At 45.7% G+C, this 144179-nt stretch overlaps 1 protein-coding gene and 1 pseudogene across 1 annotated transcript; one reads left to right on the top strand and one right to left on the bottom strand.

The window, feature by feature from the left end:
- Positions 1–37392: 37392 nt before the first annotated feature.
- Positions 37393–70389, bottom strand: LOC147659234 (uncharacterized). The gene is given in 5 exon segments (XM_086951868.1): positions 37393–38470; positions 38536–39091; positions 53348–55563; positions 69542–69595; positions 70338–70389. Coding segments are annotated over 3 exon segments (2463 nt in total). The 5' UTR covers positions 54478–55563; positions 69542–69595; positions 70338–70389; the 3' UTR covers positions 37393–37693.
- Positions 70390–72157: 1768 nt separating this feature from the next.
- LOC147659233 (uncharacterized) lies at positions 72158–104340 on the top strand (annotated as a pseudogene).
- Positions 104341–144179: the final 39839 nt, after the last annotated feature.

Below are 144179 nucleotides of genomic sequence, written 5' to 3'. Positions count from 1 at the left end.
CAACTTATTATATTCTTTGTTACATTTTTTTTATAAATATAACATGTAAAAATGCAGTACATGGTTTATCTCAATTCCACATGGTACATCAATTTGTCAATATTTCATTGGGACTATTTTAATACAAAAAATGTTCTCTCATGGCCGGGGTTTTTTACCAAGGGGCCAGTACAGAGGAAGGAATGTTCGCTGGCAACAAGACAGAGGGGGAAATCATCAGATGAGCCCACAACCTCAACAGTTGTATGTCAAAACTCGAAACAAGCAATACTGGTGGTAGATAATGTAACTACTACAGATACTGAAAGATGTGAGGATACACTGCCAATCTACAATTTATTGTCTACAACTTTTAGTGTAGAAGAGTCTTCCTTATTGAGTTGTGGTTTATCATTTGTTCCATGCACCCCACTCAATAAATGCAAGCTCCATGAAGACTTATTTGCCTTCTTTAGAAAGGTCAGATTGAGGAAATTTTCATGGATAGACCAGTGGAACAAGAAAGTGACAACTTATCAAATTGTAAACCTCCTTCCACCTTTACCCCTACACTGGACATGGTAGGACCCGAAGTTTATATTTTTGAGCAAAATGTATTAAAGGATATTGCTCGTCTTTTGAAAGGCTCTAATAAACCGCGGTTTAATTTTCGAAAACTGAGAACATAGCCTTGAAAAAAATTGAAACCGATTCAGACATAGTGATTAAACCCTGTGATAAGGGTGGGGGTATAACTATTTTTAATATGGAATATGACAAGAAGATGCTAGAGATGTTATCAAGAGCTTAACATTACAGACCAGCACAGCCTAGAGAGCTTACAAGATTGAATGTATTGATCCGTGACATGACACAAAAATCCCTGAGGGAAGGTTATATCTGCGATGATGAGTATACCTTCCTGAACAAAACATGTCCCATAACACCGGCACTGTATGGTCTCCCTAAATCGCATAAAGATGAAAGACATTCCCCCATGCGACCGATTATTTCAACAATAGGTTCTAGTACAGAGCCACTATCAAAATATGTGGATTCATTTTTATGCCCACTGACTCAGAAGTATGCCTCATTTATCCGAGATACTGGAGACATAATTATCAAAATAGAGGGAATGCCATTTAATCCGGAAACAGACATCTTAGTAACGCTTGACATTGAGGCGTTGTACACCAACATTCCTCAATGTCAAGCGTTACGGGCAGCGGCATCACTCCTACACAGGTATCCTAGCAATAGTCTGGGCGGTTTTATATTGCAATGCCTGGAAGTTGTCCTCTTGAACAACTTTTTTGATTTCAATGGGTCCCTCTATAAACAAATTAAGGGCACGAGCATGGGGGTTTCCTGTGCCCCCAGTGTGGCGAACACATACATAGGAGAGTGGGAACTTAGGAATGTTTTTAATGAGGCGGCTCCATTTTTTGAGAATATTTTTATATGGAGCCGTTTCATTGATGATATTTTTTTTTAATGGAAGGGTGATGAGATGCAATTGCAAGAATACATGCTGTGGTTAAATGCAAGCGACAAGAATATTAAATTCACTGCAAACTATAGTTCTAGTAAGGTAGAATTTCTGGACATCATGATTGATGGTGGGAGTTGCAGCCTACAGGTCAGTCTTTATAGAAAACAGACAGCAAAGAACACCATATTGCAATTTGGGAGTTTTCACCTCAATTGTCAAAAAGATTCTATTTCCTTTGGGGAATTTCTCCGTATTTGACGGAATTGTACGAATATGGTTGACTTCCATGTGCATGGTGATGCACTTAAGAAAAGGCTTGTAAATCGAGGGTATCATCATCGTCTTGTACGTCAGGCTTACAAAAGAGCCAAATACTATGATAGAGAGGCACTACTGAAAGGAACAAAACGGAAACCACATTGTAAAGTCACCTGTGTGATTAATCACTTTGCTCTGAAATTCAAAATGAAAAATGTGATTAACAGAAATTGGAGAATTTTAAACACAGATGACAAAGATACTCAGCTTCCTCAACCACTGATAGCCTATCGGAGAAACCAGAACCTCAGGGATCTGTTGGTTCACACGAGAAATAAACCCAAGCTATCTGAAAATCCAATGACTATTACCGGTCTTCCGGTGATACTTGGAAACCATAGATGTGGCTCATGCCATGCTTGTGATGCGGCCCTGGTGACAGATTCCTTCTGCTACAATAACATCAATGTGAAGTTGAGGTTTCTCACTAATTGTAAGAGTAGCAACATTGTATATGTACTCCTTTGCCTTTGTGGGCTGGCATATATAGGGGAGACAGGCCGTGAGTTTCAACTTCGTTTTAGCGAACACAAGTCTGCTAGAAGTACGAAAAAATCCCCGCTCCACTGGTACAACACTTTTTAGATACCCACCATCATGAATCTGATCTTAAGTGGTGTATATTAGAGAAAATCTAAACCAGAATGAGTCAACTTGCTGAAACAACTCGCAAGAAACGTGAGACCTTTTAGATCTTCCATTTGGATTGCATACGCAAAGGGCTGAATGAGGATATAGCCTGGTATGTGACCAAAACCTGATAATACCATGATGATGTACCAAATTTTGATCCTTCGCACACACGCAGTATTTTAATTGTGTAAAGCACTTTTCTAACCTCTTCATTATTGGATGTTAGCCATTTTTTTAGCGTCTTTGACGATTATTGGTCAAGTAAATTAGAGCGCCTCTAATCTACATTGAAATGTGGTTCTTATATTAGATATCTGTATGTTCTAGTGTGATGTTAGGATCACACACTCTAGAAACACAATTACCTTTTTGTATACATGCAACCTTTTTTGATTGTATTTTTATTACCTCAATATGTATCAACCCTCTTTGTGAAATTATCTTTCTTTGTTCTCAATTGGGTGCAGTATTTTGATTCAACATATGATTATTGTTGAGTTCTAGGACTGCGTTCCTTATAATGAGGAGACTTGGTAGCCTTTGTCTATGGCTATTAGACATTAGGAACCGTCATCATTTCTTGATCATGTGATCTTACATATATGGGCCACCGTACTTACATCGTTTGGTGGCGTTGACTTGAATATATGTGAATTGGTTTTAGTGTTAAATCAAATCATTTTTGTATTATTGCAATCCCCTTTCCCTGATGGTAAAGGGCACAATTGGATTTGAAATACTATCAATGAGGTGTTTTGAGATGGCGTCCTCGTGACCAAACAAGTATGCAATCCTTCATTTAGGTCCATGATTGAATTAGAATTTTCGCCATGTGGTATCGCGAGATTGATGTACATGTACGAATCCAATGACTGGATATTACGGTTTTGATCTATACAGGTACTCAACATTGTCTAAGTTAAAACCAATTGATATTCTTTTCTTTTTTGTAATTAAAACTTCATTTATTGTTGTGAGGTATATACACTTCCTCTCCTGATATACGGTCTCTTGGGAGTTTCAAGATGGCGCCTGCTATAACAATGGTTAAGGTAACCCTTCGTTAATGTTTACTATCTACCACTGTTACTGGGGATCACCTGATTTGTCAGGATACAAGACTTTTTCGTCGCCACGCCAGGATTTAAAAAGTTTGGAGCCCACAATGTTTTCGTTTCGTGGGACTCATCGGGCAGTTTGGATGCAGGAACTATGCTTTCCGGGAACCAAGGTGAGAACCGAATGATGCCTAGTGGCATATTGGTCGCTACTTTAATACGGGACCTGCATGGGTGTTTTTAAAAAAAAACATGGGAGGGTAATTGTCCCAGCGCGGAATATCGGATTCTCTTGTGTACCTAGGTAAAAAACAATAGTCATTGTCATAACTCGTAACTCATTTGGCAATAGTAAAGAATCTTTAGTATGCTCAGTGGCCACTTATGATGTATGTTGGCCTAATTTATACGAACTGACAGGGTTAATATACTTTTGCGAGTAAGAAGTTTGGCATAGGCTGGGACGCTTATCAAGAACACTGAAGACAGTGTAAGTCACACGCATCACAATGTGAGTCTATGTGTTTTTTTAGGCATAACAGGCAACCTATATATCGGTGCCAGATACTCCGAAGACCACTTAATGGCGGAAGAAAAAACGTTTTTGAAAACATATGAGAGATTATATGAAAGTTAGTATGTGTCATTACTACTCAGATTACATTATAACTGCCGGTCCAATGGATCATATCTAATTATTGGACGCTGTCTTTCTCACAGAATTTCGTGTTTGTTCACCTATCTGCCCTGAATGGCCCAAGAAGATACCTACCAATATAATTAAAGGAACTAGATATTAGGTAATAGTTTCCTTCGAGGTGTTCTCAGTATGGTCCTTATATAGAATGCTCCTCTATTTATAGGATAACAGAGTGACTACCTTTGGATGATATGGCCGGACGACAGTATTTGATCTGAAATTGGAGTTTTAATATGGATTTTCTATAAACTATAGTGCTTTGTAAGTAAACTGGTATACATACAGTATAAAAACATTTATTTCATTTTTCTTATCTTTTTCATTCTTTGATTCTTTATAAAGAGTTTTTCTTTCACATGGGTTTTCTCTTTAAAATTCTTGGTGATGGCTATTCTTACTTGCATGATTGTTACTATGTTTCTAGACACAGGGATAGTCTTTTGAAAAAAAGTATTTTGTTTTTTGACGTCTTGGTGCATATAATGATAAATTAGTATGAGATTGGTGTATCCCACCTATTGTGATAGATGTGTGTCCATACTGGTTCCAACCACATCAGTTTGATAGATATAAAATGCCCTATATTCGTGCTGTTTTTTGTACAAACACAACAGTGTTTTCTTCTATGTGTTTTCAGATCCCCTGGTGTTTGAAAGTGAATAGTGAGTATCTGCACAGGTCCTGAGGAAGGTGGTTGTAATGTACCAAATCCACCGAAACGCGCGTCAACCCTGCGTGGAATCCTGTTGAACATTCTGTGGTTCTCGTTATGGCAGTATATGACTGGTGTGAAAGTGAAACTGTATGAATCTGAGTGATTGTAGTGTGATAGTATTTATGGTATTCTATAACCAGGGGTATATATGTTTCTCTTTTTGAAATCAATTCTGTTTTTGTAATGAAAAACAAATGTATTAAAATAGTAGCAATGAAATATTGACAAATTGACGTATCATGTGGAATTGAGATAAACCATGTACTAAATTTTTACATGTTATATTTATAAAAAATGAAAAAAAGAATATAATAAGTTGAAAGAAAGAGATAAAAAGTGATGATAAAATAAATAAATAAGAAAAAGTATAATCAGGAAAATATATGTGTCATTGTTGTGTTTTGAAGGTTTAAGAAAAGGATATGAACAATGTTCAAATGTATAAAGTATATAGGCTATGAGGGAACTTTCTAGTGTTTTGCTCATTTTTTCCCCTCTTTTCCCTGGCCTTAAGTATTTTTAGAGGGGTTCCCTGTTTCATGTTATGCCATGGTCTTCTCCGCCAAACTAGATTGCTTACTTTCCTAAACAAGCATTTGCAATGCAATAGGTCTCGCATTCGTGAGAGTTTGAGCTATTGGCATTGTAAATGACGATGCCTTTTATTTGTGTGTTTTGAAATTCTGTAAGTGGTGTGTAAACTTGCACTTTATACTTATAGTCATTGCTTAGGAGAAGCACAGTTGGCAGTAAAAGAGGCACAGTTAGTGCCAGCCTTGTTTCTTGTAAGCAACAACTATAAGTATGCACCACTGGCAGGTTTTCAAAACATAAATAAAAGGCATTGTCATTTACAAGGCCAATAGCTCAAACTCATGCACATGTGAGATTTATTCCATTGCAAATGCTTGTTGAGCTCTGAGACAGAGGCGGCAGCAGCCATAGGAAGGCAGGGACCGTGACGTCAGGCCGTTCATTTCAAAAGCAGGAAGGGGGAGGAGGCAGCTGCAGCCAAAACAGACCTCCGACTTTGAATGCACAGCAAATGTGGCAAGATAAGAGCAAGATTTACAGCCCTGTTTACATCAGAGCTCTATAAACCAGGAGCACTGGTCTCTCATGCTCCAACTTAAAGAAAGAAATAGTGCTCACAAGCTCTTAGTGACAATACATGTAACAGGGGGCAGTCTTTGAAAATGGGCCGCGTTTTTAAAGCCCATATCCTGAATACAGCATGTCCTGCAGATACAGCGCAAGCGCTGCCTCGGCAAGATCATAAAACGGCATTTACCTCTGGAAAGGTGCTGCGGGCCAAAGCCAGAGAGTGGTCCCTCAGTGCTGCTGCTAAATACTGACTTCTGGCTGCCACCGTGAACGCATACAAAGACTGCACAAGAGCACACAGCATGACTGCTATTTGCTTTATCTCTTCGATAGTTATGAGACTGCTAGAGGACAGGTAGGTGTGCTCGGAGATAGAAACAAGCTGGACATAAGGAGCGGAATTGAAACAACAGCCAACATGAAAGAGTGACAGAGACGACATGGATAGCGTCATATTGTCAAATGAGTTACTTTTATGCTCTTCTTCCCTAGAGAGGGTGTTGTATTTTATTTTACATACATTTTAGCATTCCATGGCTACCAGAGGCCCAGGAGCATAAAGTGATTTACACAGAATGGCGTTAGGATTTAGTCGAGGGTCCAGTATTATAGTTTCGTTTCACCATACAAAAGTGGCAGCACAGGGCACAGAAGAAGAGAAATATAGAAGAAGAATAGAGGGACATAAAGAGATGGAAAAAATCAGAGATTTCAAGAGTTGGTGTGGAAAACTAGGGAAACAGTTTGCCATTGAAAGTGACAGAGGAAGGGATGTGGGAGAAAAGAGGCAAGAGGGATGTACTTTGCTTGCAGTGGTTCTGCTGCAGCCTTGCAGCTTCGTTGCAATGGAAATAAAAGAAGGTTCTGTAATGCCATCAAAAAAGCACTCAGAAGCAGTGTTGAAATGGTATTGTAGACGTAGCGGTATTCTTTGCCCAGGAGTACATGTGTGATCTTGGGAAGCCTGTACTCTCTCATTAAAAGCCCCCACTGAGAAGAGCAAGTACTCTCTCCCGCTCAAACTAAAGAAGTGCAGGTACTCAGTATCTGTGAGCACTGGCTCATTTAAAGCACTGCTCGGAAGAGTTGCACATAAGGAAAATGAGCAGTGGAATTAGGAAAGAGGCTCATGTGAAAAAGAACAGAGACTGGTGCAAAGCAGTGAGGTGTCCGGCTAAACTTGTAGAGAACCGACAGAGAGAGAATGAGTGCCACAGTAGAAACAGACAGAGTGGGAGAAACAGAGGGGCCAGATTCCTTAGGTACGGCACTGTCCCAAAAAGATGAATGAGGAGAGGAAAAACCCTGTCCTATATATGGCTGCATGCTATTTCCCCAAGAAAAGAATGATGCTACAGTGGAGAAAGAAGCCTTAGCTATTAAATGCACTTCGATACTAAGTGGAAGGACAGCCTTAGCTATTAAATGGACTTCGATAATACTTGGAAGGACAGCTTTAGCTATTAAATGCACTTCGATACTACTTGGAAGGACAGCCTTAGCTATTAAATGCACTTCGATACTGCTTGGAAGGACAGCCTTAGCTATTAAATGCACTTCAATACTACTTGAAACGACAGCCTTAACTATTAAATGCACTTCGATACTAATTGGAAGGACAGCCTTAGCTATTAAATGCACTTCGATACTACTTCGAAGGACAGCCTTAGCTATTAAATGCACTTCGATACTACTTGGAAGGACAGCCTTAGCTATTAAATGCACTTCAATACTACTTGAAACGACAGCCTTAACTATTAAATGCACTTCGATACTAATTGGAAGGACAGCCTTAGCTATTAAATGGACTTCGATAATACTTGGAAGGACAGCCTTAGCTATTAAATGCACTTCGATACTACTTGGAAGGACAGCCTTAGCTATTAAATGCACTTCAATACTACTTGAAACGACAGCCTTAACTATTAAATGCACTTCGATACTAATTGGAAGGACAGCCTTAGCTATTAGATGCACTTCGATACTACTTGGAAGGACAGCCTTAGCTATTAAATGCACTTCAATACTACTTGGAAGGACTGCCTTAGCTATTAAATGCACTTCAATACTAATTGGAAGGACAGCCTTAGCTATTAAATGCACTTCAATACTAATTGGAAGGACAGCCTTAGCTATTAAATGCACTTCGATACTACTTGGAAGGACAGCCTTAGCTATTAAATGCACTTCGTTACTACTTGGAAGGACAGCCTTAGCTATTAAATGGACTTCGAAACTACTTGGAAGGACAGCCTTAGCTATTAAATGCACTTCGATACTACTTGGAAGGACTGCCTTAGCTATTAAATGGACTTCAATACTACTTGGAAGGACAGGAAATTGCCCTCTATACATACCATGCTCCTCTTGAATGGATGGTTCACAAAAAGGGTAGAAACCCTCGCCTACTAAGAGGGTTCCTGGCCCTCCAGCATTTTCAATTTAAAACTCAACACCGTAAGAGACGGGGGAAGAACAAGAGAACAATGCCAGCATGGAGGAGAGAGAGGAGGGAGACCAAGACAAAGAGACATCAGAAAAAAAGCCTTGAGTCAGCGCCACACTGGAGGAGAAGAATCGCCAGGACCGCAGCAAGACAGAAGAGATCCACTGTGTGTGGTTCACCACCGAATGGTAGACATTGCCAGAGATACTGCTGCAGCTGCCTCAGCTCAGGACAGCTCTGAGCAAGGTGGGGTACATCATTGTGAGTAGGGGGAATACCTGCATGAAGGGGAAAGGAGAAAAACTGGAGGCCCCTGCATGTGTCCTAGCAAGTGCCAGTATACAAGCAGGGGGAGGATAATATGAAATTCTCCCTTAAGTTGGGCACAGGAACTGAGAGATCCAAAGCTTCCATTTCTTTTCTCTTTATTTCCTTCCCTACCTTCTCCTTTTGCACTTTTCTGTGAACTTATTAATAACCTTGGGCACTCCCTCCGGTCCACCATGACACTCCTACCAAAGAGAAAAGAGACACCGACTGTTTAGAATCCATCATCGTGGGTGACCTGGTGACGGGAGAAAATAGTAATAGAATAGAGTAGCTTACACCTCGCATTGGCCCTATTTATTTTGGAGGAGACCAAGAAGCCACAGCCCCCATTCCTTACCCTTTGCAAGTGTGTTCATCTATATTATATTATACTATTATATTATTGATTTATAAAACCGCAGCAATATCCTAACACCCAAATAAAAGTCAAAACTCACCAAAGAACCAAGTCATCGAAGCCATATTTCCCTCCCACGATGCCTTTGGGAAAATTGTTGGTTGACAACATTTTAAAAGACAGGCAGTCAGTCAGGCTACAAACAGATAAAAAATGAAACAATGAAGGGGTAGAAGGGAATGCAAAGGACATAGGGTATTGGTTGGGAATGGTATCTCAATCTGCTAGTGTAAGACAACATTGGGGATCCATGACCACTGTCTCTGTCCCTGTACTTTTCTGTTCTCTTAACAGCACTACACAAGAAAACATGTCCAAGAGGGGCGAGGGAAGAGAGTCCCTCATAAGCGAAGTCTACATTTGCTTGACTGATGTTTCTACTGATGTAATGCTATTTACCTAAACATGTCTGTCTGGCAGGCAGGATTGTTAACTTGTTAAATGCAAATAAAAACGATTTAATAAAATAAAAAATAAAAAAGATGGGCGAGGGAAAGTTTACTAAACAAGCAACGGCAAAGCCAATAGGTTTTGCCTAAGCGAGATCTATTGGCTTTATCAATGCTTTTAGACATGTTGCACAGCAGTGCAGCTGTTGTGCAACACAGCTTCAAGTAAAGAAAAAAACACTGTGTGAGTTTCTACTTTAGGAATAAGAAAAAAACAAATGTCAGGGATCCTGAAAAAAGGTTACTGCTACATACAGAGCGTTGGCTTGCAAAACAGTGATATATGAGGTGTCACAAACACTCGGCAACTGTGATCAGCTGTTTTAAAGAATCCATAGATTCTCCTTTGGCTTGATAATGGCCTGTACAAACCCAAGTATCTTCAAGGTCAATAAACTAGAAGGGTCAACAGGCCTAAAGGTTTGGAATACTTAAAGTTCATAAAACAGAAGTAGACACAGTACAGTTTATGAATTTAAACAGGTGTTTAGTAAAGCACAGAGAAAAATGTTATGGTGTCTTTTTACTGCAATGACAAAAACATAACAAACCAGAACTTACACTAACAAAAGAGTTTAAGGTTGAAAACCTTTAAAGGAATTTACGGGTGAAAACCCTTAATGAGCACTTAGATCACAGGCCCAGGTAAAACTTTTCAACCAAATGGGATGCAGAGGGACATCTGTTTGTCTGTCTGTGAAGTAGAAGAGTGCAAACAGCTCCTCATTGCCCATCCTGCCCGGAAGGTGCTGTGGGCGAGAAGGTGCTACCTCCCTGACCACTGGTTTATTCTGGTAAGGGGCTCAGATCGTTTCTTACGCTGACGATATCCAGCTCCTCTTCACCTGTGAGAGGGGTGCGGACTTCAACAGAGAGAGGATCCGGGGTTGCCTTGAGGCTGTGTTCCAGTGGTTCCAACATAACAGCAGTGTAGATCCGGACTGGAAGGTATGGTGGCCGGAGAACATGTTTCCACCAGCAAGTTCTTCCCAGGTGGCGAAAAACCTTGGGATTAAGATCGACAATGGCCTCACACTGCGCTCCCAGATAATCGGCCTTACCGGCACGTGTTTTGGCCTGCTCCGGATGTTGCGTAAGTTTCTCCCTTTACTATCAGAGGAGCACAGGAAGGTCACAGTGCAGGCGATAATTGACTATGCGAACATTCTCTACCTTGGCCTGCCGGAATATCTGCTTCAACGGCTACAGGTGGTCCAGAACTCGGCAGCACGGGCTATCTTTGGACTATCTCGCCGTGCTAGAGCCTCGGGCCTCCTGCAGGCACTGCACTGGCTTCCCATTCGGAAGCGGATAATCTTTAAGGCCTTGACGTTGGCGCATAAGGCGCTGCATATTACCGGAGCGAAATACCTTAAAAAAAGGCTGGCTTTTTATCATCCTGCCAGGTCCTTGAGGTCAGGGTCCTTGTACCTTGCCAATGTTCCTCGTGTCAAAAGGGCACGTATTGGAGGCCGTTCCTTCAGATTGCTAGCCCCCCAGCTTTGGAACATGCTGCCAGTGGTGCTACGCAACACGTCTAACCTACTGGCTTTTAGGAAAGGGCTTAAAACTTGGCTTTTCACCTCTTAGCTGCGCCCTGGGTTCTGTTTTTTCTCTCTTCTGTATCTTCTGCTTTTTTTATTTCTTTTCCCTCTTGTTGTGTTATGAGATAGGTGTGCAACCAAAGCGCCGGGACACTCTCTGAGTAGCCGTGCGCTATAAAAAAACCAGCATAACATAACATAACATAACATAACAAGACGTGCGCAGCTCTAGTACACACGGGACCTGTGATTGGATGACTCATTGCCTATATCTGATCATGGATGAGCTATAACAACCTTTCGAGATGGGGTAAGGCCCCGGCTTGTGATAGGAGGTAAGGAGATGATTGGGAACAGTCCCAAACATCTTGTGTGCCCCAGAAAAGTTCTCAAGCTGTCGTGGGTGGTGGGAGGAGAAGGACAAACAAAATGTGGGAAATAAACCACCAAATAACCAAAGAACACGGGTGCCACAAAGTGCAAAACAAAGTTTCCCCTATTTCCATTCAATTAGCAAAATGTGTACTCTTAACAAAACAATGCTACTACTGTACGAAAATCCCATATTATGCCTTTTCCTTAATTTGTATTCTGGGGATAATTGTTCTTGAGTGTGTTGCAGCTCCCCTGCCTTGCATTTGTGCTTAAAGAACCGTTCTAATAATATTGTTTCAACTAACACATGGATTACAAATCTGTCTAAATGCCCCATTATAAGTTCAGCCTTCATGAATAGCAATAACAATATATTTAAGTTGATAATCGGGTCCTTTTCACAGATGCCAACTCCGAACAAGCATTGCTTAGGAACTGGAACGAAAACGTGGAAAACATAAAAATGGCTGGGGAAAAAGGGACATATTAGCCCAATTGTAAGAATATGGACAACATGCTTCTCCCGTCCGCCTTCACTTAAGCGGAAGAAAGAGGGTGCTGGGTTTCAGAGCTCATAGCAGCCATCTCTCCTCTTACTTTGCCAGCTTGATGTGACCTTGTTGTGGGACTCTTAGTCCCTCAGAGTCGAGATGGCCATTGTTTATAAACAGACACAACATTGGTGGGCAACTTGCAAGATCAAAAGATGCCTTAAAGATAAGCAGCAAAATTTTATTTATTCACCGTTTCAGTACAATTCGGTGATTGAGTTCACCACCTATCAGTATAAACATGTATATTGTAGAGGTATTATTGTAAGCCACCCAAAACAAAGGCACTGGATGTAACCACTTGGATGTGGCACAGATAGCATGGCTCAGAGAACAGAGTAGCACAGCCCTGCCAGTGCTGCTTTGTCTACAAATGAAGAAAATGTCTTTAATTCTCAGAGAAAGTAAGCAACCAATTGATCTTCAATAGCCCGGTACGTCAATACAGATACATGGCCTAGAATACTCAAGTCGTTCTAATCTTACTGGCACCAGTCCTTTGGTGTAAGCAGTAAGACCATTGTGCGTGATAAGCAAACATCCTATTCATACATATGCCGACAGTCAGTTTGTGCTCCCACAGGGACTGAACAACCATATATCTGCAGTGGGGCACTCAACCTTTGAGTGAAAGACAGGAAGGGGGCCAGAAATACTGCCCAATTTCCCATTCAGGAATACCCACCCTACACCATTCACATCCATAAACAGTGCACGCTCACACCAAATGTACACCACACACAACCCAATGCACATACAAATGTTACCAGCATACACTACAAAACAAACCAAAAAACATCTATACACCCTCCTATCCAAACTACCACTCCGTCACCTATAAACAGTATATAACTCTATCGGATACCACTAACCAATCCATTCATCACTAACACAACACCATACATAACTACATCCCATTCAGTCATGCACTCCCTGCTTTAAACACCCCTATCAGACCACTGTATCTCACCAACAAACATATAATCAGCCTTCCATCATTTGTCCAACCAATAACCTCCTCTTTCTTCTACCTTATCTCTAACGCACAACACATACACTGCATAGAACCACACTTTTTAACTCTTGCAAAAAACCAGTCTAAGAAAAAGACAAATACTCTTACCTCTACTTCATCCCCTCCTACAAATAACATACACTCTTCTCATACACACATCACCACCGCTCTACCTTACAACATGCACTCATAGGCCCCGATTCACAAAATGAACTTAAGACTCAATCCTAAACTTACTACTGTTTTGGTTTTCACAGATTGCACTTACTACTTTTGGTATTCACAGAATGAACTTACTACTTTTGGCATTCACAGAATGCACTTACTACTTTTGGCATTCACAGAATGAACTTACTCATTTCGGTATTCACAGAAGTTAGGACTCCTAACTTTATGACTCCTAAATGCCTTCTGTGAATACCGAAAGTCTTAAAATTAGGATTTTTCTTAATTTAGTAGTAGTAATGTTAGGACTACTAACTTTAGGACTCCTAAATGCCTTCTGTGAATACCAAACGGCCTAAAATTACGATTTTTCTCAATTTAGTGGTAGTAAAGTTAGGACTACCAACTTTAGGACTCCTAGATGCATTCTGGGAATATTGAAAGTCTTAAAATTAGGATTTTTCTCAATTTAGTAGTAGTAAAGTTGAGAAAACTTCAAATTCCAAACTCCAAAAGAGACTGGTCTTTTATCACCCGACCAGGTCTCTGAGGTCGGAATCCCTGTACTTGGCAGTTGTTCCACGTGTAAAGAAAGCGCGCCTCGGAGGCCGATCTTTTGGATTGCTGGCGCCACAGCTGTGGAACTCTTTGCCGCTTGCTCTGCGGGGAGCCACTAGCCTGTTGGCTTTTAGAAAAGGCCTTAAAACTTGGCTGTTTACTCAGTAGTCTGTTTAGTGTGAGTTTCTGTCTGGCACTCTGGTTTTTCTTTTATTTGGTGTTATGTTATTCTGTCGCAGTTTTTCCTTTCTCCAATAAAGCGCCGGGACACTCTTTTTGAGTAGCCGAGCGCTATATAAATAAATAAATAACATAACATAACAAATTTTAAGACTTTCGGTATTCACAGAAGGCATTTAGGAGTCCTAAAGTTAGGACTACTAACTTCTGTGAATACCAAAATGAGTAAGTGCCTTCTGTGAATACTAAAATGTTAGTAAGTTTAGGATTTTGTCTTAAGTTAGTTCTGCGAATCAGGCCAAAATCGTACAGGCAAAAAATGAGGTGGTCTAGCTGTTGTATTCAGACAAACATTACATATCACTAAAGTTGACGACATCACCATAAAGAATTGTGAGGCTCTTCTCACCAGATGCAATCCTACACCGTCTTCCTCCTGTAACTTCCTGCTCCTTTACATACCTCCACCTAGCAAGCGACATTCCCAGAAGCACTTCTAGACACAATTTCAATACACTTCAACCTATGCGTTCTGGGTGACCTCAACATTTGGGTCCCGTGCTCACTACGCTAGACTGTTCCCATGAGGCACAGGGTCATGACTGATTTGCATATGGCCATGCCTGAACTGGGGAGGCTTGGTGAGCAAAATAACAATGGATTAAACCCAGATCCGTGACTGGGGGTGAATGTTTTGCCATTGTGCAACATTCCGTCCATCATCTTGTGTGTTTTGCTGTTCACCCTAAGTGGGAAGGGTATGCCCAGACGTGGGTCCCGTGCTCACTACGCCACTGGAGTCAAGCTATCCTGGCTGAAGAAGGCTGATAAACAGAAACCGGTCCTAGGATGCTTGATTCCTGTCCAGGGAAGACATGGCTTGGCAGTTCGGGCTGGACTGTTCCCATGAGGCACAAGGTCAAGACTGATTTGCATATGGCCATGTCCGAACTGGGGTGGCTTGGTGAGCAAAATAACGATCGATTAAACCCAGATCTGTGACTGGGGGTGAATGTTTTGCCATTGTGCAACATTCCGTCCATCATCTTGTGTGTTTTGCTGTTCACCCTATGTGGGAATGGTATGCCCAGACGTGGGTCCCGTGCTCACTACGCCACTGGAGTCAAGCTATCCTGGCTGAAGACGGCTGATAGCCAGAAACCGGTCCTAGGATGCTTGAATCTGGTCCAAGCAAGACATGGCTTGGCAGTTCGGGCTGTACTGTTCCCATGAGGCACAGGGTCAAGACTGATTTACATATGGCCATGTCTGAACTGGGGTAGCTTGGTGAGCAAAATAACGATCGATTAAACCCAGATCTGTGACTGGGGGTGAATATTTTGCCATCGTGCAACATTCCGTCCATCATCTTGTGTGTTTTGCTGTTCACCCTATGTGGGAAGGGTATGCCCAGACATGGGTCCCGTGCTCACTAGGCCACTGGAGTCAAGCTATCCTGGCTGAAGACGTCTGATAGCCAGAAACCAGTCCTAGGATGTTTCATTCCAGTCCAGGGAAGACATGGCCTGGCAGTTCGGGCTGGACTGTTCCCATGAGGCACAGGGTCAAGACTGATTTGCATATGGCCATGTCTGAACTGGGGTAGCTTGGTGAGCAAAATAACGATGGATTCATCCCAGATCTGTGACTGGGGGTGAATGTTTTGCAAAATTCCGTCCATCATCTTGTGTGTTTTGCTCAACATTTGGTTTGACAAACCCAATATGACCCATCCGAAAACAATAAATACTGGCCTAGACGCACTGAACCTGCATCAGATTGTCCACAAACCACACACATCGCCAGACATATCCTAGATGTCATTTTTGCTAATACTGAACTAGTTACCTTTCAAACTATAACTCCAGTCACATGGTCAGACCACCACTTGCTTGCTTTCCAACATAAAACAACACTAAGCGAATCACCTAAAACTACCTTACATCCATCCACCTATTCATTTAGAAACACAACTAACATCCACTGCAAATCTGGAAACAATACATTCTGTTCAAAAACTATATAAGTGGCTACAGGAAGCTTTTGACATCCTGATACAACTCAAAACCTCTCAACAGAACAAAAGAAAAAAAGTTCCTTGGAGAAACATAGAGATAAAAGACATAAAACAATAAATGAGAAAGCTGCAACGTACCTGGCTCAAAACAAACGCGAAACAACACAAACTTCACCTACAGAAAATTAACAGATTATACAAGTCAGCTATCAAAAAAGTTAAATAAAGAAACTATTCAGACAGAATTCAAACTGCTAAATGTGCAAATAAAGAAATCTATCAAATACTTAATTTCCCAAATCAAAATGCCTTGAAGAAATTCATCCTGTTACTCAAGATTTCACAGACAAACTGGCAAATCATTACACAGACAAAGCAGACACACTGGACTTAAAACAGAGACAAAGCACCAGCACTAACCCTTGTACAAAACAACAACCCAAGAGTACTATAACCCAGGCTTTCCGTTCCTTCCAACACATCTCACAAAATGAATTTATGGATGTGGTCAAAGCAAGCAGGCCTTCCGGCAGCCCTTCTGACGCGTGTCCACCACAAACTTTCAAGACAAGTCTTTTATCAACCTTTGCTTCCACTCCAGTAAGAAGAATCATTAATGATTCCTTAACTACCGGACTATTTCCAGAAGAACTACAAATCAGCCTTTCCTGGGCAAACTGATAGAAAGAGCAGCGTTTGCCCAGATGTCGCAATTCATTGAAGAAAATGCTATACTTCCAAACTGGGTTTCCGTCCGGGCAGAGGCACAAAATCTCCTTGCAATCGGGGATGTCCTAAAAAATACAGTAGACCTCAAAGGGGTTGCTGCGCTTCTCCTCCTCTAGCTTTCGTCTGCCTTTGACACGGTTGACCATGACACTCTGAAACAAAGACTCTGTGAAGCCGGCATAGAGGGGACTGCTCTAGACTGGATCGCGTCCTACCTTCGTAACAGAACTAATCTCATCCACACCCGCCTTTTCTCATCCAAACGGTACTCCACAAAAGCAGGGGTCCCTCAAGGCTCTATTATCTCGCCCAAGCTTTTCAACATCTTCATAAATTCATTACCAGTATTGATCAATTAATTTCATCTCACATGCTATAACTATGCAGATGACACACAAATACTCCTTCAACTGAAGTGCCCCAAAGACATTGGAAAATCCCCAATGTTCAGTTGTCTCAGAGCTGTGGATCAGTGAATGGCTTGGAGCCATCTCAAATTGAATGCTTCCAAAAACGGAAATACTCACATGTGGCGATTTGAAACATTATGACCCGCTTTCCTCCTGGCCAGATGAACTGGCATCACAGCCTAAAGTATCGAAGGAAGGTAGAAACCTCGGATTGACCATGGACTCCAAGCTATCAATGAATGCCCAAGTGGACAAACTAGCATGATCAAGCTTTGTCACTATAAAAACACTGCAACAAATTTTCCCTCATTTGGGATTTCCACACAAGGTCCAAACTACCATCTCCCTTGTTTTGTCCAAACTGGATTACGCCAATAGCCTCTACCACGGATCACCTTTAACAACCATCAAAAGACTACAATAGATACAGAACTCGGCTGCCAGACTACTCTTGCATATCAAACCGGGAGACCACATCTCACCTGTCTTGAAAGCCCTGCATTGGTTACCGGTTGCCAGAAGATCCACGCTCAAGCTACTTTGTATCACCCACAAAGCACTATATGGAATGGGACCGCTCTTCATCTGAAATAAAATCACCAAACACATTCAACAAAGGAACATCTGCTCTAAAGGGGCATTGTGCCTCAAAATCCCAAGATACCAGAAAAAAAACATGGTTGGCACATCCTTCTCTGTTCAAGCAGCCAAACTATGGTACTCTTTACCCCCAACATAAGATCCACTGACAACCACCTTATCTTGAGAAAACTACTCAAGAATTTGCTCTTCCCCACATAAGCACTATACGCAAAGAGAAATTTACAGCATATCCCTCTGTATATAAGCATTTATTTCACTATAGATTTGTACCTATCTTTGTGTATTTCATTTTATTTGTAGTCAAAGTCAAAGAAACTTTATTTCGATTGATTTTACAATCATAAAAGTGCATAGTAGAAAAACATTTGCATCAAATTTGTAAAAAAGTTATTATATGTACAATGTTAACTAATACATGAACAAAACAGTGAATTCAGGCTTTAAAAAGAGTATCGCCTATGCAATGTGACACGGGTTGACAATTAAATGTAAATTGTGCATATAAAAGTTTACAATGCAGAAACAGCCAATTGGGATCGGGTTTTCAGACATGCCTTTAAAAAGCTAGCTATACACTTAGCAACAAATTGTGTGTGTAGAAACTGTAGTGCCAAGAGAGCAGGTCTGCATCTTCTCAGTCCCGTTTGGTGGAGAAGTGGGACCAACCAGCGTTTACGCGGGGTCTCGTAGAAACTACAAAATAAAATTACATGCAAGGTAGACCGAAGAGTTTTACCGTCACAAGGGCATCTAGATAATTCATGTGACCAGTCTGAAACCTCGGGGAACGAGACAAGACGATAAAAGGAATCAAAGCGAAATCTAGTTAAAACATATCTATCATAGTTTGACAAATAAAATGACAGATATGGTTGAATGCCAGGGGTGGATTGAATCGCCATTAGTTGGCTGTTTGAATGTTTACCAATTTCTGAACACATGCGAAGATCTCTTAGGTGGGTGACACATAAATTCTTCAGAGTCTTTCTGGGTATGTCCATAAGTGAGGGAGGGTTAGTAAAAAAAGCTAAACAATTCAGATCATTCAGAAAAGTAAACACATAAAGTAGCCAAGGGATCTTTTTCCAGTGGGTTAGGGATAGACAATCGTTTATTAATGACCGAGTGAGATGGCATTGCTCTTTGGTCCATATACGGTGCCAGAGGAGGATCGGTTGGTATCTAATGGTGTCAGTTAGATAGTCCAGACCGAGCTCGATATGACTTCCGTAATTTGGAGCACTTTGAGGGAGGGCTAATACATATTTCAGGAAGTCATTTTCGGTTACTTGGAGCTCTCCGGCAGGAGCATAGCCCCATACGCCCGCTCCGTAAGTTGCCACACTCAGACATTTGGCTTGATAGATTTTGAGCAACTCATCGGGAGCGGGCTTGCCCAACTTCCTGGAAAAAGAAGTCAGCGCCGCAGTTGTGCGCTGGAACTGCATTTTTTTGCTGGTGATGGCAGGTTTCCATGTGATATGATCATCAATAAGGATCCCCAAGTAAGGGTATTCCCTAGCGTTTTCTAATCTGACATTATTTATAAAAAGAGGTTTGCGTTTCTGGGCTTTCTTAACTATGTACATCACAAAAGTCTTGGACTTGTTTACTTTTAAACCAAGAGAAAGCATGAATTGACAGTACTTGTCCAGTTGGAGTTGGAGCTGATTTAGGGTTCTCGCCAGTATGACGGAATCGTCAGCATATAATAGTGCTGGGATAGGCCGGGTGTTTATGCAGGGGAGATCCTTGTTGTCTTCCAGCATCGCTTGCTCCAGGCCGTTTGTATAGATATTGAATAAAAACGGAGCGAGGACGCACCCCTGTCTGACGCCTTTTGCTATACTGAATGAATCCGATAACTCTCCATTAATGCCGTACCTCACACATGCTTTAGCATCCGTGTAGAGTTCTCGGAGGAATTTAAGGAGTGGAGGGTCTACGCCCAGGTTGCTCAGAATCTCCCACATCTTGGAGTGTATTACGCAATCAAATGCGGAACTTAGGTCCACATAGACCAAATAGAGGTTTCCGCGTTTGGCCCTAGCAGATTTACCCATTAACAGTGTCAAATTAAGGGCCTGTTCTACAGTTCCCAATTCCTCTTGAAACCCAAACTGGAGGTCGGTTATGATCTTCTTCTCTTTGGCCCAGTCCTGGAGACGCTCCAGGATTAGTCTCCCGGCGACCTTACCCAGTGAGTCCAAGAGGGAGATGGGTCTGTAGCAGGCTGGGTTATCGCGTTCACCCTTTTTAAAAATGGGTAAAAGCACAGACGAAGACCAGGAGTCAATTAGGCCGGCCTGGGAAGCTGCGGTCATAACTTGCGTGACAATTGGGGACCATAAGTCTAAGTTACTGTTCTGACCGACTTTTTCGGCCCTCTTTGGAGGGAGAATGATGGAAGATGACTCCAGCCTATTACCCTTCTAGTACAGGGATTAGAACTATAAACAGGACTTATCCATAAGGCACAGTAGTGCATTTTCGTACCCTTTTCCTTAGATCAGGCCTTATAAATTTAAGTTAAGGGAAAGATTCATTAGTATTAGTGATGATCCGTCCTTTTGCAAGAGTGTTAGTATACCTTCTATGGAGTTATGCTTATTTCGGGCCTTGTAGGCCTCAAACGGGAGAGACTCCACCTTGCTTTCTGCCCGGCAGCTTGAGAGGCTTTCTAGGCCAAGTGTAATGTTTTAGTTTCAAAGTGTTGTTCGCTTGGAGAGAACCGGCTCAGGCTGGCCCTTATCGAAAGACTGTATTTTTCTCCACTCCGAAGACACAACTTCAGGCCGGCCGGCTGGGAACGTGTCCTTGGTACGGGGAGGTACAAGAATTTGGTGGGCGGCAGGTTACTGGCCGTAACTTTCCATGAAGGGACAGGCTTCCATATTAGCGAAAGTGTTAGGCAGTGAGTCAGTCAGTCCGTAGGTGGCAGCTAGCCGTTAGCATCTATGCCATTAATTATTTCCAGGCAGACAGTCGCAATTTTGAAGTCTGAGAAAGATGACGAAGCTGATACTCTCTTAGAAAGATTGAAGGAGAAGGAGAAGTAGCGCAGAGCGATCAGAGACAGAGAGAGACAGCAGCTAATAACGAGAAAGGTTCCAGTGACTTGGAAGGAATCAGAGGAGACAGAGCATAGCGGTGCAGACGTGTACTCGTGACTGCTAAGGTGTGATTCCGAGACGAGCCAAGACACAGACGAGAAGGGAACCTAGATGACTATCGAACCCCGACTTCACGTTAATAAGGTGACATCCGCCCTTTCCCCTATAGTGTGCACATTCTAACCTTTCACTTTTCTTTGCAGAATATATATATTATCGTATAGTATTGTGTTTATAATCATTGTAATAAAATACCCCAGTTCTTAGTGAACCGACATGTGCCTTGTATTCTTGTTCAATCAGGGTAACCTGGTCTTCTAGTCAGACATTGTTTGCATGAACGGATGTGAATCCCGGTCAGGTAAGAGGTGACTGAACAATGAGGGAGAGAGGGAACGTTTGATGCCAAGAGCAGAAGGTACATATTTCAATTTGGAAAGCCGTGCTAACTTCTATTATTGTAGTATCATCCCAAGGAGACAATGAGAGATTTCTTCCACAGGTGTTCATAGGAAAGTGATCGTCGTTGGTACGCGGCGTTAATGAGAGCACCGGAGATAGATGGTGTGTAGATCCGCCGGATTGTGGATCGTGTTGTAAGTGAGTGAGCACCGGGGGGATACGGTGTATAGGTCCGCCGGATTGTGGACCATGTTGTAAGTGAGTGAGCACTGGGGGGACACGGTGTGTAGGTCCGCGGGATTGTGGACCGGATAAAAGAGAGAGCACTGGGACTGCAGCCCTGTGTGTAGACACGCCGGATTGCGTGTCGAGTGAGCACTGAGGGAGATCAGTGTGTAAGGGTACATAATAAGACCTGCCCCAGGGTAGATTAGTCTGGGCCTAAGTGGCTGTGAGACTAGTTGGTATGAATAGGATATTGTAGAAAACCTATGCATGTTTATTGCTATTTTCCCCATCCTTAGGTACGAGATGTACATACATATATCTATACCCATTGTAAATACGTTCTAAGGAGGGAGGTGATTACGTTCCGACTGGGTTAGAGGGGCTCCTAGGAGCTGATTCCATCTGGTCCGAAAATCCGGTCGTTACAGTTACTCACAAAGATATCGAGGGGAACTCCATCAGGGCGAGGAGCTTTCCCAGTCTTCGAGGAAGTCAGTGCAGCTGTGACCTCCGCGAGGTCGAAGTGGAGGTCGATAGGTTAAATATTATCCATGGTAAGGACTTCCTCTTCGGTTTAGAAAGTTAAGGTTGCAGAGGAGGGATCCCCAAAAATCCGTGAATAATGAGCCACCCATTTTTCAGCAGATACTGCCACGTCTAGGTGACGGACAGCTGTAGCATCCACTAAGAAGGGGGACTTAACTGTTCGCCAGAATAGCGAGCTATCCTTACTTCTTGTACTCTCGTGCAGTTGGGCCCAAAGATTGTTTTTTATTTCCCGTTTTCGGGTTTTTTGGGCCAGTTTGTACTTCCTTCTTAATGTGGCTATTAAAGCCACGTCCCTAACTTGACTATGAAGTGCTCTTTTTAGCGCACAGAGGGCTTTACGGCAATGGGTGTCGAACCACCCCCGGGAGTCCTTGTCATGGGCCTTATGTTGGCGAGTGAGCTCCTGCTGGATAGCTTTTAGGATGTTAACAAAACTAGAGAGGATCATATGAGGAGATGAGGACTCCGCTAGGCAGATGTTTATTAGGGGAAGAGTTTTTTTAATAATCTTTTTAGTAACCTCATTGGGATTTATCTTTGACCATTTTACTGTGTAGCTGTTAATTTTGTCTATAGCCAGAGATTGCTGGGTTAAGAGACTAGTCTTGCTGTGGGCTGGTGAAGCTGAATTAAGAATAATGGTAATACTGTTAGAGTAATGATCGCTTGAAGGATCAGTACCAGTTATGAAGTGATTTAAGCGATTCTTTAGGGTTTGCGAACATAGGATGTAGTCGATGGTGGTGGAAAGGCCTCTGCCGTGAAATATCGGCTTAAACTCGACAGGGGGATACACTATTTCATTAGCAAACTCAAGTTCTAAATAAAAAAGACATTCATTCAAAGTGGTACCAATGTTAGAGTGGTTAAAATGTGTAATAGGGGAATCATATTCATCTTGGAGCCCGCAGATACCTTTTTTATAGTTGCTACACAAATAGACATTAAAATCTCCACCCCACACAACATAACATTGTAACTGCGGATATTTAGCTTTCTGTTCGTGAAGATATAGGGTGATTTCTGACAATGACTTTACACACTCAGCGGGGGGGGATGGGGGGGGGGAATTGTTGTACATATTGATGAGGTAGTGGAGACGCTAGAGATACCTCTATAGTCGTGGGCGACATTTTATTAGAGAGATAAATTACTAAGCCACCCTTGGGTCTTCCGTGTATGGATGGACTGGCGGGGATGTGAAAAATTTTATAACCCTGGATGTGAATGGGGTCAATAGCCCAGGTTTCCTGGAGGCAAGCTATTTTGTGCTTGTTGATCACGTCGATCCATGACTGGAGGTAAATCTTGGATCTGAGGCCCGCTACATTCCAGTAAATAACTGGGAGATCCCAAGTTAGGGGTAGGGTTGAATTTAAATTCTGTGAGTTAGCAAAGGGTGATGGGTCTCGGGGCGGGGTGTTTGGGAGAAGGGTGGGAGAAGAGAGATGTATTTCACTTAATGCTGAATTGTTGAGTGGGTGCCTCTTAGGTGGCTCTTCAGGAAGGGATGGATAATCGTGTTTGAGTTCTTGATCCGGAAAGGTTGCCGGATAGGGGGATAATTCCATCGGGGGGTAAAAGGCTCTACAAGAGAGCCTGGAGGAGATGTGGGAGTTGCTCTTGCCATCAGTGTTCCTCTGGAGATATAAGTAGTTTGAATTTGGGTATTGATTCTACCTTTAGCATTTATGGAGGGAGCTGATGGTCAGTCAACCATATCAAGACATTCATATCTGTTGGTTAGGGGTGGGCCTCTCCAATTTGTGAAGGGACCAGGAGCTGGATTGCTGAATCCATAACCTGCCCAATGGCCCCGGTCTCTGTTCCCGTCCCAATTCCCCACTCTTGTCCAGCTCCAAGGGGGACCAGCATTGTGTCGTGGAGCCGGAGGGTAAAAATATGACAATCTATGGGTGACTATCCCTTCAGTGGATGTGTGGTCTCCCCAGGAGCAGATGTGCTCTACTGTATTTGGGTCGGCGAAGTTCACTATAACGCAATCACCCTGGATGTTTTTGGGCTCAGTGCCTAGCCAGGGGACTCTACGCACAGTGGTGACTCTGTTGTCCAGAAAAGTTGGTAATGGTCTATTGTTGGACAGCCAGTAAATTACTTTGTTTTTTAGTGACCAGACCGGTTCATCCTGATTGGGAGAAAGTTACGGAACACCTGTCATAATTACTACGTAGGGGGAAGCTTCAGGGGGAAGATGGATAGGATGGCCCCTCCTCTTTCTATTTCTCGGGATGGTAGTAAATCCAACAGGGTGTTTTGGGAGGGTGGGGGCCGGGGTAGGTAGGGCGGAAGGAGGTTTTGATTGAGTAGAGGTCTGTGTCTTGGAGTGGGCGGGGGTGGGATCGATAAGGGATTGGATGGATTTGGAGGTACTTGGACCTTAGTTGCAACTAATGGTGGCTGTTTTAGTAGCTGTTTCTGTGGTGCCTTTTGGTTCGTATTGGAAGGATTTGATACAGTCGAACCTGTCTTAGATGTTTTTGCATTTTGAATGAGGGGCCTCCCTTGAGCTGGGTTGGTGTCTTTGTTGGTAACTTTGCTTGAGTTCAGAACTAAAGACAGTTGGGTTAGTTGGGCTTCAACCTGATGTAGTGACTTTTCTATAGGTTTTAGGTAGAATCTAATTAGATCACCGATTTTGCTAAGGAGTAAGTTGTCATTGCTACAGGTGTTACTAGATTACCATTGTTAACCATACCACCTTCGCTGTCATAGCTGCTAGTGCTGAGGTTTATGTTATCAGTAGTGAGGTTTATTGCTTGTGCAAGTGAAGAGGTAGGTAATTGGTGGGGAATTAGGACGAGATCAATGGGCTGTATAGGGAGGGGGGAGGTGGAAGGGGTGGTGTGGATAGTTTTGGGGGGAGAGTTAACAGAATGATGAGGTTTGTTAGTTTTCCTCTTCTTCTTTTTTTTGGGGATTGCTCCCTCACGTAAACCCCTATCTGCAGATGGAGTGGCAGCCACACTAGTTTGGCTTGCGAAAATGGCTGGAGATTTTTCCAGTGACTGCAGCAGATGTGAATCGGAGAGGTCTAGGGATGCGGACAGATCCACTGTACAAGGAACTGTATGTATCTCCGCATGCTCTATCAGTGGTGGGGGTAACTCTGCGGGACGCTGAGGGGTTTTTGCTGTAGCCAGTAAGCCCATGGAGGAGCGTCTGGCGATGGCCAAGTCCTGTGAAACTCTCCGTTCCAACAGGGTGAAACCCTGCTCAATGGCCTCATTAGCTTTGGTAATAAATTGGTCTATTGGGCCGATAACTTGAGCAGCAGCCTGGGCCTGTTTTTTGACAGTGTTCCTGGTGGTTCTGGGGGACATAATACAATATGATTTGTTACAGGGATAACAGATTAGGGGAGATGACTACAGACTAGGAACAAGTTGTTTTAAATATGTGCAGTAACAGCAGTAATAGAAAGGGGGGAAGCAAAAGTAAATAAGGTGGCCCAGTCCAGTCTTGCCCGGTCTTGAACGGGCTTAAACGGGCCCGCCCTTGGCCCGGGCTTCGCCCCGCGCTTTGTCCCGCGCGCGTCCCGCGACGCGGGAAGGACCAGTTGATTTATGGTAATTCGAACAGGAGGGCGTGACCGCCGGGGGAAGAGGCACCAGCTGACAGCAGTGAAGGCTGCTGGGCCTCGCAGTCCCCCGGTGAAGCGGCAGGTAGTTCGTGGTCAAGCGCACGCTGGGAGCGTGCAGGCAGTCCGCCGAATGCGGAAATGCTCCCACCAGCGGCGCGACCCCCAAGGTGAGTTTTTGCCAATAATTATCCCTCCTTTAACAACAGGAATCCTCCTTCTGGCAAACTGGCGAGTGGTAAGAACAAGTGAGCGGCACCCGCGGAGCGGGTGTCGCGAAAAGTAAATAGCTGCAGGTGGAGGGCGTGACCGCCGGGGGAAGAGGCACCAGCTGACAGCAGTGACGGCTGCTGGGCCTCGCAGTCCCCCGGTGAAGCGGCAGGTAGTTCGTGGTCAAGCGCACGCTGGGAGCGTGCAGGCAGTCCGCCGAATGCGGTAATGCTCCCACCAGCGGCGCGACCCCCAAGGTGAGTTTTTGCCAATAATTATCCCTCCTTTAACAACAGGAATCCTCCTTCTGGCAAACTGGCGAGTGGTAAGAACAAGTGAGCGGCACCCGCGGAGCGGCACCCGCGGAGCGGCACCCGCGGAGCGGGTGTTGCGAAAAGTAAATAGCTGTAGGTGGAGGGCGTGACCACCGGGGGAAGAGGGACCAGCTGACAGCAGTGAAGGCTGCTGGGCCTCGCAGTCCCCCGGTGAAGCGGCAGGTAGTTCGTGGTCAAGCGCACGCTGGGAGTGTGCAGGCAGTCCGCCGAATGCGGAAATGCTCCCACCAGCGGTGCGACCCCCAAGGTGAGTTTTTGCCAATAATTGTCCCTCCTTCAACAATAGGAATCCTCCTTCTGGCAAACTGGCGAGTGGTAAGAACAAGTGAGCGGCACCAGCAGAGCGGGTGTTGCGAAAAGTAAATAGCTGCAGGTGGAGGGCGTGACCACCGGGGAAAGAGGCACCAGCTGACAGCAGTGAAGGCTGCTGGGCCTCGCAGTCCCCCGGTGAAGCGGCAGGTAGTCCGTGGTCAAGCGCACGCTGGGAGCGTGCAGGCAGTCCGCCGAATGCGGAAATGCTCCCACCAGCGGCGTGACCCCCAAGGTGAGCTTTTGCCAATAATTATCCCTCCTTTAACAACAGGAATCCTCCTTCTGGCAAACTGGCGAGTGGTAAGAACAAGTGAGCGGCACCTTTTATTTGTATAAACATGTAGAATAATTCTGTTATTAATAAAAAATTGAAAAAAAATAAAAAATCATCTTTGGTCTACATGTACTTTCTTCCATTGTGCATCTATGTACCTTCTATGTACTTGGAACTGTGGGTCAATTACTTTTCTCCTGAAAAATCATATCCATTATTTGTCACGAAATACATGTGATATATACAATGTGAAACTGTTAACTTTACATCGTGCTTGTAATAGTGCATCCATTTGAGTATTCATGCTCGCATTTTATAAGTATTTTCTTGTACTCTCCCCAAAACATTTTTCCCTTATATACTGAATGTTCAAACATGTTGAATTCTTCCCGCTTTCACATTGTATATAGCACATGTATTTTGTGACTAATTAGCTTACAATGTTTTTTATGTGTTTCATCACAATGTATATACTTCTCAGAAATAATGATGTCTCAGGTTTATTATGCCAGCTTTAATGGAAAGGGGCGACCACTCGGTCCCCCGAACGTATGGCTGGGTGCCCCGATCCCCCCAAGAAACCATTTTGGGCGGGGGGCGTGGCTCGGCTGGTATGCCCGAAGCGGCGTAGCCGGGGCGCGCCTTTTCCCGCCCAAGAGGGGTTGTCCTAGACACCTACACCGAAGACCACGCCCAGTAGGCGTACCGGAGGAGGGTACACGGCCTCCCGCAGAAGGATAAATAGAGCGGGAATCCGAAGAAGCGACCTCTTGTTACTGTGCTCTGAAGGCTGCACCCTCTCGTTGCTCGTGAGCCCTCGACGGAACAAGCAGCAATTTTGAGAACTTGTAATCTTGTTGTTTTTCTTTCAGTTATTTGGAGTTCGAAGAGTCCAGGACCTCGTTGATCGACTGGGAGCAGAATACTCGAAACCATGGCTGGCAAGAAAGCGGGAAAGGGTTCCGAGACGGATAAGGTGTTACGCCTATTGTCGAACCGGATGGTTTGCATGGACCGAAAACTCGGACAAGTCCAATCCATCGGTAGAGGTTTGGCGGAGGTAAAAAAACAGCTGGCTGCACTGAGCAATCCGGGTCATCCTAAGAAGGTAATAGGCCCGGCCTTGCCGGGAGTCGTCCCCGAGGGTAGAGGGAAACGGGTCAAGAAGAGGGCGGTTTCGGGGGAGGTCCCGGTTCCAGAGGTACCCCCAGTCGCCCCCCCACGCCGGCAGACAACCCGGTACCAAACCCAGATGCGGATCAGCCGATCCCGGTTGTGATTACTCCCGCTAATGATGAGGAAATGCCTCCCGAATTGGCCATCCAGTTGGCAGCATGGCTCAAGAAAAAGGCAGGGGGCGCAGTGGCCCCTGGAGACCCGGCCCAAGAGGCCAGACTACTAATCGAGCAATTGCGGCAGTCGAGAGATGCGGCAAAGACGAATGTTCCTCTTGTTTCCCCACAGGTGGCACCGGTAGGACCTGCAGTTGGTCACGAGAAGACGGCGGGAACAACGGACGAACCGGGTAAGCTCGCTTTGCCAATGGCGGGGGAGGGTTCATTACCCTCGAGGCGGGAGAAGGTGGCACAGCACATCCCTATGGCCACGAAAGAGTTAATATGGGGAGACAAATATGTTAACATGTTTTCATTATTAACTGACCATCGGGAGATGGAATATGCTAAAACCCAGAAGGATTTGTGGCACCCGAGCGTCTGGCGCGCCAAGATGGCGGAATTCAGGGTGGATCAGACAGTAACGAACTGGGTTAAGGCCTTTTCTATATTTACTGCAGTTATGGGGGAATGTAAACCCGAGGTGTTGACTGAATTGTCTTGCTATCAAAATCGTATTATGGATTTTTATGCAATGTATGAGGGGGAGGAATGGAAAGGTTATGACATGAAATTCCCGAAAGCGAAAGAATATGATGCTACTCTGACGTGGGATTGCCTGGACTCGGTGTCATGGCACAAGCAGCTCCTGCCAGGGGCGGCAGGTACATCCTCGCCAGGCGGGAGTGGGTCAGGGGTCGTCCGCCAAAAGCCCGCGGTGCCCTTTCGAGTGGGCGCCGGTGGGGATTACCAGCCTAAGACCGGCGGGAATGGCGGCAAGCGTGGGGTCTGTTGGGGCTTCAATCGAGGCAACTGTAACAGACCGCAGGGAACATGTAGGTTCAAGCATGTGTGTGCGGGCTGTGGGAATTCCTCGCACCCGAAGAGTTCATGTAGATCTAAAAATAGCGGGACGGGAGAAAAAGGAGCGTCCAAGCAGGAGTGAGGTAGAACGTTGTGACCGATTGCCTACACCCGTAGATCTCATGGCTATGACTCCTTGGTTGAACAAATACCCTGATCATGTATCCGCTGGGGTGTTGAGGAAGGGATTCTTACACGGCTTCCGCATCCCGGCGGGGCATTTTCGGGGGGGACTCCTTTTGTAAAAACCAGTTGTCGGTACAGCACAACCCAAGCGTGGCAGAGAGGAAAATTGCAAAAGAAGTCAGCTTAGGGCGAGTGGCAGGGCCTTTTCATCGCCCGCCGGTGGCGGAGTTCATCTGTTCCCCACGTTAGGGGTTGTCCCGAAGAAAGACCCAGGGGAGTTTAGACTTATTCATAACCTGTCTGCTCCAAGGGGTTCCTCGGTGAACGAGGCCATTGACCAGGAAGTTTGTTCAGTGCGGTACGCATCGTTCGATGATGCCGTGGCCATGTTAAATCGCCTGGGCCCCGGGGCGCTGATGGCGAAATCAGATATCGAATCGGCGTTCCGGTTGCTCCCGGTACACCCACAGGATCAGCGCTTGCTAGGTTTCGCATTTTAAGGGAGTTATTACATGGATAAATGCATGCCTATGGGTTGCTCCATTTCTTGTGCCAATTTTGAAATGTTCAGCTGTTTTTTAGAGTGGGCATTCACCGAAGCCACAGGGCATAGGCATGTTATGCACTATCTTGATGACTTCCTGTTCTTGGGAGCAGCCGGCGATACGAAATGTGCGCAGGCGCTGCAGGACTTCTGCATCCTCATGAGGGAGTTTGGAGTCCCATTGGCACCAGGTAAGACGGTTGGACCATCTTCTCTGGGAATTGAGCTCGATTCGGTGGAGGGATGTTTCCGTTTACCGATGGAAAAAGTGGCCAAGTTTAGGGCTTCCTTGACGCAATGCCTGGGCAAGGAGAAAGTGACCCTGCACCAGTTACAACAAACAGTGGGTCAGCTTAACTTTGCCTTGAGGGTGATACCAATGGCCCGCCCCTTCTCACGCTCTATTGCACAAGCTATGGTTGGTCTCAAAGAGGGACACCACCGTACGAGACTGTCGGCAGAGGTTCGCCAGGATACGCGCATTTGGTTGGCATTTCTGGCGGACTTCAACGGTCGAGTCGTGTGGAACAAGCCGCCAGCGTCTTCAGATGAACTAGGTCTGTGGACTGACTCAGCGGGGAGCGTGGGATTTGGCGCCATCTTTGGTAATCGATGGTCGGCGCAAACATGGCCGACGTGGTGGCACTCCAGCGGTCTTACAGGTAACATTGGGTTCTTGGAGTTATTCCCCATTTGGGTTGCTCTGATGGCATGGCCAGACGACTTCAGGGACCGCTCAGTGGTGTTTTGGTCTGATAATATGACTGTTGTCGAATGCATTAACCAACAGGCAGCACGCTGCAAATTGATCTTGAGATTGTTGAAAGAAGTTGTGCTGCTTTGCATGAGACTGAATGTACAGTTCAGGGTGAAACATGTGCCGGGCGTACTGAATCATGCAGCTGATGCACTCTCTCGTTCACATATGCAGGCGTTCAGGGGTTATCTACCTACAGCGGACCTAGTGGCGGCACCATTCCCCGAAGCACTATGGCTAATCGGTGCCCCGGATTACAAGACCTCGTGGCAGCAAGCTTAGCCCCCAGGACAAGGAAGGCATACGAAGGAGCGTTTCGTTCCTATTGCACATTTTTGGGTCCGACAGGGAGTCAGAGCTGGGGTCAGGAGGAATCCTTCCTGGGGTTCCTGGTAGCGCTGCACAGAGAAGGCCGATCAGCGGCAACGGCCAGTAGGCATAGGGCGGCCATTTCATTCATGGCGCAGGTGCATGGCATAAAAGACCCAACGGGTTCCTTTTTGGTTAAGAAGGCCCTTTGCCGCTGGCAGCGCCTCGAGGGTCGCAAGCAAGATGCGAGGCGCCCGATTGGCTTAGACAGGTTGTCTCTACTTGTAGCGAAACTAGACGAGACATGCTCCTCCCACTTTAAAGCAGTTCTGTTCCGGACAGCTTTCGCATTAGCATTCCATGGGGCTATGCGGGTGAGCGAACTGGTCGCAAGGAATAAGAAAGACGTTGAGGGAGGTTTGTGCAGGGATCACGTCCAAATTAGGGGTGATTCGATGGTTGTCTCGATAGCCAGGTCCAAGACCGACCAGGGGGCTTTGGGAAATAGTGTTCACGTGCAGCGCGCGCGAGGGTCCCCCACCTGCCCGATAAAGTGTATAGAGGAATACTTGGCACTAAGGGCGGCTACATGGGGGGGAGTTTGCTGAGGCACAAGGATGGCATCCCACTGACGAGGTTTCAGTTCCAGAGGGTGCTAGCACTGACAATCACTGCTGCGGGCATGGACCCGTGTGATTTTGGGACCCACTCCTTTAGGATAGGGGCTGCTACCGAAGCTACAGCCAGGGGTCAGAGTGCGGAGGAAGTGAAGCAGTTGGGACGATGGTCCTCGAATTGCTTCAAAAGGTATGTGCGATTGCACATGTTGTAAAGTCAATTGACATGCACTCACGCTTCTTGTCTTTTGTTTGAATTACAGTTTTGCGAGCCTGTCACGCGGGGCGGAATTTGCAGTTGACCCAGCACCAGGAGACCAGCGGTCAAGGACCACCGTCTGGAGTGAGAGTGGTATGGGTCGTGGGCCACTCATATGTGAGGCGCGCCGGGGACGTATTCAAAGCAGGTGACGCGACTCACGCAGCTGGGGAATACGGGTACAGAGTGGCCTTCCATGGGAAGGGCGGGCTCTGTTTTGACCAATTCGAATCATTTTTTGAGGGTCTCTTAGGGCCGCAAAGGTCACCGCCATCTGTAGTCATAGTACACCTGGGGGGCAATGACTTGGTGACACTGGGTAGACGAGTGTTGTTTGAACAAATTTTGTCTGCTGTTAGCTGGCTGGCTAAAATAATCCCGGGGTGCACAATTGCCTGGTCCCACATGATTCCCTGGAGGGTATGGCGGGGGGGCCTTTCGGTGTCAGCACTGAACCATTCGGTAAAAAGGGTTAACAATAAAATTGGTAAATTGTTTCGCTCTTCGCAGCTGCATAGCATTCCTCACGGGTGTATTCGGGGTGATCTCATGTATCTGAATGATGGGGTTCACCTGTCCAGGGAGGGGAATGATTTACTCATAGGAGACTTCATAGCATGGCTAAGGGGTTTGAGGAAGCATGACCTTTAGGAGGAGTAGGGGGGGCCGGATAGTCGGTCAACTATCCGGCCTGTGGCGGTAAGGTCATGATCGGTGAGCAGTAATTTCAAGGTCCCTAGAGGGGGGCTCCACCCAGAATGGATGGGAGCGCCCGGGGGGAGGCGGCCTTTGGCCCCTCCCACGGGGAGGCGGCACCCACTAAGGATGGGTCGCCTAGGGGGAGACGGCCATAGGCCCCTCCCAGGGGGGGAGGCGGCTAGATGCCGCTCCTACTAATTTCCCGGGGGCCGGATATCCGCGACGGCGGATAGAGAGTGTGGGTATGGGGGGGAGTCCACGCTGTCCTTCCTACAGATACCTCACACGGGAACTCGGACGACCTCTAAGATGGCATCGAGTGGAAAGGGGGCCCCCACCACGACAAGGGAAGTTACAGTTGGCAACGACGGTAGAGTCCTCTGCGCATGCGCCACTCACACCGTGAGGGCGAGAGTTTTGGTAGTAGGGATCTGACACCGGTTAAGACCTTGCCGTTGGCCCTTAATGCTAGGATGTACAATTTTAATTTAGAATGTATGCATTTGCAGGATGTTAGACTCGGCTAGGAAACCTTTGTATTAGAGATCTGTTAAGGTTAGCCAAAGAACATGTTTTCATCGAAATGTAATAAATGTAAAATTGTACATGATTATGACACTTTTATTTAATGTTTTAAATTTTGTTTCATATTTTAATAAATACGGCCGGGAGGGTGACTCCCTCCCGCCTTCCAAAAGTTCAACCTGTGTCCGACTTCTCCCATCCTTGGGGATTGTGTTGGGAGGGGGTGGCGGGCATCCCGGCCATATGCACTATCATAACTCAGGCATCTGTCACACGTGACAGGAGCTTTCCTTTCATTCTTCGGTAATTGCCGCATGGCCTTGTGAGTCTTTCAACTCTGGCCCATAGCGCACGTCCTCAGTAACCTTTTCCCGCTGCCTCCGGTATTTAATTATCCTCCGGGAGGGGCCGCGCTTGCAATTCATTTGTTGCTAAGACACCGAACTGTGAGGACCCCTGTCTTCAGATAATTAACCACGCAACTTGTGGCGTAATTGTAATGCTTTTACAGCCACACCACTCCAGTCCTGAAGAAGATCTGCACGGCCGAGGTTGTGAAATTCCCTTGTGCCCTAAGTCGGATCGAAACGTCGACGCTCTTGGATAGACCTAGACTTACCCTTTTGTCTCCTCTATCATGCAAATTTTGAATTTTATTCTGCAATTTTACATATGACTTAAATTGTGTACAAATACATGTGGAGCTAGGCTGCTTATGACGATGAATGACAACCGATCATAGTGTTTTTAAAAATAATACGCATCTCCTATTTTCTCCTATGACATTGATTTCTTTCCTTCTTAACACTGAGCACTCCTCATCCTATTAGCACCTTCCCCCTTTTGGTTGCAGCCTTTACCTAACCGGTAATTCTTGAATATTACCTGTCTCTTGAATATTACTTGAGTGTTTACCAGAAAAACTAGTACATTAAATTACTTTGGTGAACATATATTTTTTGGTCTGTTTTGTCTGTTTATCCTTATGTATAACTGAGTTTTTGAAATGTACAAGCAGATATAAACCAGGCTTTCCTGTAGTACCAGACGTCTGTATACCAGGCTGTGTTGGGAGTGCAAGCACCCCAATTAGATGAATATTTGAATAGACTGTCGATCCCCAGACTTAACCCCCTTCAGGGACATACACCAGATGAAACCCTGACCATTGGCTTCATGATTGACTAGATCACGTGCAACAAAACTCCTGGGATGCACAGGTTCCCGGTAGACTTTTACTTCACCTACAGAGCAACCCTCACTCCAAACCTACTCCAAATGTACCAACAGGTCCGGCAGGAAGGCACATTGCCGGGATCCCTATGGGAGGCTATGATATTGGTCCTGCCTAAGCCCAACAAGGACCCCCTGGAGCTACGCTCCTACTGGCCACTGTACACCGACCACTAGATTCGCAGGAATGTCCTTGCAAACAGGTTGCTTCCCTGCCTCTCTACATTGGCACCAAGACCAGAATGGTTTCGTACCTGGGAGAAAAATGTGTCTAAACCTATGACCCCTCTGCAGCTGATGGAAAAGAATCTTCAAGAATTTGCCTCGATAAACAGCACTCTCAAAAGATATAGAGAAGGCCTTCGACACCCGGAGTAGTTTTATTTAACGAAAGTGCTGATGTGCATGAAACTAGGTGCAGAAATACTGCACTGGATAAATCGCTGGCCTGCATCCGGACAGGCAGAGATCTCAGTTTCTTTTGAAGCATGTGGCAAAGATCCCCGCTGTCGATTACTTTCGCCCTAGTCATGGACCTGTTCGCTGGCTTGTTTCGTTCACAGCACCCAGCAGTCGGCATACCAAGTGGGCCAAATTGGGAGGTCATTTCACTGTATGCTGATGATGCATTTGTGTACCTCAGGTACGTGTATGCGTATCTACTGCAGGTGATGGAGGTTCTATATGATTTTGGTAGGGATTCTGGACTGAGGCTAATTTGGACCAAATCTAGCTTATATCCCATGCGCAAACTCACAACTTAGAACAGGAAGTGCTGCCCCAATTAGCACTGGGTTGGCACCTTGACATCTTCAGGTATTAAGCGGTGAACTTACCACACTGACGAAGAACCTATACAGGGGAACTTAGATGATGTTCAATGTTTGCATCTCCCTGTCGTTTTGGGGCTCCCTGCCACTATCAACCCATGGGTAGAGTGGAAGTTGCAAAAATGCTGTTAATACATTTATACTGCTTCTCGGCCCCTCTAGTTTACCTGCCCCAACGCTTTTTCAGGAAATTGGACTCTGTTTCTGTTTTTATGGAGTTAATCTGGGGAGCGGACAACAAGAGAGTCGTGCTTCGCAAACTTTACTCTACCTTGGAACATGCTGGGTGGATGTACATTTAAAAGACTGAAGAACTACAAACTACTGTGTGACTTGGAAGATGATTATTTCTCAATACAGCCCTTGTTTGTGATCTCGTTACAGTTCTCACATTTTCACCCGCACTAGAAGAAATGGGAGCCTGGAGTGTCTGATCACAGAAACTCATTTACATACAAAGGGGGGTGAAAGCTTGTTCACAACGCACAGCACAACGTGTTAATGTAAAGGTTTGTACATTGCACACGGATTGTGATACAGGTATCAGTGTGAGTGTTGTATGGCAGCAGCGAGCAGTCTTAGTTGCTGAGATATGAATCTGTGACGGGTGCATCTTTAGCTCTTTCCACTGTTTGAGACTGAGAGGGTGGCAGTCTCAAATTCTTGTGGCACAGATCCCAACAGCTTAACTCATAATCTTTACTTTTTGCATCTACAGTTGGTGCAGATGCCACCCAAGAGAGTAACCTTAGTGTGCTTTCTGGAGTCAGCTTGCTTTGATTTTCCCAAACTTTGGTCAGCAAAGGTAAATGTGTCTTCTACCAAGTGTTCTTAGCACGCTTTTGGTAACGTGGCTTGAGCAGTATGGCCTAAGGCACGCTCAAAGGTAAAGAAAAACAGTGGAAGTCACAAATTTCAATAGTTTATTAAAAAAAGACAAGGAATTTTAAGATTCAAACCAAGTTTAGATCAAAAAGAATATTTAATAATTATTCAGAAGCAAAATCTAAAGGTGGGCTGTGATTTAAGGATTACTAATTAGCAAAACCACTGTCAAAACCAAATAATAAGGTAAATGAATTAAAAAAAAGCAGATCCACTGAATCAATCAGGAAGTCACCTACAAAATTGTAGCTGACTTTGGTAGCTATGCTCGAGAGGACAAAGATACGTTTAGTTTCTGGTGATGATTAACACTGGAATTTGAAGCAAGGTTTTTGGCTGAATCAGTCTCAGACGGTGACGAGCTGCACAGAAGTGGCTTGAAGTGCAAAATTCCCACAGAGTAGAGTTGGGCTGGCAAGTTGAACCTGAATCCACGGCCATCAAAATGCGGGAAACTTCAAGCAGTTACAACAGCTGCAAATTCTTCGGCGCTTCCAAGTTATGGAGATGGTTCAAGGTTGATGATAAGAGCCAAAGCATGGAACGTGGCAGGCCTGAGGCATGGTTAAGGGGATAGCAGGTTCCATTTGAAACAAAAAGAAGATGGAAAGAGGCCACTCGTGTGGATCTTTGTAATACGAGGCTGTGTCCTTTTGGAACAGAAGTCTATTTAGGATGGGGCCAAGAATGGTTTGCATATGGCTGACCTTGTCTGTAGTTACACAAAGACTAGAGAATGATGTGGCGGGATGGTGCCGAGATTAACTACCAGTCCATCCATCACCTTTAGTTTTTCTCAATGATCACCCCTACGTGGCACATGCATGAGCAGACGTTGGTCCCTTAGAGACCTACGACAAAGGGAATCCTGCTGCAGCCCCCTGGTGAGGCTCATTAAGGTTGGAAACAGTTTGAGGTTACATGCATTCCAGACCCTTTGGGGCGTGGCCTCAAAGTTCAGGATCCAATGGACTTTGTGGGTCAGTCATTGCTTATAAACATGACAAAACAAACAGTAGGGGAGGGCTAGAGGGACGTTTAAAGACCGATGCCTAAGTAATGTCCCCCAGAGGACTAACTTATACACAAAGAACGTAGGGGTCTAGGAGCTAAACCAGAAAAGTGTTTGCTACTGTAAAACCTATGTCTAGTTAGTACTATAGGAATACAGAGAGTAACAGACCAAATCGCCAATAAATGAAACACCTGTAATCGTGAGTCACCCCAGTTGTTTTGGATTCCCATCAAAGTCTTACAAGATCAATATTATCATTTGGTAATCCCTGGCGGGTATTGTGTCTCCTGACCATTGAGATCACAAGCATACCCTCTCGGATGGTTCGGGGTAGCGACCACAATCACACAGGTATCACAAATGCTGTTGATTCAGTGGGAAAAGTGCAGTGCAAAAAGAAAGAGTGGTGATTTAAAATAGGATAGGGAACTAACAGAAAAACTTTTAATAGGCGTTGGCCCCTTCCTGATTAAAAACAAGAACAGACTGGCAAAATTATCGCATTGATAACAAATATCTGCGAGGAGACCAACATGTTTCAGCCTTTAAGGGAGTTACCTCTGGCTTTCTTCAGGGTCTCTGTTCTAGGTTGTGCTACTTATAAACACTCAGGGAACAGAACACTCTGAATGGAATGAGGCCACAAATAGTAACAAAGGAATGAGGTTAATTCAAGCATTTCCATCCCTCGCTGTGTTCTTTTCTGAGTAGACAGTTTGTTGGACAATCAATGGAGTGGAGTCTTTGTGGCTGCTTCATGTAAATGTTTTGCGAGGCTGACAGTAAGCACCTTTTATTCTACCACATTGTCTCTCCTATGTGGTAAGGTTACATTTACAACTGAAGTTTTTGTCACATTGAGAGCACAGATCATTTTCTTTCACGTTGTGGGTTCTCTTTTGTTGAATCAACCTGAATCTCCAGCAGACACTTCCCAGGCATTTAGAACAATGACAAGGTTTTCCAGGTAAGTTCTCGCAGGTTGAGTGAGACCAGATTTCCGGCTGAAACTTTTCCAGCATTCAGAGAGCTAAGAAGGTTTTTCCCCAGTGTGAGTTCTCTCATGTGTAGTTAGAGTTGCTTTATGACTGAAGCTTTTCTGGCATTCAGACCACTGATACGGTTTATGCCCAGTGTGGGTTATTTCATGTACAGTAAGGCTGGATTTCCGCCTGAAGCTTTTCGAGCATTTAGAGCACTGATAAGGTTTTTGTCCAGTGTGAGTTCTTTCATGCACAGTAAGGTTGGATTTGCAACCGAATCCTTTCCAGCATTCAGAGCACCGATACGGTTTTTGTCCAGTGTGGGTTCTCTCATGTCTAATGAGACTTTCTTTCAATCTGAAGCTTTTTTGGCATTCAGAGCACTGATACGGTTTGAGCCCCGTGTGGGTTCCTTCATACACAGTAAGTTTGGATTTCCAACTGAATCCTTTCCGGCATTCAGAGCACCGATATAGTTTTTGTCCAGTGTGGGTTCTCTCATGTCTAGTGAGACTTTCTTTCAATCTGAAGCTTTTTTGGCATTCAGAGCACTGACACGGTTTGAGCCCAGTGTGGGTTCTTTCATGCTTAGTAAGGTTGGATTTCTGACTGAATCCTTTCCGGCATGGAGAGCACTGATAAGGTTTTTGCCAAGTATGAGTTCTCTCAGGGTGAGTGAGAGTTATTTTATGACTGAAGCTTTACTGAAATTCAGAACCCTGATACGGTTTGAGCCTAGTATGGATTCTCTGATGTACATTTAAACCCGATTTCTGATAGAAACGTTTCGGCATTCAGAGCACTGATACGGTTTGAGCCCAGTATGGATTCTCTGATGTTGAGTTAAACCGAATTTGTAATAGAAACCTTTTTGGCATTCAGAACACTGATACGGTTTATGCCCAGTGTGGGTCCTTTCATGTTTAGTAAGGTGGCCTTTTTGATTGAAGCTTTTACAGCATTCAGAGCACTGATACGGTTTATGCCCAGGATGGGTTCTTTCATGTCCTGTAAGGCTGCTTTTCTGACTGAAGCTTTTACAGCATTCAGAGCACTGATGTGGTTTATGCCCAGTGTGGGTTCTTTCATGTACAGTTAGAATGGATTTGCTACTGAAGCTTTTACAGCATTCAGAACACTGATAAGGTTTTTGTCCAGTGTGGGTTCTTTCATGTAAAGTGAGATTGTGTTTGCTACTGAAGCTTTTACAGCATTCAGAGCACTGATAAGGTTTTTGTCCAGTGTGAGTTCTCTGATGTTTAATCAGACTACCACTAAAACTGAAGCTTTTTTGGCATGAGGAGCACTGATATGGTTTTTGTCTAGTGTGGGTTCTTGCGTATATAACGACACTAGATTTATGACTGAAGCTTTTCTGGCATTCTGGACACTGATAGGGGTTATGCTCAGTGTGGGTTCTTTCATGTACCGTAAGGTTATATTTGCGAGTGAAGTGATGTCTACCGCTTTGCCTTCACCATTCTACACAGTTTCATGTCTATTGATTTTGTATCTTTTCTAATGTAATTTTAACTGAATATTGTATAACAAAAAATAATCACCAAAAAAACAAATCAAAATAGAAGAAAAAAAGAAAACAAAAGTCTATATATATATATATATATATATATACAAAAAGAAGAATAAAATCTTATCAGAAATATCTAATGTTCATTGGTTTTGTACACAGTTGGACTTTATATATCATTTATATTTGGTCAACAATATCTTTTGTTTTCACTTTAGAAAACTGTAAAACAATTAGTTTAATTATTTTTGTCACTTGGCTATAGACCTTTCCCAACCCTACTTCTTCCCTATGTATAGCAAGTGCAACAGTACTATATAGGGGTCCCCTTTTTCCAAATATATATTTGCAAGTGAAGCCTCTCTGGCATTCAGGACACTGATAGGGTTTTCGTCCAGAGCTAGTTTTCTCATGTTTAGTGAGGTGGGATTGATAACTAAAGCTGTTCTCACATTCATTGCTCTTATTCGGGTTGTTTGTTTCTCCAAGTTGGGTTTGTTCCTGGATACATGCCATCTTAAGACTGAATCTGATTTCGGATCGTGTACTTGTTTATATTACAACTCAACATTAACTTCCTACCTCTAAAGGCACCGATCTAACTTTCACTGAGGAGCCCCTTGTATTGATTAAGAGGTCTCTCATGGATTCATTTTCTCCAAGTTATGTCCGGGTAAATTCTCTCTAGTTTAATTAGTCTCATTTAGTGATTCTAGTTTATCACATTTGATTTAGGAGTTTTAAAAGCACTGATAAGGTCCTTGGGGTTTAGTGTTTGCCTGTTAGGTATGTTTGTTCATACAAGTAATGATAGATGATTAGGGCATGCCAGGGTGGGTTATGAATTATCAACAGCGTAACACTGGCCCCTTTTATACTTTCTGTCAGTATATGCTTTTTTGCTAAGTGGCTAAGACAGGTACATGATCCACTTTGGAGGTACAGAACACTCTGAAACCACTCGGATCAACCCAAGAGTTGGTGGGGGAAAGCTTTGTATATTGGAAATGATAATCCAGCATCTTTGCTGTAACGACATCTGAGAAAGCGTATTTACATTGACTTCCTTTTAAACAATCTTTTTTCTCCTCTCGTCTCCAGGAGACAGAGACAAAAACTTGCGCTTGTAAACCGAGGATATTAGTCTTTCTGACGGTTCTGTCACATCACATCACATCTACGGATACTGATCTGTTGGGGAGGGGTTAGGTCTCCAAAGCATTTTTCATAAGCCATCAAACAGATTTCACAGCACTGAGCTTTCTCAAGTGCACTGGGTGGGGATCAATTGTGGCCAATGTTCTCCTCAATCTCAGTTACTGACACTTGGTAAACATTTATGATCATTTTACTTTAGGGATTTCACAACTTTCACATTCACCAGTTTCTTCCACTCCAACATTCTCACCATTCCTGCCACATAGAATGTGTTACTTCTCTAGAGCTCGAGAATGTCTTTACTTTCCTTGAAGTATTCCTTTTCGTTGTATTTCAATAAATTTAAACCTTCTTTTTTGTCTTCATGCTTCTGTCACCTGTAGAAATGGGGTCAGAAATTGTAAATGAACACAAGGAAAAAATATTTGTGACCTTATACTTTGCACAAAGAAAGTATTAACAAAAACAAGATAGGAAATCAGTTTGAGTTGCATTTCTGATAGTGGCGAAACAGAGACCTTGGGATCACTGGAAATCAAGGATGTGAGAGCAAAAGAAGTGAATATTTAAGAAAGAAACACAGATTCTCAGAAGCAGACAACACTATCAAATTGCAACTTCTGTGGCAACCGCTGGCGTCATAGTGAGATATTTGTAATACTTTGAATGAATTATTAGATGTTATTTACTCCCCTGCCAACCTAGACTGATAATCAAATCCTTTTTCCAGTGATCTAGGAAGGGACATTTTATTGAACAGCACAACAGTAAAGGAAACAAAAAAGGGTAAAGAAAAGAAAAACACAAAACAGAGGAAAGAGGAAAGAGAAAAAAAGGCTATCTTCCACTTTCACCTCAGGGGTCTGGCTCAGGAAACTCTGCGGCAGATGCTTGTAAACACATACGTTACTTCTAACACAGTGCCCCCAAGGTCAGCACCAGGAGCAGCTTCACCGGTCACACCACCCTAAAGCAATCCCACATGTACTGTGTCTTTTGCTTGTAGTAGACAAGTCAGAAAAGGGTAGGATGGGAGGACGCAAAGAGATGAAAGTCAGATCCAGAGATGAAAGATGCCGAAAGAACAAACAGAGGGAGCGAACTTAGCCCAGGGGCATCAAGGTGCTCCGGATAGGGATCATGATCAGGGGTGTCCATAGATACAGGGATTACAGATTCCTATTGGTAAAGAGCCAGGTCTTCAAGGCGTTACGGAATGAGGAATAAGTTTGCAGAATCGAAATTGAAAGAGGAAGGGAGTTCAACAGCCAGCGAAAAGGACCTCCCCCCATCAAGATTTCCTGAATCTAGGCACAGTCACCAAATTCTTGCTGGAAGATCTTAACTGCTTACCAGGGACATATCACCAAAACAGTTTTTTAATGCCTTCTGATCACATATTGTAAAAGACCTTGTGCACCAAACACAGGACTTTAAACTCAATTTTCCGACCCAAAGGAAGCCAATGAAGGTTCTTGATGGTAGCTGCAACAGAGTAGAATTTAGGAAGGCCCATCACCAGCCTGCCAGCAGCATTCTGCACAAGTTGGAGACGGTGTAGGAGACTGTTCTATTTATTTGGGGGCCCAAGGAGAGGGAGGTATCAACTCTGATGTCTTGATTTTTGGCACTGAGGCCAGGGCCAGGGCAAGATCCAAGCGCATCTGGCCACCAGGCCCTGGAACAAATCTCCTGATTGTCTCCGAAAAGTAAAATCTCAGTTTTATCCCCATTGAGTCTTAGATAGTTCTCTACGATCCATGAAGCTACCGCCTGCATGCAGCTTTTAAAATTTGCTGCTGAAGCTTCAACACTCTCAGTGATGCTAATCACGATTTGAGTGTCATCAGCATAGGATAATACTTCTAGGCCAAAAGATCTTACAACCCTGGCAAGCGGGGCTACATAAAGGTTAAAAGGGTTGGACTCAATGAGGATCCCTGGGGAACTCCGCAGAATAGCCGTTTAGGAGCAGAAAGGAATTCACCCATTGTAACTCTTTGAGCCTGTTCCGTGAGGAAAGTTGTAAGCAAAATAAGGGCGGAACACTCAATCCCTATTTCCCGGAGCCTCCCAGCCAATCTAAGGGGAGAGATAGTATAGAAGGCTGCCGTTAGGTCCAGAAGGGTCAGTAAGGTGGTGTGACTTGTGTCGACCTGTTGTCGAATGTTGTTAAAAACAACGGTTAACGCCGTCTCCCTACTGTGCTCACTTCTGAACCCATGTTGCGAGCCATCGAGCAACTGATGATCCTCCAGATAGGTGCTAAGATGGAGGTTCAGGTAGTTCGCCAAGATTTTAGCTGGCACGGGCAACAGGGAAATAGGCCGGTAGTTCTTTAGTTCTGCCGGCTCTAGAGAGGGCTTCATTAAGAGAGGTTTAACCATGGCTGTTTTGCAGGCAGTGGGATACTGGCCAGAAGTAATAACTTTGGGCTGGACTGTTCCCATGAGGCACAGGGTCAGACTGATTTGCATATGACCATGTCTGAACTGGGGTGGCAGAGTGGGATAAAGAACGGTGATGGATCAAACCCAGATCTGTTGACTGAGTGTGAGTGTTTGATTGGTTCAGATGCTCCGTCCATCATCACCCCCTTTTGTACCAGAAGTAATAACGGCATTAAGAACTACAGTCAAAGTAGGAACAATAGCCTCCATTCGTAGTTTCAGGATCTTCAGGGGACAGGCCTCCGTGGGGGAGCCAGATCTAATTCCCCTTAACATCCGCTCCATGTCTTCTTGAAGTATGGGGTGAAAGGTGCTCAATCATCAATCCTTTGGAGGAGCTACCAGAGAATCCGAAGGACTATCGGCCTTTGACCCTCCGACATTCGATATCTCCAGGGAGGAATATATGTCCTTGATTTTGTCATACAAAAGCATGCCTTTTTATCACATAGTTCCTGGGAGACCTCGGTGTTCGCAGAAGCCGAGGGGGCTAGGAGGGAATTAATCACAGTGAAGAGTTCCCTCTGGGATTTGATGGATTCCGGCATCTTGGAATAGTAGATAACTTTTTCCTCATTAATAGCTAGCCTGTATTCCTTCAATCTGAGTTTATGCAGGTCCCTTTTGGCTGGGATAAGCTCACAGCGCGATATTTTTTCCTGCTGTTGGCATACCTGCCTAAGGTTTCTCAATCTTTCGGTGAACCAGGGCGCCGAAGGGCGTTTTCTGGCCACATAATGCTCCTTAAGAGGTGCAAGAGAGTCCAGAGCCGCCAAGAGCCAGTTGGAAAAATCATCATAGATTGAGTTAACAACCAGGCAGCAATAATTGCTAAACTTAATTAGAAGACCCTCCTTATTTATGCAGCTATGGTTTCTCTTCATCTCCACCCTGTTTTTAAAATTAGGATCTGGGTGGGATTCTGCAATTCGCAGAAAAAATGGAATGGCATAATGATGAGACCAAGGGAGTGGCATAGGATCATTCATCTCTATCCTCGGATCGTAAGAGAAGATCCCATCCAGAATGTGTCCCGCCGTATGAGAGGGGCTCCTCCCCAGCTGAGGAAGGTCGCAGGAGTCCATAGCTTCCAGGAAAACCTGCATTTCAGAGCAGAGTTTTCTCCAAATGGAAGTTAAAATCACCCAAAAGAGTGACATTGGATCTAGCCAAATAAGGCACAATCCGATTGCTGAAGTCCTGATTAAACATTCCTCTGGGTCCGGGAGGCCGGAAGGTGACCACTCCCACAAAACTATCAGTGGGTAGGATCTTAAAGGAGAAATATAGGGCCTGATAGGGATCTGAGGGAGTGGTGAGGGCCTCTGTGAAGCACGAGAAGGTGTCTTTATAAAGTATTCCCAAACCCCCCCATCCTTCCTGGACAGAGCATACCCTGAGGGGATGGCCTCCACCAGGTCAGGCCCTGAGCAATCTCTAGCCCAGGTTTCAGTAATAAATACCCAATCAGGCCTACGGAAGGAGACAAAATTATTAAATTCTGCCCTATGTTCAATCAGAGATCAGGCGCTCAGGAGAAACCCTGAAAAGGACTGTTTCATGGATAAGGGTAGGGCTGACACGTCACCTTGGGTTTTTTAGCTACCGCAAATGGAATGACTGTCTTACCTTCATATAGCCCAATGCTCACAGTTCATCGACCTGCAGTGCACATCCTTCTGTCATTGAAGCTCCAAGAGCTGTCCTCTTGCGTAAACAAGGGGTTTATCAGGATCTACAATAAAAAGGCCAGCGTCCCTGATACAAGGCGTAAACTTGGCACGGACGGGCACAGACAGGCGTGTCTTTGGCACGCCTGCTGCGTGCGTTTGCAGCGCGTCTGGCCTGGCATTCAGATTAAATAGCTGGGCTAGTCAGAAACAACTAGAGCACTGCCCATTGATCTGGGACAGGAAGTGGAGTAGAGAAGCAACAATGAAACACTCACTTCCTTCCACACAATTGGCGAGCCGTGGTGGACCGGCGAAGGAGCAAAAGACCCTCACAAGCCCCCCACCCCCTGAGATGAAGAAAAAAAGCAGGAGTGCATATAACAGTTTTTAAAATATTGCCCCATTAGAACGCACACAATGATTCAATGATATTTTTAAATCACAGTCAGTTGCTAAACTCAGTAGCTGCGCAACAGCATGGCACCTCTAATCAGGGTGAACCATCATCACTTGGTGTAGAGGAGGAGACAAATGTGATAATAGTTAAGGAACTGCTAGGTAAAACTGACCTAAAAAGGAACTGGACCTGCACTGCACCCCCCCAACATGTTCCAGGCGGAATGTGGCTCCACCAGGTGATTATCAGAAGTTTGATAACAACAAGAATAGTGCACAGAGGGAGTAATAGAGTTATAGGAATCCTTACCTGACAATTATTTTCTTTGTTTCCCAAGGGTGGCAGCCACGCTGCACTGACTGCCATCCCAGAATACCTTAAAAGGAAGTAAAGAAATAATTTTGCATCAGATGACAATCACACTTCATCACATTTTACAAATAACCGTCCTGGATTTACAAAACAACCAAGCACAGGGAGAACCAGGGGCTGACTTCAGCCTCCTTTCACAGCTACTGCTGTGAATGTTCCACAATTACCCACCATGGTCCTGCATGCGGCTGTTAACTGTTCAACATTCACAGCAACAGCTTTGAAACAAAGGCTTCGGAGTACCGGAGGTGTTTCAACCCCCTCGTCTCTGGGACATCGTTGTTTTATTAATTAACACATTCTGCCCTCATGGGGCAAACAGTGTAAAGACCTTATAGTCAGCCGTAGCAGGTAATACAGCCCCTTAAAGGACCGCTCCCTCGGTAAAGGCCCTTGCCTTTGGAGCTTCAACAAGCTTCAAAGCTATAATAAAGGTTTCAAATAAGTACTGAAGACATAAACATGGTTACTCAGTCAGAGAAATAATTTTCATAATATTTGCAGGAGAATCACATAATGGTAACCTCTAAAGTATATCAAAAGCCAGAATCAGCAATAACTCTAGCTGTAAATCAATTGACAGACCACCTCAACAAATGTGTGCTTAGAAATAAGAAAACGTTTTTCTATAATATCAAATAGCAAACTGACATGAATCTGCTTAGTTAAAAATCAAGGAAAAGTTCTTAAGTACAAAATCAGTAAGAGGACTGACATGTAGTCTGCCTTTAGGAAAAGGGTAAAATAAAACAATTGCAGCAAGTATCCCAAAACAGTAATTTTATACTTTTTTTTAGACAGAGAGAACACATTATTTACATGTTTCATGATGAGGTGAAAATGACAGCAAACAATGAATGTTTATGAAAACATGGCGCAACAAAATGTAATTTCATAAACCACACCTACAAAATGAATAATGAATTGTGACTCTTCCCCTAAAAGCCACAAGTAATTTTGCAAGGTTATTCCCTAACATAATAACTGGATCTTAAGTTTAAGTTTCTGGCCATTCATCATTGACCTAATTTGTACGGGAACATTTGCTGGCAGCTTATTAGTTGTTTATTAGAAATGCCTACAACTTGGAATCCTTTCCCAGGAGGGGTGGGTTGGGCGCTCCCATCAGTCTGACTGTGGAACGGGTAGCACATTTATTGATCAAAAAAGATGCCGGATTCCCATTTACTTCTTCTACTCCTGTAATACTACTAACAGCATGCGACTCTTCTGATACTACTACCAGCACTCTCACACTCGTGTAATACTACTGAAAGCACAGCACTCTTCTAACACTACTGACAGCACTCCTCATTCTAATACTAATAACATCACTCTTACACTCTTAATACTGCTGACAGCAAACCACTCTTCTGATACTACAAACAGCACTCTTCTAATACTACTACCAGCATTCTCACAATCCTGTAATACTACTGAAAGCACACCACTCTTCTAACACTACTGACAACACTCTTCTACACTACTAAGATCACTCTCACACTCTTAATACTACTGAAAGCAAACCACTCTTCTGATACTACAGGCAGCACTCTTCTAATACTACAAATATCACTCTCACACTCTTAATACTACTAACAGCATGCCACTCTTCTGAAACTACAGACAGCACTCTCACACTCCTGTAATAGTACTGAAAGCACAGCACTGTTCTAACACTACTGACAGCACTCTTCTTATACTACTAACATCACCTCACACTCTTAATACTACTGAAAGCAAAGCACTCTTCTGATACTACTAACATCACTCTCACACACTTAATACTACTAACAGCATGCCACTCTTCTGAAACTACTACCAGCACTCTCACACTCTTAGTACTACTAACAGCATAACACTCTTCTGATACTACAGACAGCACTCTCACACTACTGTAATACTACTGAAAGCAGACCACTCTTCTGATGCTACTGAAAGCACAGCACTGTTCTAACACTACTGACAGCACTCTTCTTATACTATTAACATCACCTCACACTCTTAATACTACTGACAGCAAACCACTCTTTTAATACTACTGACAGAACTCTTCGAACACTACTAACATCACTCTCACATTCTTAATACTACTAACAGCATGCCACTCTTCTGAAACTACTACCAGCACTCTCACACTCCTGTAATACAACTGAAAGCACAGCACTCTTCTAACACTACTGACAGCACTCTTCTAATACTACTAACATCACCCTCACACTCTTAATACTACTGACAGCAAACCATTCTCCTGATACTACAGACAGCACTCTTCTAATACTACTAACATCACTCTCACACTCCTAACACTGACAGCATGCCACTCTTCTGATACTACCACCAGCACTCTCACACTCCTGTAATACTACTGAAAGCACAGCACTCTTCTAACACTACTAACAGCACTCTTCTAATACCACTAACATCACCCTCACACTCTTAATACTACTGACAGCAAAGCACTCTTCTGATACTACAGACAGCACTCTTCTAATACTACTAACATCACTATTACACTCTTAATACTACTGACAGCATGCCACTCTTCTGAAACTACTACCAGCACTCTCACAGTCCTGTAATACTACTGAAAGCACAGCACTCTTCTAATACTACTAACATCACCCTCACACTCTTAATACTACTGACAGCAAAGCACTCTTCTGATACTGCAGACAGCACTCTACTAATACTTCTAACATCACTCTCACACTCTTAATACTACTAACAGCATGCCACTCTTCTGAAACTACTACCAGCACTCTCACACTCCTGTAATACTACTGAAAGCACACCATTCTTCTAACACTACTGACAGCACTATTCTAATACTACTAACATCACTCTCACACTTTTAATACACGCAACAGCAAACCATTCTTCTGATACTACAGACATCACTCTTCCAATACTACTAACAAGACTCTCACACTTCTTAATACTACTGAAAGCACACCACTCTTCTAACACTTCTGAGAGCACTCTTCTAATACTACTAACATCACCCTCACACTCTTAATGCTACTGACAGCAAAGCACTCTTCTGATACTACAGACAGCACTCTTCTAATACTACTAACATCACTCTCACACTCTTAATACTACTGACAGCATGCCACTCTTCTGAAACTACTACCAGCACTCTCACACTCCTGTAATACTACTGAAAGCACACCACTCTTCTAACACTACTAACATCACTCTCACACTCTTAATACTACTGACAGCAAACCATTCTTCTGATACTACAGACAGCCCTCTTCTAATACTACTAACATCACTCTCACACTTTTAATACTGCTAACAGCAAAGCACTCTTCTGATACTACTGACATCATTCTCACACTCCTAATACTACTAACAGCATGCTACTTTTCTGATACTACTAACATCACCCTCACACTCTTAATACTACTGACAGCAAAGCACTCTTCTGATACTACAGACAGCACTCTTCTAATACTACTAACACCACTCTCACACTCTTAATACTACAGTGGCGTGCTTTCAGTAGTATTACCGTAGTGGGAGAGTGCTGATAGTAGTATCAGAAGAGTAGCATGATGTTAGTAGTATTAGGAGTGTGAGAATGATGTTAGTAGTATGTTTAATTGATGGAGCGTAAAGAGTGATATAAAATGATGGACTGAGAAAAAAGTAACTGGAAAATTGATGCAATTTAACGTAAATTGAAAACCAAAAACGAACTAGATAACCACAGCTGTGTGCCTTGGAAGCCTATTATTTCTTGATACAGTCCTCGTTTTTGATTACGTTACAGTGTTCACATTATCATCTGCACTAGAAGAGATGGGAGCCTCGGGTGTCTGGGCACAGAAGCTCATTTACATACAGAGGGGGATGACACCCTGTTCACAACGCACAACACAACTTGTTTCTGTAAAATGCTTGTACACAGTACACTGTAAAGTGACTCAGGTAACAGTGTGACTGTTGATTGATAGGAGTGGGCAGTCTCAGTTGTTGAGACCTGAATGTCTGCAGGGTGCATCTTTATTTCTATCAGCTGTTTGAGAGAGGGTGACATTCTCACAATCTTGGGACACAGCTGCAAACAGCTCCCCTCATGGTTTTTACATTTTTCATCTAGTAAGTGCAGATTTCACCTAAGACAGTAACCTTTCCCGCTCAATGGTCTTCTTCCTGGAATCAGCTTGCTTTCCTGTTCCCATACTTTGGTCAGAAATGGTAAATGTGTCTTTCACTAAAGTGTCCTTAGCTCGCTTTTGGTAACGTGGGTTGAGCAATAAGGCCATGCTCGAAAGTAAAGCAAAACAGTGGAAGTCACACATTTCAATACAATGTAGTAAAAACTAAAGAGACAAAGAAATTCAACATTCAAACCAAGTTTAGATAAACAGTAATATTTAATAATTACTCTGGAGTAAAATCAAAACCAGGTCAGTGTTTTAAGGATTATTGATTAGCAAAACAGCTGTCCCAAAGAAAATAAAGGACACAGTTAGTTCTGTCTTCGAAACCACAAAAAAAGACAATTAAGAACAAAAAGCAGATCCACTGACTCAATGATGAAGCCACATACAAAATAGTATTTGTTCTCATTAGCCATGCTCAAGGTGGCACCAGTAAGTCCAGTTTCTGGTAATGATTATCACTGGAATTTGATTCAAGGTTTTGGACTGAATCGGTCCCAGAAGCTGACGAGATGCACAGAAGTGGCTTGAAGTTAAAAATGAACACAAAGTAGAGTTGGGTCATGAAGTTGAACCACAATTTACGGCCATCAAAATGCGTGAAACTTCAGGCAGTTACAACAGCTGGAAAGTCTTCAGAGCTCCGTGTTATGGAGATGGTTCAAGATTGATGATCCCAGTGAAAGTACGGATTGTGGTGTGAGAACAAGCAGCGTACTGGAGCTCACGCTGATGGTTCAAACATGAAGCTTGTAACCGTCAAGTTACATCACAACAGGTTCAAAGGTCAATCAACGCTTCAAACTCATATTTCAGTTATCCATGTGTAAAGGTAGAATACCAATGAAGGCAGCTCAAGGTGCAGGGATCCCAGATTTTGAACTCTCGCTGCTTACATTGTAGCCGTACAGCGAGAGTAATAACTGTTCATCGTATAAGAATAAAAGCCCCTCAGAACCAGATAACAGCAGATGAGATTTCAGTACCAATGTGCCGGTAAATACAACAACATCAGGTAATAGGAAGAGGAGAAGGGTACATATCAAATCAAATCATGATAACATGGTTAACAAAATGGAGAAAGTACCTTATCCTACTACTACAGTATCAAATAGCTGCTACAAGAGTCCATCAGGAGGCCGAGTGAAGTAGCAAGTCCAGGAAAATTACTTCAAGATATTTGTTGCTGCTCTTCAGCCAAACAAACACATCAGACGAGTGCTCTGTTGTTTTCACAGGATCATCCCATTCACTTTAATAACTGCCCAAGTGCGGCGTCCACTTTAGCATTACCACAAAAATGAAACTCTCAGGTTGAGTTGGACGCCTCGAGGCTATTCACAAATGTATCTTACACCTGTGTGTAATCTATACATGCAAGGATGCTCTTAGAGTAACTTTGCTACTTTTAGCTATTCACCATTACAAGTATAAAGTTACTGAAAATTGTGGACTTCTACGTCTGCACACACTTAAATAGAGGTGGAGTAAAATTTACAAATGAAACTTACTACATACAAAGTGGAGCAATAGAAGGTGCAGCACCACACATGGCCAACCACTGGTAATGCAAAACCGTCCCTTAGAAAATAATGGAGGGAGAGACCTAAAAATCAAACCCATTAGAAAATAAAGATAAAATAATGTGTTTTGCCTTATAAAACTACATATACCTTCAAAAGAATGCTGTAAAACAACATATACTTTAAAATTCATTAGTTTGTGATAACATATTTTAATCTTTTAATTTTAAATATATTGCAACTATAAAAAAAGAATTAATTCTATACATACATTTTTAAGGATGTGTCCCCTCTGAACAGAGGTGAGTAAGGTAATTCAGTAATTCTGAGTACATAATAGAAAATAAGATGATTTTACCTAGTTTGGATTTTTAAACAGATCTTTAAATATTTTTTTACATTTAAAATGAATTAAATATCTAATTAAAATACAAATTATTACTGTAGCATTCTTACTTTGTTCTATATTTAAAGTATATACAAGTTGCATTTGTATTTAACATAAAAATATTACATTTTTTTCAAGTGTAATGAACAATTGAAACATTCTTTATATTTTTTACACAGGGAAAATTCCACCCAAGTTGAAACTATAGAAGATTATATTGTTTTTAAAGTTCAATTAAAAGTGTCCCACCTAAATTAACATTTATATTATGTATTAATAATTTTGTGAAAAATGTGATGAAGAGCATTAATTATAACAAATGTAATTATACTTTTCTAAAAATGAATGTTATATTAGTGTTTCAATCAAACAAACAGATGTTATTAAAACATTATAAAATATTGAGTTATGTTTTCTTTTTAGATATTTTTTGACATTTAATTTAATTTATTTAGATTTTTAACTAATTTAAAATATTTAATTTACCATGATTTCCTATGGGGTTTTAATTCATGTCCGTAGATCCATTATTATTTATGGGAGTGTGTTGCAATTCCAGTGGATGGCCGTATGTGTTGTTGCCCTTACTCCGGCTCCGAGCTAGAGTACATTTAGAACTGTTTTAGGTACATTAGGCCTGTAGTGACTTTAGAGCTGTGGTTTATAAATAGCAATGGGTTTACTCGTTTGTGGGTGAGTGCTTGTGATTCCCTAAATCCCTCCTTACTCGTTCCTTAGCCCTCCCCTTTATTCATAAATATTACACATTTTACACCCACTCCCCTCTGTACCTCTCACATTTACCCCACAAAAGTATACATGTGCAGAAACTAAGCAGTCGAGGCAGACAACTCTACAAAGAAAAAGATAGGAGAGGTAGAATGACCGCACATAGTTTTTGAATAGCATTTTGTTGTATTTTAGTCATATAGTAGTTTATGATTAGGCCTGATTATTTATGAGACTCTCTTGGGTGTATCTGATGTGATTGTAAAGCTGGTGAAACTGTCCTCAGCAGATAGGAAGCAGGTTCCATTTCTACCAAAAAGGACATGGAAAGAGGTCAATAAAGTGGATCTTTGTAATACGAGGCCGTGTCCCCTCAGAACAGAAGTCATTAGGACTATTTATGGTGGGGCCAAGAATGGTTTGTATGGAGTTGGCCCTGTCTGTAGTGGTACAAAGACTAGAGAATGATGTGGTGGGATGTTACTGAGATCAACTACCAGTCCATCCATCACCTTTAGTTTTTCTCAATGATTGGCCCTAAGTGGCACAGACATGAGCAGATGTTGGTCCCATAGAGACCTACGACAAAGGGACTCCTGCTGCAGCTTCCTGCTGAGGCTCATTAGGGCTGGAAACAGTTTGAGGTTACTTAGATTCTTGATCCTAGGGGCGTGGCCTCAAAGTTCAGGATCGAATGGACTTTGTGGTTCCGAGCCACGGCTTATAAACACACAGGGAGCAAAACACACTGAATGGAATGAGGCCACAAATAGTTACTAAGGAATTAAGTTATTACAAGCATTTCCATGCCTCGCTGTGTGCTTTTCTCAGTAGAGTTTGTAGGATAATCAATGGATTGATTTCTTTTTGGCTGCTTCATCTGAAGGTTTTGCGGTTCTGAAACTTCTCCCCAGGGTTTACAGTGAGCAAATTTTATTCTCCCGCTTTGTATCTCTTATGTAGAAAGGTTACATTTACAACTGAAGTTTTTGTCACATTGAGGGCACGGACAATTTTCTTTCTCGCTGTTGATTTTCATGTTGAATCAAATTGAATCTCCAGCAGACACTTCCCTGGCATTAAGAACAATTACAAGGTTTTTCCCGGTAAGTTCTTGCAGGTTGAGTGAGGCCAGATTTCTGGCTGAAACTTTTCCAGTATTCAGAGAGCTAAGAAGGTGAGTGCCCAGTGTGAGTTCTCTCATGTCTAGTGAGATTTATTTTCTGACTGAAGCTTTTCTGGCATTCTGAACACTGATACAGTTTATACCCAGTGTGAGTTTTCTCATGTCGAGAGAGCTCAGATTTCTGAATAAAGCTTTTCCAGCATTTAGAGCACTGATAAGGTTTTAGTCCAGTGTGAGTATTCTCATGTCGAGAGAGCTCAGATTTCTGAATAAAACTTTTCCAACATTCAGAGCACTGATAAGGTTTTTGCCCAGTGTGGGTTCTTTCATGTACAGTGAGGTTGGATTTCTGACTGAAGCTTTTCTGGCATTCAGAGCACGGATACGGTTTCTGCCCAGTGTGAGTTCTCTCATGTCGAGAGAGCTCAGATTTCTGAATAAAGTTTTTCCAGCATTCAGAGCACTGATAAGGTTTTAGTCCAGTGTGAGTATTCTCATGTCGAGAGAGCTCAGATTTCTGAATAAAACTTTTCCAACATTCAGAGCACTGATAAGGTTTTTGCCTAGTGTGGGATTTCTCATGATACATTAAACTGGATTTCAGACCGAATTGTTTATGGCATTCTATGCATCGATAAGGTTTTTGCCCAGTGTGAGTGCTCTCATGGTTCGTGAGAGTTATTTTCCGACTGAAGCTTTTCTGGCATTCAGAGCACTGATACAGTTTGAGCCCAGTATGGACTCTCTCACGTACAGTTAAACTGAATTTCTGATGGAACCTTTTTGGGCATTCAGAACACTGATAGGGTTTATGCCCAGTGTGAATTCTTTCATGCACAGTAAGGTTGGATTTCCGACTGAAGCTTTTCCAGCATTCAGAGCACTGATAAGTTTTTTGTCCACTATGAGTTACTTGATGTCGAATCAGACTACGCCAATAACTGAAGCTTTTTTGGCACGTGGAGCACTGAAATGTTTTTTGACCAGTGTGGGTTTTCACATGTTGCATGAGAGAGGATTTATGACTGAAGCTTTTCTGGCATTCAGGGCACTGGTAGGGTTTTTGTCCAGTGTGATTTCTCTTGTGTTTAGTGAGGTGAGATTGAAAGCTAAAGCTGCTTTCACATTCTTTGCTCGTATTCAAGTTGTTTGTTTCTCCGATTTGGGTTTGTTCCTGGATACATGCCATCTTAAGAATAAATCTGATTCCAGAGTCTGTACTTGTTTATGTTACACTCAACATTAACTTATAAAATGCACTGCAGATGATCTTCATAACATTTGTATTTAACTAATTATAGTTTTTACCTCGAGATCATGTTCCTACTTTTAAAGACACCTATCTAACTTCTCTTATACACTTTCACTGAGGAGCCCCTTGTGTTTATTAAGATGCTCCTCGTGGATTCATTTTCTCCAAGTTATGCCTGGTGATTTTGTGACTCCAGTTTATTACATTTGATTTAGGAATTTTAAAAGCACTGACGAGGTCTTTGAGGTGTAGTGTTTGCCTGTTGAGTGTATTTGTTCACACAAGTAATGACAGATGATTAGGGCATGCCAGGGCAGTTTTATGTATTATCAATCATGCAACATTGGCCCCTTTTAAGCTTTCTGTGCCAGTACATGCTTTTTACACCTACCGGCTAAGGCATGTACACGATTGACTTTGAAGGTCTGGGAAACTTGGAAACCACTCGGATCAACCCAAGAGCCAGATTTGGTGGGGAAAAATCTTCCTATATTGGAAATGATAATCCAGCGTCTTTGCTGTAACGACATCTGAGAAAGGGCATTTACAATGAGTTTCTTTTAAACAATGTTTTCTCTCCTCTGAATCACAGGAGATGGAAACAAAAGCTTGCGCTTGTAAACCGAGGATATTAGTCTTCTTCACAGTTCTGTCACATCACAATACGTCTACGGATACTGATCTGTTGGGGAGGGTTTGGGCCTATAAAGCTTTTCTCATAAACCATCAAACAGAATTTACAACACTGAGTATTCCCATGCGCACTGCGTGGGCATCAATTGTGCCCAATGTTCTCCTCCATCTCAGTTACTGACACTCTGTAAACATTTATGGTCAGTTTACTTTAGGGATTTGACAACTTTCACATTCACCAGTTTCTTCTGCTCCAAGTTCCTCACCATTCCGAGCACGTGGAAAGTGTTTCTTCTCTAGAGCTCCAGAATGTTTTAACTTTCCTTGAAATAATCCTTTTCGTTGTGTTTCACTAAATGTAAAACTTTTTTCTGTTCATGCTTCAGTCACCTGTAGAAACGGAGTCAGAGATTGTAAATGAACACAAAGAAAAATATTTATGACCTTATACTTTGCACAAAGAAAGTATTGACAAAAACAAGATAGGAAATCAGTTTGAGCTGCATTTCTGATAGTGGTGAAACAGTGTAGATCGGGAGCTTGGGATCACTGGAATTCAAGGATGGGGGAGCAAACATAGTGCATATTTAAGAAAAAAACTCAAGTTGCACATATATTGCGCCACAGATTCTCAGAAGCAGCCAACACTATCAATTTACACTCTCTGTGAAACAGGCTGGTATGTGTAATGGAGTAGGAGAACATACCCCTCGGGAATGGTGGAGCACGCACCCTTCTGACAGTACATTTTCGACTTCTCCACAGACCAACAAGTGGGAGGACGGAGGAAACGAGACGGATAGCGTGGACGAAGAGAGCGGCTCCTTTAAGTGGGCGTCGACTTCTAAGGAGGAAGGCCCGGCACTACAGGACGTCACGAGAACCAGATTGGTGAAAACCCCGGAAGTACTGTATACGGGGTGTGGAGACACCGCGGAGGAGAAGGCGGGAGCAGAAGAGACAGAGAGCGGAAGCAGAGTCGAGGAAGGAGACCGAGAGGACCGTACAGAACATCGCGGAGGAGCAGACGGAGGGTCCGAGTCAAGAGGCGAGCCAGGAGGCCAACGACCCTGCGAACTGCCGTGCCACACTCCCGAGGGAGGAGTGTGGCTGTCACAGGTACGGCGGCGTTGGGCAGCCTGGGTGGGAAGACGGAGTGCTAGCGAATAGCGTGTATATATCCCTGTTTTTCACTTCCCTTTAAGCAATTCCTACCCTTTCAATACCCTTCTCCTTCCTTGTTTCCCTGCTCAAACCCACCACTCTCTATGTCTGACACGGAGCACTGTTTGTAGATCGCTTGAATCACCGGGTTTATCCTCACACTCCCTGGGTCCCTTGGTGCAACCCTATTAGAGGACTGTGACCTAACGGCCTCCCTTCTTGTTGGTCTTTCTTTGCATGTGGCGAATCCATCGGTATCTGGAGCGAAGACCCCCTCTTCCTGAGTGAGGAAAACTATAGAAAACCAGCGCCATGGACCCCAGTACCTTTGCCCGGGAAAGACTGACCTTTAGGACCAGAAAGACGTTTATATCAAAGCCCATAAGAACCCTGAAAATAAAGCCTTCTTTAAATCCTACACCTGGTGTCACGGTCGTCCCTACTCCCACGCCCACACTGGTGTCAGAAGTGGGACCATCCCCTCCAAAAGCGACCATGGCAATGGAACAGGTGAATCAGACTCTTATAGAAGGGCAACAAAAGCTGGAATGGGCAATAAGCCAACAGATTAACACCGCTGATGCCGACCGGGACTTGTTCCGAACCTCTATGTCCCAGCAACTGGACACCCTGCAAAAGGTTGTACAAACCCCCACCACCTCCTCACCCTTGGACAGAAGGCCTGTTGGACCTCATCCGTCAGGGGTAGCTTTACAAAAGTATGTGACCGGGGAAGATCCCGACGCGTTCCTATTAAACTTCGAGCGCGCAGCAAGAGCCTGTGCGTGGCCTGAGGAAAAATGGCCCTTCTTTTTGGCCCCACTATTGACCGGAGAAGCCCAAACTGCCTATCAGGTGGCAAACCATTCAGGAACATCCTCCTATGCCGACATAAAAGCGGTAATTCTCGACCACCTAGGGATGGATGCAGAAGCATACAGACTCCGTTTCAGAAAGGAGAAGGGAATCCCAGGAGAGAACCCCAAAACCATGTATCTACGAGTCAAGATGGCCGCAGAAAAATGGCTCAGACCCGACATCAGGAGCAAGGACGAGGTCATGTCCAGCATCATACTGGAACAGTTTATGGAGGTTCTGCCCTATGGCACACAGAGATGGTTAAGGCAACACCCCGGTCTAACGGCGGCTCAAGCCATCGAGATGGCAGCCAACTACAACAGAGCACGGACTTTTCCATGGGATACAGAAAGAAGCAATAAATCCACTCCCACTCAGTCCATGACGGATAAAAAGAAGATGGTCCCCGAACCAATCAAACCGCGCCCGTTTAAACCGGAAGGACCCAGTATGAAGGGGCCACAGTGGGGGCGTGGCTAAGCATGCAATGGCGGAGGACGTGCTTGGGTAGAGCTCCGTGTTAAGCTCCCCTTCCCCGAGCCGATTATCCGCCAAAATTCACCGAGGCCGCCAGAAATTGCAGGCGGACAACCACGGAGGTAATCTCGGCAGTCTGGCCAACTTTCGATCCGAGGCTCCGTCGGGCCGGACCCCGACCTGTCCCACGACCCTCCTGCGGGCCCGGAGGCCTCCCGGCCAGCGGTGAGGCCACGAGAGACCGAGGCTTGGGCCCAGCACATAGGCCCCGGCCCGCACTTCCCGAGGGCCGCCAGCGGACTGCTGCCGCACTGGGAGCGACCACCGAGGGTTCGACAGATGCCCTGCCCTGCCGCTACTGCCCTGACCAGCGGACAACGAAAGCCCAGCACCCACATCGCGGCTCCAGCAGGACTGCTGCCGGCACACCTGAGGCAACCAAGGAGCGCAGACTGCCTGGTGAGGAGTGGGAGAGACGGGAGGCCCCCGGGGCACCGCACAGCACCAGGCGCCACCCGGTGAGTTACAGGCACGCAAGCAGGAGCGGGAGAACCGGGGCGGAGAGGCCGCCCACAGCTTGCCACCGCGGACCAGAGCCCCCGGTCAGACCTGCGCTCCACAGCTGGTGACACAGCGGACACCCCCCCCCCTGCAGTGAGGGCACCTGGGGAGACACTTGCGGACCCTCCCACCCCCCGCAGAGGCACACGTGCAGGGGGGAATAAGCCAGGAAGAAGTGGCCAACCACACACGAGACACCCGGACTCTCGGGACACCCGCTGCGCTTGGGGCTGCGTGGCAGAGCTGGGCCGCGGAAGGTAGGAGACCCGCCGGACCCCCCCCCCGCGAAGACGCCGGCCACGGTTGAGGGGGGAACCTCAGACCAACAGACCCCCAACCCAGGCGGGGTGTAATCTCAGAGGTGCCACCAGAGTGGCGGAGACAAAGACTCTGCTGGACGTGCACCCCCGCACATGTCAGGAGGGGTGCGGACCCGCACCGGGACTGGTGGGGCCCCGCCAAAGGGGAAAACGAACAAGCTGCTCGACAAAATGGCTGCCGAGCAATTGGCCACGAGACTAGACAGTGTGCTGGCGGCCGTAGAGCGAATGGAACAGTCGCTCCAGCAGACCAGAACCTCCCTAGAGTCCAAGATAGATGGCGTGGCTGTGGACCTGACCCTCCTGCGGGACGACCACAGGAAGTTGTCCGACCGGACCAAGGTCCTGGAGGGCGCGGTGAAGGAGATCGAGCCCAAAGTCACTCAAACGGACAGGCAAGTGCAGGATCTCCTGAACAGAGTAGAGTTCCTGGAAGACAGGGCCGAAGATGCGGAAGGTAGGGCGAGACGCAACAACATCAGGCTCGTAGGCATCCCGGAAAAATGGGAAGGGAACCACCCCACGCAGCATGTGGAAGACTGGCTACGGGCCCTGTTGCCTGAGGGCACACTATCGCCCCACTTTGTTGTGGAACGCGCGCACCGAGTGCCGACCAGGCCCTACACAACTGGCGCCAACCCAAGACCACTACTCTTCAGGATACTGAACTACAGGGACCGGGACACGGTGCTGCGGGAAACGAGGCGATTGGGTGAAATACGCATAGACAATGCGTCGATCATGTTTTTCCCCGACTACACCATCCAGGTGCAACGCCAAAGACACGACTTCCTGGAAGTTAAGAGGAGGTTACGCACTGCAGGCCTCAAATACTCCCTGCTCTTCCCCGCAAAGCTGAGAGTGGTGGCGGGGGACAACACTTACTTCTTCGGGACCCCCGGGGGAGGTCAGCGAGTGGCTGGACGGAGGCACAGACACGGCACCCAAGCACCATCGTGGGGGCGAGGCGAGGCCCAGGCAGCGCGGCCCACGGCACCGCCGGAGACACAGAACTCAACAGTCCCAGCGGGCGGAGGAAGGGTCGCGACACTCTCCCCCGTTGGATCAGATGCTCCAGGAACAACGCGATGCGCTCCGAAAAGTTTCCCAGCTCAGCAACCCGCCCTCCCAGGAAACGAACCTCGAGGACGGTCAGCAGACAGCGCCCAGTGATGACGATGAAGCCATCTACGGGATCCCGAACTCACAGCTCTCTGTGGAACTGCCGGTGGTCACGCCGCAAACCTCAGACCTGTTCCACTAACCCCACAGGAGAAGTCTGGAAAATAACCGTCAAGGCGGGGGGGAAGCGGCAATGGCCCACAGGACGCTGAGGTGCAGCCGACGCCAGGCGCAGCCGGGGGCGCACTCCTCTCCCCCCTGCCTACCGAATGGACAGTGGACCACAGGAACAGTGAGTACTGCCTAAATGGCGCTGGTGGCCAGCGGGGTTGGTGTTGGTGGGGTTGCCTCTTGACCCGTACTCGTCCTTGGCCGTCTGCAGATACGGCCCGGGGGGGGAGGGGTGCCCTTCCTGACTGGGGCCGAGAGCCCGCACAGTACCACAACCCTTCCCCCCCAATGGCCGGGACTCGCACAAGCGGGGCCCCGCATGAACAGAACGGCGTCGTGTGCCGGACCACAGCCGGTGGCCAGCAACGGCTTGCAACTTGAGGCTCGGGGATGGAACTGGAATCCCTTTAATCGACTTAACATCCTCTTGGCCTCAACTGTGCTTATGCGCACTGCCCCTTAGACTGGAACGGTTGTCCCTCTCAATTGAGATTATGGACGGTGGCCCGTTTCGCCACTGCCCCTTTGGTATTTTAGTGGGACTCACCCACAGTTGGTTACTGTTGTTCATTGTTTTTCCCCTACCTAATGTCTACCTGAACAATGCTAAGTGTACTACGGGGGGTGGAGACGGGCATGCTGAGAATAGCGATGGGAGAGCCCCTAGTGGAGCTGCTGTTTGTAAGAAAGATGGGGAGGAGTACACACCGCTACTATGACTTCGATTAAGATATGCACTTGGAATATCAGGGGCATGCGCACACCCGCGCGCAGATACCAAATATATTCCTACCTGAAAAGGCAGCAAGTACAGATCGCACTCCTGCAGGAGACACACCTATGTGGAGCGGACGTGGCTGCACTACGGCGCAGGTGGAGGGGTCAGTTATACGCCACTGAATACTCCTCGTTTGCCCGTGGGACGCTACTGTGGGTCAGGCCGGGCACCCCCTTCACAATGTCGGAAGTGCTCACGGACCAGGGGGGGAGATATGTACTAGTGAAGGGTCGGATGGACGGGCAGCCAGTAGTCCTGGCGTCCGTTTACTCTCCAAACACAGACCAGGGAAGCTTCCTGACACACCTTTCGGAAAAACTGGCGCCCTGGCACGGTGTCCCCTGGGTACTGGGAGGTGACTACAACACAGTGCTAGACCCTGTACTGGACCGTTCGACCCCGCCCAGGCCAGATTCCACATCCTTAGGGGCTGCAAAGGCACTCACGAGATGGGCGACGCAGTGGGACCTCAAAGATGCATGGCGCGCGCACAACCCAGACACCAGGGTATACTCATACTACTCGGGGGCACACGCGCTACATGTCCGCCTAGACAGATACATGGTGACAACGGAAATGCTACCGCACATTACTGAGTCACAATACCTCGGCCGGACACATTCAGACCACAACCCACACACGTTGGCAGTAGCTTGGGAACGCCCGCACCCACCCATCCCCACATGGCGGTTACAACCCGCTCTGCTACTCGACGCCCCCTTTAGAGACGCCATGCAGGCCCGAGTAGCACAATACTTCACCGACAACTCGGGCACAGCGTCCTCTCCGAGCGTGGAATGGGATGCCTTCAAAGTGGTGATACGGGGTCACTGCCTGGGCACACAAGGGAGCATACAGAAGAAATTAGAGGCGGACCTATGCAGGGTGGAGGCGGACTTACTCCGTTGGGAGCGGGAGGCGGTGGCCGGCGCGGGTGACCGGCTGCGGGGGGCCCGTGAGGAACATGCGGCGCTACTAGAAAGACTTAGGCACGTTAATTTCGCGGCCCACTCCGCGCGGGTGCACCAACACAGCGACAAGCCGGGGAGACTACTGGCTTGGCTGGTCAAACAAGAGTCCCGCACGGAACCGGTATCCGCTATCCGGAGAGCTGGAGGGGAGATAGTGTACACACAAAGCAAGATACATCAGGCGTTTGTGGGGCACTACCAGGCCCTGTACAAGTCACAACTGAGGATCTCCGCGGCCACCATTGCAGATTTCCTTGCAGACATTCAACTGCCTTCCCTGACGAACGCGCAACAGGGGGATCTAGGGGGACCATTCACCCAAGAGGAAATGCGAGAGGCCATCTTCGCATTGTCCAATGGCAAGTCTCCCGGCCCTGATGGCCTACCTGCCGAGTTCTTCAAGGCCTGCTCGGACACACTGATCCCGGAGATGCTCAAGCTATATGCACATGCGATCGAGGACTCAGCGCTCCCAGACTCACTAAACGAGGCGAACCTGGTTTCGCTGTTGAAGCCAGGTAGGGATGGCACGTGCATGGGGTCCTACAGGCCTTTAGCCATGTTGAACACGGACTACAAAATCTTCACCTCCCTGCTGGCCCGCCGCCTGACCCTGGAGGTCCCGGCCCAGGTACATACAGACCAAAACGGGTTCATGCCGGCGAGGAGCACTTCCCGTAACTTGCGACGCCTCTTCCGAGTCCAGGAAGCGGCCACAATACACTGGCCGAGATCGGGGTGCCTCGTCTTAGACCTAGAGAAGGCCTTCGACTCGGTGGAGTGGCCGTTCTTAGGAGCGGTGTTGGACAAACTTGGCGTAAGGGATGCCTTCGTGGACATGGTCGGGCTGCTTTACCAGAGACCTAGCGTCTGCGTGCGGATGGGCAGGCTGCTGTCAGAGACGGTGCGGGTACGCAGGGGCACCAGACAAGGCTGCCCCCTGTCACCCCTTCTCTTCTCCCTGGCCATCGAACCCCTGGCAGCTCTACTGCGGGACAAGGGAGTGGAATGGGGGATCCCGCTGGCTGACGGGGTGCACACGGTCTCGCTGTACGCGGATGACCTATTACTCTATGTGCGAGACCTCACCGCGGTGCCCGCAACACTGTCGGACATATTCCGGACCTTCGAGGAGGTGTCGGGCCTCAGGGTCAATTGGACCAAGTCCGGAGTATACGCCTTCAGCCCAGACCTGGAGGAATGTGAGGTGCACCTTGGTGGCGCCCGGCTTACCTGGTACCCGACTACGTTCAAGTACCTCGGGCTACACATTTACAGAGACCCGCAGAACATACTGGAGGGCAACCTGGTGCGCGCCGTGTCCTCGCTGAGGGCCCAGATGAACTTCTGGAAGACCTTGCCATTGAATGTGCCCAGCCGGATCGCGCTGTCTAAAATGATAGCGCTACCCAGGCTACTCTACCACTTTGCGAATATCCCACTGTATGTCCCCACAAGGATCTTCCGCGAACTGGCGGTCCCCAATATGGAGTTGTACTACCTGGCAGCGCAGCTGCAATGGGTGACGTACTGGCTCAGCAACTCACACCTCGACGACACCGCCAACGCGGACTACCAATGGACACACCCACAGGTGTGCGCCCTGTTTCATCCACTGACCAAGGGACCTCGCCCTCTGCCCCTGCACATGGCCGTAGCCCGAAAATGCTTCATTCGCTGCTTGAAGCTGACAAAGAATGTTAGGCCGTATGCCCCTGCTGGGTACCCCCCGGAGGAATGGGATGGTGACACCACGCAACATGGAACCCTGGATTGCCGCCGGAGTGGAGACAATGGGCGACCTATACGCGGACGGGGCCCTGCTTCCTTTTGCGGAGCTATCGGAGGGCACAGGCCTGCCGGCAGGGCAATTCCTGCTCCACGCGTCAGTGGTGAGGACATATACGGAGTCCTGGGGGGATATCCAAGAGGAGCCACCGCTCCATCACTTAATCCAATACCTGCATGTTATGGGCAGAGGCTCACATATTACACACTGGCTGGCGCAGGTACTCCTCATACACACCCAGAGGCCCACACAACCGATTAGGGACAAATGGGCAGCCCACCGAGGGAGGGATTGGACAGATAAAGAATGGAAACTGGTCCTGGCCAGCCCTGTGAACGTCCCACGTAACTGCACCATTCAGCTGTATATCCTGCACCAGGCGTATCTATCGCCAGACAGAATAAATAAATACTTTACGACTGACACCGCCGCCTGTCCCAGATGCGACTTGCTGGGTGCGGACATCCTGCATATGCTTTGGAGCTGCCCAACTCTGTCCACATACTGGGGGGAGGTGACATCACTCCTGACACCCAGCACAGGCCCGGGACTACCTAACACATGGGAGGCATGCGTTCTTGGGTTATACAAAAGGACTAAACAAAATAAAACGCAAGCCCGGTTCTGGGACCTAGGCCTTATCACGGCCAAGCGCCTGCTCACTAGGCACTGGAAAAGAAGAGAACCGCCAACTCCCGCACACTGGTATACATCCTTCACTAATTGGGCCAGAGCAGAGGGCACGGCGATGCGCGGAGAGGAGATAGCGGGTTTGAGACAGTTCCCGATCGCACACATCTGGGATGACATCCTGGGGTCCCTACAGGAGGAGGGCGAGGCCAGGGGGCTCACGCAGAGACAGCTGAGACGGGCAGGCGCCCCAGGAGCGACAACACCATAGGCAGGGCTGCGCGCCGCGCTCACCCCCCCTCCCCTGAGAGCAACACTCACCCCCCGACACACAAGCTGCGGACACAACCAGCCACACACACGAGGGCTCTCTACCACACACTGACCCAACCCTTGCTCTCAGCACCACAGCCTCGACACAGCCCCCATGAGTACACTCCCCCCCCTCCCCTATTTCCGTCGCCCCCTCCACACTCCCATGTTTACGGTTTCGCACTCCTGTTCTTCCCAGCTGCAAGTATACCCACCATCACACAGCGACAGACAGGTGCCACTGACTGAACGCTCGGCAAGGAACCCGGGAGCGGGCGACACCCACCGAAAATGCAACAGGGGCGACCCATATGATTGCCACACACGCCGCACACTGAGCCGACAGTTGGTGGGACACCACCGCTCACCGAGTCTGTTCCCCACCAGCTTCACAGCTAACTGCACAAGCGCGCCATAGATCCCCCACTCCACTGACGCGCTCCCAGTGCATACCTAACAGATTGAAGGGACATCGGTGCTGTACGTACCGATGGGACATGGCGCAGCACTGTTACCACAGACACACTGGGACATGCCGATGTGAATAGCCCTGTTCTTTGTTGAAGAGTTAATGGTTGAATTATAGAAAAAATGTAAAATGAGACGTCAATTATAGAGATGATTGTGTGCTGAACGCGAAGGTTATTCGTAAATTACCCGTGACATGGCACGCCAGACAACGAACAAAACACTGCACAATGCCTTCCCCTGTAACCCTATGCCCCAACGATACACCGACTTCTTGCAGCCGGCCCACAGGGTTGTAGGCTTTGCTATATGTACTGCACTTTTTGAACAATAATAAACGTCTTCAAAAAAAAAAAAAAAAAAAAAAAATGAAGGGGCCACAGTGCTTCGAATGCGGAGAGTGGGGTCACATAGCCAGAATGTGCCCCCAACAAGACCCCCGGAAGAACCCATGGAGGTCGGATATATTGCCCGGGCCATTATGTACACCGCCGAAATGGGCCCATACTTTTACGTAAGGGTACGAGTAAATAAGAAACTAGTGAAAGCCTTACTTGATTCAGGATGTCGACAGTCAGTCGTCCAGGAACAGCTGTTACACCCCACCCAGATAGGCCACGAAGGTACCGTCCACATTAGGTGTGTCCATGGCGACGTCAAACCTTACCCTATGACCCAGATAACCCTGCACCCGATAGGTAGAGAACCCTGCTCAGTGAAAGTGGGGGTGGTCCGGTCCTTACCAGAGGAGTTGATTATAGGCGTGGATAACCCAGATTTCCTGTCTTTGTTTAAAAGGGAGTTAAAGGACCGCCCTGCAGGAGCTTACCTGTCCATAGAACCCTGGGTGATAGACAGGGGGTTAAAATTTGCACAGGCCAATGACCCCTCCCTATTAAATGCATGGGAGGCAGCTCATCTCTCTCAAGCCTCTCCAACCCAGGGATACCCCAGGTTCAGGATAGACAATGACCTACTCTATAGAGAAGGGAAGGAAGGAGAGCCAACCCAACTAGTGGTACCAAAGGATTTCAGGGAGCAGATTCTTTTCTACGCCCACACCCACCTAACCGCTGGGCATAGTGGAAGTGAGAAAACAACACAGAATATATTGTGGCTCTTTTATTGGCCAGGTATATATAGAGAGGCAGAAAATTACTGTAGACAATGCGAGGTGTGCCAAAAAAAGAACCTAACCCGACCGCCAGCGGTACCCCTACAGCCGCTACCAATCAAAGGAAACCCGTGGGACAGGGTGGGGATGGACTTAATTGGTCCCTTACCCCGCACATCACGGGGACATACATATGCCCTCGTGGTGGTTGACTACAATACAAGGTTCCCAGAGGCCTTTGCCCTCAGTGCCCCGACTACCAAGAACGTAGCAGACAAACTGGTAGAGCTATTCTCAAGGGTGGGGTTTCCACGAGAAATCCTAACGGACCAGGGGACACCCTTTGTTTCCCGGATGATGAGAGAGGCATGTAAGATGCTTGACCTCCATCACATCCGAACGTCCGCCTACCATCCCCAGACAGATGGCCTCGTTGAGAGGTATAACAGGACATTAAAAACAACCCTTAAAAAGTTGTTAACTGCCGAAAACAAGGACTGGGACAGAATGCTACCCTTAGCACTATATGTGGTGAGAGCAAAGGTACAGAGCAGTTTGGGATTTTCACCGTTTGAGCTACTGTACGGCCGCCAACCGGGTTCTCTTTTAGAGATAACCAGGGAAGCATGGGAAAATGAGGAGGCCGCCGAACAGAGAAACCTGTTGGAATATACCCAGCAGTTAAGATCTAGACTGGGAAAACTAAGGGATTTGGCATACTCTAACTTAGAAAAAGCCCAAACTACTCAAAGATGGTATTATGATAAGGGAAAAAATGGAGGACCCTAGAAAAAGGGGATTGGGCCTTGGTGCTCCTGCCCTCCTCCACACAAAAATTTTGGAGCGAGTGGAAGGGCCCCTATGAAGTGGTAGAGTCCTTTGGGCGTACCACCTACAGCCTACAAATGTCACCTAATAGGAGACAGACCTTCCACATCAATCTCCTTAAGAAATGGATCGGTCAACACCCCCACCCAGCGAATCTAATATTACCAGCCGGTGGTACCGGGTCGACCCTGGAACATCTTCCAGTGAACGAAGAATTGACCGAGTCAGAAAGAAAGGAGTTAACAACGACTTTACTCCCCTTCTCTCCAATCTTCTCAGACACACCGGGTTGTACTCATATGGCTGAACACCAGATACACACAAAAGAAGGACAGGTAGTGAAACAGAGGGCCTATCGCATTTCAGCCGCAAAAAGGCAGGCGTGAGGAAGCAAGTGCAGGAAATGCTCAGGCTAGGGGTGATAAGGCCTTCTAAAAGTAACTGGGCATCTCCCATAGTTATGGTTCCTAAACCCGATGGGTCTACCCGTTTTTGTATTGACTTCCGAGCCCTGAATGCTGTGTCGTCTTTTGATGCATTTCCAATACCCCGGGTGGATGAGCTAATAGAACGGATAGGGGACGCCCGATATATAACCACCCTTGACCTGACCAAGGGGTATTGGCAGGTACCTCTCAGGGAGGAGGACCGACACAAAACAGCCTTTGCGACTGAGGATGGGCTCTTTGAATTTACTGTTCTCCCTTTTGGGCTGCATGGAGCCCCAGCTACTTTCCAGCGGTTAATGAACAGGGTGCTGGCACCACACACCAAATACAGTTCGGTGTATCTTGATGATATAGTCATCTTTAGCACATCTTGGGAGGACCATTTGAAACATATAACCAACGTCCTAACCATATTACAAGCAGCCGGACTCCATGTGAATGTAAGAAAGTCAAGAGCAGCATACCCTAAAGTAAAATACCTGGGATTCATGCTAGGGGAAGGAGTCATAGCCCCCCAGGAGGAAAAAATCAAAGCTATAACCAACACTCCTTTTCCATCCACGAAAAGGGAACTGAGAGCCTTCCTAGGTCTCATAGGATATTATAGACGGTTCATCAGGAACTTTGCAGACCTTTCTAGTCCCCTAACCGACCTCCTGCAGAAACACATAAAGAACACCCTTCCGAGCCCTTCCTCAGAGGAGGCCCAGAAAGCCTTCCAGGCCCTAAAGACAGCCCTTACCACGAGCCCGGTTCTCATTCCAACGAACTTTGGTAAACCCTTTTCCCTAGCCACAGATGCCTCAGACACGGGCATTGGGGCCGTGTTATCACAGGAAGGGGAGGACGGAGCCGAACATCCCGTACTCTATATAAGCAGAAAGCTCCACCCAAGGGAACGGAAATATCCCACGGTAGAAAAAGAGTGCCTGGCCATCTGATGGGCAATAGACAAGTTGAGGTACTACCTGGAAGGTAAGGCCTTCGTTCTTCACTCAGATCACGCACCCCTTCAGTGGATGCAGAGAAACCGTTCCCAAAACGCCAGAATACTGCGCTGGTTTTTATTCCTCCAACCTTTTGCCTTCACGGTAGTACATCGGAAGGGGGTGGATAACGGGAATGCCGATTTTCTCTCCAGGATGCCCATTCTCCCCGATCGGGAGAATTTAGGGGGGGAGGAATGTGATGGAGTAGGAGAACATACCCCTCGGGAATGGTGGAGCCCGCACCCTTCTGACAGTACATTTCTGACTTCTCCACACACCAACGAGTGGGAGGATGGAGGAAACGAGACGGATAGCGTGGACGAAGAGAGTGGCTCCTTTAAGTGGGCGTCGACATCTAAGGAGGAAGGCCCGGCACTACAGGACGTCACACAAACCAGATTGGTGAAAACCCCGGAAGTACTGTATACGGGGTGTGGAGACACAGCAGAGGAGAAGGCGGGAGCGGAAGAGACGGAGAGCGGAAGCAGAGTCGAGGAAGGAGACCGAGAGGACCGTACAGAACATCGCGGAGGAGCAGACGGAGGGTCCAAGTCAAGAGGCGAGCCAGGAGGCCAACGACCCTGCGAACCGCTGTGCCACACTCCAGAGGGAGGAGTGTGGCTGTCATAGGTACGGCGGCGTTGGGCAGCCTGGGTGGGAAGACGGATTGCTAGCGAATAGCGTGTATATATCCCTGTTTGTCACTTCCCTTAAAGCAATTCCTACCTTTCCAATACCCTTCTCCTTCCTTGTTTCCCTGCTCAAACCCACCCCTCTCTATGTCTGACATGGAGCACTGTTTGTAGATCGCTTGAATCACCGGGTTTATCCTCACACTCCCTGGGTCCCTTGGTGCAACCCTATTAGAGGACTGTGACCTAACGGCCTACCTTCTTGTTGGTCTTTCTTTGCATGTGGCGAATCCATCGGTATCCGGAGCGAAGGCCCCCTCTTCCTGAGTGAGGAAAACTATAGAAGACCAGCGCCACGGACCCCAGTACCTTTGCCCGGGAAAGACTGACCTTTAGGACCAGAAAGACGTTTATATCAAAGCCCATAAGAACCCTGAAAATAAAACCTTCTTTAAATCCTACACCTGGTGTCACGGTCGTCCCTACTCCCACGCCCACAGTATGATAGTGAGATATTTGTAATTCTTTTAATGAATTATTAGATGTTACTTACTCCCCTACTCCCTTAAATTATTCATCTATTCCTTTTCCAATGATCTAGGAAGCGACATTTTATTGACCAAAGAAATTGGCCTTGTTGCACTCAGTGCTTTAAATGGCACTGTAGGCTGACGCTGTGTCCAGTTAGCTCAGTGGAATTCACTATTTCAAATTGTGCGGATGATATGGACTTACTTGGGGGCTCAGAACTCATCACACTCCTCCGACAGGACCCGGGCAATGCAACACCTGAAAAAGAGAAAAAAACAGCACAACAGTAAAGGAAACTAAAAAGGGTCAAGAAAAGAGAAACACAAAATAGAGGAAAGAGAAAAAAAAGTATATTCCACTTTGACCACATTTTCCAGCACAGGAAACTGTGCAGCAGATGCTTGTGAACCCATAAGTTACATCTAAACACTGTGCCCCCAAGGTCCGCACCAGGGGCGGCTCCACCGGTTGCACCACCCTAAAGCAGGCACTGTGTGCATGTGTCCACACATTTGTACTGTGTCTTTTCCCTGTAAGATAGGCCGGCAATCTGCATCTTATTCACCCTCTTCTTGTTGCTGTACTTGGTCAGAAGCGCCTTGAGACCTGTCGGTGATTTGGCGCGATATAAAACCCAGATACAAATACAAATAGACAAGACAGAAAAGGGCAGCATGGGAGTGCGTAAAGAGAGGGAAGACAGATCCAGAGAGAAAATATGCCAAAAGAACGGACAAAGGGAGGATAGTATAACGTGGTGTTGAGGAGGAGACAAATGTGCCAATAGTTAAGGAACTGCTGGGCAAAACTGACCTAAACGGAACTGACCTTGCACTACAACCCAACATGGTAATTATCAGAAGTTTGATAACAACAAGAATAGTGCACACAGGGAGTCAAATATTGAAGTGAAGAGACAAAAACAAAACAGAGAGCAAGAAAGGGAATAGAGAAAGAAGAAACAGGGGAAAAGGAAACTTATACTTATCGGAATCCTTACCTGGTAGTTATTTTATTTTGTGTTCCTCCAAGGGTGGCAGCCACAAGCACTGCCTGGTCATCCCAGAATACCTTGAAAGGAAGGAAAGAAATAGTTTTGTGTCAGACGGCAATCACACTTCATCCCTTCTTCCAAATAACCGTCCTGAACTTACAAAACAAAAGAATTTCTTGTTCTCTGGAGGCCATTGTGAAGCAACTATGGTTAATGAATAAGTAATTTTTTGGTTCACCAAGAACCATGATCGCTTGCTGGAAAAGGTCTCTGTGAATATAGAGTGCACCCACAGTCTCAGAGAACAAACCCTAACAACCCAGTCCACTTCATAAGCACATCTTTCCATTTACAGATCATGAAACTTGCAAATCAAAAAAATCTGGTTAGCAAAGGTATGTTAATGTCCTTGTACATAATTCTCCCCACACTTCATAAATCTACCACACTCTTTTTGATTTATAGAAACCATGCTCTCTCAGTTCAAGTTCAAACTGATGCAGAGTTCGAATGCTGAGCAATGTAAGCAACAAGGCATCAATGTGTTGGCGCTTTTTATTGATAAATTATCTGAAGGGATGATGTGGAGGTTCAGTGTCTTTTGAGCCCTATAGGACAGCGACCAAAGTACTAGAACATTGGAATAAATCCTTCACGAGACAAAGCTTGGAACACTGAAATGTTGAGACCTCCATTGGAGACAACGGAGCACCAGCAGCCTATACAACCTGATCTAGGCCCGCTGCTCTCAACATTACAATGTCCTTATACACAGCCTCTGCCTCTCTGAAATACATGGAGAGGGCAGGAGAAAGCAAAGGAAAGAGCCTGCAGCAGGGCACACAGGAGCCTCCCCCCTTCCTCCTCCCGTAGCTCGCAGTGTCAATGGCGTCTCAAAGGGAAGCAGGGGGGGTCCTTCTCATCTCCTGCATCTGTTTTGGCTCACCTGAATGATGAAAATCAGTTTAGACGAGCCCAGGGGGAGCCAGGGGCTGACTTCAGCCTCCTTTCACAGCTATTGCTGGTCCCGCATGCGGCTGTTGACTGTTGAACATTCACAGCAAAATCTGTGAAAGAAAGGTTCAGGACTACCGGAGGTGTTTCAACCCCTCTATTCCCTTTCTTGCTCTCTGTTTTGTTTTTGTCTCTTCACTTCAATATTTGACTCCCTGTGTGCACTATTCTTGTTGTTATCAAACTTCTGATAATTACCATGTTGGGTTGTAGTGCAAGGTCAGTTCCGTTTAGGTCAGTTTTGCCCAGCAGTTCCTTAACTATTGGCACATTTGTCTCCTCCTCAACACCACGTTATACTATCCTCCCTTTGTCCGTTCTTTTGGCATATTTTCTCTCTGGATCTGTCTTCCCTCTCTTTACGCACTCCCATGCTGCCCTTTTCTGTCTTGTCTATTTGTATTTGTATCTGGGTTTTATATCGCGCCAAATCACCGACAGGTCTCAAGGCGCTTCTGACCAAGTACAGCAACAAGAAGAGGGTGAATAAGATGCAGATTGCCGGCCTATCTTACAGGGAAAAGACACAGTACAAATGTGTGGACACATGCACACAGTGCCTGCTTTAGGGTGGTGCAACCGGTGGAGCCGCCCCTGGTGCGGACCTTGGGGGCACAGTGTTTAGATGTAACTTATGGGTTCACAAGCATCTGCTGCACAGTTTCCTGTGCTGGAAAATGTGGTCAAAGTGGAATATACTTTTTTTTCTCTTTCCTCTATTTTGTGTTTCTCTTTTCTTGACCCTTTTTAGTTTCCTTTACTGTTGTGCTGTTTTTTTCTCTTTTTCAGGTGTTGCATTGCCCGGGTCCTGTCGGAGGAGTGTGATGAGTTCTGAGCCCCCAAGTAAGTCCATATCATCCGCACAATTTGAAATAGTGAATTCCACTGAGCTAACTGGACACAGCGTCAGCCTACAGTGCCATTTAAAGCACTGAGTGCAACAAGGCCAATTTCTTTGGTCAATAAAATGTCGCTTCCTAGATCATTGGAAAAGGAATAGATGAATAATTTAAGGGAGTAGGGGAGTAAGTAACATCTAATAATTCATTAAAAGAATTACAAATATCTCACTATCATACTGTGGGCGTGGGAGTAGGGACGACCGTGACACCAGGTGTAGGATTTAAAGAAGGTTTTATTTTCAGGGTTCTTATGGGCTTTGATATAAACGTCTTTCTGGTCCTAAAGGTCAGTCTTTCCCGGGCAAAGGTACTGGGGTCCGTGGCGCTGGTCTTCTATAGTTTTCCTCACTCAGGAAGAGGGGGCCTTCGCTCCGGATACCGATGGATTCGCCACATGCAAAGAAAGACCAACAAGAAGGTAGGCCGTTAGGTCACAGTCCTCTAATAGGGTTGCACCAAGGGACCCAGGGAGTGTGAGGATAAACCCGGTGATTCAAGCGATCTACAAACAGTGCTCCATGTCAGACATAGAGAGGGGTGGGTTTGAGCAGGGAAACAAGGAAGGAGAAGGGTATTGGAAAGGTAGGAATTGCTTTAAGGGAAGTGACAAACAGGGATATATACACGCTATTCGCTAGCAATCCGTCTTCCCACCCAGGCTGCCCAACGCCGCCGTACCTATGACAGCCACACTCCTCCCTCTGGAGTGTGGCACAGCGGTTCGCAGGGTCGTTGGCCTCCTGGCTCGCCTCTTGACTTGGACCCTCCGTCTGCTCCTCCGCGATGTTCTGTACGGTCCTCTCGGTCTCCTTCCTCGACTCTGCTTCCGCTCTCCGTCTCTTCCGCTCCCGCCTTCTCCTCTGCTGTGTCTCCACACCCCGTATACAGTACTTCCGGGGTTTTCACCAATCTGGTTTGTGTGACGTCCTGTAGTGCCGGGCCTTCCTCCTTAGATGTCGACGCCCACTTAAAGGAGCCACTCTCTTCGTCCACGCTATCCGTCTCGTTTCCTCCATCCTCCCACTCGTTGGTGTGTGGAGAAGTCAGAAATGTACTGTCAGAAGGGTGCGGGCTCCACCATTCCCGAGGGGTATGTTCTCCTACTCCATCACATTCCTCCCCCCCTAAATTCTCCCGATCGGGGAGAATGGGCATCCTGGAGAGAAAATCGGCATTCCCGTTATCCACCCCCTTCCGATGTACTACCGTGAAGGCAAAAGGTTGGAGGAATAAAAACCAGCGCAGTATTCTGGCGTTTTGGGAACGGTTTCTCTGCATCCACTGAAGGGGTGCGTGATCTGAGTGAAGAACGAAGGCCTTACCTTCCAGGTAGTACCTCAACTTGTCTATTGCCCATCAGATGGCCAGGCACTCTTTTTCTACCGTGGGATATTTCCGTTCCCTTGGGTGGAGCTTTCTGCTTATATAGAGTACGGGATGTTCGGCTCCGTCCTCCCCTTCCTGTGATAACACGGCCCCAATGCCCGTGTCTGAGGCATCTGTGGCTAGGGAAAAGGGTTTACCAAAGTTCGTTGGAATGAGAACCGGGCTCGTGGTAAGGGCTGTCTTTAGGGCCTGGAAGGCTTTCTGGGCCTCCTCTGAGGAAGGGCTCGGAAGGGTGTTCTTTATGTGTTTCTGCAGGAGGTCGGTTAGGGGACTAGAAAGGTCTGCAAAGTTCCTGATGAACCGTCTATAATATCCTATGAGACCTAGGAAGGCTCTCAGTTCCCTTTTCGTGGATGGAAAAGGAGTGTTGGTTATAGCTTTGATTTTTTCCTCCTGGGGGGCTATGACTCCTTCCCCTAGCATGAATCCCAGGTATTTTACTTTAGGGTATGCTGCTCTTGACTTTCTTACATTCACATGGAGTCCGGCTGCTTGTAATATGGTTAGGACGTTGGTTATATGTTTCAAATGGTCCTCCCAAGATGTGCTAAAGATGACTATATCATCAAGATACACCGAACTGTATTTGGTGTGTGGTGCCAGCACCCTGTTCATTAACCGCTGGAAAGTAGCTGGGGCTCCATGCAGCCCAAAAGGGAGAACAGTAAATTCAAAGAGCCCATCCTCAGTCGCAAAGGCTGTTTTGTGTCGGTCCTCCTCCCTGAGAGGTACCTGCCAATACCCCTTGGTCAGGTCAAGGGTGGTTATATATCGGGCGTCCCCTATCCGTTCTATTAGCTCATCCACCCGGGGTATTGGAAATGCATCAAAAGACGACACAGCATTCAGGGCTCGGAAGTCAATACAAAAACGGGTAGACCCATCGGGTTTAGGAACCATAACTATGGGAGATGCCCAGTTACTTTTAGAAGGCCTTATCACCCCTAGCCTGAGCATTTCCTGCACTTGCTTCCTCACGCCTGCCTTTTTGCGGCTGAAATGCGATAGGCCCTCTGTTTCACTACCTGTCCTTCTTTTGTGTGTATCTGGTGTTCAGCCATATGAGTACAACCCGGTGTGTCTGAGAAGATTGGAGAGAAGGGGAGTAAAGTCGTTGTTAACTCCTTTCTTTCTGACTCGGTCAATTCTTCGTTCACTGGAAGATGTTCCAGGGTCGACCCGGTACCACCGGCTGGTAATATTAGATTCGCTGGGTGGGGGTGTTGACCGATCCATTTCTTAAGGAGATTGATGTGGAAGGTCTGTCTCCTATTAGGTGACATTTGTAGGCTGTAGGTGGTACGCCCAAAGGACTCTACCACTTCATAGGGGCCCTTCCACTCGCTCCAAAATTTTTGTGTGGAGGAGGGCAGGAGCACCAAGGCCCAATCCCCTTTTTCTAGGGTCCTCCATTTTTTCCCTTATCATAATACCATCTTTGAGTAGTTTGGGCTTTTTCTAAGTTAGAGTATGCCAAATCCCTTAGTTTTCCCAGTCTAGATCTTAACTGCTGGGTATATTCCAACAGGTTTCTCTGTTCGGCGGCCTCCTCATTTTCCCATGCTTCCCTGGTTATCTCTAAAAGAGAACCCGGTTGGCGGCCGTACAGTAGCTCAAACGGTGAAAATCCCAAACTGCTCTGTACCTTTGCTCTCACCACATATAGTGCTAAGGGTAGCATTCTGTCCCAGTCCTTGTTTTCGGCGGTTAACAACTTTTTAAGGGTTGTTTTTAATGTCCTGTTATACCTCTCAACGAGGCCATCTGTCTGGGGATGGTAGGCGGACGTTCGGATGTGATGGAGGTCAAGCATCTTACATGCCTCTCTCATCATCCGGGAAACAAAGGGTGTCCCCTGGTCCGTTAGGATTTCTCGTGGAAACCCCACCCTTGAGAATAGCTCTACCAGTTTGTCTGCTACGTTCTTGGTAGTCGGGGCACTGAGGGCAAAGGCCTCTGGGAACCTTGTATTGTAGTCAACCACCACGAGGGCATATGTATGTCCCCGTGATGTGCGGGGTAAGGGACCAATTAAGTCCATCCCCACCCTGTCCCACGGGTTTCCTTTGATTGGTAGCGGCTGTAGGGGTACCGCTGGCGGTCGGGTTAGGTTCTTTTTTTGGCACACCTCGCATTGTCTACAGTAATTTTCTGCCTCTCTATATATACCTGGCCAATAAAAGAGCCACAATATATTCTGTGTTGTTTTCTCACTTCCACTATGCCCAGCGGTTAGGTGGGTGTGGGCGTAGAAAAGAATCTGCTCCCTGAAATCCTTTGGTACCACTAGTTGGGTTGGCTCTCCTTCCTTCCCTTCTCTATAGAGTAGGTCATTGTCTATCCTGAACCTGGGGTATCCCTGGGTTGGAGAGGCTTGAGAGAGATGAGCTGCCTCCCATGCATTTAATAGGGAGGGGTCATTGGCCTGTGCAAATTTTAACCCCCTGTCTATCACCCAGGGTTCTATGGACAGGTAAGCTCCTGCAGGGCGGTCCTTTAACTCCCTTTTAAACAAAGACAGGAAATCTGGGTTATCCACGCCTATAATCAACTCCTCTGGTAAGGACCGGACCACCCCCACTTTCACTGAGCAGGGTTCTCTACCTATCGGGTGCAGGGTTATCTGGGTCATAGGGTAAGGTTTGACGTCGCCATGGACACACCTAATGTGGACGGTACCTTCGTGGCCTATCTGGGTGGGGTGTAACAGCTGTTCCTGGACGACTGACTGTCGACATCCTGAATCAAGTAAGGCTTTCACTAGTTTCTTATTTACTCGTACCCTTACGTAAAAGTATGGGCCCATTTCGGCGGTGTACATAATGGCCCGGGCAATATATCCGACCTCCATGGGTTCTTCCGGGGGTCTTGTTGGGGGCACATTCTGGCTATGTGACCCCACTCTCCGCATTCGAAGCACTGTGGCCCCTTCATTTTTTTTTTTTTTTTTTTTTTTTTGAAGACGTTTATTATTGTTCAAAAAGTGCAGTACATATAGCAAAGCCTACAACCCTGTGGGCCGGCTGCAAGAAGTCGGTGTATCGTTGGGGCATAGGGTTACAGGGGAAGGCATTGTGCAGTGTTTTGTTCGTTGTCTGGCGTGCCATGTCACGGGTAATTTACGAATAACCTTCGCGTTCAGCACACAATCATCTCTATAATTGACGTCTCATTTTACATTTTTTCTATAATTCAACCATTAACTCTTCAACAAAGAACAGGGCTATTCACATCGGCATGTCCCAGTGTGTCTGTGGTAACAGTGCTGCGCCATGTCCCATCGGTACGTACAGCACCGATGTCCCTTCAATCTGTTAGGTATGCACTGGGAGCGCGTCAGTGGAGTGGGGGATCTATGGCGCGCTTGTGCAGTTAGCTGTGAAGCTGGTGGGGAACAGACTCGGTGAGCGGTGGTGTCCCACCAACTGTCGGCTCAGTGTGCGGCGTGTGTGGCAATCATATGGGTCGCCCCTGTTGCATTTTCGGTGGGTGTCGCCCGCTCCCGGGTTCCTTGCCGAGCGTTCAGTCAGTGGCACCTGTCTGTCGCTGTGTGATGGTGGGTATACTTGCAGCTGGGAAGAACAGGAGTGCGAAACCGTAAACATGGGAGTGTGGAGGGGGCGACGGAAATAGGGGAGGGGGGGGAGTGTACTCGTGGGGGCTGTGTCGAGGCTGTGGTGCTGAGAGCAAGGGTTGGGTCAGTGTGTGGTAGAGAGCCCTCGTGTGTGTGGCTGGTTGTGTCCGCAGCTTGTGTGTCGGGGGGTGAGTGTTGCTCTCAGGGGAGGGGGGGTGAGCGCGGCGCGCAGCCCTGCCTATGGTGTTGTCGCTCCTGGGGCGCCTGCCCGTCTCAGCTGTCTCTGCGTGAGCCCCCTGGCCTCGCCCTCCTCCTGTAGGGACCCCAGGATGTCATCCCAGATGTGTGCGATCGGGAACTGTCTCAAACCCGCTATCTCCTCTCCGCGCATCGCCGTGCCCTCTGCTCTGGCCCAATTAGTGAAGGATGTATACCAGTGTGCGGGAGTTGGCGGTTCTCTTCTTTTCCAGTGCCTAGTGAGCAGGCGCTTGGCCGTGATAAGGCCTAGGTCCCAGAACCGGGCTTGCGTTTTATTTTGTTTAGTCCTTTTGTATAACCCAAGAACGCATGCCTCCCATGTGTTAGGTAGTCCCGGGCCTGTGCTGTGTGTCAGGAGTGATGTCACCTCCCCCCAGTATGTGGACAGAGTTGGGCAGCTCCAAAGCATATGCAGGATGTCCGCACCCAGCAAGTCGCATCTGGGACAGGCGGCGGTGTCAGTCGTAAAGTATTTATTTATTCTGTCTGGCGATAGATACGCCTGGTGCAGGATATACAGCTGAATGGTGCAGTTACGTGGGACGTTCACAGGGCTGGCCAGGACCAGTTTCCATTCTTTATCTGTCCAATCCCTCCCTCGGTGGGCTGCCCATTTGTCCCTAATCGGTTGTGTGGGCCTCTGGGTGTGTATGAGGAGTACCTGCGCCAGCCAGTGTGTAATATGTGAGCCTCTGCCCATAACATGCAGGTATTGGATTAAGTGATGGAGCGGTGGCTCCTCTTGGATATCCCCCCAGGACTCCGTATATGTCCTCACCACTGACGCGTGGAGCAGGAATTGCCCTGCCGGCAGGCCTGTGCCCTCCGATAGCTCCGCAAAAGGAAGCAGGGCCCCGTCCGCGTATAGGTCGCCCATTGTCTCCACTCCGGCGGCAATCCAGGGTTCCATGTTGCGTGGTGTCACCATCCCATTCCTCCGGGGGGTACCCAGCAGGGGCATACGGCCTAACATTCTTTGTCAGCTTCAAGCAGCGAATGAAGCATTTTCGGGCTACGGCCATGTGCAGGGGCAGAGGGCGAGGTCCCTTGGTCAGTGGATGAAACAGGGCGCACACCTGTGGGTGTGTCCATTGGTAGTCCGCGTTGGCGGTGTCGTCGAGGTGTGAGTTGCTGAGCCAGTACGTCACCCATTGCAGCTGCGCTGCCAGGTAGTACAACTCCATATTGGGGACCGCCAGTTCGCGGAAGATCCTTGTGGGGACATACAGTGGGATATTCGCAAAGTGGTAGAGTAGCCTGGGTAGCGCTATCATTTTAGACAGCGCGATCCGGCTGGGCACATTCAATGGCAAGGTCTTCCAGAAGTTCATCTGGGCCCTCAGCGAGGACACGGCGCGCACCAGGTTGCCCTCCAGTATGTTCTGCGGGTCTCTGTAAATGTGTAGCCCGAGGTACTTGAACGTAGTCGGGTACCAGGTAAGCCGGGCGCCACCAAGGTGCACCTCACATTCCTCCAGGTCTGGGCTGAAGGCGTATACTCCGGACTTGGTCCAATTGACCCTGAGGCCCGACACCTCCTCGAAGGTCCGGAATATGTCCGACAGTGTTGCGGGCACCGCGGTGAGGTCTCGCACATAGAGTAATAGGTCATCCGCGTACAGCGAGACCGTGTGCACCCCGTCAGCCAGCGGGATCCCCCATTCCACTCCCTTGTCCGCAGTAGAGCTGCCAGGGGTTCGATGGCCAGGGAGAAGAGAAGGGGTGACAGGGGGCAGCCTTGTCTGGTGCCCCTGCGTACCCGCACCGTCTCTGACAGCAGCCTGCCCATCCGCACGCAGACGCTAGGTCTCTGGTAAAGCAGCCCGACCATGTCCACGAAGGCATCCCTTACGCCAAGTTTGTCCAACACCGCTCCTAAGAACGGCCACTCCACCGAGTCGAAGGCCTTCTCTAGGTCTAAGACGAGGCACCCCGATCTCGGCCAGTGTATTGTGGCCGCTTCCTGGACTCGGAAGAGGCGTCGCAAGTTACGGGAAGTGCTCCTCGCCGGCATGAACCCGTTTTGGTCTGTATGTACCTGGGCCGGGACCTCCAGGGTCAGGCGGCGGGCCAGCAGGGAGGTGAAGATTTTGTAGTCCGTGTTCAACATGGCTAAAGGCCTGTAGGACCCCATGCACGTGCCATCCCTACCTGGCTTCAACAGCGAAACCAGGTTCGCCTCGTTTAGTGAGTCTGGGAGCGCTGAGTCCTCGATCGCATGTGCATATAGCTTGAGCATCTCCGGGATCAGTGTGTCCGAGCAGGCCTTGAAGAACTCGGCAGGTAGGCCATCAGGGCCGGGAGACTTGCCATTGGACAATGCGAAGATGGCCTCTCGCATTTCCTCTTGGGTGAATGGTCCCCCTAGATCCCCCTGTTGCGCGTTCGTCAGGGAAGGCAGTTGAATGTCTGCAAGGAAATCTGCAATGGTGGCCGCGGAGATCCTCAGTTGTGACTTGTACAGGGCCTGGTAGTGCCCCACAAACGCCTGATGTATCTTGCTTTGTGTGTACACTATCTCCCCTCCAGCTCTCCGGATAGCGGATACCGGTTCCGTGCGGGACTCTTGTTTGACCAGCCAAGCCAGTAGTCTCCCCGGCTTGTCGCTGTGTTGGTGCACCCGCGCGGAGTGGGCCGCGAAATTAACGTGCCTAAGTCTTTCTAGTAGCGCCGCATGTTCCTCACGGGCCCCCCGCAGCCGGTCACCCGCGCCGGCCACCGCCTCCCGCTCCCAACGGAGTAAGTCCGCCTCCACCCTGCATAGGTCCGCCTCTAATTTCTTCTGTATGCTCCCTTGTGTGCCCAGGCAGTGACCCCGTATCACCACTTTGAAGGCATCCCATTCCACGCTCGGAGAGGACGCTGTGCCCGAGTTGTCGGTGAAGTATTGTGCTACTCGGGCCTGCATGGCGTCTCTAAAGGGGGCGTCGAGTAGCAGAGCGGGTTGTAACCGCCATGTGGGGATGGGTGGGTGCGGGCGTTCCCAAGCTACTGCCAACGTGTGTGGGTTGTGGTCTGAATGTGTCCGGCCGAGGTATTGTGACTCAGTAATGTGCGGTAGCATTTCCGTTGTCACCATGTATCTGTCTAGGCGGACATGTAGCGCGTGTGCCCCCGAGTAGTATGAGTATACCCTGGTGTCTGGGTTGTGCGCGCGCCATGCATCTTTGAGGTCCCACTGCGTCGCCCATCTCGTGAGTGCCTTTGCAGCCCCTAAGGATGTGGCATCTGGCCTGGGCGGGGTCGAACGGTCCAGTACAGGGTCTAGCACTGTGTTGTAGTCACCTCCCAGTACCCAGGGGACACCGTGCCAGGGCGCCAGTTTTTCCGAAAGGTGTGTCAGGAAGCTTCCCTGGTCTGTGTTTGGAGAGTAAACGGACGCCAGGACTACTGGCTGCCCGTCCATCCGACCCTTCACTAGTACATATCTCCCCCCCTGGTCCGTGAGCACTTCCGACATTGTGAAGGGGGTGCCCGGCCTGACCCACAGTAGCGTCCCACGGGCAAACGAGGAGTATTCAGTGGCGTATAACTGACCCCTCCACCTGCGCCGTAGTGCAGCCACGTCCGCTCCACATAGGTGTGTCTCCTGCAGGAGTGCGATCTGTACTTGCTGCCTTTTCAGGTAGGAATATATTTGGTATCTGCGCGCGGGTGTGCGCATGCCCCTGATATTCCAAGTGCATATCTTAATCGAAGTCATAGTAGCGGTGTGTACTCCTCCCCATCTTTCTTACAAACAGCAGCTCCACTAGGGGCTCTCCCATCGCTATTCTCAGCATGCCCGTCTCCACCCCCCGTAGTACACTTAGCATTGTTCAGGTAGACATTAGGTAGGGGAAAAACAATGAACAACAGTAACCAACTGTGGGTGAGTCCCACTAAAATACCAAAGGGGCAGTGGCGAAACGGGCCACCGTCCATAATCTCAATTGAGAGGGACAACCGTTCCAGTCTAAGGGGCAGTGCGCATAAGCACAGTTGAGGCCAAGAGGATGTTAAGTCGATTAAAGGGATTCCAGTTCCATCCCCGAGCCTCAAGTTGCAAGCCGTTGCTGGCCACCGGCTGTGGTCCGGCACACGACGCCGTTCTGTTCATGCGGGGCCCCGCTTGTGCGAGTCCCGGCCATTGGGGGGGAAGGGTTGTGGTACTGTGCGGGCTCTCGGCCCCAGTCAGGAAGGGCACCCCTCCCCCCCCGGGCCGTATCTGCAGACGGCCAAGGACGAGTACGGGTCAAGAGGCAACCCCACCAACACCAACCCCGCTGGCCACCAGCGCCATTTAGGCAGTACTCACTGTTCCTGTGGTCCACTGTCCATTCGGTAGGCAGGGGGGAGAGGAGTGCGCCCCCGGCTGCGCCTGGCGTCGGCTGCACCTCAGCGTCCTGTGGGCCATTGCCGCTTCCCCCCCGCCTTGACGGTTATTTTCCAGACTTCTCCTGTGGGGTTAGTGGAACAGGTCTGAGGTTTGCGGCGTGACCACCGGCAGTTCCACAGAGAGCTGTGAGTTCGGGATCCCGTAGATGGCTTCATCGTCATCACTGGGCGCTGTCTGCTGACCGTCCTCGAGGTTCGTTTCCTGGGAGGGCGGGTTGCTGAGCTGGGAAACTTTTCGGAGCGCATCGCGTTGTTCCTGGAGCATCTGATCCAACGGGGGAGAGTGTCGCGACCCTTCCTCCGCCCGCTGGGACTGTTGAGTTCTGTGTCTCCGGCGGTGCCGTGGGCCGCGCTGCCTGGGCCTCGCCTCGCCCCCACGATGGTGCTTGGGTGCCGTGTCTGTGCCTCCGTCCAGCCACTCGCTGACCTCCCCCGGGGGTCCCGAAGAAGTAAGTGTTGTCCCCCGCCACCACTCTCAGCTTTGCGGGGAAGAGCAGGGAGTATTTGAGGCCTGCAGTGCGTAACCTCCTCTTAACTTCCAGGAAGTCGTGTCTTTGGCGTTGCACCTGGATGGTGTAGTCGGGGAAAAACATGATCGACGCATTGTCTATGCGTATTTCACCCAATCGCCTCGTTTCCCGCAGCACCGTGTCCCGGTCCCTGTAGTTCAGTATCCTGAAGAGTAGTGGTCTTGGGTTGGCGCCAGTTGTGTAGGGCCTGGTCGGCACTCGGTGCGCGCGTTCCACAACAAAGTGGGGCGATAGTGTGCCCTCAGGCAACAGGGCCCGTAGCCAGTCTTCCACATGCTGCGTGGGGTGGTTCCCTTCCCATTTTTCCGGGATGCCTACGAGCCTGATGTTGTTGCGTCTCGCCCTACCTTCCGCATCTTCGGCCCTGTCTTCCAGGAACTCTACTCTGTTCAGGAGATCCTGCACTTGCCTGTCCGTTTGAGTGACTTTGGGCTCGATCTCCTTCACCGCGCCCTCCAGGACCTTGGTCCGGTCGGACAACTTCCTGTGGTCGTCCCGCAGGAGGGTCAGGTCCACAGCCACGCCATCTATCTTGGACTCTAGGGAGGTTCTGGTCTGCTGGAGCGACTGTTCCATTCGCTCTACGGCCGCCAGCACACTGTCTAGTCTCGTGGCCAATTGCTCGGCAGCCATTTTGTCGAGCAGCTTGTTCGTTTTCCCCTTTGGCGGGGCCCCACCAGTCCCGGTGCGGGTCCGCACCCCTCCTGACATGTGCGGGGGTGCACGTCCAGCAGAGTCTTTGTCTCCGCCACTCTGGTGGCACCTCTGAGATTACACCCCGCCTGGGTTGGGGGTCTGTTGGTCTGAGGTTCCCCCCTCAACCGTGGCCGGCGTCTTCGCGGGGGGGGGGGTCCGGCGGGTCTCCTACCTTCCGCGGCCCAGCTCTGCCACGCAGCCCCAAGCGCAGCGGGTGTCCCGAGAGTCCGGGTGTCTCGTGTGTGGTTGGCCACTTCTTCCTGGCTTATTCCCCCCTGCACGTGTGCCTCTGCGGGGGGTGGGAGGGTCCGCAAGTGTCTCCCCAGGTGCCCTCACTGCAGGGGGGGGGGTGTCCGCTGTGTCACCAGCTGTGGAGCGCAGGTCTGACCGGGGGCTCTGGTCCGCGGTGGCAAGCTGTGGGCGGCCTCTCCGCCCCGGTTCTCCCGCTCCTGCTTGCGTGCCTGTAACTCACCGGGTGGCGCCTGGTGCTGTGCGGTGCCCCGGGGGCCTCCCGTCTCTCCCACTCCTCACCAGGCAGTCTGCGCTCCTTGGTTGCCTCAGGTGTGCCGGCAGCAGTCCTGCTGGAGCCGCGATGTGGGTGCTGGGCTTTCGTTGTCCGCTGGTCAGGGCAGTAGCGGCAGGGCAGGGCATCTGTCGAACCCTCGGTGGTCGCTCCCAGTGCGGCAGCAGTCCGCTGGCGGCCCTCGGGAAGTGCGGGCCGGGGCCTATGTGCTGGGCCCAAGCCTCGGTCTCTCGTGGCCTCACCGCTGGCCGGGAGGCCTCCGGGCCCGCAGGAGGGTCGTGGGACAGGTCGGGGTCCGGCCCGACGGAGCCTCGGATCGAAAGTTGGCCAGACTGCCGAGATTACCTCCGTGGTTGTCCGCCTGCAATTTCTGGCGGCCTCGGTGAATTTTGGCGGATAATCGGCTCGGGGAAGGGGAGCTTAACACGGAGCTCTACCCAAGCACGTCCTCCGCCATTGCATGCTTAGCCACGCCCCCACTGTGGCCCCTTCATACTGGGTCCTTCCGGTTTAAACGGGCGCGGTTTGATTGGTTCGGGGACCATCTTCTTTTTATCCGTCATGGACTGAGTGGGAGTGGATTTATTGCTTCTTTCTGTATCCCATGGAAAAGTCCGTGCTCTGTTGTAGTTGGCTGCCATCTCGATGGCTTGAGCCGCCGTTAGACCGGGGTGTTGCCTTAACCATCTCTGTGTGCCATAGGGCAGAACCTCCATAAACTGTTCCAGTATGATGCTGGACATGACCTCGTCCTTGCTCCTGATGTCGGGTCTGAGCCATTTTTCTGCGGCCATCTTGACTCGTAGATACATGGTTTTGGGGTTCTCTCCTGGGATTCCCTTCTCCTTTCTGAAACGGAGTCTGTATGCTTCTGCATCCATCCCTAGGTGGTCGAGAATTACCGCTTTTATGTCGGCATAGGAGGATGTTCCTGAATGGTTTGCCACCTGATAGGCAGTTTGGGCTTCTCCGGTCAATAGTGGGGCCAAAAAGAAGGGCCATTTTTCCTCAGGCCACGCACAGGCTCTTGCTGCGCGCTCGAAGTTTAATAGGAACGCGTCGGGATCTTCCCCGGTCACATACTTTTGTAAAGCTACCCCTGACGGATGAGGTCCAACAGGCCTTCTGTCCAAGGGTGAGGAGGTGGTGGGGGTTTGTACAACCTTTTGCAGGGTGTCCAGTTGCTGGGACATAGAGGTTCGGAACAAGTCCCGGTCGGCATCAGCGGTGTTAATCTGTTGGCTTATTGCCCATTCCAGCTTTTGTTGCCCTTCTATAAGAGTCTGATTCACCTGTTCCATTGCCATGGTCGCTTTTGGAGGGGATGGTCCCACTTCTGACACCAGTGTGGGCGTGGGAGTAGGGACGACCGTGACACCAGGTGTAGGATTTAAAGAAGGCTTTATTTTCAGGGTTCTTATGGGCTTTGATATAAACGTCTTTCTGGTCCTAAAGGTCAGTCTTTCCCGGGCAAAGGTACTGGGGTCCATGGCGCTGGTTTTCTATAGTTTTCCTCACTCAGGAAGAGGGGGTCTTCGCTCCAGATACCGATGGATTCGCCACATGCAAAGAAAGACCAACAAGAAGGGAGGCCGTTAGGTCACAGTCCTCTAATAGGGTTGCACCAAGGGACCCAGGGAGTGTGAGGATAAACCCGGTGATTCAAGCGATCTACAAACAGTGCTCCGTGTCAGACATAGAGAGTGGTGGGTTTGAGCAGGGAAACAAGGAAGGAGAAGGGTATTGGAAGGGTAGGAATTGCTTAAAGGGAAGTGAAAAACAGGGATATATACACGCTATTCGCTAGCACTCCGTCTTCCCACCCAGGCTGCCCAACGCCGCCGTACCTGTGACAGCCACACTCCTCCCTCGGGAGTGTGGCACGGCAGTTCGCAGGGTCGTTGGCCTCCTGGCTCGCCTCTTGACTCGGACCCTCCGTCTGCTCCTCCGCGATGTTCTGTACGGTCCTCTCGGTCTCCTTCCTCGACTCTGCTTCCGCTCTCTGTCTCTTCTGCTCCCGCCTTCTCCTCCGCGGTGTCTCCACACCCCGTATACAGTACTTCCGGGGTTTTCACCAATCTGGTTCTCGTGACGTCCTGTAGTGCCGGGCCTTCCTCCTTAGAAGTCGACGCCCACTTAAAGGAGCCGCTCTCTTCGTCCACGCTATCCGTCTCGTTTCCTCCGTCCTCCCACTTGTTGGTCTGTGGAGAAGTCGAAAATGTACTGTCAGAAGGGTGCGGGCTCCACCATTCCCGAGGGGTATGTTCTCCTACTCCATTACACATACCAGCCTGTTTCACAGAGAGTGTAAATTGATAGTGTTGGCTGCTTCTGAGAATCTGTGGCGCAATATATGTGCAACTTGAGTTTTTTTCTTAAATATGCACTATGTTTGCTCCCCCATCCTTGAATTCCAGTGATCCCAAGCTCCCGATCTACACTGTTTCACCACTATCAGAAATGCAGCTCAAACTGATTTCCTATCTTGTTTTTGTCAATACTTTCTTTGTGCAAAGTATAAGGTCATAAATATTTTTCTTTGTGTTCATTTACAATCTCTGACTCCGTTTCTACAGGTGACTGAAGCATGAACAGAAAAAAGTTTTACATTTAGTGAAACACAACGAAAAGGATTATTTCAAGGAAAGTTAAAACATTCTGGAGCTCTAGAGAAGAAACACTTTCCACGTGCTCGGAATGGTGAGGAACTTGGAGCAGAAGAAACTGGTGAATGTGAAAGTTGTCAAATCCCTAAAGTAAACTGACCATAAATGTTTACAGAGTGTCAGTAACTGAGATGGAGGAGAACATTGGGCACAATTGATGCCCACGCAGTGCGCATGGGAATACTCAGTGTTGTAAATTCTGTTTGATGGTTTATGAGAAAAGCTTTATAGGCCCAAACCCTCCCCAACAGATCAGTATCCGTAGACGTATTGTGATGTGACAGAACTGTGAAGAAGACTAATATCCTCGGTTTACAAGCGCAAGCTTTTGTTTCCATCTCCTGTGATTCAGAGGAGAGAAAACATTGTTTAAAAGAAACTCATTGTAAATGCCCTTTCTCAGATGTCGTTACAGCAAAGACGCTGGATTATCATTTCCAATATAGGAAGATTTTTCCCCACCAAATCTGGCTCTTGGGTTGATCCGAGTGGTTTCCAAGTTTCCCAGACCTTCAAAGTCAATCGTGTACATGCCTTAGCCGGTAGGTGTAAAAAGCATGTACTGGCACAGAAAGCTTAAAAGGGGCCAATGTTGCATGATTGATAATACATAAAACTGCCCTGGCATGCCCTAATCATCTGTCATTACTTGTGTGAACAAATACACTCAACAGGCAAACACTACACCTCAAAGACCTCGTCAGTGCTTTTAAAATTCCTAAATCAAATGTAATAAACTGGAGTCACAAAATCACCAGGCATAACTTGGAGAAAATGAATCCACGAGGAGCATCTTAATAAACACAAGGGGCTCCTCAGTGAAAGTGTATAAGAGAAGTTAGATAGGTGTCTTTAAAAGTAGGAACATGATCTCGAGGTAAAAACTATAATTAGTTAAATACAAATGTTATGAAGATCATCTGCAGTGCATTTTATAAGTTAATGTTGAGTGTAACATAAACAAGTACAGACTCTGGAATCAGATTTATTCTTAAGATGGCATGTATCCAGGAACAAACCCAAATCGGAGAAACAAACAACTTGAATACGAGCAAAGAATGTGAAAGCAGCTTTAGCTTTCAATCTCACCTCACTAAACACAAGAGAAATCACACTGGACAAAAACCCTACCAGTGCCCTGAATGCCAGAAAAGCTTCAGTCATAAATCCTCTCTCATGCAACATGTGAAAACCCACACTGGTCAAAAAACATTTCAGTGCTCCATGTGCCAAAAAAGCTTCAGTTATTGGCGTAGTCTGATTCGACATCAAGTAACTCATAGTGGACAAAAAACTTATCAGTGCTCTGAATGCTGGAAAAGCTTCAGTCGGAAATCCAACCTTACTGTGCATGAAAGAATTCACACTGGGCATAAACCCTATCAGTGTTCTGAATGCCCAAAAAGGTTCCATCAGAAATTCAGTTTAACTGTACGTGAGAGAGTCCATACTGGGCTCAAACTGTATCAGTGCTCTGAATGCCAGAAAAGCTTCAGTCGGAAAATAACTCTCACGAACCATGAGAGCACTCACACTGGGCAAAAACCTTATCGATGCATAGAATGCCATAAACAATTCGGTCTGAAATCCAGTTTAATGTATCATGAGAAATCCCACACTAGGCAAAAACCTTATCAGTGCTCTGAATGTTGGAAAAGTTTTATTCAGAAATCTGAGCTCTCTCGACATGAGAATACTCACACTGGACTAAAACCTTATCAGTGCTCTGAATGCTGGAAAAACTTTATTCAGAAATCTGAGCTCTCTCGACATGAGAGAACTCACACTGGGCAGAAACCGTATCCGTGCTCTGAATGCCAGAAAAGCTTCAGTCAGAAATCCAACCTCACTGTACATGAAAGAACCCACACTGGGCAAAAACCTTATCAGTGCTCTGAATGTTGGAAAAGTTTTATTCAGAAATCTGAGCTCTCTCGACATGAGAATACTCACACTGGACTAAAACCTTATCAGTGCTCTAAATGCTGGAAAAGCTTTATTCAGAAATCTGAGCTCTCTCGACATGAGAAAACTCACACTGGGTATAAACTGTATCAGTGTTCAGAATGCCAGAAAAGCTTCAGTCAGAAAATAAATCTCACTAGACATGAGAGAACTCACACTGGGCACTCACCTTCTTAGCTCTCTGAATACTGGAAAAGTTTCAGCCAGAAATCTGGCCTCACTCAACCTGCAAGAACTTACCGGGAAAAACCTTGTAATTGTTCTTAATGCCAGGGAAGTGTCTGCTGGAGATTCAATTTGATTCAACATGAAAATCAACAGCGAGAAAGAAAATTGTCCGTGCCCTCAATGTGACAAAAACTTCAGTTGTAAATGTAACCTTTCTACATAAGAGATACAAAGCGGGAGAATAAAATTTGCTCACTGTAAACCCTGGGGAGAAGTTTCAGAACCGCAAAACCTTCAGATGAAGCAGCCAAAAAGAAATCAATCCATTGATTATCCTACAAACTCTACTGAGAAAAGCACACAGCGAGGCATGGAAATGCTTGTAATAACTTAATTCCTTAGTAACTATTTGTGGCCTCATTCCATTCAGTGTGTTTTGCTCCCTGTGTGTTTATAAGCCGTGGCTCGGAACCACAAAGTCCATTCGATCCTGAACTTTGAGGCCACGCCCCTAGGATCAAGAATCTAAGTAACCTCAAACTGTTTCCAGCCCTAATGAGCCTCAGCAGGAAGCTGCAGCAGGAGTCCCTTTGTCGTAGGTCTCTATGGGACCAACATCTGCTCATGTCTGTGCCACTTAGGGCCAATCATTGAGAAAAACTAAAGGTGATGGATGGACTGGTAGTTGATCTCAGTAACATCCCACCACATCATTCTCTAGTCTTTGTACCACTACAGACAGGGCCAACTCCATACAAACCATTCTTGGCCCCACCATAAATAGTCCTAATGACTTCTGTTCTGAGGGGACACGGCCTCGTATTACAAAGATCCACTTTATTGACCTCTTTCCATGTCCTTTTTGGTAGAAATGGAACCTGCTTCCTATCTGCTGAGGACAGTTTCACCAGCTTTACAATCACATCAGATACACCCAAGAGAGTCTCATAAATAATCAGGCCTAATCATAAACTACTATATGACTAAAATACAACAAAATGCTATTCAAAAACTATGTGCGGTCATTCTACCTCTCCTATCTTTTTCTTTGTAGAGTTGTCTGCCTCGACTGCTTAGTTTCTGCACATGTATACTTTTGTGGGGTAAATGTGAGAGGTACAGAGGGGAGTGGGTGTAAAATGTGTAATATTTATGAATAAAGGGGAGGGCTAAGGAACGAGTAAGGAGGGATTTAGGGAATCACAAGCACTCACCCACAAACGAGTAAACCCATTGCTATTTATAAACCACAGCTCTAAAGTCACTACAGGCCTAATGTACCTAAAACAGTTCTAAATGTACTCTAGCTCGGAGCCGGAGTAAGGGCAACAACACATACGGCCATCCACTGGAATTGCAACACACTCCCATAAATAATAATGGATCTACGGACATGAATTAAAACCCCATAGGAAATCATGGTAAATTAAGTATTTTAAATTAGTTAAAAATCTAAATAAATTAAATTAAATGTCAAAAAATATCTAAAAAGAAAACATAACTCAATATTTTATAATGTTTTAATAACATCTGTTTGTTTGATTGAAACACTAATATAACATTCATTTTTAGAAAAGTATAATTACATTTGTTATAATTAATGCTCTTCATCACATTTTTCACAAAATTATTAATACATAATATAAATGTTAATTTAGGTGGGACACTTTTAATTGAACTTTAAAAACAATATAATCTTCTATAGTTTCAACTTGGGTGGAATTTTCCCTGTGTAAAAAATATAAAGAATGTTTCAATTGTTCATTACACTTGAAAAAAATGTAATATTTTTATGTTAAATACAAATGCAACTTGTATATACTTTAAATATAGAACAAAGTAAGAATGCTACAGTAATAATTTGTATTTTAATTAGATATTTAATTCATTTTAAATGTAAAAAAATATTTAAAGATCTGTTTAAAAATCCAAACTAGGTAAAATCATCTTATTTTCTATTATGTACTCAGAATTACTGAATTACCTTACTCACCTCTGTTCAGAGGGGACACATCCTTAAAAATGTATGTATAGAATTAATTCTTTTTTTATAGTTGCAATATATTTAAAATTAAAAGATTAAAATATGTTATCACAAACTAATGAATTTTAAAGTATATGTTGTTTTACAGCATTCTTTTGAAGGTATATGTAGTTTTATAAGGCAAAACACATTATTTTATCTTTATTTTCTAATGGGTTTGATTTTTAGGTCTCTCCCTCCATTATTTTCTAAGGGACGGTTTTGCATTACCAGTGGTTGGCCATGTGTGGTGCTGCACCTTCTATTGCTCCACTTTGTATGTAGTAAGTTTCATTTGTAAATTTTACTCCACCTCTATTTAAGTGTGTGCAGACGTAGAAGTCCACAATTTTCAGTAACTTTATACTTGTAATGGTGAATAGCTAAAAGTAGCAAAGTTACTCTAAGAGCATCCTTGCATGTATAGATTACACACAGGTGTAAGATACATTTGTGAATAGCCTCGAGGCGTCCAACTCAACCTGAGAGTTTCATTTTTGTGGTAATGCTAAAGTGGACGCCGCACTTGGGCAGTTATTAAAGTGAATGGGATGATCCTGTGAAAACAACAGAGCACTCGTCTGATGTGTTTGTTTGGCTGAAGAGCAGCAACAAATATCTTGAAGTAATTTTCCTGGACTTGCTACTTCACTCGGCCTCCTGATGGACTCTTGTAGCAGCTATTTGATACTGTAGTAGTAGGATAAGGTACTTTCTCCATTTTGTTAACCATGTTATCATGATTTGATTTGATATGTACCCTTCTCCTCTTCCTATTACCTGATGTTGTTGTATTTACCGGCACATTGGTACTGAAATCTCATCTGCTGTTATCTGGTTCTGAGGGGCTTTTATTCTTATACGATGAACAGTTATTACTCTCGCTGTACGGCTACAATGTAAGCAGCGAGAGTTCAAAATCTGGGATCCCTGCACCTTGAGCTGCCTTCATTGGTATTCTACCTTTACACATGGATAACTGAAATATGAGTTTGAAGCGTTGATTGACCTTTGAACCTGTTGTGATGTAACTTGACGGTTACAAGCTTCATGTTTGAACCATCAGCGTGAGCTCCAGTACGCTGCTTGTTCTCACACCACAATCCGTACTTTCACTGGGATCATCAATCTTGAACCATCTCCATAACACGGAGCTCTGAAGACTTTCCAGCTGTTGTAACTGCCTGAAGTTTCACGCATTTTGATGGCCGTAAATTGTGGTTCAACTTCATGACCCAACTCTACTTTGTGTTCATTTTTAACTTCAAGCCACTTCTGTGCATCTCGTCAGCTTCTGGGACCGATTCAGTCCAAAACCTTGAATCAAATTCCAGTGATAATCATTACCAGAAACTGGACTTACTGGTGCCACCTTGAGCATGGCTAATGAGAACAAATACTATTTTGTATGTGGCTTCATCATTGAGTCAGTGGATCTGCTTTTTGTTCTTAATTGTCTTTTTTTGTGGTTTCGAAGACAGAACTAACTGTGTCCTTTATTTTCTTTGGGACAGCTGTTTTGCTAATCAATAATCCTTAAAACACTGACCTGGTTTTGATTTTACTCCAGAGTAATTATTAAATATTACTGTTTATCTAAACTTGGTTTGAATGTTGAATTTCTTTGTCTCTTTAGTTTTTACTACATTGTATTGAAATGTGTGACTTCCACTGTTTTGCTTTACTTTCGAGCATGGCCTTATTGCTCAACCCACGTTACCAAAAGCGAGCTAAGGACACTTTAGTGAAAGACACATTTACCATTTCTGACCAAAGTATGGGAACAGGAAAGCAAGCTGATTCCAGGAAGAAGACCATTGAGCGGGAAAGGTTACTGTCTTAGGTGAAATCTGCACTTACTAGATGAAAAATGTAAAAACCATGAGGGGAGCTGTTTGCAGCTGTGTCCCAAGATTGTGAGAATGTCACCCTCTCTCAAACAGCTGATAGAAATAAAGATGCACCCTGCAGACATTCAGGTCTCAACAACTGAGACTGCCCACTCCTATCAATCAACAGTCACACTGTTACCTGAGTCACTTTACAGTGTACTGTGTACAAGCATTTTACAGAAACAAGTTGTGTTGTGCGTTGTGAACAGGGTGTCATCCCCCTCTGTATGTAAATGAGCTTCTGTGCCCAGACACCCGAGGCTCCCATCTCTTCTAGTGCAGATGATAATGTGAACACTGTAACGTAATCAAAAACGAGGACTGTATCAAGAAATAATAGGCTTCCAAGGCACACAGCTGTGGTTATCTAGTTCGTTTTTGGTTTTCAATTTACGTTAAATTGCATCAATTTTCCAGTTACTTTTTTCTCAGTCCATCATTTTATATCACTCTTTACGCTCCATCAATTAAACATACTACTAACATCATTCTCACACTCCTAATACTACTAACATCATGCTACTCTTCTGATACTACTATCAGCACTCTCCCACTACGGTAATACTACTGAAAGCACGCCACTGTAGTATTAAGAGTGTGAGAGTGGTGTTAGTAGTATTAGAAGAGTGCTGTCTGTAGTATCAGAAGAGTGCTTTGCTGTCAGTAGTATTAAGAGTGTGAGGGTGATGTTAGTAGTATCAGAAAAGTAGCATGCTGTTAGTAGTATTAGGAGTGTGAGAATGATGTCAGTAGTATCAGAAGAGTGCTTTGCTGTTAGCAGTATTAAAAGTGTGAGAGTGATGTTAGTAGTATTAGAAGAGGGCTGTCTGTAGTATCAGAAGAATGGTTTGCTGTCAGTAGTATTAAGAGTGTGAGAGTGATGTTAGTAGTGTTAGAAGAGTGGTGTGCTTTCAGTAGTATTACAGGAGTGTGAGAGTGCTGGTAGTAGTTTCAGAAGAGTGGCATGCTGTCAGTAGTATTAAGAGTGTGAGAGTGATGTTAGTAGTATTAGAAGAGTGCTGTCTGTAGTATCAGAAGAGTGCTTTGCTGTCAGTAGCATTAAGAGTGTGAGGGTGATGTTAGTAGTATTAGAAGAGTGCTCTCAGAAGTGTTAGAAGAGTGGTGTGCTTTCAGTAGTATTAAGAAGTGTGAGAGTCTTGTTAGTAGTATTGGAAGAGTGATGTCTGTAGTATCAGAAGAATGGTTTGCTGTTGCGTGTATTAAAAGTGTGAGAGTGATGTTAGTAGTATTAGAATAGTGCTGTCAGTAGTGTTAGAAGAATGGTGTGCTTTCAGTAGTATTACAGGAGTGTGAGAGTGCTGGTAGTAGTTTCAGAAGAGTGGCATGCTGTTAGTAGTATTAAGAGTGTGAGAGTGATGTTAGAAGTATTAGTAGAGTGCTGTCTGCAGTATCAGAAGAGTGCTTTGCTGTCAGTAGTATTAAGAGTGTGAGGGTGATGTTAGTAGTATTAGAAGAGTGCTGTGCTTTCAGTAGTATTACAGGACTGTGAGAGTGCTGGTAGTAGTTTCAGAAGAGTGGCATGCTGTCAGTAGTATTAAGAGTGTAATAGTGATGTTAGTAGTATTAGAAGAGTGCTGTCTGTAGTATCAGAAGAGTGCTTTGCTGTCAGTAGTATTAAGAGTGTGAGGGTGATGTTAGTGGTATTAGAAGAGTGCTGTTAGTAGTGTTAGAAGAGTGCTGTGCTTTCAGTAGTATTACAGGAGTGTGAGAGTGCTGGTGGTAGTATCAGAAGAGTGGCATGCTGTCAGTGTTAGGAGTGTGAGAGTGATGTTAGTAGTATTAGAAGAGTGCTGTCTGTAGTATCAGGAGAATGGTTTGCTGTCAGTAGTATTAAGAGTGTGAGGGTGATGTTAGTAGTATTAGAAGAGTGCTGTCAGTAGTGTTAGAAGAGTGCTGTGCTTTCAGTTGTATTACAGGAGTGTGAGAGTGCTGGTAGTAGTTTCAGAAGAGTGGCATGCTGTTAGTAGTATTAAGAATGTGAGAGTGATGTTAGTAGTGTTCGAAGAGTTCTGTCAGTAGTATTAAAAGAGTGGTTTGCTGTCAGTAGTATTAAGAGTGTGAGGTGATGTTAATAGTATAAGAAGAGTGCTGTCAGTAGTGTTAGAACAGTGCTGTGCTTTCAGTAGCATCAGAAGAGTGGTCTGCTTTCAGTAGTATTACAGTAGTGTGAGAGTGCTGTCTGTAGTATCAGAAGAGTGTTATGCTGTTAGTAGTACTAAGAGTGTGAGAGTGCTGGTAGTAGTTTCAGAAGAGTGGCATGCTGTTAGTAGTATTAAGTGTGTGAGAGTGATGTTAGTAGTATCAGAAGAGTGCTTTGCTTTCAGTAGTATTAAGAGTGTGAGGTGATGTTAGTAGTATAAGAAGAGTGCTGTCAGTAGTGTTAGAACAGTGCTGTGCTTTCAGTACTATTACAGGAGTGTGAGAGTGCTGTCTGTAGTTTCAGAAGAGTGGCATGCTGTTAGTAGTATTAAGAGTGTGAGAGTGATATTTGTAGTATTAGAAGAGTGCTGCCTGTAGTATCAGAAGAGTGGTTTGCTTTCAGTAGTATTAAGAGTGTGAGAGTGATCTTAGTAGTGTAGAAGAGTGTTGTCAGTAGTGTTAGAAGAGTGGTGTGCTTTCAGTAGTATTACAGGATTGTGAGAATGCTGGTAGTAGTATTAGAAGAGTGCTGTTTGTAGTATCAGAAGAGTGGTTTGCTGTCAGCAGTATTAAGAGTGTAAGAGTGATGTTATTAGTATTAGAATGAGGAGTGCTGTCAGTAGTATTAGAAGAGTGCTGTGCTTTCAGTAGTATTACACGAGTGTGAGAGTGCTGGTAGTAGTATCAGAAGAGTCGCATGCTGTTAGTAGTATTACAGGAGTAGAAGAAGTAAATGGGAATCCGGCATCTTTTTTGATCAATAAATGTGCTACCCGTTCCACAGTCAGACTGATGGGAGCGCCCAACCCACCCCTCCTGGGAAAGGATTCCAAGTTGTAGGCATTTCTAATAAACAACTAATAAGCTGCCAGCAAATGTTCCCGTACAAATTAGGTCAATGATGAATGGCCAGAAACTTAAACTTAAGATCCAGTTATTATGTTAGGGAATAACCTTGCAAAATTACTTGTGGCTTTTAGGGGAAGAGTCACAATTCATTATTCATTTTGTAGGTGTGGTTTATGAAATTACATTTTGTTGCGCCATGTTTTCATAAACATTCATTGTTTGCTGTCATTTTCACCTCATCATGAAACATGTAAATAATGTGTTCTCTCTGTCTAAAAAAAAGTATAAAATTACTGTTTTGGGATACTTGCTGCAATTGTTTTATTTTACCCTTTTCCTAAAGGCAGACTACATGTCAGTCCTCTTACTGATTTTGTACTTAAGAACTTTTCCTTGATTTTTAACTAAGCAGATTCATGTCAGTTTGCTATTTGATATTATAGAAAAACGTTTTCTTATTTCTAAGCACACATTTGTTGAGGTGGTCTGTCAATTGATTTACAGCTAGAGTTATTGCTGATTCTGGCTTTTGATATACTTTAGAGGTTACCATTATGTGATTCTCCTGCAAATATTATGAAAATTATTTCTCTGACTGAGTAACCATGTTTATGTCTTCAGTACTTATTTGAAACCTTTATTATAGCTTTGAAGCTTGTTGAAGCTCCAAAGGCAAGGGCCTTTACCGAGGGAGCGGTCCTTTAAGGGGCTGTATTACCTGCTACGGCTGACTATAAGGTCTTTACACTGTTTGCCCCATGAGGGCAGAATGTGTTAATTAATAAAACAACGATGTCCCAGAGACGAGGGGGTTGAAACACCTCCGGTACTCCGAAGCCTTTGTTTCAAAGCTGTTGCTGTGAATGTTGAACAGTTAACAGCCGCATGCAGGACCATGGTGGGTAATTGTGGAACATTCACAGCAGTAGCTGTGAAAGGAGGCTGAAGTCAGCCCCTGGTTCTCCCTGTGCTTGGTTGTTTTGTAAATCCAGGACGGTTATTTGTAAAATGTGATGAAGTGTGATTGTCATCTGATGCAAAATTATTTCTTTACTTCCTTTTAAGGTATTCTGGGATGGCAGTCAGTGCAGCGTGGCTGCCACCCTTGGGAAACAAAGAAAATAATTGTCAGGTAAGGATTCCTATAACTCTATTACTCCCTCTGTGCACTATTCTTGTTGTTATCAAACTTCTGATAATCACCTGGTGGAGCCACATTCCGCCTGGAACATGTTGGGGGGGTGCAGTGCAGGTCCAGTTCCTTTTTAGGTCAGTTTTACCTAGCAGTTCCTTAACTATTATCACATTTGTCTCCTCCTCTACACCAAGTGATGATGGTTCACCCTGATTAGAGGTGCCATGCTGTTGCGCAGCTACTGAGTTTAGCAACTGACTGTGATTTAAAAATATCATTGAATCATTGTGTGCGTTCTAATGGGGCAATATTTTAAAAACTGTTATATGCACTCCTGCTTTTTTTCTTCATCTCAGGGGGTGGGGGGCTTGTGAGGGTCTTTTGCTCCTTCGCCGGTCCACCACGGCTCGCCAATTGTGTGGAAGGAAGTGAGTGTTTCATTGTTGCTTCTCTACTCCACTTCCTGTCCCAGATCAATGGGCAGTGCTCTAGTTGTTTCTGACTAGCCCAGCTATTTAATCTGAATGCCAGGCCAGACGCGCTGCAAACGCACGCAGCAGGCGTGCCAAAGACACGCCTGTCTGTGCCCGTCCGTGCCAAGTTTACGCCTTGTATCAGGGACGCTGGCCTTTTTATTGTAGATCCTGATAAACCCCTTGTTTACGCAAGAGGACAGCTCTTGGAGCTTCAATGACAGAAGGATGTGCACTGCAGGTCGATGAACTGTGAGCATTGGGCTATATGAAGGTAAGACAGTCATTCCATTTGCGGTAGCTAAAAAACCCAAGGTGACGTGTCAGCCCTACCCTTATCCATGAAACAGTCCTTTTCAGGGTTTCTCCTGAGCGCCTGATCTCTGATTGAACATAGGGCAGAATTTAATAATTTTGTCTCCTTCCGTAGGCCTGATTGGGTATTTATTACTGAAACCTGGGCTAGAGATTGCTCAGGGCCTGACCTGGTGGAGGCCATCCCCTCAGGGTATGCTCTGTCCAGGAAGGATGGGGGGGTTTGGGAGTACTTTATAAAGACACCTTCTCGTGCTTCACAGAGGCCCTCACCACTCCCTCAGATCCCTATCAGGCCCTATATTTCTCCTTTAAGATCCTACCCACTGATAGTTTTGTGGGAGTGGTCACCTTCCGGCCTCCCGGACCCAGAGGAATGTTTAATCAGGACTTCAGCAATCGGATTGTGCCTTATTTGGCTAGATCCAATGTCACTCTTTTGGGTGATTTTAACTTCCATTTGGAGAAAACTCTGCTCTGAAATGCAGGTTTTCCTGGAAGCTATGGACTCCTGCGACCTTCCTCAGCTGGGGAGGAGCCCCTCTCATACGGCGGGACACATTCTGGATGGGATCTTCTCTTACGATCCGAGGATAGAGATGAATGATCCTATGCCACTCCCTTGGTCTCATCATTATGCCATTCCATTTTTTCTGCGAATTGCAGAATCCCACCCAGATCCTAATTTTAAAAACAGGGTGGAGATGAAGAGAAACCATAGCTGCATAAATAAGGAGGGTCTTCTAATTAAGTTTAGCAATTATTGCTGCCTGGTTGTTAACTCAATCTATGATGATTTTTCCAACTGGCTCTTGGCGGCTCTGGACTCTCTTGCACCTCTTAAGGAGCATTATGTGGCCAGAAAACGCCCTTCGGCGCCCTGGTTCACCGAAAGATTGAGAAACCTTAGGCAGGTATGCCAACAGCAGGAAAAAATATCGCGCTGTGAGCTTATCCCAGCCAAAAGGGACCTGCATAAACTCAGATTGAAGGAATACAGGCTAGCTATTAATGAGGAAAAAGTTATCTACTATTCCAAGATGCCGGAATCCATCAAATCCCAGAGGGAACTCTTCACTGTGATTAATTCCCTCCTAGCCCCCTCGGCTTCTGCGAACACCGAGGTCTCCCAGGAACTATGTGATAAAAAGGCATGCTTTTGTATGACAAAATCAAGGACATATATTCCTCCCTGGAGATATCGAATGTCGGAGGGTCAAAGGCCGATAGTCCTTCGGATTCTCTGGTAGCTCCTCCAAAGGATTGATGATTGAGCACCTTTCACCCCATACTTCAAGAAGACATGGAGCGGATGTTAAGGGGAATTAGATCTGGCTCCCCCACGGAGGCCTGTCCCCTGAAGATCCTGAAACTACGAATGGAGGCTATTGTTCCTACTTTGACTGTAGTTCTTAATGCCGTTATTACTTCTGGTACAAAAGGGGGTGATGATGGACGGAGCATCTGAACCAATCAAACACTCACACTCAGTCAACAGATCTGGGTTTGATCCATCACCGTTCTTTATCCCACTCTGCCACCCCAGTTCAGACATGGTCATATGCAAATCAGTCTGACCCTGTGCCTCATGGGAACAGTCCAGCCCAAAGTTATTACTTCTGGCCAGTATCCCACTGCCTGCAAAACAGCCATGGTTAAACCTCTCTTAATGAAGCCCTCTCTAGAGCCGGCAGAACTAAAGAACTACCGGCCTATTTCCCTGTTGCCCGTGCCAGCTAAAATCTTGGCGAACTACCTGAACCTCCATCTTAGCACCTATCTGGAGGATCATCAGTTGCTCGATGGCTCGCAACATGGGTTCAGAAGTGAGCACAGTAGGGAGACGGCGTTAACCGTTGTTTTTAACAACATTCGACAACAGGTCGACACAAGTCACACCACCTTACTGACCCTTCTGGACCTAACGGCAGCCTTCTATACTATCTCTCCCCTTAGATTGGCTGGGAGGCTCCGGGAAATAGGGATTGAGTGTTCCGCCCTTATTTTGCTTACAACTTTCCTCACGGAACAGGCTCAAAGAGTTACAATGGGTGAATTCCTTTCTGCTCCTAAACGGCTATTCTGCGGAGTTCCCCAGGGATCCTCATTGAGTCCAACCCTTTTAACCTTTATGTAGCCCCGCTTGCCAGGGTTGTAAGATCTTTTGGCCTAGAAGTATTATCCTATGCTGATGACACTCAAATCGTGATTAGCATCACTGAGAGTGTTGAAGCTTCAGCAGCAAATTTTAAAAGCTGCATGCAGGCGGTAGCTTCATGGATCGTAGAGAACTATCTAAGACTCAATGGGGATAAAACTGAGATTTTACTTTTCGGAGACAATCAGGAGATTTGTTCCAGGGCCTGGTGGCCAGATGCGCTTGGATCTTGCCCTGGCCCTGGCCTCAGTGCCAAAAATCAAGACATCAGAGTTGATACCTCCCTCTCCTTGGGCCCCCAAATAAATAGAACAGTCTCCTACACCGTCTCCAACTTGTGCAGAATGCTGCTGGCAGGCTGGTGATGGGCCTTCCTAAATTCTACTCTGTTGCAGCTACCATCAAGAACCTTCATTGGCTTCCTTTGGGTCGGAAAATTGAGTTTAAAGTCCTGTGTTTGGTGCACAAGGTCTTTTACAATATGTGATCAGAAGGCATTAAAAAACTGTTTTGGTGATATGTCCCTGGTAAGCAGTTAAGATCTTCCAGCAAGAATTTGGTGACTGTGCCTAGATTCAGGAAATCTTGATGGGGGGAGGTCCTTTTCGCTGGCTGTTGAACTCCCTTCCTCTTTCAATTTCGATTCTGCAAACTTATTCCTCATTCCGTAACGCCTTGAAGACCTGGCTCTTTACCAATAGGAATCTGTAATCCCTGTATCTATGGACACCCCTGATCATGATCCCTATCCGGAGCACCTTGATGCCCCTGGGCTAAGTTCGCTCCCTCTGTTTGTTCTTTCGGCATCTTTCATCTCTGGATCTGACTTTCATCTCTTTGCGTCCTCCCATCCTACCCTTTTCTGACTTGTCTACTACAAGCAAAAGACACAGTACATGTGGGATTGCTTTAGGGTGGTGTGACCGGTGAAGCTGCTCCTGGTGCTGACCTTGGGGGCACTGTGTTAGAAGTAACGTATGTGTTTACAAGCATCTGCCGCAGAGTTTCCTGAGCCAGACCCCTGAGGTGAAAGTGGAAGATAGCCTTTTTTTCTCTTTCCTCTTTCCTCTGTTTTGTGTTTTTCTTTTCTTTACCCTTTTTTGTTTCCTTTACTGTTGTGCTGTTCAATAAAATGTCCCTTCCTAGATCACTGGAAAAAGGATTTGATTATCAGTCTAGGTTGGCAGGGGAGTAAATAACATCTAATAATTCATTCAAAGTATTACAAATATCTCACTATGACGCCAGCGGTTGCCACAGAAGTTGCAATTTGATAGTGTTGTCTGCTTCTGAGAATCTGTGTTTCTTTCTTAAATATTCACTTCTTTTGCTCTCACATCCTTGATTTCCAGTGATCCCAAGGTCTCTGTTTCGCCACTATCAGAAATGCAACTCAAACTGATTTCCTATCTTGTTTTTGTTAATACTTTCTTTGTGCAAAGTATAAGGTCACAAATATTTTTTCCTTGTGTTCATTTACAATTTCTGACCCCATTTCTACAGGTGACAGAAGCATGAAGACAAAAAAGAAGGTTTAAATTTATTGAAATACAACGAAAAGGAATACTTCAAGGAAAGTAAAGACATTCTCGAGCTCTAGAGAAGTAACACATTCTATGTGGCAGGAATGGTGAGAATGTTGGAGTGGAAGAAACTGGTGAATGTGAAAGTTGTGAAATCCCTAAAGTAAAATGATCATAAATGTTTACCAAGTGTCAGTAACTGAGATTGAGGAGAACATTGGCCACAATTGATCCCCACCCAGTGCACTTGAGAAAGCTCAGTGCTGTGAAATCTGTTTGATGGCTTATGAAAAATGCTTTGGAGACCTAACCCCTCCCCAACAGATCAGTATCCGTAGATGTGATGTGATGTGACAGAACCGTCAGAAAGACTAATATCCTCGGTTTACAAGCGCAAGTTTTTGTCTCTGTCTCCTGGAGACGAGAGGAGAAAAAAGATTGTTTAAAAGGAAGTCAATGTAAATACGCTTTCTCAGATGTCGTTACAGCAAAGATGCTGGATTATCATTTCCAATATACAAAGCTTTCCCCCACCAACTCTTGGGTTGATCCGAGTGGTTTCAGAGTGTTCTGTACCTCCAAAGTGGATCATGTACCTGTCTTAGCCACTTAGCAAAAAAGCATATACTGACAGAAAGTATAAAAGGGGCCAGTGTTACGCTGTTGATAATTCATAACCCACCCTGGCATGCCCTAATCATCTATCATTACTTGTATGAACAAACATACCTAACAGGCAAACACTAAACCCCAAGGACCTTATCAGTGCTTTTAAAACTCCTAAATCAAATGTGATAAACTAGAATCACTAAATGAGACTAATTAAACTAGAGAGAATTTACCCGGACATAACTTGGAGAAAATGAATCCATGAGAGACCTCTTAATCAATACAAGGGGCTCCTCAGTGAAAGTTAGATCGGTGCCTTTAGAGGTAGGAAGTTAATGTTGAGTTGTAATATAAACAAGTACACGATCCGAAATCAGATTCAGTCTTAAGATGGCATGTATCCAGGAACAAACCCAACTTGGAGAAACAAACAACCCGAATAAGAGCAATGAATGTGAGAACAGCTTTAGTTATCAATCCCACCTCACTAAACATGAGAAAACTAGCTCTGGACGAAAACCCTATCAGTGTCCTGAATGCCAGAGAGGCTTCACTTGCAAATATATATTTGGAAAAAGGGGACCCCTATATAGTACTGTTGCACTTGCTATACATAGGGAAGAAGTAGGGTTGGGAAAGGTCTATAGCCAAGTGACAAAAATAATTAAACTAATTGTTTTACAGTTTTCTAAAGTGAAAACAAAAGATATTGTTGACCAAATATAAATGATATATAAAGTCCAACTGTGTACAAAACCAATGAACATTAGATATTTCTGATAAGATTTTATTCTTCTTTTTGTATATATATATATATATATATATATATAGACTTTTGTTTTCTTTTTTTCTTCTATTTTGATTTGTTTTTTTGGTGATTATTTTTTGTTATACAATATTCAGTTAAAATTACATTAGAAAAGATACAAAATCAATAGACATGAAACTGTGTAGAATGGTGAAGGCAAAGCGGTAGACATCACTTCACTCGCAAATATAACCTTACGGTACATGAAAGAACCCACACTGAGCATAACCCCTATCAGTGTCCAGAATGCCAGAAAAGCTTCAGTCATAAATCTAGTGTCGTTATATACGCAAGAACCCACACTAGACAAAAACCATATCAGTGCTCCTCATGCCAAAAAAGCTTCAGTTTTAGTGGTAGTCTGATTAAACATCAGAGAACTCACACTGGACAAAAACCTTATCAGTGCTCTGAATGCTGTAAAAGCTTCAGTAGCAAACACAATCTCACTTTACATGAAAGAACCCACACTGGACAAAAACCTTATCAGTGTTCTGAATGCTGTAAAAGCTTCAGTAGCAAATCCATTCTAACTGTACATGAAAGAACCCACACTGGGCATAAACCACATCAGTGCTCTGAATGCTGTAAAAGCTTCAGTCAGAAAAGCAGCCTTACAGTACATGAAAGAACCCATCCTGGGCATAAACCGTATCAGTGCTCTGAATGCTGTAAAAGCTTCAATCAAAAAGGCCACCTTACTAAACATGAAAGGACCCACACTGGGCATAAACCGTATCAGTGTTCTGAATGCCAAAAAGGTTTCTATTACAAATTCGGTTTAACTCAACATCAGAGAATCCATACTGGGCTCAAACCGTATCAGTGCTCTGAATGCCGAAACGTTTCTATCAGAAATCGGGTTTAAATGTACATCAGAGAATCCATACTAGGCTCAAACCGTATCAGGGTTCTGAATTTCAGTAAAGCTTCAGTCATAAAATAACTCTCACTCACCCTGAGAGAACTCATACTTGGCAAAAACCTTATCAGTGCTCTCCATGCCGGAAAGGATTCAGTCAGAAATCCAACCTTACTAAGCATGAAAGAACCCACACTGGGCTCAAACCGTGTCAGTGCTCTGAATGCCAAAAAAGCTTCAGATTGAAAGAAAGTCTCACTAGACATGAGAGAACCCACACTGGACAAAAACTATATCGGTGCTCTGAATGCCGGAAAGGATTCAGTTGGAAATCCAAACTTACTGTGTATGAAGGAACCCACACGGGGCTCAAACCGTATCAGTGCTCTGAATGCCAAAAAAGCTTCAGATTGAAAGAAAGTCTCATTAGACATGAGAGAACCCACACTGGACAAAAACCGTATCGGTGCTCTGAATGCTGGAAAGGATTCGGTTGCAAATCCAACCTTACTGTGCATGAAAGAACTCACACTGGACAAAAACCTTATCAGTGCTCTAAATGCTCGAAAAGCTTCAGGCGGAAATCCAGCCTTACTGTACATGAAATAACCCACACTGGGCATAAACCGTATCAGTGGTCTGAATGCCAGAAAAGCTTCAGTCATAAAGCAACTCTAACTACACATGAGAGAACTCACACTGGGGAAAAACCTTCTTAGCTCTCTGAATGCTGGAAAAGTTTCAGCCGGAAATCTGGTCTCACTCAACCTGCGAGAACTTACCTGGAAAACCTTGTCATTGTTCTAAATGCCTGGGAAGTGTCTGCTGGAGATTCAGGTTGATTCAACAAAAGAGAACCCACAACGTGAAAGAAAATGATCTGTGCTCTCAATGTGACAAAAACTTCAGTTGTAAATGTAACCTTACCACATAGGAGAGACAATGTGGTAGAATAAAAGGTGCTTACTGTCAGCCTCGCAAAACATTTACATGAAGCAGCCACAAAGACTCCACTCCATTGATTGTCCAACAAACTGTCTACTCAGAAAAGAACACAGCGAGGGATGGAAATGCTTGAATTAACCTCATTCCTTTGTTACTATTTGTGGCCTCATTCCATTCAGAGTGTTCTGTTCCCTGAGTGTTTATAAGTAGCACAACCTAGAACAGAGACCCTGAAGAAAGCCAGAGGTAACTCCCTTAAAGGCTGAAACATGTTGGTCTCCTCGCAGATATTTGTTATCAATGCGATAATTTTGCCAGTCTGTTCTTGTTTTTAATCAGGAAGGGGCCAACGCCTATTAAAAGTTTTTCTGTTAGTTCCCTATCCTATTTTAAATCACCACTCTTTCTTTTTGCACTGCACTTTTCCCACTGAATCAACAGCATTTGTGATACCTGTGTGATTGTGGTCGCTACCCCGAACCATCCGAGAGGGTATGCTTGTGATCTCAATGGTCAGGAGACACAATACCCGCCAGGGATTACCAAATGATAATATTGATCTTGTAAGACTTTGATGGGAATCCAAAACAACTGGGGTGACTCACGATTACAGGTGTTTCATTTATTGGCGATTTGGTCTGTTACTCTCTGTATTCCTATAGTACTAACTAGACATAGGTTTTACAGTAGCAAACACTTTTCTGGTTTAGCTCCTAGACCCCTACGTTCTTTGTGTATAAGTTAGTCCTCTGGGGGACATTACTTAGGCATCGGTCTTTAAACGTCCCTCTAGCCCTCCCCTACTGTTTGTTTTGTCATGTTTATAAGCAATGACTGACCCACAAAGTCCATTGGATCCTGAACTTTGAGGCCACGCCCCAAAGGGTCTGGAATGCATGTAACCTCAAACTGTTTCCAACCTTAATGAGCCTCACCAGGGGGCTGCAGCAGGATTCCCTTTGTCGTAGGTCTCTAAGGGACCAACGTCTGCTCATGCATGTGCCACGTAGGGGTGATCATTGAGAAAAACTAAAGGTGATGGATGGACTGGTAGTTAATCTCGGCACCATCCCGCCACATCATTCTCTAGTCTTTGTGTAACTACAGACAAGGTCAGCCATATGCAAACCATTCTTGGCCCCATCCTAAATAGACTTCTGTTCCAAAAGGACACAGCCTCGTATTACAAAGATCCACACGAGTGGCCTCTTTCCATCTTCTTTTTGTTTCAAATGGAACCTGCTATCCCCTTAACCATGCCTCAGGCCTGCCACGTTCCATGCTTTGGCTCTTATCATCAACCTTGAACCATCTCCATAACTTGGAAGCGCCGAAGAATTTGCAGCTGTTGTAACTGCTTGAAGTTTCCCGCATTTTGATGGCCGTGGATTCAGGTTCAACTTGCCAGCCCAACTCTACTCTGTGGGAATTTTGCACTTCAAGCCACTTCTGTGCAGCTCGTCACCGTCTGAGACTGATTCAGCCAAAAACCTTGCTTCAAATTCCAGTGTTAATCATCACCAGAAACTAAACGTATCTTTGTCCTCTCGAGCATAGCTACCAAAGTCAGCTACAATTTTGTAGGTGACTTCCTGATTGATTCAGTGGATCTGCTTTTTTTTAATTCATTTACCTTATTATTTGGTTTTGACAGTGGTTTTGCTAATTAGTAATCCTTAAATCACAGCCCACCTTTAGATTTTGCTTCTGAATAATTATTAAATATTCTTTTTGATCTAAACTTGGTTTGAATCTTAAAATTCCTTGTCTTTTTTTAATAAACTATTGAAATTTGTGACTTCCACTGTTTTTCTTTACCTTTGAGCGTGCCTTAGGCCATACTGCTCAAGCCACGTTACCAAAAGCGTGCTAAGAACACTTGGTAGAAGACACATTTACCTTTGCTGACCAAAGTTTGGGAAAATCAAAGCAAGCTGACTCCAGAAAGCACACTAAGGTTACTCTCTTGGGTGGCATCTGCACCAACTGTAGATGCAAAAAGTAAAGATTATGAGTTAAGCTGTTGGGATCTGTGCCACAAGAATTTGAGACTGCCACCCTCTCAGTCTCAAACAGTGGAAAGAGCTAAAGATGCACCCGTCACAGATTCATATCTCAGCAACTAAGACTGCTCGCTGCTGCCATACAACACTCACACTGATACCTGTATCACAATCCGTGTGCAATGTACAAACCTTTACATAAACACGTTGTGCTGTGCGTTGTGAACAAGCTTTCACCCCCCTTTGTATGTAAATGAGTTTCTGTGATCAGACACTCCAGGCTCCCATTTCTTCTAGTGCGGGTGAAAATGTGAGAACTGTAACGAGATCACAAACAAGGGCTGTATTGAGAAATAATCATCTTCCAAGTCACACAGTAGTTTGTAGTTCTTCAGTCTTTTAAATGTACATCCACCCAGCATGTTCCAAGGTAGAGTAAAGTTTGCGAAGCACGACTCTCTTGTTGTCCGCTCCCCAGATTAACTCCATAAAAACAGAAACAGAGTCCAATTTCCTGAAAAAGCGTTGGGGCAGGTAAACTAGAGGGGCCGAGAAGCAGTATAAATGTATTAACAGCATTTTTGCAACTTCCACTCTACCCATGGGTTGATAGTGGCAGGGAGCCCCAAAACGACAGGGAGATGCAAACATTGAACATCATCTAAGTTCCCCTGTATAGGTTCTTCGTCAGTGTGGTAAGTTCACCGCTTAATACCTGAAGATGTCAAGGTGCCAACCCAGTGCTAATTGGGGCAGCACTTCCTGTTCTAAGTTGTGAGTTTGCGCATGGGATATAAGCTAGATTTGGTCCAAATTAGCCTCAGTCCAGAATCCCTACCAAAATCATATAGAACCTCCATCACCTGCAGTAGATACGCATACACGTACCTGAGGTACACAAATGCATCATCAGCATACAGTGAAATGACCTCCCAATTTGGCCCACTTGGTATGCCGACTGCTGGGTGCTGTGAACGAAACAAGCCAGCGAACAGGTCCATGACTAGGGCGAAAGTAATCGACAGCGGGGATCTTTGCCACATGCTTCAAAAGAAACTGAGATCTCTGCCTGTCCGGATGCAGGCCAGCGATTTATCCAGTGCAGTATTTCTGCACCTAGTTTCATGCACATCAGCACTTTCGTTAAATAAAACTACTCCGGGTGTCGAAGGCCTTCTCTATATCTTTTGAGAGTGCTGTTTATGGAGGCAAATTCTTGAAGATTCTTTTCCATCAGCTGCAGAGGGGTCATAGGTTTAGACACATTTTTCTCCCAGGTACGAAACCATTCTGGTCTTGGTGCCAATGTAGAGAGGCAGGGAAGCAACCTGTTTGCAAGGACATTCCTGCGAATCTAGTGGTCGGTGTACAGTGGCCAGTAGGAGCGTAGCTCCAGGGGGTCCTTGTTGGGCTTAGGCAGGACCAATATCATAGCCTCCCATAGGGATCCCGGCAATGTGCCTTCCTGCCGGACCTGTTGGTACATTTGGAGTAGGTTTGGAGTGAGGGTTGCTCTGTAGGTGAAGTAAAAGTCTACCGGGAACCTGTGCATCCCAGGAGTTTTGTTGCACGTGATCTAGTCAATCATGAAGCCAATGGTCAGGGTTTCATCTGGTGTATGTCCCTGAAGGGGGTTAAGTCTGGGGATCGACAGTCTATTCAAATATTCATCTAATTGGGGTGCTTGCACTCCCAACACAGCCTGGTATACAGACGTCTGGTACTACAGGAAAGCCTGGTTTATATCTGCTTGTACATTTCAAAAACTCAGTTATACATAAGGATAAACAGACAAAACAGACCAAAAAATATATGTTCACCAAAGTAATTTAATGTACTAGTTTTTCTGGTAAACACTCAAGTAATATTCAAGAGACAGGTAATATTCAAGAATTACCGGTTAGGTAAAGGCTGCAACCAAAAGGGGGAAGGTGCTAATAGGATGAGGAGTGCTCAGTGTTAAGAAGGAAAGAAATCAATGTCATAGGAGAAAATAGGAGATGCGTATTATTTTTAAAAACACTATGATCGGTTGTCATTCATCGTCATAAGCAGCCTAGCTCCACATGTATTTGTACACAATTTAAGTCATATGTAAAATTGCAGAATAAAATTCAAAATTTGCATGATAGAGGAGACAAAAGGGTAAGTCTAGGTCTATCCAAGAGCGTCGACGTTTCGATCCGACTTAGGGCACAAGGGAATTTCACAACCTCGGCCGTGCAGATCTTCTTCAGGACTGGAGTGGTGTGGCTGTAAAAGCATTACAATTACGCCACAAGTTGCGTGGTTAATTATCTGAAGACAGGGGTCCTCACAGTTCGGTGTCTTAGCAACAAATGAATTGCAAGCGCGGCCCCTCCCGGAGGATAATTAAATACCGGAGGCAGCGGGAAAAGGTTACTGAGGACGTGCGCTATGGGCCAGAGTTGAAAGACTCACAAGGCGATGCGGCAATTACCGAAGAATGAAAGGAAAGCTCCTGTCACGTGTGACAGATGCCTGAGTTATGATAGTGCATATGGCCGGGATGCCCGCCACCCCCTCCCAACACAATCCCCAAGGATGGGAGAAGTCGGACACAGGTTGAACTTTTGGAAGGCGGGAGGGAGTCACCCTCCCGGCCGTATTTATTAAAATATGAAACAAAATTTAAAACATTAAATAAAAGTGTCATAATCATGTACAATTTTACATTTATTACATTTCGATGAAAACATGTTCTTTGGCTAACCTTAACAGATCTCTAATACAAAGGTTTCCTAGCCGAGTCTAACATCCTGCAAATGCATACATTCTAAATTAAAATTGTACATCCTAGCATTAAGGGCCAACGGCAAGGTCTTAACCGGTGTCAGATCCCTACTACCAAAACTCTCGCCCTCACGGTGTGAGTGGCGCATGCGCAGAGGACTCTACCGTCGTTGCCAACTGTAACTTCCCTTGTCGTGGTGGGGGCCCCCTTTCCACTCGATGCCATCTTAGAGGTCGTCCGAGTTCCCGTGTGAGGTATCTGTAGGAAGGACAGCGTGGACTCCCCCCCATACCCACACTCTCTATCCGCCGTCGCGGATATCCGGCCCCCGGGAAATTAGTAGGAGCGGCATCTAGCCGCCTCCCCCCCTGGGAGGGGCCTATGGCCGTCTCCCCCTAGGCGACCCATCCTTAGTGGGTGCCGCCTCCCCGTGGGAGGGGCCAAAGGCCGCCTCCCCCCGGGCGCTCCCATCCATTCTGGGTGGAGCCCCCCTCTAGGGACCTTGAAATTACTGCTCACCGATCATGACCTTACCGCCACAGGCCGGATAGTTGACCGACTATCCGGCCCCCCCTACTCCTCCTAAAGGTCATGCTTCCTCAAACCCCTTAGCCATGCTATGAAGTCTCCTATGAGTAAATCATTCCCCTCCCTGGACAGGTGAACCCCATCATTCAGATACATGAGATCACCCCGAATACACCCGTGAGGAATGCTATGCAGCTGCGAAGAGCGAAACAATTTACCAATTTTATTGTTAACCCTTTTTACCGAATGGTTCAGTGCTGACACCGAAAGGCCCCCCCGCCATACCCTCCAGGGAATCATGTGGGACCAGGCAATTGTGCACCCCGGGATTCTTTTAGCCAGCCAGCTAACAGCAGACAAAATTTGTTCAAACAACACTCGTCTACCCAGTGTCACCAAGTCATTGCCCCCCAGGTGTACTATGACTACAGATGGCGGTGACCTTTGCGGCCCTAAGAGACCCTCAAAAAATGATTCGAATTGGTCAAAACAGAGCCCGCCCTTCCCATGGAAGGCCACTCTGTACCCGTATTCCCCAGCTGCGTGAGTCGCGTCACCTGCTTTGAATACGTCCCCGGCGCGCCTCACATATGAGTGGCCCACGACCCATACCACTCTCACTCCAGACGGTGGTCCTTGACCGCTGGTCTCCTGGTGCTGGGTCAACTGCAAATTCCGCCCCGCGTGACAGGCTCGCAAAACTGTAATTCAAACAAAAGACAAGAAGCGTGAGTGCATGTCAATTGACTTTACAACATGTGCAATCGCACATACCTTTTGAAGCAATTCGAGGACCATCGTCCCAACTGCTTCACTTCCTCCGCACTCTGACCCCTGGCTGTAGCTTCGGTAGCAGCCCCTATCCTAAAGGAGTGGGTCCCAAAATCACACGGGTCCATGCCCGCAGCAGTGATTGTCAGTGCTAGCACCCTCTGGAACTGAAACCTCGTCAGTGGGATGCCATCCTTGTGCCTCAGCAAACTCCCCCCCATGTAGCCGCCCTTAGTGCCAAGTATTCCTCTATACACTTTATCGGGCAGGTGGGGGACCCTCGCGCGCGCTGCACGTGAACACTATTTCCCAAAGCCCCCTGGTCGGTCTTGGACCTGGCTATCGAGACAACCATCGAATCACCCCTAATTTGGACGTGATCCCTGCACAAACCTCCCTCAACGTCTTTCTTATTCCTTGCGACCAGTTCGCTCACCCGCATAGCCCCATGGAATGCTAATGCGAAAGCTGTCCGGAACAGAACTGCTTTAAAGTGGGAGGAGCATGTCTCGTCTAGTTTCGCTACAAGTAGAGACAACCTGTCTAAGCCAATCGGGCGCCTCGCATCTTGCTTGCGACCCTCGAGGCGCTGCCAGCGGCAAAGGGCCTTCTTAACCAAAAAGGAACCCGTTGGGTCTTTTATGCCATGCACCTGCGCCATGAATGAAATGGCCGCCCTATGCCTACTGGCCGTTGCCGCTGATCGGCCTTCTCTGTGCAGCGCTACCAGGAACCCCAGGAAGGATTCCTCCTGACCCCAGCTCTGACTCCCTGTCGGACCCAAAAATGTGCAATAGGAACGAAACGCTCCTTCGTATGCCTTCCTTGTCCTGGGGGCTAAGCTTGCTGCCACGAGGTCTTGTAATCCGGGGCACCGATTAGCCATAGTGCTTCGGGGAATGGTGCCGCCACTAGGTCCGCTGTAGGTAGATAACCCCTGAACGCCTGCATATGTGAACGAGAGAGTGCATCAGCTGCATGATTCAGTACGCCCGGCACATGTTTCACCCTGAACTGTACATTCAGTCTCATGCAAAGCAGCACAACTTCTTTCAACAATCTCAAGATCAATTTGCAGCGTGCTGCCTGTTGGTTAATGCATTCGACAACAGTCATATTATCAGACCAAAACACCACTGAGCGGTCCCTGAAGTCGTCTGGCCATGCCATCAGAGCAACCCAAATGGGGAATAACTCCAAGAACCCAATGTTACCTGTAAGACCGCTGGAGTGCCACCACGTCGGCCATGTTTGCGCCGACCATCGATTACCAAAGATGGCGCCAAATCCCACGCTCCCCGCTGAGTCAGTCCACAGACCTAGTTCATCTGAAGACGCTGGCGGCTTGTTCCACACGACTCGACCGTTGAAGTCCGCCAGAAATGCCAACCAAATGCGCGTATCCTGGCGAACCTCTGCCGACAGTCTCGTACGGTGGTGTCCCTCTTTGAGACCAACCATAGCTTGTGCAATAGAGCGTGAGAAGGGGCGGGCCATTGGTATCACCCTCAAGGCAAAGTTAAGCTGACCCACTGTTTGTTGTAACTGGTGCAGGGTCACTTTCTCCTTGCCCAGGCATTGCGTCAAGGAAGCCCTAAACTTGGCCACTTTTTCCATCGGTAAACGGAAACATCCCTCCACCGAATCGAGCTCAATTCCCAGAGAAGATGGTCCAACCGTCTTACCTGGTGCCAATGGGACTCCAAACTCCCTCATGAGGATGCAGAAGTCCTGCAGCGCCTGCGCACATTTCGTATCGCCGGCTGCTCCCAAGAACAGGAAGTCATCAAGATAGTGCATAACATGCCTATGCCCTGTGGCTTCGGTGAATGCCCACTCTAAAAAACAGCTGAACATTTCAAAATTGGCACAAGAAATGGAGCAACCCATAGGCATGCATTTATCCATGTAATAACTCCCTTAAAATGCGAAACCTAGCAAGCGCTGATCCTGTGGGTGTACCGGGAGCAACCGGAACGCCGATTCGATATCTGATTTCGCCATCAGCGCCCCGGGGCCCAGGCGATTTAACATGGCCACGGCATCATCGAACGATGCGTACCGCACTGAACAAACTTCCTGGTCAATGGCCTCGTTCACCGAGGAACCCCTTGGAGCAGACAGGTTATGAATAAGTCTAAACTCCCCTGGGTCTTTCTTCGGGACAACCCCTAACGTGGGGAACAGATGAACTCCGCCACCGGCGGGCGATGAAAAGGCCCTGCCACTCGCCCTAAGCTGACTTCTTTTGCAATTTTCCTCTCTGCCACGCTTGGGTTGTGCTGTACCGACAACTGGTTTTTACAAAAGGAGTCCCCCCCGAAAATGCCCCGCCGGGATGCGGAAGCCGTGTAAGAATCCCTTCCTCAACACCCCAGCGGATACATGATCAGGGTATTTGTTCAACCAAGGAGTCATAGCCATGAGATCTACGGGTGTAGGCAATCGGTCACAACGTTCTACCTCACTCCTGCTTGGACGCTCCTTTTTCTCCCGTCCCGCTATTTTTAGATCTACATGAACTCTTCGGGTGCGAGGAATTCCCACAGCCCGCACACACATGCTTGAACCTACATGTTCCCTGCGGTCTGTTACAGTTGCCTCGATTGAAGCCCCAACAGACCCCACGCTTGCCGCCATTCCCGCCGGTCTTAGGCTGGTAATCCCCACCGGCGCCCACTCGAAAGGGCACCGCGGGCTTTTGGCGGACGACCCCTGACCCACTCCCGCCTGGCGAGGATGTACCTGCCGCCCCTGGCAGGAGCTGCTTGTGCCATGACACCGAGTCCAGGCAATCCCACGTCAGAGTAGCATCATATTCTTTCGCTTTCGGGAATTTCATGTCATAACCTTTCCATTCCTCCCCCTCATACATTGCATAAAAATCCATAATACGATTTTGATAGCAAGACAATTCAGTCAACACCTCGGGTTTACATTCCCCCATAACTGCAGTAAATATAGAAAAGGCCTTAACCCAGTTCGTTACTGTCTGATCCACCCTGAATTCCGCCATCTTGGCGCGCCAGACGCTCGGGTGCCACAAATCCTTCTGGGTTTTAGCATATTCCATCTCCCGATGGTCAGTTAATAATGAAAACATGTTAACATATTTGTCTCCCCATATTAACTCTTTCGTGGCCATAGGGATGTGCTGTGCCACCTTCTCCCGCCTCGAGGGTAATGAACCCTCCCCCGCCATTGGCAAAGCGAGCTTACCCGGTTCGTCCGTTGTTCCCGCCGTCTTCTCGTGACCAACTGCAGGTCCTACCGGTGCCACCTGTGGGGAAACAAGAGGAACATTCGTCTTTGCCGCATCTCTCGACTGCCGCAATTGCTCGATTAGTAGTCTGGCCTCTTGGGCCGGGTCTCCAGGGGCCACTGCGCCCCCTGCCTTTTTCTTGAGCCATGCTGCCAACTGGATGGCCAATTCGGGAGGCATTTCCTCATCATTAGCGGGAGTAATCACAACCGGGATCGGCTGATCCGCATCTGGGTTTGGTACCGGGTTGTCTGCCGGCGTGGGGGGGCGACTGGGGGTACCTCTGGAACCGGGACCTCCCCCGAAACCGCCCTCTTCTTGACCCGTTTCCCTCTACCCTCGGGGACGACTCCCGGCAAGGCCGGGCCTATTACCTTCTTAGGATGACCCGGATTGCTCAGTGCAGCCAGCTGTTTTTTTACCTCCGCCAAACCTCTACCGATGGATTGGACTTGTCCGAGTTTTCGGTCCATGCAAACCATCCGGTTCGACAATAGGCGTAACACCTTATCCGTCTCGGAACCCTTTCCCGCTTTCTTGCCAGCCATGGTTTCGAGTATTCTGCTCCCAGTCGATCAACGAGGTCCTGGACTCTTCGAACTCCAAATAACTGAAAGAAAAACAACAAGATTACAAGTTCTCAAAATTGCTGCTTGTTCCGTCGAGGGCTCACGAGCAACGAGAGGGTGCAGCCTTCAGAGCACAGTAACAAGAGGTCGCTTCTTCGGATTCCCGCTCTATTTATCCTTCTGCGGGAGGCCGTGTACCCTCCTCCGGTACGCCTACTGGGCGTGGTCTTCGGTGTAGGTGTCTAGGACAACCCCTCTTGGGCGGGAAAAGGCGCGCCCCGGCTACGCCGCTTCGGGCATACCAGCCGAGCCACGCCCCCCGCCCAAAATGGTTTCTTGGGGGGATCGGGGCACCCAGCCATACGTTCGGGGGACCGAGTGGTCGCCCCTTTCCATTAAAGCTGGCATAATAAACCTGAGACATCATTATTTCTGAGAAGTATATACATTGTGATGAAACACATAAAAAACATTGTAAGCTAATTAGTCACAAAATACATGTGCTATATACAATGTGAAAGCGGGAAGAATTCAACATGTTTGAACATTCAGTATATAAGGGAAAAATGTTTTGGGGAGAGTACAAGAAAATACTTATAAAATGCGAGCATGAATACTCAAATGGATGCACTATTACAAGCACGATGTAAAGTTAACAGTTTCACATTGTATATATCACATGTATTTCGTGACAAATAATGGATATGATTTTTCAGGAGAAAAGTAATTGACCCACAGTTCCAAGTACATAGAAGGTACATAGATGCACAATGGAAGAAAGTACATGTAGACCAAAGATGATTTTTTATTTTTTTTCAATTTTTTATTAATAACAGAATTATTCTACATGTTTATACAAATAAAAGGTGCCGCTCACTTGTTCTTACCACTCGCCAGTTTGCCAGAAGGAGGATTCCTGTTGTTAAAGGAGGGATAATTATTGGCAAAAGCTCACCTTGGGGGTCACGCCGCTGGTGGGAGCATTTCCGCATTCGGCGGACTGCCTGCACGCTCCCAGCGTGCGCTTGACCACGGACTACCTGCCGCTTCACCGGGGGACTGCGAGGCCCAGCAGCCTTCACTGCTGTCAGCTGGTGCCTCTTTCCCCGGTGGTCACGCCCTCCACCTGCAGCTATTTACTTTTCGCAACACCCGCTCTGCTGGTGCCGCTCACTTGTTCTTACCACTCGCCAGTTTGCCAGAAGGAGGATTCCTATTGTTGAAGGAGGGACAATTATTGGCAAAAACTCACCTTGGGGGTCGCACCGCTGGTGGGAGCATTTCCGCATTCGGCGGACTGCCTGCACACTCCCAGCGTGCGCTTGACCACGAACTACCTGCCGCTTCACCGGGGGACTGCGAGGCCCAGCAGCCTTCACTGCTGTCAGCTGGTCCCTCTTCCCCCGGTGGTCACGCCCTCCACCTACAGCTATTTACTTTTCGCAACACCCGCTCCGCGGGTGCCGCTCCGCGGGTGCCGCTCCGCGGGTGCCGCTCACTTGTTCTTACCACTCGCCAGTTTGCCAGAAGGAGGATTCCTGTTGTTAAAGGAGGGATAATTATTGGCAAAAACTCACCTTGGGGGTCGCGCCGCTGGTGGGAGCATTACCGCATTCGGCGGACTGCCTGCACGCTCCCAGCGTGCGCTTGACCACGAACTACCTGCCGCTTCACCGGGGGACTGCGAGGCCCAGCAGCCGTCACTGCTGTCAGCTGGTGCCTCTTCCCCCGGCGGTCACGCCCTCCACCTGCAGCTATTTACTTTTCGCGACACCCGCTCCGCGGGTGCCGCTCACTTGTTCTTACCACTCGCCAGTTTGCCAGAAGGAGGATTCCTGTTGTTAAAGGAGGGATAATTATTGGCAAAAACTCACCTTGGGGGTCGCGCCGCTGGTGGGAGCATTTCCGCATTCGGCGGACTGCCTGCACGCTCCCAGCGTGCGCTTGACCACGAACTACCTGCCGCTTCACCGGGGGACTGCGAGGCCCAGCAGCCTTCACTGCTGTCAGCTGGTGCCTCTTCCCCCGGCGGTCACGCCCTCCTGTTCGAATTACCATAAATCAACTGGTCCTTCCCGCGTCGCGGGACGCGCGCGGGACAAAGCGCGGGGCGAAGCCCGGGCCAAGGGCGGGCCCGTTTAAGCCCGTTCAAGACCGGGCAAGACTGGACTGGGCCACCTTATTTACTTTTGCTTCCCCCCTTTCTATTACTGCTGTTACTGCACATATTTAAAACAACTTGTTCCTAGTCTGTAGTCATCTCCCCTAATCTGTTATCCCTGTAACAAATCATATTGTATTATGTCCCCCAGAACCACCAGGAACACTGTCAAAAAACAGGCCCAGGCTGCTGCTCAAGTTATCGGCCCAATAGACCAATTTATTACCAAAGCTAATGAGGCCATTGAGCAGGGTTTCACCCTGTTGGAACGGAGAGTTTCACAGGACTTGGCCATCGCCAGACGCTCCTCCATGGGCTTACTGGCTACAGCAAAAACCCCTCAGCGTCCCGCAGAGTTACCCCCACCACTGATAGAGCATGCGGAGATACATACAGTTCCTTGTACAGTGGATCTGTCCGCATCCCTAGACCTCTCCGATTCACATCTGCTGCAGTCACTGGAAAAATCTCCAGCCATTTTCGCAAGCCAAACTAGTGTGGCTGCCACTCCATCTGCAGATAGGGGTTTACGTGAGGGAGCAATCCCCAAAAAAAAGAAGAAGAGGAAAACTAACAAACCTCATCATTCTGTTAACTCTCCCCCCAAAACTATCCACACCACCCCTTCCACCTCCCCCCTCCCTATACAGCCCATTGATCTCGTCCTAATTCCCCACCAATTACCTACCTCTTCACTTGCACAAGCAATAAACCTCACTACTGATAACATAAACCTCAGCACTAGCAGCTATGACAGCGAAGGTGGTATGGTTAACAATGGTAATCTAGTAACACCTGTAGCAATGACAACTTACTCCTTAGCAAAATCGGTGATCTAATTAGATTCTACCTAAAACCTATAGAAAAGTCACTACATCAGGTTGAAGCCCAACTAACCCAACTGTCTTTAGTTCTGAACTCAAGCAAAGTTACCAACAAAGACACCAACCCAGCTCAAGGGAGGCCCCTCATTCAAAATGCAAAAACATCTAAGACAGGTTCGACTGTATCAAATCCTTCCAATACGAACCAAAAGGCACCACAGAAACAGCTACTAAAACAGCCACCATTAGTTGCAACTAAGGTCCAAGTACCTCCAAATCCATCCAATCCCTTATCGATCCCACCCCCGCCCACTCCAAGACACAGACCTCTACTCAATCAAAACCTCCTTCCGCCCTACCTACCCCGGCCCCCACCCTCCCAAAACACCCTGTTGGATTTACTACCATCCCGAGAAATAGAAAGAGGAGGGGCCATCCTATCCATCTTCCCCCTGAAGCTTCCCCCTACGTAGTAATTATGACAGGTGTTCCGTAACTTTCTCCCAATCAGGATGAACCGGTCTGGTCACTAAAAAACAAAGTAATTTACTGGCTGTCCAACAATAGACCATTACCAACTTTTCTGGACAACAGAGTCACCACTGTGCGTAGAGTCCCCTGGCTAGGCACTGAGCCCAAAAACATCCAGGGTGATTGCGTTATAGTGAACTTCGCCGACCCAAATACAGTAGAGCACATCTGCTCCTGGGGAGACCACACATCCACTGAAGGGATAGTCACCCATAGATTGTCATATTTTTACCCTCCGGCTCCACGACACAATGCTGGTCCCCCTTGGAGCTGGACAAGAGTGGGGAATTGGGACGGGAACAGAGACCGGGGCCATTGGGCAGGTTATGGATTCAGCAATCCAGCTCCTGGTCCCTTCACAAATTGGAGAGGCCCACCCCTAACCAACAGATATGAATGTCTTGATATGGTTGACTGACCATCAGCTCCCTCCATAAATGCTAAAGGTAGAATCAATACCCAAATTCAAACTACTTATATCTCCAGAGGAACACTGATGGCAAGAGCAACTCCCACATCTCCTCCAGGCTCTCTTGTAGAGCCTTTTACCCCCCGATGGAATTATCCCCCTATCCGGCAACCTTTCCGGATCAAGAACTCAAACACGATTATCCATCCCTTCCTGAAGAGCCACCTAAGAGGCACCCACTCAACAATTCAGCATTAAGTGAAATACATCTCTCTTCTCCCACCCTTCTCCCAAACACCCCGCCCCGAGACCCATCACCCTTTGCTAACTCACAGAATTTAAATTCAACCCTACCCCTAACTTGGGATCTCCCAGTTATTTACTGGAATGTAGCGGGCCTCAGATCCAAGATTTACCTCCAGTCATGGATCGACGTGATCAACAAGCACAAAATAGCTTGCCTCCAGGAAACCTGGGCTATTGACCCCATTCACATCCAGGGTTATAAAATTTTTCACATCCCCGCCAGTCCATCCATACACGGAAGACCCAAGGGTGGCTTAGTAATTTATCTCTCTAATAAAATGTCGCCCACGACTATAGAGGTATCTCTAGCGTCTCCACTACCTCATCAATATGTACAACAATTCCCCCCCCCCATCCCCCCCCGCTGAGTGTGTAAAGTCATTGTCAGAAATCACCCTATATCTTCACGAACAGAAAGCTAAATATCCGCAGTTACAATGTTATGTTGTGTGGGGTGGAGATTTTAATGTCTATTTGTGTAGCAACTATAAAAAAGGTATCTGCGGGCTCCAAGATGAATATGATTCCCCTATTACACATTTTAACCACTCTAACATTGGTACCACTTTGAATGAATGTCTTTTTTATTTAGAACTTGAGTTTGCTAATGAAATAGTGTATCCCCCTGTCGAGTTTAAGCCGATATTTCACGGCAGAGGCCTTTCCACCACCATCGACTACATCCTATGTTCGCAAACCCTAAAGAATCGCTTAAATCACTTCATAACTGGTACTGATCCTTCAAGCGATCATTACTCTAACAGTATTACCATTATTCTTAATTCAGCTTCACCAGCCCACAGCAAGACTAGTCTCTTAACCCAGCAATCTCTGGCTATAGACAAAATTAACAGCTACACAGTAAAATGGTCAAAGATAAATCCCAATGAGGTTACTAAAAAGATTATTAAAAAAACTCTTCCCCTAATAAACATCTGCCTAGCGGAGTCCTCATCTCCTCATATGATCCTCTCTAGTTTTGTTAACATCCTAAAAGCTATCCAGCAGGAGCTCACTCGCCAACATAAGGCCCATGACAAGGACTCCCGGGGGTGGTTCGACACCCATTGCCGTAAAGCCCTCTGTGCGCTAAAAAGAGCACTTCATAGTCAAGTTAGGGACGTGGCTTTAATAGCCACATTAAGAAGGAAGTACAAACTGGCCCAAAAAACCCGAAAACGGGAAATAAAAAACAATCTTTGGGCCCAACTGCACGAGAGTACAAGAAGTAAGGATAGCTCGCTATTCTGGCGAACAGTTAAGTCCCCCTTCTTAGTGGATGCTACAGCTGTCCGTCACCTAGACGTGGCAGTATCTGCTGAAAAATGGGTGGCTCATTATTCACGGATTTTTGGGGATCCCTCCTCTGCAACCTTAACTTTCTAAACCGAAGAGGAAGTCCTTACCATGGATAATATTTAACCTATCGACCTCCACTTCGACCTCGCGGAGGTCACAGCTGCACTGACTTCCTCGAAGACTGGGAAAGCTCCTCGCCCTGATGGAGTTCCCCTCGATATCTTTGTGAGTAACTGTAACGACCGGATTTTCGGACCAGATGGAATCAGCTCCTAGGAGCCCCTCTAACCCAGTCGGAACGTAATCACCTCCCTCCTTAGAACGTATTTACAATGGGTATAGATATATGTATGTACATCTCGTACCTAAGGATGGGGAAAATAGCAATAAACATGCATAGGTTTTCTACAATATCCTATTCATACCAACTAGTCTCACAGCCACTTAGGCCCAGACTAATCTACCCTGGGGCAGGTCTTATTATGTACCCTTACACACTGATCTCCCTCAGTGCTCACTCGACACGCAATCCGGCGTGTCTACACACAGGGCTGCAGTCCCAGTGCTCTCTCTTTTATCCGGTCCACAATCCGGCGGACCTACACACCGTGTCCCCCCAGTGCTCACTCACTTACAACATGGTCCACAATCCGGCGGACCTATACACCGTATCCCCCCGGTGCTCACTCACTTACAACACGATCCACAATCCGGCGGATCTACACACCATCTATCTCCGGTGCTCTCATTAACGCCGCGTACCAACGACGATCACTTTCCTATGAACACCTGTGGAAGAAATCTCTCATTGTCTCCTTGGGATGATACTACAATAATAGAAGTTAGCACGGCTTTCCAAATTGAAATATGTACCTTCTGCTCTTGGCATCAAACGTTCCCTCTCTCCCTCATTGTTCAGTCACCTCTTACCTGACCGGGATTCACATCCGTTCATGCAAACAATGTCTGACTAGAAGACCAGGTTACCCTGATTGAACAAGAATACAAGGCACATGTCGGTTCACTAAGAACTGGGGTATTTTATTACAATGATTATAAACACAATACTATACGATAATATATATATTCTGCAAAGAAAAGTGAAAGGTTAGAATGTGCACACTATAGGGGAAAGGGCGGATGTCACCTTATTAACGTGAAGTCGGGGTTCGATAGTCATCTAGGTTCCCTTCTCGTCTGTGTCTTGGCTCGTCTCGGAATCACACCTTAGCAGTCACGAGTACACGTCTGCACCGCTATGCTCTGTCTCCTCTGATTCCTTCCAAGTCACTGGAACCTTTCTCGTTATTAGCTGCTGTCTCTCTCTGTCTCTGATCGCTCTGCGCTACTTCTCCTTCTCCTTCAATCTTTCTAAGAGAGTATCAGCTTCGTCATCTTTCTCAGACTTCAAAATTGCGACTGTCTGCCTGGAAATAATTAATGGCATAGATGCTAACGGCTAGCTGCCACCTACGGACTGACTGACTCACTGCCTAACACTTTCGCTAATATGGAAGCCTGTCCCTTCATGGAAAGTTACGGCCAGTAACCTGCCGCCCACCAAATTCTTGTACCTCCCCGTACCAAGGACACGTTCCCAGCCGGCCGGCCTGAAGTTGTGTCTTCGGAGTGGAGAAAAATACAGTCTTTCGATAAGGGCCAGCCTGAGCCGGTTCTCTCCAAGCGAACAACACTTTGAAACTAAAACATTACACTTGGCCTAGAAAGCCTCTCAAGCTGCCGGGCAGAAAGCAAGGTGGAGTCTCTCCCGTTTGAGGCCTACAAGGCCCGAAATAAGCATAACTCCATAGAAGGTATACTAACACTCTTGCAAAAGGACGGATCATCACTAATACTAATGAATCTTTCCCTTAACTTAAATTTATAAGGCCTGATCTAAGGAAAAGGGTACGAAAATGCACTACTGTGCCTTATGGATAAGTCCTGTTTATAGTTCTAATCCCTGTACTAGAAGGGTAATAGGCTGGAGTCATCTTCCATCATTCTCCCTCCAAAGAGGGCCGAAAAAGTCGGTCAGAACAGTAACTTAGACTTATGGTCCCCAATTGTCACGCAAGTTATGACCGCAGCTTCCCAGGCCGGCCTAATTGACTCCTGGTCTTCGTCTGTGCTTTTACCCATTTTTAAAAAGGGTGAACGCGATAACCCAGCCTGCTACAGACCCATCTCCCTCTTGGACTCACTGGGTAAGGTCGCCGGGAGACTAATCCTGGAGCGTCTCCAGGACTGGGCCAAAGAGAAGAAGATCATAACCGACCTCCAGTTTGGGTTTCAAGAGGAATTGGGAACTGTAGAACAGGCCCTTAATTTGACACTGTTAATGGGTAAATCTGCTAGGGCCAAACGCGGAAACCTCTATTTGGTCTATGTGGACCTAAGTTCCGCATTTGATTGCGTAATACACTCCAAGATGTGGGAGATTCTGAGCAACCTGGGCGTAGACCCTCCACTCCTTAAATTCCTCCGAGAACTCTACACGGATGCTAAAGCATGTGTGAGGTACGGCATTAATGGAGAGTTATCGGATTCATTCAGTATAGCAAAAGGCGTCAGACAGGGGTGCGTCCTCGCTCCGTTTTTATTCAATATCTATACAAACGGCCTGGAGCAAGCGATGCTGGAAGACAACAAGGATCTCCCCTGCATAAACACCCGGCCTATCCCAGCACTATTATATGCTGACGATTCCGTCATACTGGCGAGAACCCTAAATCAGCTCCAACTCCAACTGGACAAGTACTGTCAATTCATGCTTTCTCTTGGTTTAAAAGTAAACAAGTCCAAGACTTTTGTGATGTACATAGTTAAGAAAGCCCAGAAACGCAAACCTCTTTTTATAAATAATGTCAGATTAGAAAACGCTAGGGAATACCCTTACTTGGGGATCCTTATTGATGATCATATCACATGGAAACCTGCCATCACCAGCAAAAAAATGCAGTTCCAGCGCACAACTGCGGCGCTGACTTCTTTTTCCAGGAAGTTGGGCAAGCCCGCTCCCGATGAGTTGCTCAAAATCTATCAAGCCAAATGTCTGAGTGTGGCAACTTACGGAGCGGGCGTATGGGGCTATGCTCCTGCCGGAGAGCTCCAAGTAACCGAAAATGACTTCCTGAAATATGTATTAGCCCTCCCTCAAAGTGCTCCAAATTACGGAAGTCATATCGAGCTCGGTCTGGACTATCTAACTGACACCATTAGATACCAACCGATCCTCCTCTGGCACCGTATATGGACCAAAGAGCAATGCCATCTCACTCGGTCATTAATAAACGATTGTCTATCCCTAACCCACTGGAAAAAGATCCCTTGGCTACTTTATGTGTTTACTTTTCTGAATGATCTGAATTGTTTAGCTTTTTTTACTAACCCTCCCTCACTTATGGACATACCCAGAAAGACTCTGAAGAATTTATGTGTCACCCACCTAAGAGATCTTCGCATGTGTTCAGAAATTGGTAAACATTCAAACAGCCAACTAATGGCGATTCAATCCACCCCTGGCATTCAACCATATCTGTCATTTTATTTGTCAAACTATGATAGATATGTTTTAACTAGATTTCGCTTTGATTCCTTTTATCGTCTTGTCTCGTTCCCCGAGGTTTCAGACTGGTCACATGAATTATCTAGATGCCCTTGTGACGGTAAAACTCTTCGGTCTACCTTGCATGTAATTTTATTTTGTAGTTTCTACGAGACCCCGCGTAAACGCTGGTTGGTCCCACTTCTCCACCAAACGGGACTGAGAAGATGCAGACCTGCTCTCTTGGCACTACAGTTTCTACACACACAATTTGTTGCTAAGTGTATAGCTAGCTTTTTAAAGGCATGTCTGAAAACCCGATCCCAATTGGCTGTTTCTGCATTGTAAACTTTTATATGCACAATTTACATTTAATTGTCAACCCGTGTCACATTGCATAGGCGATACTCTTTTTAAAGCCTGAATTCACTGTTTTGTTCATGTATTAGTTAACATTGTACATATAATAACTTTTTTACAAATTTGATGCAAATGTTTTTCTACTATGCACTTTTATGATTGTAAAATCAATCGAAATAAAGTTTCTTTGACTTTGACTACAAATAAAATGAAATACACAAAGATAGGTACAAATCTATAGTGAAATAAATGCTTATATACAGAGGGATATGCTGTAAATTTCTCTTTGCGTATAGTGCTTATGTGGGGAAGAGCAAATTCTTGAGTAGTTTTCTCAAGATAAGGTGGTTGTCAGTGGATCTTATGTTGGGGGTAAAGAGTACCATAGTTTGGCTGCTTGAACAGAGAAGGATGTGCCAACCATGTTTTTTTTCTGGTATCTTGGGATTTTGAGGCACAATGCCCCTTTAGAGCAGATGTTCCTTTGTTGAATGTGTTTGGTGATTTTATTTCAGATGAAGAGCGGTCCCATTCCATATAGTGCTTTGTGGGTGATACAAAGTAGCTTGAGCGTGGATCTTCTGGCAACCGGTAACCAATGCAGGGCTTTCAAGACAGGTGAGATGTGGTCTCCCGGTTTGATATGCAAGAGTAGTCTGGCAGCCGAGTTCTGTATCTATTGTAGTCTTTTGATGGTTGTTAAAGGTGATCCGTGGTAGAGGCTATTGGCGTAATCCAGTTTGGACAAAACAAGGGAGATGGTAGTTTGGACCTTGTGTGGAAATCCCAAATGAGGGAAAATTTGTTGCAGTGTTTTTATAGTGACAAAGCTTGATCATGCTAGTTTGTCCACTTGGGCATTCATTGATAGCTTGGAGTCCATGGTCAATCCGAGGTTTCTACCTTCCTTCGATACTTTAGGCTGTGATGCCAGTTCATCTGGCCAGGAGGAAAGCGGGTCATAATGTTTCAAATCGCCACATGTGAGTATTTCCGTTTTTGGAAGCATTCAATTTGAGATGGCTCCAAGCCATTCACTGATCCACAGCTCTGAGACAACTGAACATTGGGGATTTTCCAATGTCTTTGGGGCACTTCAGTTGAAGGAGTATTTGTGTGTCATCTGCATAGTTATAGCATGTGAGATGAAATTAATTGATCAATACTGGTAATGAATTTATGAAGATGTTGAAAAGCTTGGGCGAGATAATAGAGCCTTGAGGGACCCCTGCTTTTGTGGAGTACCGTTTGGATGAGAAAAGGCGGGTGTGGATGAGATTAGTTCTGTTACGAAGGTAGGACGCGATCCAGTCTAGAGCAGTCCCCTCTATGCCGGCTTCACAGAGTCTTTGTTTCAGAGTGTCATGGTCAACCGTGTCAAAGGCAGACGAAAGCTAGAGGAGGAGAAGCGCAGCAACCCCTTTGAGGTCTACTGTATTTTTTAGGACATCCCCGATTGCAAGGAGATTTTGTGCCTCTGCCCGGACGGAAACCCAGTTTGGAAGTATAGCATTTTCTTCAATGAATTGCGACATCTGGGCAAACGCTGCTCTTTCTATCAGTTTGCCCAGGAAAGGCTGATTTGTAGTTCTTCTGGAAATAGTCCGGTAGTTAAGGAATCATTAATGATTCTTCTTACTGGAGTGGAAGCAAAGGTTGATAAAAGACTTGTCTTGAAAGTTTGTGGTGGACACGCGTCAGAAGGGCTGCCGGAAGGCCTGCTTGCTTTGACCACATCCATAAATTCATTTTGTGAGATGTGTTGGAAGGAACGGAAAGCCTGGGTTATAGTACTCTTGGGTTGTTGTTTTGTACAAGGGTTAGTGCTGGTGCTTTGTCTCTGTTTTAAGTCCAGTGTGTCTGCTTTGTCTGTGTAATGATTTGCCAGTTTGTCTGTGAAATCTTGAGTAACAGGATGAATTTCTTCAAGGCATTTTGATTTGGGAAATTAAGTATTTGATAGATTTCTTTATTTGCACATTTAGCAGTTTGAATTCTGTCTGAATAGTTTCTTTATTTAACTTTTTTGATAGCTGACTTGTATAATCTGTTAATTTTCTGTAGGTGAAGTTTGTGTTGTTTCGCGTTTGTTTTGAGCCAGGTACGTTGCAGCTTTCTCATTTATTGTTTTATGTCTTTTATCTCTATGTTTCTCCAAGGAACTTTTTTTCTTTTGTTCTGTTGAGAGGTTTTGAGTTGTATCAGGATGTCAAAAGCTTCCTGTAGCCACTTATATAGTTTTTGAACAGAATGTATTGTTTCCAGATTTGCAGTGGATGTTAGTTGTGTTTCTAAATGAATAGGTGGATGGATGTAAGGTAGTTTTAGGTGATTCGCTTAGTGTTGTTTTATGTTGGAAAGCAAGCAAGTGGTGGTCTGACCATGTGACTGGAGTTATAGTTTGAAAGGTAACTAGTTCAGTATTAGCAAAAATGACATCTAGGATATGTCTGGCGATGTGTGTGGTTTGTGGACAATCTGATGCAGGTTCAGTGCGTCTAGGCCAGTATTTATTGTTTTCGGATGGGTCATATTGGGTTTGTCAAACCAAATGTTGAGCAAAACACACAAGATGATGGACGGAATTTTGCAAAACATTCACCCCCAGTCACAGATCTGGGATGAATCCATCGTTATTTTGCTCACCAAGCTACCCCAGTTCAGACATGGCCATATGCAAATCAGTCTTGACCCTGTGCCTCATGGGAACAGTCCAGCCCGAACTGCCAGGCCATGTCTTCCCTGGACTGGAATGAAACATCCTAGGACTGGTTTCTGGCTATCAGACGTCTTCAGCCAGGATAGCTTGACTCCAGTGGCCTAGTGAGCACGGGACCCATGTCTGGGCATACCCTTCCCACATAGGGTGAACAGCAAAACACACAAGATGATGGACGGAATGTTGCACGATGGCAAAATATTCACCCCCAGTCACAGATCTGGGTTTAATCGATCGTTATTTTGCTCACCAAGCTACCCCAGTTCAGACATGGCCATATGTAAATCAGTCTTGACCCTGTGCCTCATGGGAACAGTACAGCCCGAACTGCCAAGCCATGTCTTGCTTGGACCAGATTCAAGCATCCTAGGACCGGTTTCTGGCTATCAGCCGTCTTCAGCCAGGATAGCTTGACTCCAGTGGCGTAGTGAGCACGGGACCCACGTCTGGGCATACCATTCCCACATAGGGTGAACAGCAAAACACACAAGATGATGGACGGAATGTTGCACAATGGCAAAACATTCACCCCCAGTCACAGATCTGGGTTTAATCGATCGTTATTTTGCTCACCAAGCCACCCCAGTTCGGACATGGCCATATGCAAATCAGTCTTGACCTTGTGCCTCATGGGAACAGTCCAGCCCGAACTGCCAAGCCATGTCTTCCCTGGACAGGAATCAAGCATCCTAGGACCGGTTTCTGTTTATCAGCCTTCTTCAGCCAGGATAGCTTGACTCCAGTGGCGTAGTGAGCACGGGACCCACGTCTGGGCATACCCTTCCCACTTAGGGTGAACAGCAAAACACACAAGATGATGGACGGAATGTTGCACAATGGCAAAACATTCACCCCCAGTCACGGATCTGGGTTTAATCCATTGTTATTTTGCTCACCAAGCCTCCCCAGTTCAGGCATGGCCATATGCAAATCAGTCATGACCCTGTGCCTCATGGGAACAGTCTAGCGTAGTGAGCACGGGACCCAAATGTTGAGGTCACCCAGAACGCATAGGTTGAAGTGTATTGAAATTGTGTCTAGAAGTGCTTCTGGGAATGTCGCTTGCTAGGTGGAGGTATGTAAAGGAGCAGGAAGTTACAGGAGGAAGACGGTGTAGGATTGCATCTGGTGAGAAGAGCCTCACAATTCTTTATGGTGATGTCGTCAACTTTAGTGATATGTAATGTTTGTCTGAATACAACAGCTAGACCACCTCATTTTTTGCCTGTACGATTTTGGCCTGATTCGCAGAACTAACTTAAGACAAAATCCTAAACTTACTAACATTTTAGTATTCACAGAAGGCACTTACTCATTTTGGTATTCACAGAAGTTAGTAGTCCTAACTTTAGGACTCCTAAATGCCTTCTGTGAATACCGAAAGTCTTAAAATTTGTTATGTTATGTTATTTATTTATTTATATAGCGCTCGGCTACTCAAAAAGAGTGTCCCGGCGCTTTATTGGAGAAAGGAAAAACTGCGACAGAATAACATAACACCAAATAAAAGAAAAACCAGAGTGCCAGACAGAAACTCACACTAAACAGACTACTGAGTAAACAGCCAAGTTTTAAGGCCTTTTCTAAAAGCCAACAGGCTAGTGGCTCCCCGCAGAGCAAGCGGCAAAGAGTTCCACAGCTGTGGCGCCAGCAATCCAAAAGATCGGCCTCCGAGGCGCGCTTTCTTTACACGTGGAACAACTGCCAAGTACAGGGATTCCGACCTCAGAGACCTGGTCGGGTGATAAAAGACCAGTCTCTTTTGGAGTTTGGAATTTGAAGTTTTCTCAACTTTACTACTACTAAATTGAGAAAAATCCTAATTTTAAGACTTTCAATATTCCCAGAATGCATCTAGGAGTCCTAAAGTTGGTAGTCCTAACTTTACTACCACTAAATTGAGAAAAATCGTAATTTTAGGCCGTTTGGTATTCACAGAAGGCATTTAGGAGTCCTAAAGTTAGTAGTCCTAACATTACTACTACTAAATTAAGAAAAATCCTAATTTTAAGACTTTCGGTATTCACAGAAGGCATTTAGGAGTCATAAAGTTAGGAGTCCTAACTTCTGTGAATACCGAAATGAGTAAGTTCATTCTGTGAATGCCAAAAGTAGTAAGTGCATTCTGTGAATGCCAAAAGTAGTAAGTTCATTCTGTGAATACCAAAAGTAGTAAGTGCAATCTGTGAAAACCAAAACAGTAGTAAGTTTAGGATTGAGTCTTAAGTTCATTTTGTGAATCGGGGCCTATGAGTGCATGTTGTAAGGTAGAGCGGTGGTGATGTGTGTATGAGAAGAGTGTATGTTATTTGTAGGAGGGGATGAAGTAGAGGTAAGAGTATTTGTCTTTTTCTTAGACTGGTTTTTTGCAAGAGTTAAAAAGTGTGGTTCTATGCAGTGTATGTGTTGTGCGTTAGAGATAAGGTAGAAGAAAGAGGAGGTTATTGGTTGGACAAATGATGGAAGGCTGATTATATGTTTGTTGGTGAGATACAGTGGTCTGATAGGGGTGTTTAAAGCAGGGAGTGCATGACTGAATGGGATGTAGTTATGTATGGTGTTGTGTTAGTGATGAATGGATTGGTTAGTGGTATCCGATAGAGTTATATACTGTTTATAGGTGACGGAGTGGTAGTTTGGATAGGAGGGTGTATAGATGTTTTTTGGTTTGTTTTGTAGTGTATGCTGGTAACATTTGTATGTGCATTGGGTTGTGTGTGGTGTACATTTGGTGTGAGCGTGCACTGTTTATGGATGTGAATGGTGTAGGGTGGGTATTCCTGAATGGGAAATTGGGCAGTATTTCTGGCCCCCTTCCTGTCTTTCACTCAAAGGTTGAGTGCCCCACTGCAGATATATGGTTGTTCAGTCCCTGTGGGAGCACAAACTGACTGTCGGCATATGTATGAATAGGATGTTTGCTTATCACGCACAATGGTCTTACTGCTTACACCAAAGGACTGGTGCCAGTAAGATTAGAACGACTTGAGTATTCTAGGCCATGTATCTGTATTGACGTACCGGGCTATTGAAGATCAATTGGTTGCTTACTTTCTCTGAGAATTAAAGACATTTTCTTCATTTGTAGACAAAGCAGCACTGGCAGGGCTGTGCTACTCTGTTCTCTGAGCCATGCTATCTGTGCCACATCCAAGTGGTTACATCCAGTGCCTTTGTTTTGGGTGGCTTACAATAATACCTCTACAATATACATGTTTATACTGATAGGTGGTGAACTCAATCACCGAATTGTACTGAAACGGTGAATAAATAAAATTTTGCTGCTTATCTTTAAGGCATCTTTTGATCTTGCAAGTTGCCCACCAATGTTGTGTCTGTTTATAAACAATGGCCATCTCGACTCTGAGGGACTAAGAGTCCCACAACAAGGTCACATCAAGCTGGCAAAGTAAGAGGAGAGATGGCTGCTATGAGCTCTGAAACCCAGCACCCTCTTTCTTCCGCTTAAGTGAAGGCGGACGGGAGAAGCATGTTGTCCATATTCTTACAATTGGGCTAATATGTCCCTTTTTCCCCAGCCATTTTTATGTTTTCCACGTTTTCGTTCCAGTTCCTAAGCAATGCTTGTTCGGAGTTGGCATCTGTGAAAAGGACCCGATTATCAACTTAAATATATTGTTATTGCTATTCATGAAGGCTGAACTTATAATGGGGCATTTAGACAGATTTGTAATCCATGTGTTAGTTGAAACAATATTATTAGAACGGTTCTTTAAGCACAAATGCAAGGCAGGGGAGCTGCAACACACTCAAGAACAATTATCCCCAGAATACAAATTAAGGAAAAGGCATAATATGGGATTTTCGTACAGTAGTAGCATTGTTTTGTTAAGAGTACACATTTTGCTAATTGAATGGAAATAGGGGAAACTTTGTTTTGCACTTTGTGGCACCCGTGTTCTTTGGTTATTTGGTGGTTTATTTCCCACATTTTGTTTGTCCTTCTCCTCCCACCACCCACGACAGCTTGAGAACTTTTCTGGGGCACACAAGATGTTTGGGACTGTTCCCAATCATCTCCTTACCTCCTATCACAAGCCGGGGCCTTACCCCATCTCGAAAGGTTGTTATAGCTCATCCATGATCAGATATAGGCAATGAGTCATCCAATCACAGGTCCCGTGTGTACTAGAGCTGCGCACGTCTTGTTATGTTATGTTATGTTATGTTATGCTGGTTTTTTTATAGCGCACGGCTACTCAGAGAGTGTCCCGGCGCTTTGGTTGCACACCTATCTCATAACACAACAAGAGGGAAAAGAAATAAAAAAAGCAGAAGATACAGAAGAGAGAAAAAACAGAACCCAGGGCGCAGCTAAGAGGTGAAAAGCCAAGTTTTAAGCCCTTTCCTAAAAGCCAGTAGGTTAGACGTGTTGCGTAGCACCACTGGCAGCATGTTCCAAAGCTGGGGGGCTAGCAATCTGAAGGAACGGCCTCCAATACGTGCCCTTTTGACACGAGGAACATTGGCAAGGTACAAGGACCCTGACCTCAAGGACCTGGCAGGATGATAAAAAGCCAGCCTTTTTTTAAGGTATTTCGCTCCGGTAATATGCAGCGCCTTATGCGCCAACGTCAAGGCCTTAAAGATTATCCGCTTCCGAATGGGAAGCCAGTGCAGTGCCTGCAGGAGGCCCGAGGCTCTAGCACGGCGAGATAGTCCAAAGATAGCCCGTGCTGCCGAGTTCTGGACCACCTGTAGCCGTTGAAGCAGATATTCCGGCAGGCCAAGGTAGAGAATGTTCGCATAGTCAATTATCGCCTGCACTGTGACCTTCCTGTGCTCCTCTGATAGTAAAGGGAGAAACTTACGCAACATCCGGAGCAGGCCAAAACACGTGCCGGTAAGGCCGATTATCTGGGAGCGCAGTGTGAGGCCATTGTCGATCTTAATCCCAAGGTTTTTCGCCACCTGGGAAGAACTTGCTGGTGGAAACATGTTCTCCGGCCACCATACCTTCCAGTCCGGATCTACACTGCTGTTATGTTGGAACCACTGGAACACAGCCTCAAGGCAACCCCGGATCCTCTCTCTGTTGAAGTCCGCACCCCTCTCACAGGTGAAGAGGAGCTGGATATCGTCAGCGTAAGAAACGATCTGAGCCCCTTACCAGAATAAACCAGTGGTCAGGGAGGTAGCACCTTCTCGCCCACAGCACCTTCCGGGCAGGATGGGCAATGAGGAGCTGTTTGCACTCTTCTACTTCACAGACAGACAAACAGATGTCCCTCTGCATCCCATTTGGTTGAAAAGTTTTACCTGGGCCTGTGATCTAAGTGCTCATTAAGGGTTTTCACCCGTAAATTCCTTTAAAGGTTTTCAACCTTAAACTCTTTTGTTAGTGTAAGTTCTGGTTTGTTATGTTTTTGTCATTGCAGTAAAAAGACACCATAACATTTTTCTCTGTGCTTTACTAAACACCTGTTTAAATTCATAAACTGTACTGTGTCTACTTCTGTTTTATGAACTTTAAGTATTCCAAACCTTTAGGCCTGTTGACCCTTCTAGTTTATTGACCTTGAAGATACTTGGGTTTGTACAGGCCATTATCAAGCCAAAGGAGAATCTATGGATTCTTTAAAACAGCTGATCACAGTTGCCGAGTGTTTGTGACACCTCATATATCACTGTTTTGCAAGCCAACGCTCTGTATGTAGCAGTAACCTTTTTTCAGGATCCCTGACATTTGTTTTTTTCTTATTCCTAAAGTAGAAACTCACACAGTGTTTTTTTCTTTACTTGAAGCTGTGTTGCACAACAGCTGCACTGCTGTGCAACATGTCTAAAAGCATTGATAAAGCCAATAGATCTCGCTTAGGCAAAACCTATTGGCTTTGCCGTTGCTTGTTTAGTAAACTTTCCCTCGCCCATCTTTTTTATTTTTTATTTTATTAAATCGTTTTTATTTGCATTTAACAAGTTAACAATCCTGCCTGCCAGACAGACATGTTTAGGTAAATAGCATTACATCAGTAGAAACATCAGTCAAGCAAATGTAGACTTCGCTTATGAGGGACTCTCTTCCCTCGCCCCTCTTGGACATGTTTTCTTGTGTAGTGCTGTTAAGAGAACAGAAAAGTACAGGGACAGAGACAGTGGTCATGGATCCCCAATGTTGTCTTACACTAGCAGATTGAGATACCATTCCCAACCAATACCCTATGTCCTTTGCATTCCCTTCTACCCCTTCATTGTTTCATTTTTTATCTGTTTGTAGCCTGACTGACTGCCTGTCTTTTAAAATGTTGTCAACCAACAATTTTCCCAAAGGCATCGTGGGAGGGAAATATGGCTTCGATGACTTGGTTCTTTGGTGAGTTTTGACTTTTATTTGGGTGTTAGGATATTGCTGCGGTTTTATAAATCAATAATATAATAGTATAATATAATATAGATGAACACACTTGCAAAGGGTAAGGAATGGGGGCTGTGGCTTCTTGGTCTCCTCCAAAATAAATAGGGCCAATGCGAGGTGTAAGCTACTCTATTCTATTACTATTTTCTCCCGTCACCAGGTCACCCACGATGATGGATTCTAAACAGTCGGTGTCTCTTTTCTCTTTGGTAGGAGTGTCATGGTGGACCGGAGGGAGTGCCCAAGGTTATTAATAAGTTCACAGAAAAGTGCAAAAGGAGAAGGTAGGGAAGGAAATAAAGAGAAAAGAAATGGAAGCTTTGGATCTCTCAGTTCCTGTGCCCAACTTAAGGGAGAATTTCATATTATCCTCCCCCTGCTTGTATACTGGCACTTGCTAGGACACATGCAGGGGCCTCCAGTTTTTCTCCTTTCCCCTTCATGCAGGTATTCCCCCTACTCACAATGATGTACCCCACCTTGCTCAGAGCTCTCCTGAGCTGAGGCAGCTGCAGCAGTATCTCTGGCAATGTCTACCATTCGGTGGTGAACCACACACAGTGGATCTCTTCTGTCTTGCTGCGGTCCTGGCGATTCTTCTCCTCCAGTGTGGCGCTGACTCAAGGCTTTTTTTCTGATGTCTCTTTGTCTTGGTCTCCCTCCTCTCTCTCCTCCATGCTGGCATTGTTCTCTTGTTCTTCCCCCGTCTCTTACGGTGTTGAGTTTTAAATTGAAAATGCTGGAGGGCCAGGAACCCTCTTAGTAGGCGAGGGTTTCTACCCTTTTTGTGAACCATCCATTCAAGAGGAGCATGGTATGTATAGAGGGCAATTTCCTGTCCTTCCAAGTAGTATTGAAGTCCATTTAATAGCTAAGGCAGTCCTTCCAAGTAGTATCGAAGTGCATTTAATAGCTAAGGCTGTCCTTCCAAGTAGTTTCGAAGTCCATTTAATAGCTAAGGCTGTCCTTCCAAGTAGTAACGAAGTGCATTTAATAGCTAAGGCTGTCCTTCCAAGTAGTATCGAAGTGCATTTAATAGCTAAGGCTGTCCTTCCAATTAGTATCGAAGTGCATTTAATAGCTAAGGCTGTCCTTCCAATTAGTATTGAAGTGCATTTAATAGCTAAGGCAGTCCTTCCAAGTAGTATTGAAGTGCATTTAATAGCTAAGGCTGTCCTTCCAAGTAGTATCGAAGTGCATCTAATAGCTAAGGCTGTCCTTCCAATTAGTATCGAAGTGCATTTAATAGTTAAGGCTGTCGTTTCAAGTAGTATTGAAGTGCATTTAATAGCTAAGGCTGTCCTTCCAAGTAGTATCGAAGTGCATTTAATAGCTAAGGCTGTCCTTCCAAGTATTATCGAAGTCCATTTAATAGCTAAGGCTGTCCTTCCAATTAGTATCGAAGTGCATTTAATAGTTAAGGCTGTCGTTTCAAGTAGTATTGAAGTGCATTTAATAGCTAAGGCTGTCCTTCCAAGTAGTATCGAAGTGCATTTAATAGCTAAGGCTGTCCTTCGAAGTAGTATCGAAGTGCATTTAATAGCTAAGGCTGTCCTTCCAATTAGTATCGAAGTGCATTTAATAGTTAAGGCTGTCGTTTCAAGTAGTATTGAAGTGCATTTAATAGCTAAGGCTGTCCTTCCAAGCAGTATCGAAGTGCATTTAATAGCTAAGGCTGTCCTTCCAAGTAGTATCGAAGTGCATTTAATAGCTAAAGCTGTCCTTCCAAGTATTATCGAAGTCCATTTAATAGCTAAGGCTGTCCTTCCACTTAGTATCGAAGTGCATTTAATAGCTAAGGCTTCTTTCTCCACTGTAGCATCATTCTTTTCTTGGGGAAATAGCATGCAGCCATATATAGGACAGGGTTTTTCCTCTCCTCATTCATCTTTTTGGGACAGTGCCGTACCTAAGGAATCTGGCCCCTCTGTTTCTCCCACTCTGTCTGTTTCTACTGTGGCACTCATTCTCTCTCTGTCGGTTCTCTACAAGTTTAGCCGGACACCTCACTGCTTTGCACCAGTCTCTGTTCTTTTTCACATGAGCCTCTTTCCTAATTCCACTGCTCATTTTCCTTATGTGCAACTCTTCCGAGCAGTGCTTTAAATGAGCCAGTGCTCACAGATACTGAGTACCTGCACTTCTTTAGTTTGAGCGGGAGAGAGTACTTGCTCTTCTCAGTGGGGGCTTTTAATGAGAGAGTACAGGCTTCCCAAGATCACACATGTACTCCTGGGCAAAGAATACCGCTACGTCTACAATACCATTTCAACACTGCTTCTGAGTGCTTTTTTGATGGCATTACAGAACCTTCTTTTATTTCCATTGCAACGAAGCTGCAAGGCTGCAGCAGAACCACTGCAAGCAAAGTACATCCCTCTTGCCTCTTTTCTCCCACATCCCTTCCTCTGTCACTTTCAATGGCAAACTGTTTCCCTAGTTTTCCACACCAACTCTTGAAATCTCTGATTTTTTCCATCTCTTTATGTCCCTCTATTCTTCTTCTATATTTCTCTTCTTCTGTGCCCTGTGCTGCCACTTTTGTATGGTGAAACGAAACTATAATACTGGACCCTCGACTAAATCCTAACGCCATTCTGTGTAAATCACTTTATGCTCCTGGGCCTCTGGTAGCCATGGAATGCTAAAATGTATGTAAAATAAAATACAACACCCTCTCTAGGGAAGAAGAGCATAAAAGTAACTCATTTGACAATATGACGCTATCCATGTCGTCTCTGTCACTCTTTCATGTTGGCTGTTGTTTCAATTCCGCTCCTTATGTCCAGCTTGTTTCTATCTCCGAGCACACCTACCTGTCCTCTAGCAGTCTCATAACTATCGAAGAGATAAAGCAAATAGCAGTCATGCTGTGTGCTCTTGTGCAGTCTTTGTATGCGTTCACGGTGGCAGCCAGAAGTCAGTATTTAGCAGCAGCACTGAGGGACCACTCTCTGGCTTTGGCCCGCAGCACCTTTCCAGAGGTAAATGCCGTTTTATGATCTTGCCGAGGCAGCGCTTGCGCTGTATCTGCAGGACATGCTGTATTCAGGATATGGGCTTTAAAAACGCGGCCCATTTTCAAAGACTGCCCCCTGTTACATGTATTGTCACTAAGAGCTTGTGAGCACTATTTCTTTCTTTAAGTTGGAGCATGAGAGACCAGTGCTCCTGGTTTATAGAGCTCTGATGTAAACAGGGCTGTAAATCTTGCTCTTATCTTGCCACATTTGCTGTGCATTCAAAGTCGGAGGTCTGTTTTGGCTGCAGCTGCCTCCTCCCCCTTCCTGCTTTTGAAATGAACGGCCTGACGTCACGGTCCCTGCCTTCCTATGGCTGCTGCCGCCTCTGTCTCAGAGCTCAACAAGCATTTGCAATGGAATAAATCTCACATGTGCATGAGTTTGAGCTATTGGCCTTGTAAATGACAATGCCTTTTATTTATGTTTTGAAAACCTGCCAGTGGTGCATACTTATAGTTGTTGCTTACAAGAAACAAGGCTGGCACTAACTGTGCCTCTTTTACTGCCAACTGTGCTTCTCCTAAGCAATGACTATAAGTATAAAGTGCAAGTTTACACACCACTTACAGAATTTCAAAACACACAAATAAAAGGCATCGTCATTTACAATGCCAATAGCTCAAACTCTCACGAATGCGAGACCTATTGCATTGCAAATGCTTGTTTAGGAAAGTAAGCAATCTAGTTTGGCGGAGAAGACCATGGCATAACATGAAACAGGGAACCCCTCTAAAAATACTTAAGGCCAGGGAAAAGAGGGGAAAAAATGAGCAAAACACTAGAAAGTTCCATCATAGCCTATATACTTTATACATTTGAACATTGTTCATATCCTTTTCTTAAACCTTCAAAATACAACAATTACACATATATTTTCCTGATTATACTTTTTCTTATTTATTTATTTTATCATCACTTTTTATCTCTTTCTTTCAACTTATTATATTCTTTTTTTCATTTTTTATAAATATAACATGTAAAAATTTAGTACATGGTTTATCTCAATTCCACATGATACGTCAATTTGTCAATATTTCATTGCTACTATTTTAATACATTTGTTTTTCATTACAAAAACAGAATTGATTTCAAAAAGAGAAACATATATACCCCTGGTTATAGAATACCATAAATACTATCACACTACAATCACTCAGATTCATACAGTTTCACTTTCACACCAGTCATATACTGCCATAACGAGAACCACAGAATGTTCAACAGGATTCCACGCAGGGTTGACGCGCGTTTCGGTGGATTTGGTACATTACAACCACCTTCCTCAGGACCTGTGCAGATACTCACTATTCACTTTCAAACACCAGGGGATCTGAAAACACATAGAAGAAAACACTGTTGTGTTTGTACAAAAAACAGCACGAATATAGGGCATTTTATATCTATCAAACTGATGTGGTTGGAACCAGTATGGACACACATCTATCACAATAGGTGGGATACACCAATCTCATACTAATTTATCATTATATGCACCAAGACGTCAAAAAACAAAATACTTTTTTTCAAAAGACTATCCCTGTGTCTAGAAACATAGTAACAATCATGCAAGTAAGAATAGCCATCACCAAGAATTTTAAAGAGAAAACCCATGTGAAAGAAAAACTCTTTATAAAGAATCAAAGAATGAAAAAGATAAGAAAAATGAAATAAATGTTTTTATACTGTATGTATACCAGTTTACTTACAAAGCACTATAGTTTATAGAAAATCCATATTAAAACTCCAATTTCAGATCAAATACTGTCGTCCGGCCATATCATCCAAAGGTAGTCACTCTGTTATCCTATAAATAGAGGAGCATTCTATATAAGGACCATACTGAGAACACCTCGAAGGAAACTATTACCTAATATCTAGTTCCTTTAATTATATTGGTAGGTATCTTCTTGGGCCATTCAGGGCAGATAGGTGAACAAACACGAAATTCTGTGAGAAAGACAGCGTCCAATAATTAGATATGATCCATTGGACCGGCAGTTATAATGTAATCTGAGTAGTAATGACACATACTAACTTTCATATAATCTCTCATATGTTTTCAAAAACGTTTTTTCTTCCGCCATTAAGTGGTCTTCGGAGTATCTGGCACCGATATATAGGTTGCCTGTTATGCCTAAAAAAACACATAGACTCACATTGTGATGCGTGTGACTTACACTGTCTTCAGTGTTCTTGATAAGCGTCCCAGCCTATGCCAAACTTCTTACTCGCAAAAGTATATTAACCCTGTCAGTTCGTATAAATTAGGCCAACATACATCATAAGTGGCCACTGAGCATACTAAAGATTCTTTACTATTGCCAAATGAGTTACGAGTTATGACAATGACTATTGTTTTTTACCTAGGTACACAAGAGAATCCGATATTCCGCGCTGGGACAATTACCCTCCCATGTTTTTTTTTAAAAACACCCATGCAGGTCCCGTATTAAAGTAGCGACCAATATGCCACTAGGCATCATTCGGTTCTCACCTTGGTTCCCGGAAAGCATAGTTCCTGCATCCAAACTGCCCGATGAGTCCCACGAAACGAAAACATTGTGGGCTCCAAACTTTTTAAATCCTGGCGTGGCGACGAAAAAGTCTTGTATCCTGACAAATCAGGTGATCCCCAGTAACAGTGGTAGATAGTAAACATTAACGAAGGGTTACCTTAACCATTGTTATAGCAGGCGCCATCTTGAAACTCCCAAGAGACCGTATATCAGGAGAGGAAGTGTATATACCTCACAACAATAAATGAAGTTTTAATTACAAAAAAGAAAAGAATATCAATTGGTTTTAACTTAGACAATGTTGAGTACCTGTATAGATCAAAACCGTAATATCCAGTCATTGGATTCGTACATGTACATCAATCTCGCGATACCACATGGCGAAAATTCTAATTCAATCATGGACCTAAATGAAGGATTGCATACTTGTTTGGTCACGAGGACGCCATCTCAAAACACCTCATTGATAGTATTTCAAATCCAATTGTGCCCTTTACCATCAGGGAAAGGGGATTGCAATAATACAAAAATGATTTGATTTAACACTAAAACCAATTCACATATATTCAAGTCAACGCCACCAAACGATGTAAGTACGGTGGCCCATATATGTAAGATCACATGATCAAGAAATGATGACGGTTCCTAATGTCTAATAGCCATAGACAAAGGCTACCAAGTCTCCTCATTATAAGGAACGCAGTCCTAGAACTCAACAATAATCATATGTTGAATCAAAATACTGCACCCAATTGAGAACAAAGAAAGATAATTTCACAAAGAGGGTTGATACATATTGAGGTAATAAAAATACAATCAAAAAAGGTTGCATGTATACAAAAAGGTAATTGTGTTTCTAGAGTGTGTGATCCTAACATCACACTAGAACATACAGATATCTAATATAAGAACCACATTTCAATGTAGATTAGAGGCGCTCTAATTTACTTGACCAATAATCGTCAAAGACGCTAAAAAAATGGCTAACATCCAATAATGAAGAGGTTAGAAAAGTGCTTTACACAATTAAAATACTGCGTGTGTGCGAAGGATCAAAATTTGGTACATCATCATGGTGTTATCAGGTTTTGGTCACATACCAGGCTATATCCTCATTCAGCCCTTTGCGTATGCAATCCAAATGGAAGATCTAAAAGGTCTCACGTTTCTTGCGAGTTGTTTCAGCAAGTTGACTCATTCTGGTTTAGATTTTCTCTAATATACACCACTTAAGATCAGATTCATGATGGTGGGTATCTAAAAAGTGTTGTACCAGTGGAGCGGGGATTTTTTCGTACTTCTAGCAGACTTGTGTTCGCTAAAACGAAGTTGAAACTCACGGCCTGTCTCCCCTATATATGCCAGCCCACAAAGGCAAAGGAGTACATATACAATGTTGCTACTCTTACAATTAGTGAGAAACCTCAACTTCACATTGATGTTATTGTAGCAGAAGGAATCTGTCACCAGGGCCGCATCACAAGCATGGCATGAGCCACATCTATGGTTTCCAAGTATCACCGGAAGACCGGTAATAGTCATTGGATTTTCAGATAGCTTGGGTTTATTTCTCGTGTGAACCAACAGATCCCTGAGGTTCTGGTTTCTCCGATAGGCTATCAGTGGTTGAGGAAGCTGAGTATCTTTGTCATCTGTGTTTAAAATTCTCCAATTTCTGTTAATCACATTTTTCATTTTGAATTTCAGAGCAAAGTGATTAATCACACAGGTGACTTTACAATGTGGTTTCCGTTTTGTTCCTTTCAGTAGTGCCTCTCTATCATAGTATTTGGCTCTTTTGTAAGCCTGACGTACAAGACGATGATGATACCCTCGATTTACAAGCCTTTTCTTAAGTGCATCACCATGCACATGGAAGTCAACCATATTCGTACAATTCCGTCAAATACGGAGAAATTCCCCAAAGGAAATAGAATCTTTTTGACAATTGAGGTGAAAACTCCCAAATTGCAATATGGTGTTCTTTGCTGTCTGTTTTCTATAAAGACTGACCTGTAGGCTGCAACTCCCACCATCAATCATGATGTCCAGAAATTCTACCTTACTAGAACTATAGTTTGCAGTGAATTTAATATTCTTGTCGCTTGCATTTAACCACAGCATGTATTCTTGCAATTGCATCTCATCACCCTTCCATTAAAAAAAAATATCATCAATGAAACGGCTCCATATAAAAATATTCTCAAAAAATGGAGCCGCCTCATTAAAAACATTCCTAAGTTCCCACTCTCCTATGTATGTGTTCGCCACACTGGGGGCACAGGAAACCCCCATGCTCGTGCCCTTAATTTGTTTATAGAGGGACCCATTGAAATCAAAAAAGTTGTTCAAGAGGACAACTTCCAGGCATTGCAATATAAAACCGCCCAGACTATTGCTAGGATACCTGTGTAGGAGTGATGCCGCTGCCCGTAACGCTTGACATTGAGGAATGTTGGTGTACAACGCCTCAATGTCAAGCGTTACTAAGATGTCTGTTTCCGGATTAAATGGCATTCCCTCTATTTTGATAATTATGTCTCCAGTATCTCGGATAAATGAGGCATACTTCTGAGTCAGTGGGCATAAAAATGAATCCACATATTTTGATAGTGGCTCTGTACTAGAACCTATTGTTGAAATAATCGGTCGCATGGGGGAATTTCTTTCATCTTTATGCGATTTAGGGAGACCATACAGTGCCGGTGTTATGGGACATGTTTTGTTCAGGAAGGTATACTCATCATCGCAGATATAACCTTCCCTCAGGGATTTTTGTGTCATGTCACGGATCAATACATTCAATCTTGTAAGCTCTCTAGGCTGTGCTGGTCTGTAATGTTAAGCTCTTGATAACATCTCTAGCATCTTCTTGTCATATTCCATATTAAAAATAGTTATACCCCCACCCTTATCACAGGGTTTAATCACTATGTCTGAATCGGTTTCAATTTTTTTCAAGGCTATGTTCTCAGTTTTCGAAAATTAAACCGCGGTTTATTAGAGCCTTTCAAAAGACGAGCAATATCCTTTAATACATTTTGCTCAAAAATATAAACTTCGGGTCCTACCATGTCCAGTGTAGGGGTAAAGGTGGAAGGAGGTTTACAATTTGATAAGTTGTCACTTTCTTGTTCCACTGGTCTATCCATGAAAATTTCCTCAATCTGACCTTTCTAAAGAAGGCAAATAAGTCTTCATGGAGCTTGCATTTATTGAGTGGGGTGCATGGAACAAATGATAAACCACAACTCAATAAGGAAGACTCTTCTACACTAAAAGTTGTAGACAATAAATTGTAGATTGGCAGTGTATCCTCACATCTTTCAGTATCTGTAGTAGTTACATTATCTACCACCAGTATTGCTTGTTTCGAGTTTTGACATACAACTGTTGAGGTTGTGGGCTCATCTGATGATTTCCCCCTCTGTCTTGTTGCCAGCGAACATTCCTTCCTCTGTACTGGCCCCTTGGTAAAAAACCCCGGCCATGAGAGAACATTTTTTGTATTAAAATAGTCCCAATGAAATATTGACAAATTGATGTACCATGTGGAATTGAGATAAACCATGTACTGCATTTTTACATGTTATATTTATAAAAAAAATGTAACAAAGAATATAATAAGTTGAAAGTAAGACATAAAAAATAAATGATAAAATAAGTAAATAAGAAAAAGTATAATCAGGAAAGTATATGTGTCATTGTTGTGTTTTGAAGGTTTAAGAAAAGGATATGAACAATGTTCTAATGTATAAAGTATATAGGCTATGAGGGAACTTTCTAGGGTTGAAGACCATCGCATAGACATGTAAGGGCTTTCTGATAAAGGATGGAATATAATTGTGGGTTCTGGACAGCTCACGTGGCATCCTGAGTCTGTCGGAGCCAGCGTCAATGCAGTTATTACTTCTGTTCAACCTTATGCTGAGAGCTCTGATTTCAAATGATTATCTACTACTCAAATCCTGAAATGTTACTAGAGAGAATGAGGACAGTAAGCAAGGCGTAAGAATATTAAACTTCGTATCTCATGTTCTTCCTATCTCTAGATTGCCACATTTCTTCATTTTCCCATAAGGCAAACAGAAACTCAAAAATTGATACGTTTATAATTAGGAAGCGAAAAGCTGGTGAAGATGGTGTTTGCCAAGAACAAAATGTAGCAGCTATTGAGCAAAGTACCCAAGAATTAATTGAGCGGTCTGTCTCAGTACGTAAGAAATGTGCAGGGAAAATCTCAAATCCTCGTTTATATAATAAAGCTTATATGTAACTGGGGTTCACATTTTCTGGTAATGAAAATCCTCCTTGTCCCAGGTGTTTAGTTTGTGAGGAAATACTTGCAAATTAAAGTATAGTACCAAATAAATTAAAATGGCATTTTACCACAAAACAGCAATTTGTCAGAAAAACCATTAGAATAATTTGAGCTTTCTAAATCTATAAAGAAGCAGTCTGCATCATTCACAAAGAGAATGAAGACATCAGAGAAAGCTCTAGAGGCAAGTCACTTGGTTGCTCAAATAATTGCCAGAAACAAGGAACCACACACTGTTGCGGAAACCACCAAAAAGCAATCTTGCTGTGCTATTGTTCGAACAATGTTTGGGCCAGAATTTGTGAAGTTTTGATAAAGACAGTTAAGAAGTTAATAAAATCCCTTTGGCAGATTACACAATTGGAAGACGTATTCAAGATATGTCTGCTAACGTAAAGCTGCAAATGAAGGATATTTTCCAAGACAATAATATGGTCTTTACATTGCAAATGGACGAATCAACAGATGTCAGTAGGTTAGCTCAATTACTTGGTTTCATATGTTTCATTCATAGTGACAGAATTATTGAGCAATACCTGTGTTGCCTAGAACTTCCATTGAGAACTAGAGGTGAGGATATATTAAAAACTTTGGATTGCTTCATGAAGGAAAATAATTTGCGCTGGTTAAATTGTGTCGGGATATGCACAGATGGTGCACCCTCAAAGGTTGGCTCAACAAAAGGTTTTATAGCTTTAGCAAAGAAAGAAAATGAAAATATCATATTTACTCATTGCTTTTTACATCGCGAGGCACTAGTCGCAGAAAAGTTATGGACAAAGTGATTCAAATGGTCAATTACATTAAAATCAGACCTCTTGAATCACGAATATTTATTCATATTTGTGAACAAATGGGGGCAAGATTTAAAAAGCTCCTACTGCACACAGACGTTTGTTGGCTCTCAAGAGGTTGCGTGCTTTGTCGTGTATACGAATTGCGGGAAATGATCCTTAAAATTTTTTAGGAAAATCAGCAAGACGAATTCTGCGATCTAATTCTAAACAAACTTTGGTGCATAAAATTGGCATATCTTGCTGACATATTTGAAAATTTGAATACAATTAACACCAGTATGCAAGGAATAGGAGAAAATATTTTAACCGTAGTAGATACATTTTGTGCTTTGAGAGACAAAATACATATTTGGGAAAGGAAAGTGAAAGAAGGCAGTTTTTAAATGTTTTCCAAAACTGATGAGTGCCTTCTGAAAAATGAGATCAGTCGGCTGATTGTTGACCATTTAACATGGCTCGAAGAGAAAGTTTATCATTACTTCCCAAATGTTGAAATCCAAGACTATGATTGGATCAGAAATCCATTTCTTTGAACTGCATCTGGGATCTTTTCACTAACTGAAGAAGAATTAGCTGAAATAAAAAATTATCGAAGTATTTTCATGATGCATGCAGAGAGTGATTTAGAGAGCTTTTGGATTCGTGTTACAAAAATGCCTCCAAACATAGGTAAAAAAGTGTTAAATATTCTCTTGCAGTTTTCTACTACATACATTTGTGAAGTATCCTTTTCAACGATGACAAACTTAAAGACACTGAAACGTGGATGCTTGAAAATGCTTGATGTTGAAATGCGAGTGTCTTTATCAAATATTCAACTAAATATTGACCAGCTGTGTACATCCTATCAGCCTCATATATCTCCATAAAATAGTAAGACAAGTGCTGTTGTTTTTATTAAATATTTGTGCTATGAGAGACAAAAGAGCAATTTGGAAAAGCAAAGTGAAAGAAGGACAA

This window comes from Lissotriton vulgaris, unplaced genomic scaffold (genome assembly GCF_964263255.1).
Source record: "Lissotriton vulgaris unplaced genomic scaffold, aLisVul1.2 SCAFFOLD_1719, whole genome shotgun sequence".
NCBI classification, from domain to species: Eukaryota; Metazoa; Chordata; class Amphibia; order Caudata; family Salamandridae; genus Lissotriton; species Lissotriton vulgaris.
The sequence above is the reverse complement of the archived record's forward strand: the minus strand, read 5'-3'. Positions and strand labels throughout refer to the sequence as shown.